The sequence below is a fragment of the Polyodon spathula genome, chromosome 8 (assembly GCF_017654505.1).
Source record: "Polyodon spathula isolate WHYD16114869_AA chromosome 8, ASM1765450v1, whole genome shotgun sequence".
NCBI classification, from domain to species: Eukaryota; Metazoa; Chordata; class Actinopteri; order Acipenseriformes; family Polyodontidae; genus Polyodon; species Polyodon spathula.
Window position 1 is genome coordinate 11279617 of NC_054541.1, and position 127280 is coordinate 11406896.

The following is a 127280-nucleotide window of genomic DNA, read 5'->3' on the forward strand; positions in this document are numbered from 1 at the left end:
AAAGCTCCCTCTAATGGGTCTTCAAACAGCAAAGCTACTGTGGGACAAACAAGACCTTTTTTTAAGGAAACATGATGAAAAGAAAGATGACAGCATCCAATAGCCCAGTCACTAACACTCGTTCAGAGTTGCGGGCTCAAACATGGACTTGCAGGGATAGAAATAAGACTCCTATTCCATAGCAGTGTCAACCATTCCAGGTTTTTACTAAGAGCTTGATTAGCCAGTGTGTAGGTAACACAATCACATGTGTTCTATTAAACTCATAGAAAAACCTGGAATGGATCAAACTGCTATACAATGGGAGTCTTATTTCCATGCCCGACTTGTACTGGAGCACTGTGTTGTTAAAAAGAGCCACATTTGTAAATTTAATATGTAAGCATACTTTTCTGTGGATCAAGGTATGTCCTTTTACGTAAGCTGCCTAGTTAATAGTTGGATCAATGATTCATTGTATCCTTAAGTACGTAATAAACACCACACTGAAATAAATTGCTGCAGTATAAGCAAACATACACTATATTTGTTTGTGCATTTTATAAAGCTTTTTCAGTTTAGCCAGACTGCCTTTGCCAGCATGTTTTATATGCTGAAAGGTGTACATTGAGAAACTCAAAAAAGCCTGTACCTTTATGGATGAAACCTGGAAGCCTTGCCAAGCCAAGCAAGACCTCACAGTGTTATTTAACTGGGTATCATAACAGCTCTTTGCAAATAATTAAAGCTGCAGTGCCTCACAACCATGTTTAGAGTTACTGTCCATGTGTTTTACTGTCTGCAGTACTGTTACTGCACTCTACTTTACATTAAGGCTAACTTTATTAGGGGCAATTAAAGGGTTAGTCTGAATGAATAAATATCTGGCATGTAGTCGGTAAACAGTAAAGAGCAGTAAATACTGAAAACCAATAGCCGAGGAGAAAAAATAAAATAAAAACAAAGCAATTTCACTGGTCTAACTGATACAGGAAAGTATAGTAAGCACAGAAAAAGCAAAGTGAAAGTGTTGTAAAGCACAGCGAATGCACGGTTTATACACGGTAACAGTGGTAACACTGTTTAAAAAAACTCAACAAAGTACTGTTGTTTATTTATAAACCCACAGTCGCTGAGCACTTGGAGGAGTGCAATGTTATCAAAAGCTGGCTGCAATTTACAACTTTTTTTTAAACATGCTGCCCTTTAGCACACAGCCTGCAAGAAGACAGCAGTTAATACTGTGCTTCTCTTGGCAATAGCTGTGTGGTAAACTTTTATAAGGGTACGTTTACAATGCAAGTATTAAAGCACTGATAACCAAGGCTTTGAAATCCAGTTTATTGCCTGTCTCCTGTATGTGCTAAATGTTGAATCACTGCCTAATGACCTGGGTCTCCCACTTTCAGCCTTGTCAGATCAATCTACACTGCTATCCATCACTGGGGAGAAAGCAAGCCTGAGAACACGCATTTAAAAGTCAGTTATTAATAGGTGGGAACAGGAGAGAGACATTTGACAGGAATTAACCTCTTAATCTCTGCCCATTTTTTTACATTGTTTAGAACAGAGCAACCTCATAAATCTGCAACTACCTCGCTTTCAAACAGAACAAAGCTAAGAATTAGTTACAGGCTGAATGGTGTTTAATATCAGAAACAGATGATCCCTGATGTAGATGGGACCCAATCCAAGAATCTCAAGTGTCAGATTCCAGATGCAGGGGAGCAGTATGAGGCGACTTATTGTAAAGAATGAAATGGTTTACTTACAGTAAGTTTCTTTGAAACCGATGTGCAGTATGGTGATGTAGTCTGCATGTATTCCAGATGGATTCCATTGAATAACAAACCAGTCAGTCAAGTGAGAGACAGCAAATGTGCTTTAAAACATATGCAGTGGCATTGCAAGTATTTTAAATACCTGAATTAACGAGATTTAGTTTGGGCAAGGATCCAGCAGAACAGAACAGTGAGTCCTAAACTAGACCGTCACAAAAGGCAGCATGTGAACAATGAAGTCTTCACCTTGCGAAGGCCAACAAAAGACAACAAATTAAATGGTTTCAGTGACTTAAATGGAAATAGAATCATACAAAAATGAAGAGGAGGCATGGTTAACTGGTCTGCTGTTTTGAATTATGTTTCTCATGTGACTGAACCTTTAGTTTGTTATTATCTATCAAGTGGAATTACACTGCAACAGATCAAAAACATTCAAAAGTTGATGTTGACTGATTCCGAGAGCAACGCAATTCAAGAAAAATTGGAGATATCCCCCCCCCCCAGAAGACCTCTTCACAGGTCTTCAGTGTTGAAAGTTATACAATTCCTTAGAATTAGAATTAATAAGCACATTATTGCAAGTTTATCTTGAGTTGAGCAACCAGAGTCAATAGTATAATATTACAAAACCATTCAAACATAAATCTATTCAAACAATACTGATTAGCAAGTGTGTGATTCAGAGCCAGAGTGCTTGAGACACATTCCGCAGATTAACTCTACAGGACATGACCAGACAGCACAGTAACTGGAAATGGTTCTGTGCAAACTTTCACTAAATGCATAATTTTATATTCATATTACTGTTTCACGACGTGATAACCCTCTTCTGCAAATTGATTTTTGTCAGTCGTTTGCTGACGTCTACAACTGCCATACTCCACACGTTTGAACTGCAGTAGAAGGACAATTTCTATTTCACACTTTTTTTAAGCATGCATTGTTAGAAAGACCTATCAGTATAGGACATCTGCAAAGCAATAATATGACTGTTAATGTGATACCTTAATAGTGTTTTACTGTGCAGATTCGTTTTGTGCACAAATGAAACCAAACTGAGCTTTAATAAGACGAGAGAAACGGAATGAATGTAAAGCTGAAAAAAGGCCACACACATTAAACGAATTAGAAATGGATGATCTGGACAAAAAGGCTGTAATTGCACATATTGTGTAACTTATTATAGTAATGCAAACATCTGCCACACAGAACTTGTATAATCATTGATGGTATTTTATTGAATATTCTACTGTGTCACGCCTCCAGAACATATATACATAGAATGGCTAAAGAAGATAACACTTACAGCACACCCATGGAATGTAGGCAATCTGTTTCAAGGAATTTACAAGTATTAAATTAATAACTATAACCTCAGGGACAACGATAAGCAGCCCAAGTCATGCATGGACGCAAAGTATCATATGTACAGTAAATGCAATACTGTGTGTTCCAGTTTACCATACGGGAAACATCTTCATTGTACACTGGTGCAAAATCATTATCGGATATGTATTGCAATCTCATATTAACATGACGCTCAAGAATGAAAGAATGACAGAACGGTCTTTGTGCACATTCTAGAATACCATGATATAGCCAGCATAATGTGCTAGCCATTGGGTGCGTTAAGTAACTGAGCTGCTCAGCTGTACCTACGTTTGAATGACAGAATTGTTCCTTCACAAAATCACTTAATTCCTAATGCATTCATCGTTTTTCCCTGTCGTGTTTAGTAAAGATATAATTTCACGAGCCACCACCAAAGTGAATCTGTACCCCGCTACATTTCACTCCTCTGTGCAAACTGCAACTGTTTAATTGGCTGGGAAACCAGGGTCAGATGCTGTCAATAGCAGATTGATAGGTTCAACTCTCAAGTTTTTCGAGAAATGTAAATGTATTCAACTTTTCAGCATGTGTCTGGTATTTTACAAAAAAATATTACAAAATGTGTTTAAATATACAGTAGGCCTACTTGGTCTGTTATACAGTGTTTTTCACAGATAAAACACAATGCAATTTATTTGAATTAATATTTAAGATTTTGAGAACAGTAATAATGAAATTGCATAATGAAATAACGTATGCATATTGAGTAGTTTTTAAAATATATTGCTGTTAGCCTGTATTTTATCACAATAGCTGTTGGAGTGATGTTATTGTAATTATACTAAACATTCAAGTCTGCCCAGCACTAATGCAAAGGAATTGTTGTTGGCATAACATCAGGTCCATTAAGACTTGCGTCGAATAGAATGTTCTGTTTTTCATTTAGCAAATTCCAATGTTTTTGTTTGCGCATTGATTGAAGTGTGCTATGCCACACACATTTGAACTGGCTGAATTGGAAATATTGATTAATGATTAATCAATGTAAGTTATGGCATTTGTATAACACATTACCATGTACAATAAACCCACTAAATGCATGCAGTTTAGTGTTTTGAAAGACACGTTCAAACTATTCTCCCCCTTCAGGCACTCCCAGTTGCATGTACAAACTCTGTATTGATAGCACCTCAAAAAGAGCTTATTCATTTCCTGAGTATAGGCCACATACCATAACAATGAAGCAGTTCACTTGTAACGGACGTCTTCTGTAGATACTGTACTTGGAAGATGCAGGGACTTAATCCCATAGAATATAGTCCTGACTCAATAATTACACCGTGTAACAATTTATTTATATTTATTTATTTTGTTTCTGGGTAGTAAGTGTTATTTCCTAATTGCTTATGCCTCAAAAGTATAGAAAATGGTTATTATTCCCCACAAACTTTTGTGAAAAATTTTCCAGTGAGAAAACGAGCAAATTTGTGTCTTTTCGTTCACAATCCGAATTTCGAATCCAAATTAACATGTAAATTTACAGTATAATCGTAAATCTCGAAAAACTACTCACTTCTAAATTTTTTGTAGTCATTTTTGTATTACTTTTGTACAAATACATGTTAATTTGGATTCATTTCTTGTTTTTTTCTGACTTTATGTGAACGAAAAGACACAAATTTGCCCATTTTCTCATTGGAAATAGTGATATTTTGAAATTTACCTGTCCTGGTCACAAAAGCAAAGTTTGTGTGGAATAATAGCCATTTTCTATACTTTTGAGGCATAAGCAATTAGGAAATAACACTTACTACCCAGGAACAAAAATTGTATTACATAGTGTTATCTCTAATATTTAAAATAAGAGAACATGCAAATAGATTTCTCGATTACCTCCTGGGTGGTGATACTGCACCTGTCTTTTTTTTTTTTTTTTTTGGTTAAGCTATTAAATTAGAGTACAGTCAATGTGTTGGCATTACTTGAACAATAAAACAAACCAATTGCACTCTTATTCCTTCATGATTCAGCTGACCCAAATAATAATAATAATAATAATAATAATAATAATATAATTATTATTATTATTATTATTATTATTATTAATTGTGCCAAATTGTGTGGTGGGTTTGTGATGTAGACTTATGTCCACTGGAGGAATAAACCGAGTTCTGAGTTGACCCTAGGCCTCCAGAAATGAGAGACATGATGTGTTTTATGCTATGCTTAGCTACATGATCCTATCTGGTCTGTTACAGGCATTCAGTCAGGGAACAGAATTTACAAAATCTGAAGTCTCTGTTATTATTCCAGCCATACACTGCTCATGTGCACACAATTCACTCGTACTCAACATCATAACAGAACAAAAACATCTAACACTGGTGTTCTTGAAAACAAAGCCAACATTTGTCTGCAGCTGTTCACAAAGTTGCACCTATTGCAGATCATACAGATCTCCTACTGTCTGTGTGTGTGTGTGTGTGTGTGTGTGTGTGTGTGTGTGTGTGTGTGTGTGTATATATATATATATATATATATATATATATATATATATATATATATATATATATATATACACACACATACATACATACAGTAATGTGCAAAAGTTTTGAGCAGGTGTGAAAAAATGCTGTAAAGTAAGAATGCTTTCAAAAATAGACATGTTAATAGTTTATATTTATCAGTTAACAAAATGTAAAGTGAGTGAACAGAAGAAAAATCTACATCAAATCCATATTTGGTGTGACCACCCTTCGCCTTCAAAACAGCATCAATTCTTCTAGTTACACTTGCACACAGTTTTTGAAGGAACTCGGCAGGTAGGTTGGCCCAAACATCTTGGATAACTAACCACAGTTCTTCTGTGGATTTAGGCAGCCTCAGTTGCTTCTCTCTCTTCATATAATCCCAGACAGACTCGATGATGTTGAGATCAGGGCTCTGTGGGGGCCATACCATCACTTCCAGGACTCCTTGTTCTTCTTTACGCTGAAGATAGTTCTTAATGACTTTCGCTGTATGTTTGGGGTCGTTGTCATGCTGCAGAATAAATTTGGAGCCAATCAGATGCCTTCCTGATGGTATTGCATGATGGTTAAGTATCTGCCTGTATTTCTCAGCATTGAGGAGACCATTAATTCTGACCAAATCCCCAACTCCATTTGCAGAAATGCAGCCCCAAACTTGCAAGGAACCTCCACCATGCTTCACTGTTGCCTGCAGACACTCATTCGTGTACCGCTCTCCAGCCCTTCGGTGAACAAACTGCCTTCTGCTGCAGCCAAATATTTCAAATTTTGACTCATCAGTCCAGAGCACCTGCTGCCATTTTTCTGCACCCCAGTTCCTGTGTTTTCATGCATAGTTGAGTCGCTTGGCCTTGTTTCCATGTCGGAGGTATGGCTTTTTGGCCGCAAGTCTTCCATGAAGGTCGCTTCTGACCAGACTTCTCCGGACAGTAGATGGGTGTACCAGGGTCCCACTGATTTCTGCCAATTCTGAGCTGATGGCATTGCTGGACATCTTCCAATTGCGAAGGGAAGTAAGCATGATGTGTCTTTCATCTGCTGCAGTAAGTTTCCTTGGCCGACCACTGCGTTTACGGTCCTCAACGTTGCCTGATTCTTTGTGCTTCTTCAAAAGAGCTTGAACAGCACATCTGGAAACCCTGCCTTGAAATTTCTGCCTGGGAGAGACCTTGCTGATGCAGATAACTACCTTGTGTCTTGTGCTGTGCTCAGTCTTGCCATGGTGTATGACTTTTGACAGTAAACTGTCTTCAGCAACCTCACCTTGTTAGCTGAGTTTGGCTGTTCCTCACCCAGTTTTATTCCTCCTACACAGCTGTTTCTGTTTCAGTTAATGATTGTGTTTCAACCTACGTATTGATTTGATGATCATTAGCACCTGTTTGGTATAATTGTTTAATCATACACCTGACAATATATCCCTCAGTCATTATATTGCAAGGATGAGGCAACATCTGAACACTTCTTGGGATAAGAACTAAAAAGGAAAATTACAGGCATCACACATAGAAATGTGCCACTGACAGTATGCTTGCTGAATGCATGGTTTAAAAGGGTTAGTTTACCTATTTTAATTGGGTGATTTAACTGGTAAACTAATGGCACATCTGTTTGGTTGCTGTGTAGTTCTAGGATACAAACATGCATATTCTTTGTAATATGCCCTATGGTAGTTGTAAAGGTGAAACAACATCAATTGTATATGGATGAAAAACAGGACAAAATGGCACTGCCATGAGTAAAAATGACCATCTTTAACCAAACCTAACTGTAATCCAAATAACAATGAGTACTGAACACTACCGACCGTCTTGATCATTTTTGTTCCCAATGTACTTGAATCAGCGAAGTCTTGACACCATGTCCTGTCATTTGAAAAAACAAATGTGAAAAATGAAGAAAAAAGAAAAAACACACAAACACATCAGTTTACTATAAATACTAAATATATGTATTTTTTGTTCTTTCCTACAGAATAAAAAAAACTCCAGATATATTCACATTCCAGTTACAAGTTGGTTGCAAAAAACAGACGTCTCGAAGCTTGATGTGACCTACACTGTAACCCAATAAAATAAAAACTAAAAAAGACCTGCAGCAAGTTGTACATGTTTGTAAATACAGCTTTTGTTTTTCATGAGATCATCAACATTAAAATTAGATCTGGTTACAGCCATATCAGAGCAAATACCACAACCATTTTTCAATAGTAGAACTTCTAAAGGCATAGTATAGAATGTTCTGACTTTACCTTCCCTTTAATATCCTTGCTGAAGAGGACTCTTAACAGCATGTGTCATTTTCTTTAGTGTGTTTTGTCTTTAAAAGGAAGTCTAATGCATTATTTTAACAATGCCACCATTTACTTCAATTGAATCCTAAAGGGAAAATACGTAATGTTAAGAAGGAATAAGCATTAAAAAAAAAAAAAAAAAAAATATATATATATATATTATATATATATATATATATATAGTTATATATATATTGGCATAATTATGTTAAGTTCGTTAGTTAAGTGTTCTTGAGATTAGGACCATCACTAAAGTGTTAGACACCATGACACCTGTGCAAGTCATGTATAATATTTTCTCTTTTTTTGCAACAGAACAGTTCCTGCAAGAGCAAATGAATAATAATGTTCAGGGAAGAGATTTTTTTTTTTTTTTTTTTTTTTTTAAGCCTTGGTTATAACCTATTTCAAATCCATTCTAGTGTCTTCCTGTGCTGTTGCTCAGTTCAACACCATTTTGTCTAATATCTTATCTGATTCGAGAACAGTTAGATGCTTGTGGGGAAACTTCCCAAAGTACAGGTTTTCTTGCAGTCTCTAGTTTGAAGTGAGACATGGCCTGTGTAATGTCTGGATTGCTTGTTTAGCATGTGTCATACCTGCTTGCTCTAGTAGTCAGATCCCATGCCACATGCGCTTTGCAGGTAAAAACACACCCTTTTTTTTTTTTTTTTTTTTTTTTTTTTTTTTAAACAGAAGCTTCTTATCCAGTAACCTGAGAACCAGGGCTAAAGACGTGTTTCTGCATGTGAATGCAAATACAAATTGAATGAATACATGGGGGGAGGGAGGGGACGGGGGGGACTGGGGGAATACCATAAGAAAATGAATTTAGGAAAAGGTCAAAGTTGGGCAATTTTCTAAAAACACATGGCCTGTAGAAAAAAATGATATGGAATGCAAGAATCCATTAAAACAAAAACATCCAGCAAAGACCCATCTCTCTTGCTGGACAATAGACAGTTGAATGTTATGTCCGCAGTTGACAGCACAACATGATGAATATCATTGGACTCGAACTGCACTGCCATTGTCAACGCCATAAACACCAACTGTCTCCAGAATTTGGGTTTGCACAATGCAGCAAGCAATGGTTGCTTGTATATGTTAAGTACAAATTATTTATCTGTAATAAATCCAGAGGATTCTGATTTTAAATAACATAACCGATGGTCTGAAACTATTTCTGTAGCTGCTTGCGATGCAACAATGGAGCACCCTGCCATTGGAAAAATGGAGACCCAAACCCCAATAGCACCTTATAATAAAAACACAACAGAATAAAAGCAGCCAACTTAAATAGTGAATAAGTAGTATATGCTGTCTGCCCTTATTTTAGCTGTTTGCACTCAATATTTGCAGGAGCTATCTCTTTCATGTAAAAACATGAGTTGTGGTTTCATTATGCATTCCACTCGGAAGGTGCACGTTTGGGCAGTATCAAGCTTATGCAAATCAAGTGTGAAAAGGACTATTAGTTACAATCCCACCAGCCAAACAAAAAATGACAAAGTAGCCTATCCTCGAGTGGTGAGACTGCATACCAGAACAAACATGTAGTTTTATTTGCCTTTGTCTGTTCAGCATAAAAACAGATATTTAGTTCCCTCAAATATGGATGTGACTAGAAACATATTTGTTTTAAATCACCTGACATCAATTTATTTTTGCAAACTGTAATAAAAGACAGTTTTGCTTGTAGGCACGCAAGTTTAAAACCAGATGCTATCTTACATTAAATCAAACAAATATGGGTGATAGGCATTCAACTATTGTCATAAACTACTGAGAAGGAAACAATTTGAACCAGGTCTTTTTTTTCTGTAAAATTTAAAAGTTCACTTTGAAAGTGTATCTCCTATACAGTAGTATTAATACATTCCATCTTTAAAAGCATTTGTTCTTTCCTAAACTCTGTAATGGATAAAGCCAAAGTGGCTTGCTTTCAGTTCACAGACACAGAGAACTAATTGTATAGACATTCACACTCTTCTATCCAGCCTGGCTTTAATATCTGCTCAATCATGATACACCATAAATGATAACAAAAGCAAAAGCCCTAAAGAAATCTGGTTATGCACTCTGCATGTTCGTAAGCAACCCTGATTGCTAAACAAAATCCAAGCATGACCACGGTCACGGATCATGCGTGGTCAGCAGAGGACATGAATGCTGCCGTTGACGGCTGCACACAGTTCCACAATTTAAAGAGGCAAGTCAAATATCAAGCCAAATAAAAGCAATGCTAAAGAACCAATGTTAACAGACAGCCAGATGCAAAGCCTGTTAAGCACTTTCCTCTGCTGGAAGAGGTCTGGTATTGCTACGGCTCCAGACTGAAACATTTCCACAGATTAACAGTGTAATCTGATTCTGGATCACACCTTGGGAGCAAAGGTATCGAAACAGGTTCAAGTTATCATTAAAGCACATACAGTGTGGACAAGATAAGACCCCAAGGGCCACTATTTTCTAGGTTTGCCTGCATTAGAACCAAGCCCCCACCACACACCCCTTGGACCGTTAGCTCATGATGTTTTAAGATAGTCTAAAGCAAATACTTTGAGCCTCTTAAAACATTAGAAGGATGTTATCTATTGTTGAGAATATAAAACAAACAATAAGATCCCCTTTCATCATTAGTTGTGTATTTCTGTGTTGCTTTGAAGTTGCATCAGAGGTCACATTTCTAATGCTGCTGCAGGTAGTAACAGAAACATTTCTCTTCAATGCAGAGTGGAAAACAGACTTCAAGGGAAGAAGGATGCTTTAGCGCTTGCAGCTGGAGCTACATTTTTGCTATAAACAAACCTACTGCTTTCTGATTAAGTTCACTGTAACTATTGAAAGCGTCACACAGGAATCATAGCGGAAGGTTAGGCATGACTGTGGGACACACAGAGTGATGTAAAACTGTATTAGTACACATGTAGAAACAGAGTTAACAGAAATCTCAATTTGAACCCTGTGCCAGTTAGAAGCATGGACAATGCACTCCCTCTCTAGTGCCTGGCACCTCTAGAAAAAGTAACAGCGTGTCAGATCAGCGCCAGTTAGCCCTCTGTTCGACTAAACCAAGAAAAAGAAAAAATACTTAAGTGGATGACAACCTTTACTACCCTTTTTGTGAACAAATATCATGGGCTCAGCTGCCTGCTGACAACATATATAAAAAAAAAAAAAAAAAAAATTTAAAAAAAGATAAAAAAATAATAGGGGGGGGGGGGTGGGGGGGTTCAACGTTCCAGAACAAAAAAACAAGACAAAGGTGTTCTGTTTCCACTTTTCTGGCTGGTGATGCAGGAATCTTTTTTTTTTTTTTGGGGGGGGGGGGGGGGGGGGTTGGTAATTGACCATTCCCTTCTCAGAAACAAATCATTACATGTCGTTCTCCAAGCTACTGTCCTTCATGAGCCATCTTCGCAGTTCACCTCCTAGCTGGATGTGTGAGCCGCTATAAGCCGTCGGTGAGGGCTGCTGCCTGGCGATCTCTGAGGGGAAATGGGCTGGAAGGAGAGTTGCAGAAGTGGGCTGTTCTCAATCAGTTGAAGAGATCTCCAGCGGAGGGCAGAGGTGCCAGACCTCCTGTGACGTTGGGCAGTAGAGAGAGGTCGGGGAGGCTCTGGATGTGTGACTTCAGCTCTTTGCGGACTTGCGTTACCCGGGCTAGCTTCTGCTTGTATTCCTGGAAGAGAATAAACACCCTGTAAACAACTGTTTAAATTGTTGCTAAATTAGGCTCTTGTACTCTAAATCTATTAAAACACCCTACAAATCCACAGCTTTCTTGGTATTGTGCTGCATAGAGACTACCTTCACAGGATCAGAGTGATTTAACAGAGCAAATATAAACAGTTTGAAAGCACTCTGCCATCTCAAGCAGAGTTTGAGAAACTTCAGACTGTTTGTAAATACAACGTCTGGATGAACAAGACTGCAGTAATGAAGATTTTTCTCTCTCAAGCAAGCAGATCCTGGGTTCAGCCAAATGTCTGCTAATTACTGGCTTTGAGACATTCCTGGTCGACTCATTTATGATGTGCTGTTATATTAATCAGAGGTTTGAAGTGACTAATATCATTTTCCACTACAGACTTACCATCAGATCTCAGAAACAGCCAGCGGCCAATTAAGTATTGTAAAATGTTTTACAGAAACCTTTATAGAGGAAGTAGATTCATATATCAGTTTAATGGTTTCTTTTATATTTGTCTTATTACGGCATTTGTACTCATTGAGTGCGCTTCGTTATCATTTTTCTGTATTTGTTTTACTGAATCTGTCCCCAGTGTTACCCTTGCTTTAGAACCCTGCTGAGGGACACAGGATCAGAGCACAACTCACGTCCAGTTTCTTCTCCCGGTCAGCCAGGACCTCCTTCTCGTTCTGGATGTACTCGGTCAGCATGCGAGACAGCTGCCTCCGGTCCTCCAGCTCGGCCGCCAGCCGTCCGTTGTACTCAGCCAGGAGGAGACAGGCCTCGTCCACCGTCTTCGAGAGCTGGTCTGCCGCCTCCTTATCTGGAGGGAAGCACAAGACAACACGCTTTAGATACTGTATATTTCGCTACAGGTTTAACAGGTAACATGACATAATCAACTACTTCAGGGTCTGGATAGAGGTTTAACTTGTTCAATTAAGCAATTTAGAACAGGACTGGAACAAACAGAGCGGAAGGGCCAGCTTTGGACACTGCGAACGCTGCGATGCCTGTGAGGGGCTCTGCTGCCAGCTGGACAGGCTCACCTGTGATTTTCTCCAGCAGAGACACATCCTGCACCTCCTGGGGCAACGAGGCGATCTTCTGTCGGACAGCTGCATCCCCAGAAGCAGCATTCTCCAAGTCCTGCAGAGCCTTGATCAGCTCCTCCGTCTATACCAGGGAGGGAAAGAAAAAATAGGAAGGCTGCTCATACAGTATACGGCAATGTATGGGCATAGCCCACCTAGGAATTATCAAATGTATTAGCACAAGGTGGATTTGTTTTGTTTGTGGGGACGGATTGTGAATTCACACCTACGATGCAGGTGTGTGCATTCACAAATGTTTTCCAATCTCCCGTTTTTCCTGATAATATACTAAAAACAATAATACCAAGGCTATCGGCTTTCTCCAGCACTGAGTAAACCAGGGCTGTCAAACTCCTGCGGCCGTCCAGTTCCTGGACGGCCGCAGTGTCTTCTGGTTTTCGTTCCACCTGCGTTCCCAGTTACTTAAATTGTAGAGACAAAATGATTTTTCGATAGTACGATACATTGTGATTATGAATATTCGTGATAATCGTATCGTGGACATTTTTTAATTATTCGACAACCGTAGAAAACGATAGTCACATACTCACTCAACGTGGCTGGAAGCAGGACAGATGCTTTTCTCTTCAAATATGGGTAAAATCATCGGTGTGTACTAGGGCTGCTACGATTAAATTAAAAATCTATTTTTCGATCGATTCCATTCCTCACTATATAGTGGATATAAATACTGAATTATTGATTCAATAACTACATTTTTGTATCATGCACAGTTAATACAATTAAAGTTTATTAACGAAATTGCACCCAATGCCCTGCTTGCTATTTACAGTATTTCTGCCAGACAAGCAGTGGGCGTGCTGTTCTTTGCCTGCTCATGTATGGCCCTTGGTGACTGTGTAAACAAAAAAAAAAAAAAAAAAAACAACACAACACAAAACAAAAAAAAAAAGCACCACCTTGAGCAGGACGACAGGCTTGTATTCATGGTAAGCAGCCTGTAAATAAATTGAGAACACTGAAGAAAAATGACTGAATACAGTTAGCGCTGCTTTCTAGTTTTAAAATGAACTGCTATATAAAGAATATTTAACAATATTCAACAATGTTAAAAATAAATAAATGATCAGTGATGTTAAATGCAGTTTTGGAGAAAGGATCAGGTAGCGGGTATGAAATTTGTGGTAAGTAAATCAAGTAGTTATTATTACTATTATTATAATTATTATACCAGGATTTCCGCATTGTGTGTTTCACAGATAGTGAAGGTTAGGTGGTATAGTATTAACAAGATGCAATTCATGATGCTGCAGCTGTCACTGAATTAAAACAAAAAATACTTTTTTTTCGTAAACTCATGTCTAGTTTATATAGCTTACATTTCAAAGTACTGTAACCTGTTTGTAATAAATATTTTACTAACACTCCTGCAGTATGCCAAGCTTGCTTTAGGCTTGTTGCGAATGTTATTGTTTTTTTTTCTCCTGACGCTATCCAGGTGTAATTACCCCTCGCATTCAATTGTTGTGCACACGCTTTACTTAGCTGCAATGATATTAATAAAATAACGGTACAGGACGAGGAATGCACCGAAAATGTATAGTGCAATCATCGATATTTACTAGAACGATTATATTTTGTGGCTTAACTGACAGCCCTAGTGTGTACTTTCACTACAAAAAAATATATATAGCAGGGAAATACCATAGGATGTACATCCAATCCGCAGAATGTGGCAAAGGCACAACGAAAGCAGGAACAACTTCAAACATGCCTTTCCGTACTTAGCACCCGGTGGAGTTAAAAGGCGTCAGCAGTCAACAAGCAAGGTCACTTTAATAACAGACATTTTTTTTTTCCCCAGTGTGGCGCCCTCCCTATACTGTCCTCTATTCCACCCTCAATTACCAGTATATGATTTTAATATGTTCATTAAAATGTACAGTGGCTACTATGCCACTAGAAAAACAGGCTACCTCGAATAAAGTTGATAACGGTATTGAAATACGTTTTCTTAAATTATAAATGAAATAACGACAAAAAAAAGTAATAAAAAAATTATATGCATAAAGAACATCATGCCCATACTGCTCTATTCCATACTTACAGGTTGTATATTACAAAATGATTTATTTAATTTTGCAGACTATTTGAAACAGTATTGAGAGTAGTTAGCAGTATGTGTGTAAAGTAAGTACTTTAAATGTATCGAAAGAAATAGACGCTTCATATTATGTAATTATGTACTGTTTCTAAGTAAATTTAAATAAATAAAATGCGTAAATAAAGCAGAAAAAGGAAAAAAAAAAGCTTGCAGTCCCATTTTGACAGACGTAAATAAAGGTGTCACTATTAATAAAGGTAATAAGGACAATTTCATTAAGATTATTTTTCTTCCACCTGTGTGCTTGTGAGTTTTTTAATTCTTGCTAGAATCTTGCTCTTTTTTTAAAGTCTGCAGCTTCCTTGTGTTGCAGACCCTATCCCACAGAGAAAAACAAAGACATACCTTGTTATTTTTTTCATTTTATTCACGTAAAGTAACTGAAAAAACAACAGCTACTATCATGATAATCGTTGTATCGTGAAGGAGTGGTCTCACAACTATTCGTATCGTGGAAATTTTCACCCCTACAAATGTAACACTTCTCTCCAGGTCTCAGAATGTTTCATAGGTCGTGCACCTTGAAGCAAGTGCATTTTTTTAAATCAACTGTAAAAGACCTTGAAATATATCCAATTGAACAAATAACTGGATTGATTGTGTTACTTGAGAGCTTAAGCAGGAATGAAAACCAGAAGACCTTGCGGCCCTCGAGGACTAGCGTTTGACACCGCTGGGGTAAACAGACCGGGAGTTGAACTAATTGTTGCTGACACCTAGTGGTAATAATCCTACAGTGCAATCCAATCCATATTTATTTAAAAAAAAAAAAAAAAAAACAGAAACATCCAAGTCTCACCTACTGTTAACAACTGGGGACACTTCCGAAACAGTTAAATATCCTGCATTGCAACCAGAAATACCATTTCCAATGTATAAATATGCTATTAAAAGTAAGTTTTGTAATTGATGTTGTGTCAGTGCTACGGTTCCTTGTTGCAAGAAGGAGGTGGTACATTATTGCTCTGAATTCAGACTATACAATATGAGATAATGTGGTACAATATCTACTATACAGAACCCAAATTTGACTGAGGTAGGTCTTTCGAGGTCCTCATGAACCAGTCCATACTGCATGTAACTTTGTAATATACTATATAATGAGACTTGGCTTGCGTTTCTGTTTCTGAGCAAGTGATTGAGTCACTGAACAAGAAAAAGCCACTAAGAAAAGTGAGCAGCAGCAGCAATACCAGAAGGGGTGCAGTGGTGTCATTGTCCCGCGGAGAGTAGTGACCCCGGTAATCATCGTCTTCCTCCTCCTCCTCCTCCTCTGCCTCCTGGATCTTTTGGTAGGTGCGCTTGAGGGCTTTCTTCTCCTCCACTGCTGGGAAAGTAAACATTAGCGCCAGAGAAGTCAGGTTATTGTGAGGTGGGACTGCAGCTCCCTTGTCAGATTACACTCCTACTGACACGATTCCTTGTTTAAAAAAAAAGGTCATCAGATTAATCCAACAGTATAAACTAGAGCTTTGCAGGAAAACAAACAAAAAAAAGATTGCACTGGAGTAAACCATTAGCTAAATGTAATCAAACCTCTACCCACTTTACTGCTTCTAATGCTGGTTCACTGCTTCCAGCACGCAAAGGCATTCAACTTGGAGGTTGCATTAAATTAAATGCAGTCACAAAAAACATGGGAATGACGGAAAAGCAGTTTTAACTTTAATTAAAAAAAAAAAACACATCCAAGTCTCACTAACTGCTAACAATTGGGGACATTTCCAGAATAGTTAAATATCTTGCATTGCAAGCATAAAGACCATGTCCAGCTTTTAAAGCTTTTAAAGCTTCCAGGAGGCGTGCCAGGAATGTAGCAGTACAGGCAACTTCCAGGAGAAACCTGTACATTTTGTTCATTAATAGCCCATAAGAAAATGCTTTTAAGCCTTGCCCTTTAGCTTCAACACAGCTGTGAGACAATTACAAAAATAATCCTAAAAGTCCACAAATATTTTCCAATGCGGCAATATTGTTTCGGCACTTAATGCATTGATTTAAGAAAATACTAAGAACTTCCTCCAATGCAGGAGTATATGCATATTCATAATTAATATACAGGGCGATATGATTTCCCAGTAGTTATGAACCATATAAATCTGCAACAACAGATAAGTCTTTGAATTCCAAATATTAAAATGAATACAGACACAGTAAGCATGCAATATGGAGTGCTGTTTGTATTTATTGGGTGGATCCTTCTCATGTTCCTGCACAAGTCTAGTTGCTTTAACCCCTCATCTCCCAGCCTGTGTTTAGCACACTGACGGTGGTGTTCTGAGCAAATCCGGGGGGGGGGGGGGGGGGGGGGGGGTGTGAAATTGCGATTTCCAGTTTTTTGCTACCAGATCAATATTGACCATTATTCAAAATCTAACACATTACATTCATACACCATGCAAAGCTTTGCTGATCATATTGCACCGAGCAAACCAGTCCTGGGACCAAGGGGTTAAAGTGTGACCAACCTTCGATGCGCTTTTCCCGGGTGTGTTTGGTTCGTCGAGCTCCGGGCTGCTTACCCTTGGGCTTCTGCTTGGGGCTGCTGGAGTCCTCGATGGCCAGTTTGAGCTGCTGGATGAAGTCGGCCCCGTACACACTCCTCTCCTGCCAGATAGTCAACAGCCGCTCCAGGTGCTTCTTGCACCCACCATCTGCTTCTCTGAAGGGCAAGAAGACTGCAGGGTCAGCGTCTCACATTCCTGCAAACCAGCCTTGCAATAAAACCACAGCTGTCACCTCATATTTGGCTGGAAGAAGATGCTGCTACTACAAAACCAGCCAAGTTGCAAATGGTAAACAAGCAATATAAAAACAGGCATGTTGAAAAAAAATAAAAATACAACTAACACACAATCTTTATTACAGCAACTCTTTTTTTGCAACTTCATAGAGGTCAACCTCCTCATAATTTGGTCCAACCTTGAGCTGGACCGACTCTGTTAAGAAGACTGTTAATAACACCATTATAGCAATGTATATAAACATTTTCTGAAGGTCAGACCCTTTTGTTAAATGGCCAAGGCTGTCAAGAAGTAAAACTATTACCCCAGTACAGCCCTGTACCTGGACACATGGGAACAAGCATCCACAAGGACCGTCTCAAAATCCCGGGTGAACTCGGGTCCTTTCCTCTTGCTGTTCTGGATCACGTCATTGGCCAGGTAGAGGAAGGTCAGCTTCCGGCTGCTTTTTGCTGAAATAGGGAAAGAGATCATCAGCCTGGTTTAGTTCAGGTACTACAAATAAAACTTAAGAGGCATGTGTGAATTCAACAGCTGGGGTAACTGGAGAAAGTTTGTGGAAGCTTAAAAATCTAAAACCAGTAGGAAACTAAGACAAGACACTCAATTGAAATTAAAAAAAAAAAAAAAAAAAAAAAAAAAACGCCACCTAAAGAGTTACTACCATGACTGAAGACCAAACCGAGAGTAGCAGTATACAACTATTTAGTAATTTAGGTTACCTAATTACCAAGTAATAAACACATGGAAACAGTCTACATTTTAGTCCACCCATAACAATATAAACTGCAATTGCCTTGTACTGGTTACTAGACTACGCTTTGATGCAGATGCACATTTTTTATAAGGATACATCCTAGGAATATTCTAGGTGTTAACACAGAGTGAACACAATATTGTCAGTAAACATTAAATAAGTCAAATAAAACCTTACTGGTCTTAAAGCTGCATTTTCCCACAAACACGTTCAATTGCAGAGACAGTTAATTCACTGGTGTTAACTACACATGTTCTACAGGTTATACTTTGTTACACGTTCTTTTAAAACATCAGGTTTGTTTCAATCCTGCGAAAGAAGTCTTAGCTGTACGTTTTCCTCGTGAGTTTAAATTGCTTGTTATGACATTACTCAAATAGAAGTGCTACGGAACTACTTGCAGCAGGGGTAGGGTATAAAAGTGACTTATCGTCAATGTGCACAGCTCAGAACCATACGCGTTTATTAAAACATATTACAGAGGGCCCACAGAAAGCTTTTATCACAGGCTTACTAAGTAACAGCTTATAATAAATAGGTAAAAACGACTTTTAAAACTTACAGCCATTTTATCAGCAGGAAGCAGCTGGAAATACACGCCTGCCATGACATATGCTAAAGTCAGACTCTTGGTGGTGGCCTCCAGCTAACTGGTGACAACAAATCACTCACACTACCGAGTTAAAAAAAAAAAAAAAGTACTGTCACACTAGGACTTTACTACAAATCTACAACACATGCCTAAGCGTGACTGACTAATCGGAGAAGTATGCACCACTCGTGCAGTTAAAACATGGGCATGTTTTAATCAACTCACCTTTCTTCATTTCTCTGTGCCACACGTTGACTATAGATGACGAGTGCTTGCGGTGATGGATTATCCACAGCGAGAGGGTCTGCACGCTCTGCTGCGAGTTACTGAGTTCTGATAACTTCTTCTCCAGCGCCGATTCCGAGAACGAAGACATTTTCTGTCTCCCTTGACGTTACCGAAGCCTGTCGCCTCTTGATTTACTGATATTATTCACTGGATTAAGATCTCACTCTACACTAGTGTGTGGTTATCATCAGTGATCAACTCGCCCTGCCAGCGCTGACTCGCCCCCAGTGCCCTATCTCTAATCCTTAGCTAGGGTGCAATTCCTAAATAATTTGAGTTATCAGCTATTAACCGCAGATACTGTTTCACCACTGTATATAATTACAACGGAGATACTAATAAACAGCACCCTTGCACGTTACAAACTGTAAACACGTAAACATACAAAAGTTACGAAAATCATAAATATTGTACTAATCTCAATTTTCTCTCAAAGCATCCCTATTTAAGCTTATCTCTTAGGCTACGATCTTATTCCGTGTGGCAAGGAAACTCACAACAAGACAACAAACACCTAGGCTGCAGAGTGCTATACTACTGCTGTCGACTCAAAACTCTGGAGCACAAACATGCCGAGTTTACCAAAATCCCGTTATCCCGCAACCCAGGTCTTTTGGTTCTTTGCGTTGTTACCCCTTCTTTTCTGCTACTGTAATAATTTTGTAGTGCAAACAAACACCTGCAACTGTTGCCAAGATGGCCGAGTGACCTTTTACCTTGGGTTCAAAGAGCAAATGAACACACGTGGTCGGGAAGACAGAATCATAATTTTAAATGATGATGATTATTATTATTATTTTTTTTTTATTTGAAACTATATATATAAAAATCAATATATGTTTTAATTAAGTTTGAACTTTGGTGTGAATATTTTACACACACACATATACTATAAAATTCGTGGCTAGTACAAATATAATTTACTTCAACGCGTGTACAATTAAAATACCTTTTATAATTAATTCACTGTACCTAAGTTAACTATAATTTGTGAAACCAAATATATTGCACTAAGAAACGCTTGCATTATGCAGGTATGCTTTTTAAAAAACAAAACCGAACAGCTGAGCGCTGTGTGGGATATGAATTCGGCCAATGGTACTACCTGTCGCTTTGAGATGACGTAAACAGACTCCCTGGCAGAGGGCTATCTTTCTAAGCAGCCATGCTACTCGCACTGTCGAGAGACTTATTCAAGACATGCCACCAGTAAAGGTAATTGTTTTTTTTTTCAAGCTTGTGTTGGTCGGGTCGCATTAATATATGTAACGACAGACAAGGCAGAATATAGTGAATATTTAGGATGTTTTAACCGTAACATACGGCGTGTTTTTAGTTTCGATTACTGGCAAGGCTTTTGGGTTTGCAGCTTCATCTTCAGAGACCAACGAGGTTAAAATACAACTAGGCTACAATGCCCTGTAATTTCTCGTTTACTATGTTTGTCACCCTCTTGACAATTCACATTGTTCTGGACACACTGAAATAAAGTGTCATGGTTCTTAATGAAGTTGTTCCAGTAGCTACGACGTCAGTGAGGTCTTGATGCTTTATATTGAATAATGATTAAATAAGAATATATTGATTATCCATGTGCCCATAAAGTATGATAGAGTAAAGCGTAATAATTATATCCGTTATCAAAAACCCCAAATCTGCACAGTGGGTACATATTGATAATTACTTTTTAAATATAGTCAATCATTAGAGCCTGTGTTATAAAATGAATAAGTTAGTGGTTGTTGAGAAGTGACTCCCCATTGACTGTCTTACAGGAGGCTCTTCCTGACCTGGAGCAGCATGCTGAACATGGCAGTGATTGATGACCCCAGGGAGGCTTTCAGCTCCCTGCGGCCGGTGTGCGTGCTTCTGACACGAGAGCCCACGGTGCGCAATGTGGAGCTCCTGCGCACCCAGCTGCAGGGGCTCAGCGACTCCGCCCTGCAACAGCTGCAGGAGTACATCCTCTTCCCTCTGCGCTTCGCCCTCAAGACCCCTGGCCCCAAAAAGGACAGCCAGGTTCTGGCTGTGGTGGAGTGCATCGCTCACGTCCTCTCCAGCACGTGTGTACAGAGCTGGGAACTGCTCCGGGACCTCTTCTCTGAGCTCTGCGTCTGTCTTTGCTCCCCCTTGAACCCCGGAAAGCCAGCCCTGGTGTCGGAGGAATTGAAGACGGCCGTCGTGCAGGCTCTTGATGCGCTGCTGCACGCAGCCTATGGTGACATTGTTCTCCATTTGTATGAGCCCCCCATGATGCCTGCGTTAGGACTTGCCATTTCTTTGTTGTTAGAACTAGGCGAGCATGAAAAGTCAAGGAAGCTGCAGACGGCAGCCTTGAAGTGTCTCCAGGTTTTGCTTCTGCAGTGCGACTGCCCGCAGCTTCACAGGTCAATGAAAGAGGAGGAGGAAAGGATGCTTGCAAGGACCTTTGCCTCCTTCTTACCAGGGATCACTCAAGGCCTGTCCAGGGTTGTTACTGGGGATGTTAAACAAGGCCATGCAGTGACAGTAAGTGCTATGAGAGTTTGGTTCAAAGCTGTAGGCCTGGTAATGGATGAAAAGCAGCTTTCAGAGGAGAAGGTCAAGGAGAAGCCTGTGGTTGAGCTCGGTAGAGTTGGGGAACTCATGGTAAAGAGGACCAAGGAATGGGTGAAAGACACAGGAAGCAAGCTGGTTATTCTTTTAAAAAAGATGCTTGGTTGTTCTTTAGGCCACCAGCATTGGAAAGTTAGAATGGAAGTGGTTGAACTCTCAGGCTATCTCCTATCCAGGTGTCATGGGACCCTAGTGGACTCTATCAGTCCCCTTTTGGAGGCTTTAGTTGGTCTGGTGAATGACGAGAGCTCAGAGGTCAGGGCTAGATGTGATGAGGTGTTGAAGTCCATGGCTGAAGAGAACCTGATTGGTAGAAACCGGGCATTTATCGATATTTTGTCCGAAAATCTGCACTCTTTAACCACCTCCTTGCCGCGACTGATGAGGACCGCAGACGACCAGGACAAACTGTCCACGCTGAACCTCTTCTTGGGCTATCTGAAGATTCTGGGGCCAAGAGTATCGGCTGTTTTGAATTCAGCCCCTCACCTCCAACGCATCTCTAAAGCACTGATGCAGGTTTTAGAGATGGACGTGACCGATGTCAGGATAGTGGAAGAACGTTGTTTTCACAGTGAATCCCCCAGCGAGCAACATACTGAACTTCTAGTAATGGCGACTCAGAAAAAGTACTTCCGATACTTTACAGACGAGAGGATATTTGCATTGCTCCGACAACTCTGCAGGGTGCTTGGCTACTATGGAGACCTCTACCTGTTGGTGGACCACTTTGTGGACCTGTATCGTGAGTCAGTGGTCTATAGAAAACAGGCTGCATTGGTCCTCAACGAACTCATTGCTGGTGCTGCTGGGATCAATTTGGAGACGTTGGTGGAACAAAAGGATCTAGTAGGCCAAGAGAACTTGAAGGCAGCGGTTACGTCTGTTACTGAAGAATACACAAGCCTGGTCAACTGGCATTTAGTCACCACTAGTGTGGAGTCAGAGCAGGGAGATAGCACTGCATTTAGCCAGTCGAGGTTGCTCTCGATCAGCGTAAGTGCGAACACTGATTATCTGAAATCTTCAGCAGGCTTGAACCCAACAATCGGTCTGATGAATAGCAATATCTGGCAGATCTGTATCCAGCTGGAAGGGATTGGCTGTTTCGCACTTGCCCTAGGGCCACAGTTCCGTCTGCTCTTGATCACAGCCTTGTACCCCGTGCTGGAAAAAGCAGGGGATGAAACCCTGCTGATTAGCCAGGCAGCTTTGGGAGCCATGAGGGACATCTGCAAAGGCTGCGGCTATAACTCTCTGAAAGACCTCATCAACCAGAACTCGGACTATCTGGTGAATGATATTTCCTTGAACCTGCAGAGGCTGAGCCAGCACCCGAACACTCCCCGGGTTCTCAGCGTGATGATCAGCAACTCGGATGCCAGCCTGCTTCCGCTGGTGGTGGATGTCGTTCAAGACGTGCTGATGGCCTTGGACCACTGTTATGACGAGAGGGCACCCGTATTCTGTGTAGTTTTACATTCACTTATAGGGGCATTCGGTAAGTGGTCGTCCCCCCCCCCATTAAAAAGGCATAAAAATATCTTATTAAGATGAGGGTCTTATCAAGCCAAACCATCAGGTTAAGCCAATGTGAAGTGTAAAGCTCTTTCTAGATTCTTGCTTCTATACTAAGGAAACCTGCTTGTTTTCCTGCGGTGACTTCTCCGGACCTGTCTTCTGAGAGCAGTACGGTGGTTCCCATCTGAGACGAGCAACAGGAATGAATGCAGAAACCCGGGTGGAGAGATGGACTTGGCAGAGGAGATGACGAGGTTTCTCCTGGACTATCACAGGCAGAGGCAGCTGGCAGAGGGCAACGCTGCAGAAGAGGAAGAGCTGGAGGATACAGGTTGGTGCTTCATCAGTAAACTTCGTAAGAGGTTGTAAGCTCTTCGTAAGGGGTTGTGTGAGGGCCAGTTGGATTTCTGAGACTCGTATTAGTGAGAGATTTTTAAAGCCTTTCCTATTACCCCTTTTAAAAGTTGTCATACTGCATTTTTACACATGCTTCTACTAATTGGATCTTGTTTTGTAGAAATGCCGCCCTCGGCTCCGGAGCCTGATGATAGTGAGGAAGGTCCTGCCGTGAAACCTGAACTGCCCCCTCACATCAGTATTGCCAAGGAGGTGATGGAGAGGTGCATCCACCTCCTGTCAGACAAGAGTCTGCGTCTCCGGCTCAAGGTAAGAACATAAGAACATAAGAAAGTTTACAAATGAGAGAAGGCCATTCGGCCCATCTTGCTCGTTTGGTTGTTAGTAGCTTATTGATCCCAGAATCTCATCAAGCAGCTTCTTGAAGGATCCCAGGGTATCAGCTTCAACAACACTACTGGGGAGTTGATTCCAGACACTCACGATTCTGTGTGTAAAAAAAGTGCCTCCTTTTTTCTGTTCTGAATGCCCTTTTGTCTAATCTCCATTTGTGACCCCTGGTCCTTGTTTCTTTTTTTCAGGTCGAAAAAGTCCCTTGGGTCAACATTGTCAACACCTTTTAGAATTTTTAATGCTTGAATTAGGTCGCCATGTAGTCTTCTTTGTTCAAGACTGAACAGATTCAATTCTTTTAGCCTGTCTGCATATGACATGCTGTTCTTTGCACTCTTTCTAGAGCAGCAATATCTTTTTTATAGCGAGGTGACCAGAACTGAACACAATATTCAAGATGAGGTCTTACTAATGCATTGTATAGTTTTAACATTACTTTCCTTGATTTAAATTCAACACTTTTCACAATGTATCCGAGCATCTTGTTGGCCTTTTTTATAGCTTTCCCACATTGTCTAGATGAAGACATTTCTGAGTCAACAAAAACTCCTAGGTCTTTTTCATAGATTCCTTCTCCAATTTCAGTGTCTCGCATATGATATTTATAATGCACATTTTTATTTCCTGCATGCAGTACCTTACACTTTTCTCTATTAAAAGTAATTTGCCATGTGTCTGCCCAGTTCTGAATCTTGTCTAGATCATTTTGAATGACCTTTGCTGCTGCAACAGTGTTTGCCACTCCTCCTATTTTTGTGTCGTCTGCAAATTTAACAAGTTTGCTTACTATACCAGAATCTAAATCATTAATGTAGATTAAGAATAGCAGAGGACCTAATACTGATCTCTGTGGTACTCCACTCTGAGGTTTCTCCTTTAATCAGTACCTTCTGTTTTCTGCATGTTAACCACTCCCTAATCTGTGTACATGTGTTTCCTTGAATCCCTACTGCGTTCAATTTGAGAATTAATCTTTTATGCAGGACTTTGTCAAAAGCTTTCTGGAAATCTAAGTAAACCATGTCATATGCTTTGCAATTACCCATTATCGATGTTGCATCGTAATATAGCAGCACTAAACGGTGCATGGAAGGAATCAAACCTGCTACCAAACTGAGATGTTTAAATAAGGAGCTGTAATTACTCTGCAGAATTACACATAAAAAAAAACAAACATTGGAACTACACTCTTTCCATCATATCACCCGATCTCATGATTTCCAGCATGCCACTGCGGTTAAATGGTCTAGATAAGCTGGTTAGGACCACAGTGGCAGTTTCGTGACTGTGTGGGTCTTGCAGGTTCTGGACGTGCTGGAGCTGTGTGTGACAGTGCTGCAAAGCCACAAGAATGAACTGCTCCCTATGGCTCACCGCGCGTGGCCCCCGCTTGTGCAGAGACTGACTAATGATGATCCACTGGCGGTGCTCAGAGCTTTCAAGGTACATTGGTTTTACAGCTGGTAAACACTTCAGAATCATAGTAAAGAGTCTTTTATGAACAGGTTTTACTTGTGAGGGAATCAATTTAAACCACAGATCACAAAAAAAACAAAAAAACAACCATGGAGTTTCACAAAAGCTTAAATTGTGATATTCATTTGGGTTCTGGGCATTTTGGCACTGTCCTAGTTTATATTTTTATCGTATCATTGTACAGTACTATCATTTTTTTTTTTTTTTCCCATGTTGTGACCTGTGTGTGTTTGTGCCCTAGGTGTTGTGTACTCTTGGGGAGACGTGTGGGGATTTCCTCAGAAGGAGGGTGTCTAAAGATGTGCTCCCCAGATTGACAGGCTCTCTGGTAAAGCAGGCTCCAGTGAGTGCCAAGGCCGGGCCCGTCTACACCCACACCCTGGCCTACAAGTTGCAGCTGGCAGTCCTGCAGGGGCTGGGGGCTCTGTGCTGCCGACTGGACTTGGGTAAGGAGGCGGCTGAACTGCACTGTGCACTGTGGGGTGCTCTGTTGAATCCCATTGAGAATCAGTATTGCCTGCTCAAAACCCTCAGCACTGAGCATTTAATGAGACTTCATGTGCTGTTTTAACAACCCAAGCATAAACACGCAGATGGGATTGGTCAGACTGCAGCACCACACGATACAGTTGTGAACTTTGTTTTGTTTATCTATGTATGGTATTGGAAAATCTCACATTTTTATTTACTGTTATTGCCACCAGGTGGCAGCCTTAGCTAAAGTTATAATATTGCATATAAATCGTTCCTAACATTTAATTTCTTTTTATCAATATTTGTTATGCTTCCTAACAGTTGCAATTTACAGGGGTGGAAATAATATTGTGTAGCAGTTTTTTTTTTTTTTTTTGGACAATTCCACCAGTGTATACTTACTGTACTGGGACTGTGTCTTTTATACTATTGCAGGGATGGTAATAAGACCCCTGTTGCATAGCAGTTTCACCCATTTCAGGTTTTACTTGGCATGATTAGCCACAGTGTACAGGAAATAAACTCAGGTGTGTCTTATTAAACTCAGTAAAACCAGGAAAGGATGAAACTGCTTTGCAGTGGGAGTCTTATTTCCATTTCTGAAGTTACACTGAAATAGTAAGCATAGCAAATTATGATCTAAGCAGAAGTACCAACAGAGAGATACAGATCAACATTGTAATAGGAAGCTTATGAAGAAAGTATTACCTGTAAACCTGGATTTCGACCGTGTTGCTTTCTCTGCTCTTTCAGCGGATGCTGAATTTGATGTTGTCTCAGATGCCTGCCTGCCCTATCTCAGCTGCAGACAGCCTCCTAAACTGCAAGAGGCCTGTGTTAGGTAACACACTTTGAGATGAACCTAACTGTGAACCCCTTGTGTGTCAACTAGGATTTTGTAGTGATGTGGAAAAGAACACTCGCTGCAGGGAAAACAGCACAGGTCATATAGAGGTGCTGCAGCTGATGTGAAAGCAGTTGTGTTAGCTGCCTGTTACGGTCACATTCGCATCGAGGAGCACTTCTATTGTTGAGATGGTTTGGGTGTTTCCTGTACAGCAGCACTGTGTCAGTGATAGTGCGCTATTCCAACCTACATTTCCTAGACAGGGTTGTCCAGTCACGGTATCTAATTCTGTATTTTTTTCAATTTATTCTACAGTGTTTTCCAGCATCTAATCCAGGTTGACCCGGACTCAGTCTGGCTCACCCTGAACGAACTTTATTGCCCAAACTCGTATGAACCAAAGCACTCGAGTCTGCATGAGGTCCAGCTGAGCGGCATGGGGATACAGAGGAACGAGTTCACCGAGAACATCCTGAAGCTACTGGAGGAGATGCAGTGAATCATCTGGAGGGCTCCTACAGCCCAGGACAAGGAATAGAGGCCAGGCAGGGAAGCAGGTCCCAGGGCTTGGTTTTTGGGTGCTGTTGGGGAGTCAACAGTTCCTACTAGTTGGAATTAGGCACTAAACCCTCTTACCATCTTTCACCCAGAGAGCTGCAAAACAGCAGCAATCTTCATTGTGCAGTACTGGGAGGGGTTAGGCTATTACATCCTCCAATACAAAAACAGGCCTTTTAGGAAGTAAACACTTTTTTTATAAGATTCGTTTGCCGGGAGTTTTGTGTGCTGTTCATGCCACTGCAAATGGGCCCTGCTGCCATGTGTGTGTCCCATTCAAGTATTCAGTAATGCAGTAGAGGCCATGCATGGGATGGATTTTGGTATTCCATATGAAATGTTAAAGTCTTTGATATGTTTTGTTCAGGTAAACAAAGGACTTGTAACTAAAATATTTGTTATGACTGGTATGAACTGTTTTTAGATGAGTTTTGTACCTTTTACAGGTTATTTTATTGCAGCTACGATCCCCTTTCATTTCTCACCGCATCCAACCAAAACCATACAATATGCCCCAAACAAACCGAGAAGGCCTCTGCACCCCTACAAAAATGAGCCCTTTCTGCCCTGGCCCACAGTTATAAAATCACATCTTGCTCCAGCTTCTGTCAAACATGGCACAGTTTGTAGGTGGAAGTATCAGTTGTAATGTTCTACCGTATTTAATAATCACAATTAAAAACATAAATAGTAAAATGAATAAACCCTGGCTAAGCCCTTCCTGATACCATGTATTTGTTTCCAGTAAGAAAGCCTGCTTACCTCCAGCAGTAGACTGCTCTTGCTTTCGTTCTTAAGCACCGAAGCAAAGTTAATTCACTTGCTTCACTGCTTGCATGTCTTTCACTCAGCCTCCTGTAAATCCACAGCATTGAATTCAGTTCGTACAGGCTCTGCAAGATGAGCTCCAATGGCAGCGACTACAGGAAGATTCATCTGCAGCAGAAGACCCTTCAGTGTGTTATTGTCAGGTCTGGTCCAAATAGCTAAATGAGTGTAGTATTGTGGAATCAATGGGCTACATCTGAGGTCTGGCCAACAGCAAAATAACAAGGGACTGTTGAAGGTTTTTTTTTTTTTTTTTTTTTTTTTTTTTTTTCTCTCTGTTGATTGTTCTTGTGTTCGGGGACCAGGGTTCCTGATTGCAAAGCCAACACTCCTGGAGTTACTGAAATAATATTTTTGCAGCCTTTTCCTTGGGTGAAATATAGTTTGATAAAGCACACTAGGAGGCAACAGTGGTGTGGAACAGGAATTCAGGCTTTGTGAATGTCTGTTTTCTCTGGTGGGTTTCGAGGGATTACAATTGGAGTGGGGATAACGCTAAAGCCCATCTTCTAGTAGAATTGTTCATGAATCATGGTATACATACAGAATTGTACCATTTTCGTAAAGACATGATTGACACATTTTCTTTTTAATATTAGGATAAAGATTACATAAGATTATATACTGTATTGTACATTTACATAAATAAACAGTATTGAAGAAAGAAAACCCTGTCACCCAAAATATAACAGGCTGTTTTTATAATTTTTTTATTGTGAGGCATCGCTGATTTAAGTTCAATAAATAATGTTCTTATGTCATACTGACACATGTAAAATGGTATAACCTTTTAGAATGATGGGTGTTTTTATTTATTTGAAATATTGCCGTTGTGTTGGATTGTCTATGTTAACTTCATAGCTGGGGCATCTACTGTACCAACAGGGATTGTCCACAGATAGCCTTGGTTTGATAGGTGGATGGTCTTTTGATGAGCCCTTTAATAATTCTCTTCAATAGGTGCCCATGTCCACAGTGGTCCTGCATAACCCAAATCAATGTAATTCTGTTAATAGTTAACGTACAGTGCTGGTTGTTCATTGACAACCTAGTTGGATGTTCATTCATGATTATGGTCCCAGATGTATACAGCGCCCTGATTTATTTCTGTATGACAATGTTTTCTCTGCGGTCAAACAGCTGTTTTTAGAAGATGCAACTCTGCATAAAATGCCTTTGGGGCTAGGGTGTATGCCTTTCCATATCTAAGCCTTTGAGTGTCAATAGAAATACTTTTTTTCAAGGTATTTTTATAAATGTATGTTTGACCCCTCCCATCCCTCTTTAGTGTCATTTTGCAAAAACAAACAACTCTAATGCCGTTTTTCCCATCTGTTTCTAAAAATAAATAAAAAACAGATGAAACAGACTCATGTAACACGTTGGCACTTATCAAAGAAAGCATGACAATCAGGGACTATAGTTCTTTCTTTTCCATTTTTTGTTTTGTTTTGTTTTGTAAAATTATAATGAAATGGCAAACAAATTACAGTGATCATCGCTTCAGATTTAAGATCAATGAAACTTTTTTTTTTTTTTTTTTTGATGCAGTGCCACACATTATGTTATCTGATCGCATTAAGGTTTTAATTCAGGTAGAATTTATTAATGTGATAAGCGGTTATGGGTGAGACCAAAATTCTATGTGAAAAACTAATTCTTCATATCCCCCACAAACAAGACATGCGTCCATTTGTAAAAGCAAAACAAATATTAAAAATCCTTTATCATTTTTGTTATTAACAAATTGAAATTGTGCCCTTGAAACTATAGGTCTTTCATTTCTATAATTTCAAATATTTCCCCTTTTGGCTTCACCCTTTGGACATCTTTGAACTTTGACTGAAGTAAATAATGAGGAATATCGAGTGATTTAATCAGAAACCATCATGCCTGTTACTGTAGCTGTCTTCAAAAACCATTCAAGAATCCCAATGTACAGTTGTCTTGACTTTTCACTGATGAACAACAAACATTCATTATAAAGATATTTAACATGCACTCCTTTATACAATTTACAAGAAGCAGTTCACTTCGTAGCTGCAGTCTGGGCTGGCTGCCCGGCTGCCTTGGCTCTACAGCACACAGCTGTCAGTGCAGTCATTAGCATTATCCACCGATCGTTTCTTCAGCTCCCTGCCTCCTTTGTGATTGCTGTGTATGGGTGTGTGCTTGCCATGGTTGGATTGGTGGCTCCCTGCCTTGGTGTCCTGTGGGCGGGGGCCGAAGCCGTGGTGCTCTGGTTCCGAGTTCTTGTTTGGTTCCACCTGCAGGTAAGCCCGAACCTTGTGGTATCTGGCCTTGCCGCCGCTGAAGTCAATCACCCGGCACTCGTACGTCCCCTCGTCTGAGGGCTTCACGCTGGACAGGCGCAACTTGTGAGAGATGTTACTCCCAGCGACCTTCACGACCTGTCAAGAGACACAGCAGAACAAATAGTGTGAACTTCTCAGTTCAAACAGGACCCAGGCTAGACTGAAATTGTAAAGGTCTGTCCAACGCACCTGTATACCTACACATATCATAAGTCACTACCTCTGAAAAAAGCCAACTATGGATGTGTAATTTGTAGGTGGGACTGATTAGTTCCTACCAGAACACAACTGATGTCTACCTTGATAGAAGATAGTTGGCAAACCTGGAGCATATACAGTGCTGTGGACACAAGAGGGCACTAGTGTTTTTTAATGGAATGGTCTTGGATGTGAAATCCTTTGTGAGGGACGCAGTGAGTCAACCTCCTTGTGGGTGAGCTAGGATGCACCACTGTTTTGTTTCATCATAAAACACGCATTGGCATGTAACATGAGGGGTTTGCTGCTCTTATAATAGGAGGCTGTTCACATAGGAGGTCATGATTGCTGCAGGAATGGATGTCAAAATACCATGCAATCAGTAAGGCATTTCAGTGCTCTAAAAACTATTTAGCGTGGGTATAGCAGAGTCATTACAAATTGCAAAATCAATACAGAATATTTCCTTCAGGACACAATATAATACCAGCTTATTAACACTAACACTAACATTAACACACAACAGCAATGCAACAGATTTGGAACAAATATTGCAAAGTGGCCCTACCACAATAGCACACGGATGTGGCAACATGGGACTGCAATGGTCAACCACTATTTGTTTATGCCACGTTAATTCCATTGGTATGTTAAAATATTAAAGTTACCACCAATGTCTCATACACTTTTACAGTTTTGCATATAGTGCCACTGTAGGGCCACTGGTAAGGCTTTGTGACTGTCATTCAGAGTGACAGAAAGAATGGATTTGACCTTAAAAATGCAAATTACAACAAAATGGCAGTTTAATTTATTACATAGAGTAGTGTTTGCACAGCGCCTGTAATTGTATCTTGGATGTTATCGTAAGTAATAAAGAAAGACAAGATGATACACTACAATTTACACAGTACTACTTCACACCAGTAACAGAAAGCCTCTTTCTCATCTTATTATGATCGACTCAGTGGCAACGCAAATTTAATGCAGCAGCAGCAGCAGCAGCAGCCTACCCAGACTAAATAACAGGCTCCCTGAAATCTACAGCAGACCCATTGGACGCTACAAAGGGTCATTCTGCATTGTTTTCTATGCTAAAAAACCTGGGTCCTCTTTGCATGTAAAAAGTGCTGCTTAAAACACAGAAGGACTAGGCGTCAAGGACAAATGATCAGCTGTAAACAGCCAGACAGCAACAAGACATCGCAGAGCAAGATAACCTATTATTAGTGGAACTTGCACAGCGATAAACATGCCTTCTTCCTACAGCTAAATTGCTTTTCCTCCCCACACCTAAACAGCCTTATCTCTCTCTAAAGCACGGGGAGGATATAATATATATATATATATATATATATATATAATATATATATATATATATATATATAGCTGATATATATATATATATAATCTGATTAGTTTTCACTAATCAAAAGATATATATATATATATATATACTATCCATCACTAGTAGCTCACTAGTAGGTTTATATCAGTAATAAAAGGTGTTAATGGATTTATTGGTAACTTTCATTATTAATTATAAGCTGCATGCTATCTACTATCAATGATAATCAGTTAATCCAAATTGATGTATGCTTGTTGTTTAGTATACTCTCCATTTCATTACTTTGCCTGTAAAGTAAGTGCAGCTTTTATCCAAGCGATTGAGCCAAAGCCCCAGCTCCACTAAATCGTGAGTCGTTGGCTGAACCCATCCTCTGCGACTGGGCGGTTCTTTCCTATTAAACACCCTGGCAATGCATTTTAAATTCTAGGATTGGATCCAGTTTGACTGATTTGGACTCAAATGTAACCTACACTAGGAATAGCTGTTGCAATAATGTAAATGCCTTGATGGCAGCTCGCTAGCACCTCTCAATCAGTTTGACAATATACAGACCTTTGTTTTTAAGTTGTTTCTTCATTAAGCAGATACATCTGGGCCAAGCTTACCTACATCAATACAACATTTAATAGAAGTGTACTAAGCATATCTACATCAATATTCAATTTGCACAGCCTTTCTAATTTAGCAGCTACCTCCTAGTCTGTTTCAAATGATGTTTCTTTGTAAGAGAGAACACAAGCCTCTCTTTATGATATCCCCAATTTGATATTTTAACAGACAGACCAATGTCTGTCAATATGCACTAGTCCTAACATGCAGGGCATTCTAGAGGCACATGAACACACTCACGCTGATTTTGGCTGCATCCTTTGAAATCTCTTCTTGGGGCATTATCTGTGAGATAACAAAGGGAAAAAACACAACATTGGATAAGAAAGGAGCATCAGACCAATCAAGCTTGTGTAATTTATTGTTGCTGAAACAGATTAAGAGTTCCTGAAAAAGAGCACATGTTTTTGTGCTACCCACGATATAGTAGTTAAAGTTGCTTGATTTTGTACAGTACAAGTGGATAGGCCAAAAAAAAAAAAAAAAAAAAAAAAAAAAAAAAAAAAAAAAAAAAAAAAAAACCCTCTTCCTTATCTCTATCAATAAAGTCTCGAGCCACTGTGGACAACCAGAACAGCACATACTCACCATCTGCAGAGTTTTTAAACTGTTCTGGAGCTATTCACCAATGAAAGCATGACTGGTACGGCTTGTTTGTAGTTTAACCTCATTAAGCTGCTATGTATTTGCCTTTAGAAATCGGTTGTATAAATAACAGAACAAATAACAGTCCCCACCACCCTCTGTGGTTCTGAGCGATGGTTCTCAAACCCCCTATGGCACTGCCACGGCTCCTAATAAATTACAAGTCAATGAAATATAGTGCTGATGAACTGCGGTTCCTTTCATCTTTTTCCTTCATCTAATTATAGTGCCACAACAGGAGGTGGGCAGCCCACTACCCCCATCACATCCTCAGCCTCTTAACTATGTTTTTACAGCTTCCTATGTACCTGGGGACTTGCGCCACTTATAGAAGCATGATGAAAGTAAGAAGGAGAAGAAGGGTAGGAGAAAATATTACTAAAATAAACAGTAAAAGAAAATTTTTTTTTTATTTGTTGCAATGGGTTGACTACAAAACTTGTGAAACTCCAAGTCCTCAACATGTGAGGCTAGTATTATAAATGTAAGGCTAGTGTATTAATTGTGAGCTACCTTTAAAATGTTAAAGTAGCTCAATGTTTTCTAACATAATCAGTAATGCTAGATCAGTAATGCTAGCTTTAACCCTAAAATGCTGCCCAGGTCTTACCCTTTCAAAAAGGTGACTGCTCTGTGTGTGATGACCCCTGATCCCACTCTGTGTAGACCTCACCTGGTTGGAGGTCCATGCCTGTTTGTCCATCCAGTCTTTGTGGTTTCTGATGTACCACCACTGGATCTCCAGGGAGTAGGAGAGTGAACCGCTGCCCCGGAAGGAGCAGGCCATCTCCACATCCTGACCTGGCTGCGTTGTGATGTCATGAGGCACCTCTGTGAACAGGGCTGAAACTAAAGAGAGGAAAATTGAAAACCTGCTGCACCACATCTTCATCGCACCACTGACAACCTTTACCCGAACACCCAGTTCCTTTCACTGGTAGAGGTTTCAGCATGACCAGCGCTAATCTTCATTCAACTGGTAATTGTTGTTCAGGAGACAAAAATTACCAAAATATACCTTACAAGCAGTTACTGTGATTTTCAGCAGGTTTAAAAAAAAAAAATTCAAATGCTTTGCAGGTACTACAGAAAAGGTGGTGCTGCTGTGTTATTATACTTTCCAGGCAATCTAGTATGTGAGCGTAATACACAACACAACCACATAACCCTAGAACCCGTTTTCATTGAGGAAGGCAATATACAAAGCAGATCTGATTAAAACAATACATTCCAGTTTGAGCAAGGAAACAGTAACTCTAACACAAATCCAGGCTAAGCAGCTATACAGCTACCGTATGCTTTTAGTCCAGGCTTTAGTCAAGATTTCAGATTTTAGGAATTACAGTTTAAAAGGGATCTGCTAAGCTTCAGCATGAAGCAAGAGAATGCACTGGTGACAGATGACATTAGTTGAACAGATGGGGACTTGAGGAAACTGGCAGCCACAGATCAGAAGGCACAGCCAAGAAAATACTTAGAAGGCACTGAGAGACGCAGGTGCATAGGAATCTGAATGTCACTAAATGCTCAGGGATGCTGTGAGCCCCATCTGATCAAAAATAAAAAAGGCAGTGCTTTCCTGAAATAATATAACATAATAAAATAATGCATTTGATCCAATTACAATAGTAACAGCAATCCATTTACTGGCCATGTACAATTCAAGATTATGTTCTTTAATCGTTCACTTTTCAAATGGAGACGTCAGTGCAGCTGCTTCCCTGTATACCTACTAACCATGGTGCAGAAAGTGTAGAAATCCTCTTAACTGTTTCCTTTTGCCGATTTTTTATTGAACCCCTTTTCTGAGCGCCTATCCCTGAACACCACCACACCGCTTGAGGATTTCTCAATCCCCTAAAGCACGACACGGGACAGGGTGCAGAAGCAAACGAGTCAGCTGCTTAGGATTCATGAATTCAATCATTGTACTCATGAAAAAAAACTGCAAACTTGTCATTAAAAATGATTAAATTTATAAAATGTCTGACATACCATGACGTGGTCTGTTTAAATCCTGTTGTGCTTGAATTGACATTAACCATAGGAAACAAATATTATGCATTTTAAGACTTATTTAAGACTTACTTGTATGAGATCACTATGTAGGACAGTGTTGCTTTACCTGCATAATTCCCTTATACGAGGAGCCAATACAAGGTCATTGCACTAAACTCCAAATTACATCAAAAAGATAGGCATGCATGGGCAAAGTCAGTCTATACTGGCTGAAAGATTTATTATCGGCTGTCCTCGTATGAGGTTACCTTGCATTTGAGTGAAAGAAATCTTAACCCTGAAGTAACTGCAAACCTTTGCTGACGCCCTTATTTGAGGTCATTAATTAGCTAAACAGCATCAAATTTAAATTCTTTAACTATTACATTAATATCCTTGTTGTACTGAGTCGTTATCACAGAATACCATTATTAACTATAAGGTAGTTATCCCCAGAAAGTAATTTATTAAAAGCATATTCATCGTTAGGCAGTAGTTATTCACTGTACCAAGAATCTTTCATCATGGGTATGTACAAAGTACATTTTAAATGAACGATTCTGCACTGGCAATATCCCTTATTGGTGAAGGGAAGCCCCAGCCTCTTATTGCCACAGACACTAACCTCTATCGAGTATGGGGAAAGAAGAATACATAAAGAATGACTGAGGGTGGGTATCTGCTTCATTTGTTTAATGTCTTGCTATCCCTGAAGAGACTGCCGTCACCTCTTCTAATATACCTTTATATATATATATATATTATATATAATTATATATATATATATATATATATATATATATATATATATACACAGCTGAGTTCGAGTCTCTGCCCAGACTGCTATGATATTCAGTAGTCTTAACAAGCAGTCACCAGCATCATTCATCACAATTTAATAATTGTGTCACATATTTTATCTAGCTTTTTCTAAAGGCAGAACCGTTTTTTTGGTTTTCTGTAAAACTTAAGAACATGAGTTGCATCCCCTATAGGCCTTGGGACACAATTTTTCTCATGAGTTTTCACTTTCATGTAGAAGCAAATTCAACATGTTGCTCTGCAGCGTAATGTTATGCCGGTTCCACTAATAAGAGGTTATCTTGCAGGCTCCAGGGTTTCTTGTTGCTGTCTGGCTGGTTACAGCTGATCATTTGTCCATGGCATCTACTCCCTCTCTATTTAAACAGCGCTTTAAAATGCAAACAGTGTCCGGACCTAAGCAACCAGGGATAATTAATCATGTTATTTGCATGTCTATTATCTGCAGATTTGTGTACAGTATGAAACAGACATAGGCAGGATGGAAGCTGGCTACCTAACAGCCTCCAACAAACAAGCATTTTACAAGTGGACGTGGAGAATGGCTGTTATGGCTTTTTGTTTGGTATCTGTTTTACTGTGCTATAGGGATCAGTAAGTTAACTCTGTCTTGACATGTAACTACATGTGTATGTCCTGTTTAAATAAATAACTAAAAAAGCTACTTAAACATGTAGCCTTCAGAAATATTCTCTCCTCTCACTGCTACAAACCTAAACGACTTAATGCTGAAGAGAAGATGTGAAAAGGGTATTACAGGATGGACCTATTCACAAAACTTTAAGGACTATTTCAAGGAATTTTACTAAGGGCTGATTTTTTAATCTTAAAGAATGTTTAAAAACATTCATAAACAGCCCTTTAATAAAAAAACATTCCTTAAAATTGTCATTGTGAATAAGGCCCAAAACAACAAAAAAATACATTGGGCAAAATTCTCAAAGCTATTTACTCTCAATTGGCATTAGCAAAATGTTTTTCAGAAAGGAGAAACCACGTAAATAGAAAGTTACCAAACCTGATGTAAACAAATCAGACTTTTAACTTATGAACTTGAAAGTGATCTTAAGTTGTTTCTCTTTTTAGAATTGTAATGGTGTTTTTATTTCTTTCTTTCAGATAAAAACTGTGCTAATGACAATTTGAGGTAAATGCTTTGAGAATTTAGCCCTTTCTGTTCTGCTTCCCTATCACACATAATTCATCAAGTTATTTAAAATTCCCTCCTCCCGGAAATTGCATTTTAGAGCCCTTATTCTCAGATTATATCTCTGTTTTATTTTAAAACAGCTGTGTAATCACAGGACACTGGCGTTACGACAAAAACATCTCCTCTTCTGTTCATTGCATTTTTATTGATTTATTTATTTATTTAAATCGATGCCCTTTTCATTTTCTTGCCACTTAAAAGTCGCTTGCAAGATGAATGTTAAGCATTCCATTAGTGTGTTTTGAATTCATTATTAGTTTTGACACTTCATTTAGAGCTGGCAAACCAGTGAATGTACAGACACAGCCGGAAGCAATGACTTTTACAATGATTTGAACACAGTTTATTCTACCTTGCGTGGTAGTTCACATAAATAAAACATGTACAGTTTTAATATCCATGCATTGCCATTTATTCAATAACATGAAATGATGGTTAAAGGTAATGGCAATCTTTTGATGTGACGACTAAAAGAACGGTGTGTTATTACTCATATTTGAACTGTATAGTCATAGGAAATACAAATGAAAATACAATTTATTTTAATACTATATAGCACTAACAGAAAGATTATTTTAGACAATGTAAAGAGTCAAAGGCTTCACTCTTGTGGTTTATTATGTCTCCAGGTTCCCTTGATAGAATATGATATGATACAGCCTTATACTGTATATAATTTAGGAGCAAGGGTGCTGGAACTAGGGGTGCTGGGGGTGCAGTAGTATCCCCTTGGCTTTGCATGGCTTCCATCATATACAGGGGTTACAGTTTTGTTCAATGGCTTTCAGCACCCCCACTTTAAAAATCGTTCCAGTGCCACTGTTTGGGAGGTTTGATAGAACTCCACATATTTCAGTATTGCCACTTACTCCTCTCTGATAAACTATCATACACACTTAAAGTTAATGGATTTTTAAGTCTACTAGGAGATTTTTCCCACCAGATTCTGAAAACCAAAGCCATTATAGTTATGTCTTTGAGTGCACTTTTGTTTAACTTTTTTTGTAAACTGAAAGACATTTAAATGAACTGAAGTGTTATGTCAGCACTTAAATTATTTGACTGTTAACACTGAGTTATATAGGAAAATAAAAGCTTGGCATGTAATATAGTAATAATGACCTTCAGTGGGGGTTGACCAGCTTTTTCTTTGTCACCTCCTAGAAGCACAGTCCCTCTGACTGCCCTTTACTGCACTCTCTACATAGTTTCGGGCCTCTGAGGGCTTAGGGTGCAGGATTGCCAAAGAGCCCTTAAGCTGTTATTATCATTGTCACAATTAAAATGCTATTAGGCTTGCAACAATGGTAAACACTTTTTTGTTGAAATCATTTAGTAGCTTTTAGTGACTTACTTATTCAGTAATGGTCAAATGCTTCTAAAGTTAGTTTAGCAAGGCCTGCAAGGCAGAAAAATGCTTATGCTTCATACAAAATGTAATATAAAGATACATAAATAATGTACAAACAGAATCTATATGGGAGTTTTTGTGCACAGAGCCCCCTTTGCTGGTTCTCTCCCTGCTCTCTGCTGTGGCATTTCAACCATGCAGAGGAAATCTGTTTACTGTGGAAAGCTGGTCTGAAGCTCAATGGGAGACATGCCTGGCATCTCTGTTTGCATCTCTCTTAAGTGCTCTAGGAATAGACCTTCGTTTACTGTAAGAACACATTTTAGTCTGTCTCGCCCCAGGCTAGTCTGTACCTTAGAGACAGAAAATTGTTCTGCCTGACATGGCCGCTGTGTAACTTTCAGTTCGTAAACACCCTGTAGGAATACTATAATATAATCTTCAAGGAATGCTGAAGTCATCTTAGAGGAATGGCATGTATAAAATGTGAATACTGCAGTAATCCTTTAAGAATTATAACATGGAGGATCATGTCAGGATTCCTGTAATAATAAATACAGTGAAAGACAGTGCACACCCATCAAAACAGCTAAATACAAATTAGCTGAGAAACGGTAGCAGAGTATGGTTGAATCTTAACCCTAACCCATGCAAGGACAAGCCCCGCTCATTTGCATCAGTGCACTCATCCACCCCCGGAAAATGATCTTTAATGATCTAAATGAGCGCCACCCTTAAAACTCTGTATTAACAACATTTAAATACAATACAAGTATGAAGGAAAGGGTTGAGCAACATACTGAAAACTGCAACACTTTAGATGGTTGAAACAGACCGCCATCATTTATTGAACTATGGCCCTCCCTGCAGTTTTACAGACAAAAAATAGAAATATAAAAAAATACACTGTTACTGTTAGATTTCAGTGCCTTAGTGCACAAAACGGCCTGTTTTATTGATTTTCATTGAGAATTTTAGTCCCAAACACATGTGTAATAATGTAATAATTAATTAATGAATTAGTTATTTAAATCACGAATCCACGTGTTTTTGCCGGGAGAGGGGGACACAAACATGTATTAATTAAAATTACTCGATTAACTACAGTTAATTGAAATAATTACTTTCCCCAACACATGTGTAAACTAATGTTATTATTACATAAAAATATTATTTAAAAAGTGGGGTTTTTTTGTTGTTGTTTTTTTTTTTTTTTTTTTAACGCAAAAAAAAAAAAAAAAAAAATCAGGGCAGGCTTGAATCATGAACATTGACCACAGAGAAATATTTGCTAAGCTTGCTGTATGTTCCACTGATTTCAGATTTCTTTCAACAAGCTGCAATGTGAAGCTGGATGATCTTACATTACAATTTCATTCAGTGCTAGTTTAAGGGATTAAAATGTCAAGCTTTCTGCAACAGGGCTAAGGCTGGACGGGCAGACCGCAAGAGAACCACAAAGCTAAGGAGACCCACAATGATAGTGAATAACACAATACTGCCTGTTACACTGTGAGCAACTTTGTTTTGTTTTTTTTTTTTTTTTTACTTACTGTGTGCTTCGCTAGCACCAGCGTATGGGCTTTCCCATTCCACAGAGCATTGGCTCCACCTTCAAAGTCATGGTCTCCTTACTCTGGAGCACTGCTGTAGCCGGCAGATATCCAGAGCCAACAGAAACTAAACCTTGCCCAAGGTGGCTCAGCGCCAGTGTTGGCTGCTGTTTAATATTTCAGAGAGCGAGGAAAAGTGCTTACACCCCCACCCCGGAGGGGTCTAACACTGGTACAAACCTAACTGAAAGACATCACCTTTTCCACTGGAACGTTTGATTAATTGAAGTCTGGCAGGCTGTTTTACCCAGGCAAATAAAAACCGATTGGCACTTTGATGACAGATAAGAGACAGTTCATAAAGAAAAAGGCAGAAGAAAAGAAACCCAGATGAAAGGGAATGGAAGGCTGGTGAGAGGCTGGCTGACACCAGGGGCACTTCTGATTAAATCACCCAACTGCTGTGAAGAAAGAAGAAGTGACTGTTAACCAGGGAGAGTCTAGCTTGCACAGCCTGGTTCATCTGCTGTATTTATTTTACTGGGCTAAAGTGGGGCATCAACAAGCCTGTTTAAAATCAGGGCCTAAGATTTAAGGCAGAACCATTTCACACAAACAGTAATGAACATACGAGGAGGCTAGAATCCAAGCGGCTCATCTTACTGTTTTGTTCTGACACGAGTGTTTGCACTGTATGCACTGGCATCAAAGTCTACATTTCTACAGAAAATAAATGAAGATAACCCACTTTGATTCCAGCTTGTGAAAGAAGTTACAAAAGGTATGGCCACTGGAACAATGGGTAGTACACATGCTGCAGAGGGTATAGAGGGAGAAAATGGGAAACTAGCCAAAGGGCAGATCTGAAGGAAAAAGAAAACAATGACATTATGCTAGTCATGCCTGCAATTCTGCAGATCCTGCAGTTCTGCACTAAAACCACCCTGTTAATGTCTATCATTCTCATTGTCTAGATGAATATCAATAGATCCTCTGAATTGTTCTCAAGTTAAGTGATACCCAGCATGCAGGGATTTACTTATCTGCTGCCTTTGTACACCCTGGAGCTGTCATTGGATTAGTATGAATATCTGCAGCTGAGCGTACGTCAAAAAATAAGTTCAGGCTTAAAAACACAACACAAATGAAATTCAACAGATCATAGGACACACATATATTACCACCAGATTAAGCCTTGGAACTCCTCGACTGCTAAGAGAGCGATGTCATATCACAAAAAGATGCCCAGCAATAAAAAAGGGTTCAGTGATAATGTTATTAAATAATAAAAAGGCAGGGAAATTGATTTTGGTAAATGTTTAAAGAGTATACCATTTAGGTAACCCAACTAAACAGACTTTAAAAACCATTCTTTGTGAACAGAGCCCAATAGAGGCCCATTCTTCCCATGGATGTGGCTTGTCCCTCTGGAATACTTGAAGTGAACATTGTGACAGGCTTGTACAATAATATCCTGCCGTTTGAGTCTTTTGGTTGCACTTTGAAGTTTAATATTGTTGGTTAAATAAATGCCTAACCGCACCCTAGCCACTATTGTCTGTCTCTGGAGAGCTTGTGCTTGTTTTGATCTTTCTCTCCAGACATATTTCATATTTATACAGCACTTTTTTCCATGGAGGGATCTCAAAGTGCTTTACAGTGGAATGACAGTGGAAAAGGGGGTTACAGTAGCTGCTTTGTACTCAGAAACAGAAAGATTATAATCTTGAATGGTTTATGGTATTATAATCTCGTAATTATTTGAACTTGCTTCTTTGATGAGTGCGGACATCCAATGTGAGGGAGATATAGTTAATTGTTGTGAAGTCAACACACGGGTTTTTGGATTTTATGTAGAAACTTGCTGTGAATTGAGCGCAAGGGGTAAAGAACACTCACATTTGATAATGAAAGAACCGCATTACGAAGGAACTGCTTTCCGATCACTGTGTCTCTCATTAGTCATGTGTTCATAACAACACCTCTTTGAGTTTAGCAAATGTCCTGCCATGTATAGGACTAGTGCTGAAATAATTAAAAGCCTCAGTTCAGTTTGTCCATTGCTGTGTCTAGATTTTGAGCATATTCCCCATTCGATGAGGCACAGCTGTTATTATCAAGGACACTATTAAAGAGTTCCAGGGATTCTCAGTAGAGTCTATACCAGGCTGTACAAGTAGTACATGCTGTTAGATCGGCTCTAGATTGCCTCTGACTATGTACAATTGCAACTCCACAGGACCCTGGCTGCAACATAATATTGTGGTTTAAGGTATAACAGTGTTATTTTATCCCGAATATCTCCTGTTCACAAGAGAATAAAATATATAGCTAGAAAAATATCATAATATAATTAAGAAGTTGCTGTGAGAAGAGGTTAAGGATATCAAACCTTATCTAATGCACCGAAACAGACTTGTGCATTGAAACAGAAAACAAATGTTAAAAAAGGTATATAGTGCTGAAAGAGAATGTGAATAATTCTCAGGAAAGCCACCCTCCTTAGCGAGGATTCCTTGTTGGTTTCCCATGAAGGACACAGCCCACACTGTCAACTTTACAAAAAAATATTCCTTACTTTTTTGCTGAATGACTAAATCATGTAAATAGACTGCTATAAAGTCATTTTGTTGTCTCATCTCAACATTTTAACAGTGGGGCTAAATCTCCGAAAACAGAGGCTTGGGAGCAGGCCGATGAATATCGAAGATGACAGAGGCTGAAATTGGATGCCTAGTGAGAATACAAAACTCAAAATAACATCCGGATTGTCTTCCCAATCCCAGAGGGACTGTGCTCATCACTGAGAGAAAGATCAGCCTTGGCTGTGCACACACAGACATTGAGTGCCAAGGATTTAGAGGCATTACTCTCCAGCCATCTTTTTTTTGCTTCTTCTTTGCTTTGAAACTGATCACGCCACCTTTCTCATGTTTACTGTTGTGTATTGCAGAGGAGGACTGACAGGAGCTGAAGCCACGGAGCTAGCACACACCTCTGGAGCACTTACCCCTGCACACAACCAAGACCCACACCGGCACTATTTCTTCACTACAGGGGCGCAGAGTCTAAAGTGGACATATCTGTTATTGTTTCCTCCTCTACCATTGTTTGTAGCGTGGCGACTGGCAATAACTAAAGCCTGACCATCTGAAATTTATTACTTGTTTGGACTGGTTATTTTCAGCACCTCTCACCTTCCTGACAGCATTTCTTTATTTTATCAGTCAAAGAACGGTTTGTAATACTTCATGTCTCAAAACTCAGGAACACAACGGAGCTCTTATCAGCTGTGGCTGTTCAATAACTGTCTAAGCCTGTTTCACTGACACACGTAGAAAGTTATGAATAAACATTTTGACTAATTCTGAGTTCCCTGCCTGTTACAAGCCATTAATCTTCAGACAGTCGAATGTCAACAGCTGATCTGATATGCAGCAATATAATATCGCAGTACAGGTGTTTGAGTTACCGCAGCGCACACTGTAATATCGCACTGCTTTCATTTTGCGTGCACTATTTTTTTTTCTAAATGTAAAAAAGATTTTGCCCCATCAAACTTTTGTGTTGTAAACCAAGTAACACAAAACATTGTATATTTCTACACTCGTTTTTAAGGCTCAACCAACAATATTTTGCCCTGTCAAATGTTTGTTTCTTTTTTTTTTTTCAACAGTTGCAAGGAATGCCACAATCAGCGAAAAATATTAACTAGGCGATTTAAATTACTTCCTGCTGAATTGTATGGATCCAGCAGTTTCTAAATTGTTCCCAGGGTATGATAAACACCTAGATTACTTCAACCGCTTATTTTAAGGGTAATGAAAAAATAGATTATGCAATCCAGTCCCCAGTGCTGTAAAATGCTCTAAAATAATTGTTATATCAGGTTATCTTTAATTAACAGCTAAGCTGAGACTTATCTCAGTGGCGTATAGGTTGATCAATTCAACCCCTAAGTTTATTTTAGAGCTACTATAAATTATATTAATTGGGTATTGTGTTCAGTTTACAGATGCACTTAGCCACTCTTGCAGGCAGAGTTTGAAGAACAGCTTTGAAGTCACACATCAGATGACACACTCCAGAGTACTGCTGATAACGGGACACAACACAGGTCTTATCCCGGCAGGACTGTAACCCAGTTCCTTCCTGTTCAGCAGTGATTGTGTTATCCACTGACACATAGAGGATTGCACAGCATGTGTTTGCTTGACAGAGATTAGGAAGCCAGTCAGTTTTTAACTGGCAACACAGTCTCCGACCAGAAGAACAGCAAAGAACACTGAGGCAGTTCACGCAAGTTTTGTCTTTGGACAAATGAATGCTGAGATTTCGGTATCAGCAAAATTAAGAATAAAAGAAAAAGAAAGCCCTCAAGACAGCAGTACTGACATCTTACAACTATAAAACAGAGCCCAGTAGTCACTTGTTCCAATACAATGTTTTTAGCATCTTTTGAATATTATAAATAAAAAACTCAGATGTTAATTAAAGATAGCGTACAACTTGCTGTATGGCGTGCCTATCCTTATAGTGGCATTTGAAATATACTGAAAAACAAAACAGCCCTAATAAAAATAATTGATAGGCTTGGCCTTTTATGCAGCATTAAGATAATAGCATTGCACACAGTTAGCACAGTTTTTGGTTACTTGGTATTTGTTAAAAGATGCTATAAGAAAAGCAGAACCACAACTAACATGCAATCCTACGATTACTTATTTCTTCAATTAAAACATAGTGCTGATACATATGTAGACCTTAGTGTTGGGAGAGAGCAGCCAGACCATTCAATACAGATAAAGCTCAATAATACTTATAGCAGAGGGTCAGATATTTGATATGACAAACTCTATAGTGGGCATACAGAGCTTGTATACTTAACTAAGCAGCTCCACAGCATGATCTCAAGCCCAGCAGTTAATATAGAGAAATCAGCAGAGGGACCTGGGAGACAGTAAATCAATGAAGAGGAACCTCTGAGTCAACTAATCCAATATGGAAAGCCTCGGTCCTGGAGCCAGCATATCCAATAAAGTGAGCTCAGTATACGGATATTAGAGCCAGCAAATTAATACAAAATACAGGCAGCTCAACATACAGTGCTACACACACTGCAACCATAGAACCAACAACCTATGAAAATTCTGTAGTGGGAAATTTCACATGTGTCACTTTAAGTGAGATTCGCTCATTGTAGGCGATCTTAGCAGTCTCACTTCTAACAGAAAATAAATGATTTTCCCAAATTTCACTCCTAACGTTTTCAAACCTTACTCATCTGAATGTTCACATCACTGGAATTTACACACAGTAATATAAAATGATATCTTGCTATAAAACCAGAATTTCAATACTGATCAGAAAAGGTGCCTTGGTATAGTAGGATTCTGACTTGAGCATTTTCAATTTGAGGATTTTAGTCATTGGAAGTCAGAGCCAAGAATTAAAACACAGAGGAACTACTATCCTATTTTTGCTGTTTCAGCACTGCACGCTTTTATAACTCGAGCACAGACAATTCCACTCTAAATTGCAGACCAGGAGACTAGTCTTACTTATGCCTACATAAATATTGCTGAAGAAAAAAGGGCTCTGAGTGTTGAAGAAATATCCCCATGGACACTAAGCTAAAACCAAGTATATGTGCAGTCTAGGAAGTTTCATTAGCACAGACAGTGAAGCATCATCACCACAGCATTGCTCTTATCTTCAAGCCTAATAGGAAGTGTTGTAGAGGCCTCACAGCTAGACCAGTGTCTCAAACTGGCAAACAGAGCTGGAAATGGAAGAGACACACAGCAAAGTGTTACATACTGACCTCCACCAACAGTGGAATACTCACCCTGATTCAATGCAGCTTGCCTGTCTCTCCAGAGACCAAGATTAATAATCCAATAATGAATATGCTTGATAACAGGCAATCAGATACAAATGGGATGAGGTCAAATTGTTAAAAGCACCCAAGCAATTTTTGATTGATTGACCCATGCTGTCGATTGACCTCCGTGAGTCCAGCAGCATAGAAACTGGCAATTATATTGTTTGTACTTAATGCTGTTGATCACTTAATAGAGATCCTAATGAGCTCTTCTGCATGGCCAAGTCAATATGAACATTATCAGTTCCTCAAATACTTTATCCTGATCTTCAGGAAATCCCTTTTTTTTCTTCATATGAACGGTTACCCATAAAAGAGGGAATCTGGAATATTTACTATTGAAGTGCAATAGTAAAGGTCTGCAAAGATAATAATACACTTAACAGAAGAACAAAAGAAAAATGTACGAATGAGAGGAAGGCCATTCGGCTCATTTGTCCGGTTCCTAGTAGCTGACTGATCTCAAAACTTTCTAAGTTCGGTCATAAAGGATTTTGCCTCAACAAAATGACTAGGTATCCCATTCCATACCCTCAAGCACAAAAATCAGTTCTCAGAGTGCTCAGTGAGGAAAGCCAAAGACTGCACAAGCTGGAAGATTGAGAAGAAAAATAGCACAGATACTCAAAAAAATGATATATAGGTAAAGGTCAATTAAGACATAACTTATTCATGCACAAAGACCATCTGCAATTAAATCCTCACAACCATGAGGGTGAGTGGAATAAATCACATCACACGATGAGAAGTTCTACCCCACTGGCTAAAGGAAACTCGAGGTTATCAAGAACCTAGTTCGATCTATTTGCTGAAAATTCCAGAAAGTGAGGATTACCAGTGAATTAAAACCCACATGTACTGATGTCTTACTGGTCACTCTGCTGGTATATCTAAATATAACAAGACCCTAAAGATACAACAGCCCCCAGACTGTACTGTTTAAGGGTTAAGGGACAGGCCACTTTAAAAACAGTAGGAATTTCTACCAGACTATGCTTACCCAAAGTGATTCTGATCTGGGCTCCTGGGTTAATATTCCTCAAGTTCTGGCCTATTTCCAATGGTTTCTAGTCAAGCGGTGAATTGATTTTTAAACGCCTGCTCCTGATCTACAAATCTCCAAAGGGTTTATAGCAGTGCTGCCAAGTTCTGACAGTGTGCTTTGAATTAAAATACAATTTAAATCAATATGTTTTATCTTGATCTGAAAATCAATATCCCCAGTCGGTAGAGTAAGGGACATCTACAACACGTCAGATATTATTAAAATTTCAGATGTTATTTCTCATCACAAAAATGACAGATTTTCTTGCTTTCTGTTTGTAGAGATTACAGTTTAAGGTCATATGATTATCCCAAGTGATCAGGTTATCATCTGCAGGATTTGAGTTGGTTCACAGTTTGCAGCCCGTGTGCTTCCTAGTGCGCCCTAAAATGGTTTTGTGTATCAAGGCCAGTAGCTGGCTTTAGAATAAAACTGAATTCTCCTGTTCAGTGAAGCATAATCTCCAGTGTTAAATATGTCATTCTCACCCAAGAGTCCCCAAGGCAAATCTGCTAACACTATACACACACTCTGGGCCATTCCCCGGGGAGGTTGGAAATCTCATTAATAACTAGTACTTGTCATCTAATGAAAGGAAAGCTCAAGCACACCGCAGACATGATCTTTTGATTCCTTTGGTCCTCATGAATACCTAGCAGATCAGATAAAAACGGTGGCAGCAGCTCACCCAGAAAATACCCATCTGTGTCGGGGCACTGCTGCATCCTACCACTGCTACTGAACTAGCACAGGGTGCCATGTTTTAACAGCGCTGGTGCAGCATGGACAGCAATGTTTTCCATTGGAATAAGAAATGCAATGTTTAAATAGGTGCTAAACTAGGTACCCACCTCTAGAGGCCTGGGCACGTCGGCTGTGCAGTACATTGTAGGGAGGCTGACATAGCTCTGTCTACACTGTGTCTGACTGTAGCCAATGTCATTGTATCTGGATCACTAAAATACACTGAAATAGAGTAGTGATAATTAGAAACTGGGCATGATCCGTCTAATTACATTATAATAACTAGGTAACTACCTCTTCTGTTAAAAGCATCTCGTTACCCAGTGTCCGAATCACAGGAATACCAAAGTACAGACCATTCCCATGTAACTGCACACATATTGCACCACAAGTTACCATTAACAATCAGGCACTATTGGTAGTTACCCAGTTATTACCATGTTATTACATGGTTACATACGCCTGGAAATCAGGTGCTACCAAACAAACTTAAAGTTCAACCTTTAGTTTAACTCCATGCTCTACTATTTTATAGTTCTGGATGAATCACTGGACTATGAAAGATGAAAACAATATATTTATGCAATGGTGTTTCCATTTGTTACTATCTTGAATCACTGTCCCTGGACTCTGATTTTAATTTAGGAGATGGAAGTCTGGAATGGAGCTGCCCATTGAGTTATAAAGAATAAATAGGGCTAGATGAGAAGGCATGCTGCCAGCGCTCTTGTTGTACTGACGCCAGCATGTACCAAACGGCACCTACAGTTCACAGTATATGCATAAAACACAAGAGCAAAAGCAACAAAAAAAAATAAAAAAAAGTGATTGCTCAGAATCTAAGCAGCCTCATTAGCACAGACAGTGCAGCATCATTAAAAGCTAAGAGTCACCACAGTATTGCTCTTATCTGCAAGCCTAATAGGGAGTGTTATAGTGGGCCTGCAGATAGATCAGTATCAGAAGAGAGAAGAGGGACACCCGGCAAGGGTCTTGTAGGCTGACCTACTTCCCTACCTGGTATCCTGGTTACAGACTGAAGGACATTGGACAATAATACAATGAAGCACCTGTATGCTCTGCTGCTGGAATGATTGACGGAATTAATAGTCTACAAGGAAGAGGGGTTCAAAGCCCTGTACACAGACACACTGATTATGCAAGTAATGTCAAAATCCTGATAGCTGCTTTACAAGAAGGTGTGACACGTTTGAAGATGTTTGAACTGCGGCTTGACAATGTGTTTGTAACGGTCTATTGAAGACATAAAATTAGCCTAGATTCAACATACTGTTGAATCCTGATGTACCTTTTATTTAGTTCATTTCAGACGTTCAGAAAAACAACCAGAATTCTTGTGGTTAACCTTGGTCCATTGCTACAAGTACTTTGCAAGTAATTGTGATACTGCTACTGAAATGCACACTCAAGACTACATGATGTGCTATTGCTTGTACGAAGTAATGCTACGAATGTACAGTTTCGATGTTATTAATTCATTTACAGGTTTAGTTAAACAGTAACATGGATTAATATGGATTATTTAATTAACGAAGGACAAAAAAGCTGTTAATCCGACTGATGCTGGTGCTTGTTATCGTTTCTGAGTGCTCCCTCTTTACTGTGTAACATCACAAACCACATTATCGCTTCCCTGTGCTTCCCAAGTGACCAGGGAGCTGGGATTAAGGATCAGTATCCCTGGCTGCCATATAAGAGGGCAGGTACTGTATATGGATGTTCACTTGCATATATTTATACTGTACAGCAGACACATAGAAACAGATAAACCAGCACAAATCTAACTTTGGACTGGATCAAGCTACAAACTACATATTATATAGAAAATAATACACTCAGTTTTATTTAGACAATTTATTATTTTATAATCTCACTTTGAATTCAGGTGATCCTTTTTTTTTTTTTTTGGTTTAACTCAAAGACAGATCCTCTTATGTCCCAAAGCACTGTCAACCCAATAGTATGTCACAATGTTAAGTAGAAGTGTAGCTGTTTATATAAAACAAATAAAATAATAATAATAATAATAATAATAATAATAATAATAATAATAATAATAATAATAATAATAATAATAATAATAGTAACTTGCACAGCTGCTTTATCATACTCTCCATGTTTTAAACTCGTGATGCATCATTCACCACTTTCATAATAAGATCCAAAACAAAAAATTACAAACAATTATCTACTACTTTTTTATTTATTTATGTATTTATTTATTTTACAAATTGCCTACAGTTAGTGAGAACCTATGCGCAGCTAAGATATACACACACCAAAAGAAATTATTTCGGGGCTTGTTTTCTCAACTAAAAGACAAACTGGTATGCAGCCATATCTGCCTCTGTGTATTTTCATAGCTAATTTATTTACTGGTTATGCTAACTATGCACCTGTATGGGCTTGAGGTGTTGACAGCAAACGCATTTGATATTTGCATTGAAATCGCAATAGCAGTATTCTATGATATCGTTAATTAAACAGTTATGCATTGAGCCCAAATCAATAGAATCTTTCGGTTTGCATCATTCTAAACTAACGTCAAATATTGGAAGACAGAACGGAGCAGCAATCTCTTCGTACATTGCAGTTCGCTATTAAAATTAGAATAAAAATAAAGAACAGGCGTTTAAAGCAAATTTATTTCGGTTGCCTTTACAGTCAATCATATTTTACTTTTACATCCTGCCATTCGCCATTCTTTATTAATATTATTAGTGATTTTCAACCTCATTTATTACTAGAGTGCACATCACCGGACCTCTCTCGTTGAGTAGCCTGCTATCTCTTGTCGGCTGTTCTACAGTACTGTCGATGTCCATTTCACCTTTGCGCTCTCCGTATGGTACTATTGTATTACTAGTAGAGAGATATAACTGTTAGCTATGTGAAAAAGATTATCTGTCGTAAATCACATGTACCTTCCTTTATTGCGTTATTTTGCTTGTATTCAACAGTCGATGTTCAGTTCACATTTTGGAGGGTTTTTTTTTTTATTGCTACGACTTCGTGATGTGTGTTTTGCGGCTTAGTTAATGGCACCTACCATTGCCGGAGATATGATTCTCTAGGTCCGGGTATCCCACTTGCTTTGACGAGGCGCTAAGTTGGATGTAGAGTCCCATGCAGTGTAAAATCCATATGACCACTCCAAACGCTCCCATCGCTTTGTTTTTTGTTCCAGGACTCTTTGCCACTCACTCGCATTAGGGGGGATCCAAAATCCAGGTCCCAGGGAACTATTGTCCCAGCGTTTATTTTTAACTGAAATCGCCCCGTTTAGTTCACACACTACGCGTTTGGGAGCTGCTGCTATCTGTTACTTCTCCGCTGGTCCCTCGCCCTTCTGTGTATCTGATCGAGACTGCGGGCCTGTTAACTGTGGCGGAAGGAGATCCCATCTGAAACAGGGAGGAGGTGTGTCCAGGCTTGCAACGGTGGAGATCAATTAGGCGGATGGATCTGAGCTAGCGATTTATTCATTAAACTTTTACAAGGCAGTAATTCTTAAAGCTACAGGGGTATATGAAAAACAATCGAGCAACAGTAGCGGCAGCTGCAGCCAGATAGATAATAATTTTGATAGCCGAAATTGTTTGCGTATAAGTAGGCATATAAATGCACTGGATGCAATCGAAGGCACCTGTAGAGGTATCATCACTCAGGACTGTTAACTAGATGTGACTAGTAATCAATAGGTGATTTATTCTGGTAGTTTATTTGTGGTGTATAACCTTGTCATTTGCATCTGTATCTCACTATTTCTCACCCTCTCAATATATAACATTCATATTGTGATCTAGTACCGTGCTCTTTATTGTGTCAATTTTCACAAAATGGATTTATGCAAACATATATACTGCAGACCTCCATTAGGGTGTGTCTGTTTGTCTGTGAACATCATATGCTATCTGGGACAAAGACAAAGACATTTCTCATTTGCTGTACTTTGTTTGGCTGTCATTCATTGTAGTGCATTAGAAAAGAACTGCTTCAGAAGAATACATCGCGGAAAGTGTAATCTTGTCAAAAGTCAAAAAGGCAGTTTTTCTTTTCTATTTGAATTTAAAGCCCCATTGAATGTTCTATTCGCATGCAACCAAAATCAGCCAACAGCTGATTATATACTACATATTATATACTGCATATTTACCTGTAAAGAAAAGTTATATTCCTCATTCAAATAAACTGCTTTAGTGTTAGGCAGCATTGATTTCGTGGGTTTGTACATTCTTTGCATTTAGCACACATTTCAAAAGTTACAAACCGCCACAAAAAATGCCAAACAACTCGTTGTAAACGATGTAATAACTGTGAATCCAACTACACATGGAGTTAATGGGCTTTTAAATTACTTAGGCTGTTTTTACAGTCCACCCGCAAATTCAAAATCTGCTATGTAAATTGTGTTGTTAGATGTTCCAATGATACCACTTTCAAATCAAGTTTCTTTTAGTTACGGAAAACACTGTCTTTCTGAGGCTTCAGCACCAGTGCCTGTGAACAGCTCCCGCCATCCAGGAACAGCCGCCGTCTGCTTTCACCAGCCGAGAAACTTCACTTCAGAAGATGAATTTTCGGTGAGATGAATTTCATTGTGGCCTTAGCATACTTATATGCCCCATAGAAACGTGTACTGTATTTAATATATTGCAAATAATTAAGAACGACAAACACTACCTAAATCAAGCAAGGTAAATATATCTCTGGTAGAATTTTAGAGGGAAACTACTGATACAGTCTCATTAATTATAAAAACCCCTATTGCGAATTGCACTGCGTTTTCAGACGCCAGTATGTGATCTAATTATAGAGAGAGAGGGGAGGGGGGGGGGGGGGGGGGTGTACAAGTGCCATTTTCTATCATATGGCCAGGATTTTTTTTTTGTTTGTTTGTTTTTTGTTTACATCACCTGCTGAGCTGTGATGAGCACTATTGATCTGCTTTCCATTTCTAGGGTACTGAATAATTATTATTTTGAATAAGGCTCCCCACGTGATGACATTCGGTGTCTCTAATACGAACGATTTGAGAAATACAAAATTTAAATATCGAGGATAGATCTTTTCAGTCCAGTGATTTAAATATATCACTGTTATTATAGCCACAACAGTGAAACAGAGTCACATGTAACTCTTTCTGGTACATAGAGTATCATGTAGAAGGCATGATGGTGATAGGGTGGTACAGTAGAAGTATATTTAGTCCAGCTCACGCCCACACACCTAACATTGTGTAAACCTGTACACCTAAAAATAACGCTAACACACGTCATAAAAAGCATAAGGTGGCCACATCATTTCGCTTTTCTTAGATGCCGAAGGTAGATTATCTTGTTCCTTCTAATGAAGTTCCACTTTCCCTCTTCAGTGTAATCTGTTACTTTCATCTACAAACACAGCCCAATGTGGAGGAAATAAATAGGGGACTTTAGTTGACCCGCCTCGTCACCCCTGCAGCGTTCTGCTATAAATAAAAACAGCGTGTTCTTTTGATTACATCTGAGATGACTTGGCATTAAGCTTTAATAAAATGTGCTGCGGTGTTCAGCTGGTTGCATTAGACAGCGGGGGCACTGTGCCATCGTGGAATGATAATAATGCCCAAACACTGTCAATAGACATGTACACACATAACAAACTATAATCAAAAAGGGATGATTCTCTGAGTTTCAAATACAAGCAGCAGGATCCTGCCAGCACAACAATAGCCATTATGGCGCTATCCTTCATCTCAATGGTCGTCATTAGAAGCATTGTTTTTTGTGGAATACCCACCTCAACAAACCTTATGGGGGGTCTGTATCTGTCTATTATTGTTAATGTAGATGGGACAACTCTCTCGTCAGTTTGATTTATCCCTTTATATCAGTGAATTTAGTTTCATGCAGGTGGCATTGGATAAACTGTGCAGTATATAAGGGCTTGTCATAAGCTGTTCAGTAGGTGTAAATTCTAACCAGAGCAGCTGCATCCAAGACTGCAAATCGAAATCAAACACTGTCATTTCTCAATAACTAGTGAGGAGTGCGATCCAGAGTGCGCAGCAGTTCAGACACTAGCAGTATAGACCAGAACAGTGCAGGATCATGTTTCAATAAGTGGCCACTATGTAGAATGTAATAGTCATGATAACACTGTGTAACAAAAATAAATAAATAAATAAATAAAAAATTGTGCCTGGGTAGTAAGTGTTATTTCCTAATTGCTTATGCCTCAAAAGTATAGAAAATGGCTATTATTCCACACAAACTTTGCTTTTGTGACCAGGACAGTGATATTTCAAAATATCACTATTTCCAATGGGCAAATGGGCAAATGTGTGTTTTTTCGTTCACATAAAGTCAGAAAAAAACAACATATGAATCCAAATTAACATGTATTTATACTAAAGTAATACAAAGATGACTACAAAAGATTTAGAAGTGAGTAGTTTTTCGAGATTTACAATTATACTGTATTTACAGTATAATTGTAAATCTCAAAAAACTACTCACTTCTAAATCTTTTGTAGTCATCTTTGTATTACTTTAGTATAAATATATGTTAATGTATATATTTACAGTATAATTGTAAATCTCGAAAAACTACTCACTTCTAAATCTTTTGTAGTCATTTTTGTATTACTTTAGTATAAATATATGTTAATGTATATATTTACAGTATAATTGTAAATCTCAAAAAACTACTCACTTCTAAATCTTTTGTAGTCATCTTTGTATTACTTTAGTATAAATACATGTTAATTTGGATTCACATGTTGTTTTTTTCTGACTTTATGTGAACGAAAAGACACACATTTGCCCATTTTCCCATTGGAAATAGTGATATTTTGAAATATCACTGTCCTGGTCACAAAAGCAAAGTTTGTGGGGAATAATAGCCATTTTCTATACTTTTGAGGCATAAGCAATTAGGAAATAACACTTACTACCCAGGAACAAAAATTGTGTTCCATAGTGTAAGCACTAACGATTCCGTGTCACATTAGTGCTCCGTGAGGCGACCAATGTCACAGTGTCACTATAAATCACATTACTCGGGGTACTCCTCAGGATGATGTAACACGTTCTGATCATTATGGGTCCTATTACTATAGTTCAACTTGGTCGTTTTCTGTAACTATGGTGATACAACACTGTAGAGAAAGCTTCCTGGACCTACTTTCCAATAATTAATATATATATATATATATATATATATATATATATATATATATATATATATATATATATATATTATACACACAATGTGTGATATTACAGAGTTTTGACTGCAGTAGTCAGGAATTGAAGTATCTTACACACAGACAATTGACAGTAAAATGCTTTTCAATGACTACACATCACTCATATTTCACAACAAACCTGTGTTTAGAGGGCTTTCATTTTTGGGGGGATTGTTATTGCTTGCATGATTAGCACAAATGATCCAATTACATTAAAGATGTTTATCTGAAGCGGATTGCCACATTAGTCTCAGCCAGAAAACTAATGAATATTCATGCAAAGAATATTAAAAACGTCTTTGTTGCCTCATGAAGCGAGAAGGCCTTTATATATATATATATATATATATATATATATATATATATATATATATATATATATATATATATATATATATTTAATTAATTATTACAATAATGAGAACATAGTTTTGGCACACCTGCAATCCTCTTGCCTCTCAGAGGGCAGTCTGCTGCTATTGCCTTTTATTGTTCTTTCCACCATGGTCCCCACGCCCTGGCCTGACTGTCCATGTTCCTGGAGAACTCTCATTTAACTGGTAAAATTAAACAACGAACCACTTCAAGAACTGTATGGAGGTTCAAATGATTCAACTAAACAATCTAGAACAAGGCTGAGACAAAACTCTGGATTGTAGGGGACCACTTGCCTGTGTGCCTAAAGTGAAGACGCTTTGTCCCACCATGCAAATGTCCCTGAAAACCTTTAGTCACAAACTCTCATTAAGAGATGCAAAGTGGAACAAAAACACTATCGTGTAAAATTATTTTTTTTATTTAGCAGACACCTTTATTCAAGGCGACTTACAAACTAGTGTGTGAACTATGCATCAGTTGCAGAGTCACTTACAACAATGTTTCACCCAAAAGACAGAGCACAATGAGGTTAAATGACTTGCTCAAGGTCACGCTTCATCAGTGAGTGAGCTGGGATTTGAAGCGGGGACCTCCTGGTTAAGCTTGATCACTGTGACTGCTGAAGTCTTTGCCTCCCAGTACAAGAACGCCCTCCTCATCTAGATTTCAAACTATAGAAGTGACTTAGTAGGGTGCATGATTCACTTCTTAGAAAGATAATTATTCCATGACTGCTTTGCTGTGAAATTGTTGCATGACTGCTCATAATACAACAGTGTCATAACATAATCAGTGATTATGGGTGTTTGCTGCAAAGTGCTTCTAGACAGAATATGAGAAATATAACACAATGACACTCATTTATTATTCGTATTAGCATCATTACTGAATACAACAGTTTAAACCAATCAGCCGTTCGTTACACATGGCTTTTTTCAACCCGATTCACAGATTATGGTATGAAATAGCTAACCATGCTAACTAGATAGCCTCACAGCACCATTTATTACTGAACAAATGGCATCCTCAACAGATTTCAAAGCAATTATAGCTTATTTTATGATTATATACCAGTACAGACCCCTGAACCTCTATGTTAATTCAGACATTTAATAACAGTTAATGGTAAGCATAATTATTATACCTCCCTCTTGCTGGTTGAAGATCTGGGATCACCCATAACCCTGAGACCGAGACTTATTAACTGCATGCGAAGATAAGAGACGTACCCACACGACTGAAGAGTGGTGTAACAATACAACAAAGTCACAAGGGAATAGCACAATCTGAACCAGAAATGGAATAACCCTAGCACTGTATCACTGTCACAATAGTCACATTGGACAGGTCTTTTTTAAATGACAAATAGGTGTGGAAATGTAAAACTAGGACAAAAACATTCAAAGTGATCCACTCTTTCAACATAGTAGCAGAACAAAAACGGCTTCTAAAAAAAATGCTGGCCTCCCAAGTTAGCTTTATTTTTATTTGGGGGGGGGGGGGGGGGGGGGGGGGGGGGTTGCCTTGCAATTCTCATTGTCTAGTTATGCATATTTATAGTACTAAGGTGAGGAAAAAAAAATAAATCAAGGGGACCTGAAATGAAATTTCCATGAGCTTCACAACTGAATATGAATACATCATAATAATAAATAAAATATTAGCTGAACTGACAAAAAAAAACTTATTTGCACACCATTAAAAAACACAACATGTTCATTATTAACTGTTCGGCACAAGTAAGTTACTTCTAGTCAATCCCTTACCGTAATAAAATAAGTTTTGTGTCTGTCACTTTTGCTACTGCACCTTTAATCATTCGAATGCAGGCAGATGTGCAACATCTGGGCAATATGTTTGCCGATATTTAATTTTGGAATATACAGATATGTTTAAACTGTTCAACTTTTCCTTGGTGTGTTGGTTTCCCTTTTCTACTTGTCTATGCTTACAGAAGCTTCCTGTTGTATGTTAAAATGCAGTAATTCAGAATAAAAGGTGCAATAAGACATAGCCAAGCACAGCAAAATGTATCACAAAGCACAGGAAAGAATTGGGCGGAAAAAGCATGTTAAATGATGATAAAGTGTGTGAAATTACCACTAAACATTCATAACTGTGACAGGATGCGATTTGGGTGACAAAATGAGGGGCAGCGACCTCAGGAGTTCAATAGAACAATAAAATGCATGACTTGGTTTTATCCACTCAGCTAGCAATTATGTGCTGTCTTTTGGATTTCTTATATTAAATGCTGGATAGGTTGCTTCTCCACTTCCCAAATGTGCCATTTGCCTGAATACATTTTTATATCATCATATTGGTAACAAATAAATTGATAAAACGTAGGGGCAACTTTACGCTTTACTGGGAAACAACATTTACATTTTTTTCAAAAGCCCCGCCCCCCTCCCCTCAACTGATCAGACTAGAGCGTGCAGTGGCGCAGACAGAATTCATGCTGGCGTCGGCAGACAGAGCAACCTGTGACACCTACCAGGGCTCTGCATTTGCTCAGTTAAGAACTGCAGGCAGCCTGTTACCAGGGAACTTGATCCTTTCCAGACAATGGAAAGAATCAATGGTAAAGTTGCAGCCTGTCACTTCTAGGCATTTAATATGACAAGATGATAAAGCAGGTGATCTCGTGGCCAAAAAAGGCAAGTGGAACATTTTAGCACCATTATAAAAGGTCAGACATTTAACAAGTCACTTTTCTACCTAGGGCAATTTATTACAATTAGTAAATTTGTTATTATAAATTATTACTATTTATCAGCAAGTGAAATGGCTCTGTCAGAATCAATGGGGATGCAATGACTGATTGTTAAGAGATATTAGGTATGACAGTAAGCACGATGTTTGAGTAACGTTGGGGTTAACCCCATGTTTCAGGACTGCAACCAAGACAGAAACAAGTTGGACTCAATATCTGAACCATTCAAAATTGCAAATCACAGTTTTATTTTATTTTTTTTCTTCAAATGACATTTGTAGCTATACAGGATGTACTAGAATCTAAAAATACAAAAATAGCGGAACCACTGCAGCAATATAGGAGCATGACAAATACACACACACAGAGTACAGAATGAAATGCAATCTTTAATTTCACACATCACTGCTTTTCACCTATACACTTTAATAGACTCTCAGTCTCTATTAACAAAGATTAACATTTTTTTTTTTTTTAAGCACTGCTTGGAATGTCACTGCAGACATTAGCATCAACATCCTGCTTTAATACAGATCAAGAAGTACAATGAAACGTTGATGACAAAAAGAAGTGGATGGATCTTAGTTTCAGGAATACACAGTTGCAAGGTACCAGTGAATTGCGACATTTCCTCCATTGATCTAGATGTTCAGAACTCTTGTTCCACAGTTAAGTATGATAGGTTAGAAGTTTTCTAGCAAGTCAAGAATGGTCTTTTTTTCGTTTTCTTTAAATTCTTCGCTCTTTCCATCTCCTAGGTTTTCTGCAAACTCTGCAAAATATGAATTACAGATATTAAAATTCATAACAATACATTGTTGTGATCCAGAGCTGGTTAAAAAGCAATGGTGGGTCATTGTTTAGTGCATTGCGCCACAATGTTAAATCCTGCAGGGGCATCACTGGCACCGTACAAATATAGCAATGTTACTCTGTATGCTCCCAACGGCTCTACGGTCAAATACACAAATCATTTCGCTAGAAAGAGGAAGCGAGGAAGAAAGGAGAAAGACCAAACAATGATTTGTCCATAAAGACCATAGCTAGTCAGAGACAAGATTTAATTATTTTATTGGCTGCTACTTTAGGTGGGCACATGTTCTGCCCAAGAGGCTAAACATCTACCTCATCAATTGAACAATGATTTAATTAACTGTATTATTATGATAACATTGTTCTTAAATAGTCTCTACATTTTGTTTCAGTCTGGCAGCTCTTAAAGGTCACATACATGACAGAAATGGTTTCCTTGGGGAAGCTTATCAAATGAATTTCTTCTAGTACTAATGCTTTAGCATGCTTATAGCTTACAAAGCATGCATCTGTAGTGTTTTAAAGTCACACTCTGGCCCCTGAAGATTTGAAACACACACCACCATATTGTTTTGAAGGACACAGGTTTGTTTAAACACATGCAGTGAAAAAAACAACTTCTTGCTTTACACTAGTCCTGATACGACACAACCATTTAAGTGCCTACACAGTACAGTCGTGTCCAATTAAACCTGCAGAAGTCTCCTTGCTACTTTGGCAGTTCAAACATAGTAAAAAGGGCAGCTCTCCAAGACTATTTCAAAAGGAAGCAACATAATAAATAAATAAGCATTGCTGTTATGGAAAATAAAAATTTCAGCAACCCTCAATGTCAGAAGTATTCATACAGCACAGGCTTTGGTGCATTTTAAAATCCTTTGGTACCGAAGCATTTAATCCTACTAGGCTTTCCATATACTGAGATCTGCACTATTTAAACCTCAATGCATAATATGCCCACAGGTATCAATCCCCCAAGATGACTGGCAACATTTAACAATGCTGTCTTTACTATAGAGAAAAACAATAAAACGAAGAAACACAGACACACACTTCACTCAACCCGCAGAAACATTTTGAGTGAAAATATATTTAAATGTTTACAGTACCAGAAAAACTAGCTACGAAGGATGGCTGGGGAGGGGGGTTAGCATCCAGAAAAATGATTTCCACATAACTTAAACAATGTCAGGCATGCATAGTTCATAGTAAATTCAACTGTAATTTATAGGGTGTGTCGCATGACCAGCTGTATAGTAAATACAACCTGGCCATTAGCTCTGAACCTGCTAGACACAGATTTAAGAGTTTAAAAAGGGGCGAGAAACTGGGTGTGCAATTGTCATAGAAAATAATTTAAAAAAAAAAATCTCAGCAACCCCAATGAAAGAAGTGTTCATACAGCACACAGCTTCAGTTTCTTAAGTGTCTTGTGAGTTGTGAAGGATTGGCCAATGTGTTTAAAAGAACAACTCATGGGTTTGTGTAATTCTACAAGGTGTTATGATGCTGTAAAACAAGTATTGAGGATTTGTATTTGATTCAGTCATCACTTTCTTTATAATGTTACAGGGATAATACATATCTGGACCAATATCACAATCTTTCACTGTTTAGTGTTTCTGAAGGATGCTGACAAAGCATTTCTTTCTGTCCCCCAGTAAGCACAACTGGGATGTAATTTGCTAGAAACAAATATGTCATTGTGTTGTACTCTCATATACAGGATACACATACAAAACACAATCCGAGATTCCTCTGTTTTGGCAATGATATCACAGCAGGGGTACCTAGGAGTTTCAGCTTAACAGGGAAACTGAAAACACTGATTTCTAGCAGCCTTTCCTTGGGGTACACCTCCCCAGTGTCTGGCCAAGACATGTGGAGGAGGCAGTAATAAAATCAACAGGGCTTGATTAGTATTCGAGTCTACACTTAATTAACCTACAATCTATTTTCTTGCAGTAGCACCTTAAGCACTTTGTTCCATTCCTTGTAGGATTTGTACATTGTCTTGTTTTCAGGCAGTCTGCCATACAAACATGGGAGTAAAAGAAAATGGAAAAAAGGAGCTGAGTGAGACAGTCTACACAACAGAATACGTGCAAAATTGTAAATAGCAAAAGCAAGCTCCCAATGGAGATGGGTGCTAAATAACAGCGGGACCACAGATATAGGAAAAAAGAAGACGCCCTTTGCGGTCCAATGTCAGACCAGGTCCGAAATCAAAATTTTTCCTTTCCGGTCCGACATCATCAAAAAGGTGTCAATCACAGGTCTCTAATCAGTTTTTCTCCGGAAAAAGCAGAGAAAAGCTTTCGATGGCTGAGAGAAGCAGGAAAAAAAAATGGAGGTGGTACTGAGCAATACGCATAGTCCCTTCACCACAGACATAACACGGACATAAACAAACAAGATAGCTGCTTCCGCATCCAGCACTCAAAGAAAATTGAGGACATTTGCCAAGCTGTTTGAGATGTTATAGTAATAAAATAATGATTTGGATCGCATTGTTGAGGAGTTTGGTGATTAATCGAGTTATCAAGAGATGATTTATCAGTATGCACGACTAAGAAGAGATTTGTGATAAATACAGCGAACAAGGGGTGGGGCAGGGCTAGAGATGCAGTACTGAGTGTCATATTGCTATGCAGTGCCTTTTAAACCTGTTTTGCTGTGAATAAAATTACTTTTAAAAAAACAGTGTGTGTAAAATAAACAGCTTGCGTGAAAATAAATTAGACCTGACAGGCAATAAACGGATCGCAAAGGATTAAAATTCCCTCAAAGTGACCAGTTTTCAATGAAGCTTTGGATACATTGGTGCAGAATATACATGGTGTTTGTTTTTTTTTCTGCAAAGGAGCAACCAACCTTCTCTGGCATGACTGGAATCCAGAGACATTCTGCATTCTCAAATTAAATTAACATTGCTCCATATTATTCAGCGTTTACCTCAACATAAATTGAACCAGGCCCTTGGTCAAATAATTACAGTATTACAGTTTAACTCCATAAATATGCATGGGTTTTGCTTTTAAAACACTAAATCACAACATATGTATGAAAACACAAAATATAAAAAAAAGACTGCAATTTTATCCAAAACAGGCAACAGCTAAATGCTGGCTCTGCTTCATGTTTTTCAGCAGATGGGTTTTTATTACACTGTTTCATTTTCATCAGTGCCAATGAATTGGCACAGATCCCTTGGTTATATTAATGTGGCTTTTTGAAAAACAAGTGGCTGGGTAAGGTGCCAAGCTATAAAACACTATGATGGTACAAGACTGTTTTCAAAAAGCCACCTCCAGTGCCAGCCTTGGACAATAGCTCTTTTGCATTTTGTTCATCATCACTGACAAGCTGGGCCAACAAAGCACCCTTTAGAATTTAGAACATTTAAGTTAAAGTTCATTTTAGTACTCATCAGACTGCGTATTAAAAGTTCTGAATGTGATCTACCTTACCAACCTGTTTGATGAAAGTCACGACTTGAGTACTACCTTTCATTTAAAATAAAAATAAAATAAAAAATACTCAAAGACTTACCCCTCAAGATGTGTCGCACAACTTTGACTGAGCCACCTCGCAAATTCAGAATCTGGTGCACCCTCTGTTGAAGCTAAAACAAAAAATTCATATAAATTATTAAATAAAATACATAAAATAATATTCATGCTCCAAAGGCATCCCATGTCAGTTTGATATTTTCTTTACAACACCCACACAGACACAATCTTTATTCCGGGCTCCCCACTTTGTAACCTTGAAGCGTTCACTAATAATTAAACAAATGCTCAATTGGCACGTTGTCCTCATTTCCACCTATTTTTCATTCTGTGTCAAAGCTTTCTTCCTAGGACATTGTTCTGCATATCATTTGGTGATGAAAGGCTGACTGCGCTCGGTGTCACCTGCATGTGACCAAGCTTAATAAAAACTAAGCAGCTGGCTAGAGAAGAATTAATCACTATTGCTCGAGTCAGAAGAGTGACAAGCTCAGTAAGAGAAAAGTGCATGGCTGTAACAGGTTTCCACAGATCTGAGTGAGCAGCTGGCTGCTTTCTCCAATTACCTGGGGAATGCCGGCACTGCTAATCTCCACCATGATGTAGCAGAGCAGCTGAAGGACAAAGAGCCCAGCATCCAAGCGACGCAGATAGAATTCCTCTTCCACGGAGTCTTCAATAATCTCGCCTCGGCGCACCATATCCTGGAGAAGATAAAAATAAATAAATTTAAAAAAAAAACACCAAAGCAAGTCATTACTTTCTGCTGTAGTTTACCAATCATCCATTAGTGAATCCAATTTTTTGATCAATCTATGTAACCATTTATTATTGCAAGAATTCATGCATGTAGATCTCTACTCCTCTACATATGCATCCATTGCCTATTTTATCTATTTACTCATCCATCTGTGTGTCGCTTAATCTATTTGTACATCTACTGCCATTTCCCCAGCCAGTGATCATTTGAATTACTAAAAAATACAGGGTTACACATGGTTTTCAAGTCTTGCGGAAAGAATAAAAAAAGATGATTTAAGCAAAGCCTTGAAGTTTAAAACAACAAACATCCTTACCTCATTACTGACACAGAGCTGAAACAAGTTTATCTTTTTAATATTGCACTACTTTGTTCCGCTAGTTTCAATAAGTTATGCATGAAAGTGTTAAACATGGTGCCTGTATAAGCATTTATCTGCCCATTTAATATATAATAGTAATACAAAGAAAACAAACCAACTAAAAACTAGTTAACAAAAAAGGCAATTCTGGATTTCAAATGACAGGGACTGGAATGTGCAAATGCAACAAAAGGGCAGAACACTGCTGATAGAGACATCTTAATTGAAGTACAGTTTGTGATGTCAACACCTTTTTTACCCCCTTTTTTCATACCCAACAGACAAGAAACAATTTGACAGCTGCTTTATTTATTTGGTTCCATAGCCATCTAGCCAGATGTCTGTTGTTCTTCAGATTGGAAACACGGTTTAAAACATATAGGACATGAAGTAATATTATTCCCATTTGGGGTTAGTCTTAGCAGGCTCTCCGCTGGGATTTCAGCTCTCCAGTTTGGCTGATTTTCAGCTGAAAGACCTGGCACTTTGGCACCCTGTCACCATTCAACAAGCATCACAGTAGTTTTCAGTGTTGGCATATTTCAGCTGGAAGGACACTTCCTTTTATTGTGCAGCTGTCCCACAAGGTATACGACAGTTGGCATTTTTTTTTTTTTTTTAATTGCTCTTATTGAAATAGCTTTTCCCTTTCGGTCATAAGCTTTCATGCCGAAATTGACATAGCCTTGGTGCAACGGTATTCTGCAAAATGAACATGCAATAAAGTACTGTAGAGGCAGAAGGACATGGGTGGGAGTTTATGCATACTGACAGTATATAAAGGGGTAAATTATTACGTTTTAGAAAAAAAAAAACTCCTTCCACATCAGAGGGGCATGTAACAACCTGGACATCAGTAAGCCTATCCCATTTTCGTGAGACGTTTCACACACATTGCTTATAGGCATGCATACACACACACACACACACACACACACACACACACTGCCTTGCAAAAGTTTCAGACCCTCTGCCAATTTTACACACCAGCTTGGTGCAATTTGTGCACATACTTGCCAGATTTGCTCAAGCTCTCAAGTTATCTGGGGATATCTTAAGGACAGCAGTTTCCAAGTCTTTCCACAGATTCTCAATAGGATTCAAGTCAAGACTTATTGGGCCACTCAAGGACATTCACTTTCTTATTCTTAAACCACTCCAGTGTAGGTTTGGTCTTGTGCTTTGGATCATAGTCCTGCTGAAAGGTGAATTTTAACCCCAGTTTTTAAGTCTTTATCACACTGAAACGTGTTTTCCTCTAGTATTTGCCTGTACTTTGCTCCATCCATTTTTCCTTCAAACCTAACAAGCTTTACAGTCCCTTCTGAAGAGAAGCATCCCCATGGCATGATGCTGCCACCACCATGCTTGACTGTAGGGATGGTGTTGACTGGGCGATGTGGTATGTTGGTTCGCGCCAAACATAATGCTTGGCATTCAGACCAAAAAGTTCCAATTTGGTCTCGTCTGACCACAACACCTTTTGCCACATTTTTGCAGGATCACTCAGGTGCTTTGTTGCAAACTCCATGCAGGCTCTGAGATGGCTTATTTTTAGTAATGGCTTCCTTCTTGCCACCCTGCCATACAGGCTACTTTTGTGAAGTGTTCTGGATATTGTTGACTGAAGCACATTTTCTCCCATTGAACTCTGTAGCTCTTTCAAAGTTGTCATTGGCCTCACAGTGGCATCCCTAACCAGCTTCCTCCTTGCCCGGCTGCTCAGTGGAGGGATGGCCTGATCTAGGCAGTGTCTGGGTGGTACAACGCACCTCCCATTTCTTGATGATTGAGTAGACTGTGCTCACAGAGATATTCAGAGACGTCAATTTTTTTTGTACCCTTCTCCTGATCTGTGCTTTTCAATTACGTTATGCCTGACTTGTTTTGAAAGCTCCTTGGTCTTCATGGTTGAGTCTTTGTTTGAAATTCACTACCTGACCAAGGAACCTCACAGAGACAGGCGTTTTTATTCTGAAATCATGAGAACCACTAATGCTGCACACAGACAGAGGCCATTCAACTACTGCATGGCTTGTTAAGGTCATTTTGTGCACCTGAATTAATTTAGGTTTGAATGTGTGGAGTAGGTTGTGTATATAACACATTAATTCCTACTTCAAAGTGTCATGACTGCAAGCTTTAAAGCAAAATGTGAAAACTGTGAGAGGGTCTGAATACATCCTCCTTATTTACAGTTGTATTTAAATATTGCAAAAAATGTGTTACCTGTTTGAACATCACCTACAACTGCCACGTTGGTCACTTTGACCCATACATTTTAAAAACTCGTTCGTAATGAAAATGAAAGACATACTATCGAATACAATTGAAAAGTTGTATCCATGAACATCACATCTCACATTTGCATCACAGAAACACCATATTTAAATGGAAAATTAAACATAAAATGCTTTGTTTTTATAACGAGCGCATATACAGCACGACTACAAACAGTGAAAAAATATAATAAAATACACATTTAAAAAGAAATGGGTATGTACTGTAGGTTCTATAGGCACTGTCATCACAAATATATTGCAAAGGTCATGAACTTTCCTATTTTATGTTTTTATGATGTTACAGTATCAGAAATCTACATGGAATGAACCTTAATCTACTTCGCCTAGCTTTGCCTAGAGATAACTATCAACCTCACACCTTGAACGCACCAGGAGACAAATGGCTAATCAAACCCATCTCCATGATTTAATTAACCCGTCTAGGGAGAGAGAGGTGATTTAACATAGGAGTCTGAAAAAGAGAGGAAAATGTCTTAAAAGATTTATGACAAATTTCACATAATGATTTAATACTACTGAGTACAAGATGCAAGTGTTTTTATTCTTAAATTGCCTAAAAAGTATTGAATAACCCAAGTAATAAATCCCTATGAGAATTAAACTGTTTGCAAGCCAAGCCATAACCAAAATCGCAACCAGACATGTTTGGTGTCTAAAGAAATGTAATTTCTTGTGGTAAAAATAACAGGAATTCAGAATAAAATGTGGATTATTTAGCAAAAGTTATGCATGTTTTAAAGTTTCCCCTTTCCAGATTATGATAATCGGACAGAGGAAGGGGGGTGAGCAATCAATCAAGATTGCAAGCCCATGTGCAACAAAATAGCCAATTGGAGCATGCAGCGGGAAATTCAAACAATCTCTTTGTTTGAAAAGTATAAAACCCCTGCTTTAGCCCCAGCTCCTTGCTCCCTCTGGACCCACTGCTCGCTCCGACCCGCTAGCTCCCTCAGGACCCGCTAGCTCCCTGGACCTGCTGGCCACCCCAAACCTTTGATGCTCCCTCGGACCCGCTAGCCGCCCCAAACCTTTGAAGCTGCCTCAGACTTAAGAAGACTAAGAACTTAAAGACTGCACCTGGAGCCCTCAGCTTTAAGTATTTATCCATCAAGGTTGGGAAGCCCTGACATTCGGAGAAACGCAAGAGACTACTTTTCAGGCTAGGTAACAATACTCTTAAAATATCTATTCAGGTATTGTGACCCCTTGTGTCAGTATGTACTAGTATTTCTTTGGTGAATTGTTGTCTTAAACCTTAGTTCTCATTGTAATGCTTTTAATGCGACATTTAATTGTGTAACTGTTTTGTGTGATTTTCAAACTTATTTCATTGCATGCTTAATAAATACCATCTTTCTAAGAACAGATTCCCAGTATTAAATCATTTGCTCATGTTGAACAAACACAATTTATGAACTATGAACACTCTGGAATGTGGTCTATTTTTGGCCTGTTGTAACTTGTAAATCCGCTATCGTTTTCAGAGAGCGATATTAAAAACAGGTTTGTACATTACAATAGGTTAGAATAGTTTTTGGAGGTCCTTTGATGTATTGCTCTTAAGAATATATTAACTGCCCACAATTGTACCCACAGCTACAGTACATATATCCATGTACAGGTGTAAATGGATATATGTACACAAAACTATAAAACCGAAATAACTGTTTCTAATCCTACATAAAAATAAAATACAACACTACTTCCGGTATGATGGCTGCATTGTACTCTATGGCGGCGTGTACGCGTCTGCCAGCTGACTGTGCCTGCATCCAGGAGCTGTGTTGTAAACACAGACGGAGTTCCATTGAACACTACTGTGTAAACACATGTAAACTGGTACAAACAAACCTGCAAAACCAACATGTTTTTTTTTTTTTTTTTTTTTTTTTCTAAAAGTAATAAAAAAATATATATAAAACATGTTTCATATTAGGCACATAAGTTGTTATCCTACCTGTCATTTCAGTTTGCTGTATGCATCTGACTGTAGCTTGCCATATTCCAATCAAAGAGACTACTTTCAAGATTAAATATTTCCTTCTGATATATTCCCAGTTACATTTGGGGAACAAAATGAAGGATTGTTGTCTCCCAGGTACATTGAAAAATAAGCAACTAGGCTTTCACTGAGTTGGCATCTTGACAATTCCACTATCATAGCAATCTCTGTCTCGTAGTCAGTCTACAAACAAAGGCTTTGGGGGTGGGGGAAACAAACAGGGGGCGTGTCTTGTTTGTTGCATTTACAAAAATAATAGAATATCTTACGTTATATTAAAAAAAAAAGACGTATTGTAATGCATGGGTAACATTGACCCCTGTGGCGGCTCTAGGTAGAACTGTTTATAACTGTGACTCTGGCTATCAAACGGCGTCAGGACATTTCATATTTTTTATACATTTATATATATATATATAGGAAAAGTCAAAAACAGACACACACATGACTTACAACTGAAGAATAATTAACTTTTTAATTGCTAAATGAGTCACAATGGCCCGCACGGCAGTTCTAGTGTTAAAGCACCTCTGGTTAGACTTGCCTGTTCTTCATTTTAATTTTTAAAATTATTTGCTTGCAGCTGTATTTTAGAGGGGTGCTTATTTTGTGGTGGCTCTTAAAGCACAGGAGGTCAATTAACACAAGCTCTTCCAGGATATCTGGTTTGCCTGACACCAGATAAGATGCATGGGGACTCACTTTATGGTGTTTGTGCCTACTTGCTGTGATATTAAATTAGCAGCAATGTAGGAGACTACTGTGGATCTCATTGCCCGCCCACACATAAGAGAAAATAAATCCAGGCTGATGCACAGCGGACTAAATCCCCTGCCTTATTTTATCAGCTCTCTCCTTGTGCTTGACACTTTGTGTTTACAAGGCCTGTCACATCAGTTTATTTGTGAGGGCCCCGCACTTCCAGAAGCGAGAAAAAAGCAAAACAGAATAAACCCATGCAAGTGATATTCCTTCAAGTAATGTAAAAAAGCTGAGATAGACCGAGGGAGGCATTTACGATTATGACTGGCGCCATTAGAATACTAAACTGTAAGCAGAAAACGGGAATCGACTTTCAAAGCCTGGAAATATCAATTTCTCCTTTTTGGGACAAGTCAGAGAACACAGACATGTCAATGCCTTACTATACACCCTGTAGCATGTGAATGGAAAAACACACCACACCATACTGGGGCTAGGAGGAGCATGGGCTTTTCATGTTAGACTATTCTTTCGAAATGTTCTAATATTCTTTCATTTTGAATTAGCTGGGAAACAAAAGTATAATGTATACCATATTACAGTAAACAAAACAAAAAAAACCCCACAAGAAACAAAAACAAACTGATATTAGTGTAATACTACTCCTAGGTATATTTCATTCCAGTTAAATGCATCTTAGCTTTTCCTCTGCACACAATTAACATTTGTAGAGACAGTTTGCCGTTTGCTGGTTATGTAAAACAATCCAATTGAGAGGTTCTCCTTTTGGTGGCATTTCATTAGTTGTAACTGAAAACCAGAAATCTTCTGTGCTTGATAAACATTTATAAAAGATACAGGCACAAAAACTCAAAAAATTATCTTTTAAATAAATAACCAATACAACTTATTCAACCGATGCTACTACTCTGATTTTTATTATACAGTACATAGAATGTTGTTTCCAGTTATAAACATTTGTGCTGCTAGTTTGACCTTCAACATAATGGTTATTAGGAGGCACTGCTTAGTTAATTCCTCCATCTATCTTGAATTACAAGCGCAGTAGGGAACAACATTTGAACACACAACAAAATCCATATTTGATAAAATCACATCAGTCACAATAAAGCCTCAACCAGCATTTAAAGAAACATCACCTTTGTTTTAAAACAGCCAGTCCACACCCCTGCATTCATAGTTTTCATATAAAAGCTTGTGGTACTAGCCCCTGTTGTAAATGTACAACACATATTCTGCTTGCTACCCAAGCTCCTATAGAGAATCAAGGAATTAGCAATAAGATACGAAGTCAGTGTGCCAGGTTCACTTTGGAGCGAATTGGCAATGATAACCAACATGTGATCTCTACCCAACAGCAGATAGCATGTCTTTCACTATTGCAGCAGCACACAAAACAGTGTGTAGTATATGGTTTCAATACTATTCCAAAGGATATAGAAAGCTACCAAGATTGCAAACAGTACTGTTGGCAACACCAAGTTTTACATCTCAGAAAGTAATTAACACCGTTTTTACTGCCGTTTCATAAAACCTGTGATTTATAATTACGTCTCCCAATGTTTGCATTCAAAATGTTTCAACACTGTAAAAGTGGCAGTACTATGACAACACTATTAGGAGCACAGATGTTCATGCTTCTGGCACTAGTTACTCAGAGCCTGCAGACCTGCAGAAATCCTTATTAACCTGACAGAGCTGCGGCAGTAATTACTTGCCATTGGAGCTAATCAATTTCACGCAATCTCAGCACTCTTCCTTTAGAGCTGCTATCTCTTTTCCTCTGCAACTGGCTACAAAGCTTGGACTATTTTGCTACCATATTACTGGTTTCCTTCTAAAATAGCCTTGATGACAATCTTCCAGATTTAACATCTGTCATGTATTTTTACTCTTTTTCATAAACCACCCTGTTATTTTGTGGGTTGTGCAAACTGCTGTTATACCAAAATGTTATTGCTGCTTATAAAATGATATTGCACCATGTATTTATCTAGAAACACATTCATAGGCAGATATTTTTTACACAAAACAGTTTTAGACATTTTAAAATGACATTATTATACAGTTAGTTTAGTTAGTAATGAAAGGTTTTCACTGGAAGCGTGACTATAATCTCTTTCAATATTCTTATGCCACGTGTGTACACCTGAAGAATCAAATACTATCACGCTGAATTATAAACTCCAGACACCGTGCTCTCTTAATATTTAATTAAAACATTCACAAGGAAAGTTTGCTTTCTACTGCACCTCAAAGTTTAAATTATTCAGTGTTTTTTTTAATTCAGTGTGTACTTTCCTTCAGTGGAAGTACAGAGTGCAGTCTCAGGGGTCTGAGAATTAAGAACCAAAATAGTTTGACTCTGTGCATGACCAAAAACCTTAACACTGCAGCTGCAGTCCAATCCTACCACCAATACCAGACTCCTGTTTCCTCAGTTCTATTCTTCAAGGAAATAAAACACTTACTTTTGAGGCCCCAGTGCAAGGTACAACAATAAAAAGTATTGTAGACTGCACACTCTAGCACCTTCAGTATATACTTCATCACCAGCAGCCCATGAGTTTTAATTATCACTTCATTCCTTTTTGTGAGAGCTGCATATACCACAGCCCCCAGGAGGATCAATGGCCTAGCATTACCACCTCTGCTCATGTATCCGGGTGGTATTCTTTCGGAAAGCAACCCAATATATCGGACACAGATCTCATAAGCTACATTGCAAATCCAATCTGGACAGACGTGTATCTATCTACACCCCCCCCCCCCCCCCCCCCAATCTGTGGGACTATGCAGTATCTGTTCACCTTAAGAAGGCTTAAGACTTTCTCTGTAAGGTGAACATAAGCTCTCTAAATCCTTGTTTGCCTGGAAGCAATTTAATTACATGATTATTGCTCTCTTTTGGCAGAAGGCAGAATTTTCATTTATTTTTAAGTCGTCTAAAAACAACTTGGTTACTGTCTCAGGATTGTGAAGGTCAACAGACAGCTACATAAGTCAATGTCTCTGTGGCAGTAAAACAGTTTGTAAAAAAGCTACTGGAAAAGGATAGCTACGCCATTAATTGCTCCAAGCAGCTTTGCACATTATTGCAAAGTAGTTTTACTCAACTTACTTTAAATTTGAATATCTCTTGTTTTTATTATAAACTAAGCTATGCAGCAATCAATTTAGCTTGTAAAACGTAGGCAGAGGGCTGGTTGGTCCTTGGTAAACTACTGTGGTTATACCACATTGGCCTGGCCATGTCTTATACACATAATACATTCAGTTTTGTGCAATTTTTCAGAGTAAGTCACAATCTAGTAACCTTGGATTCGCTAAACTCTTTTTGGGAAACCTGCCCATCAGAGATTTGTCGTCTTAGCTCCCCAAAAGAAAACAAGTTTCTTACATGTTTCTCTCCTTCAATCTTCTTATCAGCCACCTGAACTGCTTCCAGGTATTTAAAATGCAGCTCCATCAGCCTGTCGACCTGGGAGTGAAAGGAAGACAGAAACACACATTGCTGATACAGAACTGGGATGGAGGCTTACAGACCAAGGACCTGCTGCTGCCTGGACAGCAATGGCTGGCAAAGCATCTGGAAGCCCTGTGGCTCTTCAAATACAGAGAAAGAAAACTAACTGGGAAGACAAGGGGCAATGTGCCCGACAATGCTTCTGAATCAATCTTACTTTAAATGTGACCTGCAATAGCATATTCACAGTGGCAGAAATTATTACATGATGGCAAGCAGTGCTCTTGTAAAATAGCACATTGGAGATAGCGGCGGCGATCATTCCTCAAACCACTTTGGAATTCCACTTCTGGTGTTGCTGGAGTGATCATCAGGAAAGCCATTATCCTAGGGAAATAAATACCTGCAGTGTCTCAGACTCTTCCCTACAGTATAGAGATTTTAATATGGGGGAATAATAATAAAGCACTAAACAAGGCTTTCATTTTCTACCAAATTTAAAATTCCAGTTGTCAACACACCATGAATTAAATGCTTACTTAACAAACACACATTATTTACTTATGGCTAATTTGTATGTTTATGCCTTTTATACTAAGTACAAAGAATTTGTGTGCCTGTTCCTATATTTCAGTTTGGAAAGTTAAAGTGGCAGATTGCATGAGTAAGAACACACCTGAAGACTACACCTTTAGAAAGGCAGCTTACCTTCTCACAGTCGTTCTCTGTGAACTTGCTCAGCAGACGCGTTCTCTGCTGGCCCTTCAGGTTCCGCAGCATTGTGGCAATAATGGAGCACACATGCTCTGCAAGGGTAGACCAGTAAATATTAAAAACCTTACACTAACCTTACATTTAAAAGCACTGTCTTTATTCTGCATGTACTATATATTTATGATAGATGATGGGAACTATGAAAAGGGTTATGATGGTTATAATAGTACAGCACATGCATGGTTTGAAGCACATTGATATTTTAAACACCATAATTTATTCCCTCAACAAAAAACAGGTGCAAGTTAAAAACTGGAGAAAAAAAAAAACACAGTAAAAAGAGGGTGTTGGGTCAGTCACAGCACTGCAGGAGTGTTAGAAAAACATTGTTAGTATATTCAGGTCAGCATGCTCAGTACAGAAGTGCCAACAAAAATATTTAGTAAAAACAGGAGTGGGAAATAAAATACCTTAAACTTTTCCTTGATTGATGTTGAACAGCTTTGTAAAGCCCAAGTCACTACTTCAAATTCTTACTTTATTAGGACTGGTGACATATGGCAAGTGAAAGAAGACCATATCAATTTTCAGTAAACTGCGGCTGTTACAGTCAGCTCTTATACCCATCAAGTCTGTACTTAAATTACATCCTTCATGGTTATACAAGCCCCGTCTGTACAGACAGTAGCATTCACTGGCTAGCTTGTGGGCAGGAATACGGAGCAGCAGCAAATTCAGTATTGGATTACCTAATGAATTTGTTTGTTTGGTGATATCAACAGAGGACAGTCCTTAATAAAGTACATATGCTGCTTCCTGCAGAAGCCCTGCCTCAAGCAGGTAAGGCTACAATGAACCCTAGTACCTCTTATACTCTTCTTGAACAAACAACCAGGCATCTATAATGCATTTGTGGACATGATCATGATTGCTTGAATGGAGATACCGTCTTAATTAGGCATTGAGGCTGGGTTTAGTATGTACTTGGACATGAGGCCTCCAAGGAACACCCTAGTGTTGATGACACAGTAAAGGTCGACACTCAACCCATTCAATAGCATGACAAGGAATTCAAGACTCTCTTGCTAGCCAGAGAGTAGGAAACTTCCCACAGCATTCCCATCCTGTCCTTAAAATCCCTGCAGGGACTGAAATTTACAGTACATTAAGAATGCAGATGGTGGATACATTTATCAGTAACAAATTACACATTACAGTCCTCATTGGAAGAGCGGGGGGGAAAACATACCCAATTCCATGATGACTGCATTCTACTCTCAAGGAAGCCTGGCAAAGGGAACCATGTGGCCATATGATTAAGACAAAGAAACTGGTTTTACACAGTCTAGGAGCTTTTCCAGACCTTGATACTGCAAACCAGAGAGGTTTGGAAACTAGGAGTCTATGCATCTACATTGAATCCACTGACATCCTTAATAGAAAGTCGGGACAACGGAAATCTGTGCGCACAGATTTCTCTTCATTAAAACTAATAAACAAGCACTCTGTTACATATAAATCTCCTTGAATGTATTTGCTCTGAACATTACTGGTTAGTTATGATTCTGGCAAGAATTGATTAAATGTTGTATCTCTATTTCTTTCAAGCTGTGAGGTATTGAAAATGGGAGATGTTTGCCCCATATATACTTACTTGACATTAAAGTTGTGTATGCTTTTGTTTTTGGTACAAAAAAAGAAACCCAGTTCCCACTTTATTTTATTTTATGAATTAAGGAATTCATTTTCCTGCTGTCGCACTATCCACTGTAACACCCAAGACATTTTCTTCATGTTCTAGACACTCCATCTTGGTTGTTTGTAACAAACCTAGACGTTATTGGATATTTAAACAGCTGTTAGCAAGTTGTATGCCTGCCTTAATCCCATCTACTATCACTAATACCCTAAGGATAGACTTGTCCTTGGGGACAGCCTGCTAATGTACAAGACACTGCAAGTGTGGTGGAAAAATATGAAAGAGCAGTGTCTAGTGCACAGGCCAATCCAGCTACTGTAGCTTCAACTCTTTATAATTGAAATGTTTATTATCTTTATTTCTATATAGCTCCTTTCATAGTGGACCACCATCACAAAGCGCTTTACAAAATACTAGACTAGGATGTGTGAACTATGCATCAGCTGAAGAGTCACTTACTACATTTCACCCGCAAGACAGAGCACAATGAGTCAGTGGCTGAGATGGGATTTGAACAGAGCACCTCCTGGTTGCAAGCCCATTTCTTTAACCACTGGACCACACAACTCCTAACTCAATATTCCCTGTGTAAAACAAAGTGGATAGATGCTGCTTTGAGTTTTGCTTGTACAGTATCTAGTTTCACAGCTGGTAGGAGTGAGCCATGAACAGGTACAGCGATTTGCCCAAGGTCATACATTTATTCAGTGACTGAATGGAGCTTCATAACCAAGGTCTCCTGGCACACAGCCTCCTACACAAACCGCTAGACTTAATAATATAACTTGAGAGCTTTAATTATTTAACTTGGAGATTTCTAATGATTTGTGAGGTTGCTTAGCAACAACTGCAACTGTCAATTTTATTACTTTTTCTGTAGGGTTTATTTATTTAAGGATAAATGACTTCTGCCTGAAATTTGAGCAGGATTTCAGTCAGTTGGTGAAAGTCTTTCAGCCAGACATGTCTTTGGTTTTAGTTGAGAGAGAGTATTTTAAGAATAGGTCCTTGTCAATACAGAAAATAAAGAAGTGGTCACCAACAGGCTGCTGAATCTTGCAGATTTTTAAGAAAGAGAAGCAAAAATGTAGAACCTAAAGTGTGACCTTTTGCTTAATTATCGAATATAAAGTACAGGAAAGGGGACATACCAGTAGCTTGCAGGTTAAACCAAAATTAATGTGTTAACATGTGCACATATAGCTACGGAACCAACAGCAGGCTAGAACATTACCCACAGATTACATGGTCATTTTGGTCAAATAAACAAAGAGGATTTAAAAACTGTTATTGTAACCAGCTCTGTGTTTTATTAGCTCACGTCAACGCACACATACACAATCTCCTAGGGATAGACTACTGCAGCCTTTATTAGCTTTGAAACAAATATGCTGCTGTACATTTTCTGGTGAGAAGATGCTCCAGGTTAGGGAGTTTATCAAACCAGAAAGGCGCAAGAAAAAGAACTGCATTGCCTTCTGTTCTACCCTGTGCAGCTGCTGCTCAGTCACTTGGCCAGCAGGAAGGACAGCAACATTACTACGTACAGTGCAGGTCACCTAGTTTTACTCAAATAAAATAATGAAAACCATTACTGGTCGACTACTGCTATAAATGTGATCTTGAGGGAAGGGGAGATCTTTCTGTGTTGGACAATGGATTGGTAATGGAAATGCACTGGACGCCAGCACCAATATACTCCATGGCTTGTTTATTTGAATTACTGGTACCTAATTTATTAAGGATATGTTGATGATGCTGTTGCCTATGTTTAAGTATTGTATTTACTTTAAGAAGATACATAATTCACACAAGTTAAGCAGCAGTTTTATCATCTATATACCATGAGGATCACATTACATGTAACTACTTGCATGAAGATTTAAAATGCTATGAACTTTGCGCTGGAAAAAGTAAAAAAATCAAATAAAAAAGTAGGACAATGTTCAATATCTAAGATCGATTGGAAAGACTTGCAGCTCCCATTCATTTTGAAGAACTAAGCAACACAGATTAAAATACGCAAAAGTTAGTTAAAAATCACCAGTCAGATACTCCTCCCCTTCCCCACATTCTCATACTCCGAATAACTTGTACAAGAGACATGTATTACCAACTTTTATTAAAAAGGAGTGGCATACAGGTATGGACGTATCGCCGTCTCCACAACATAGCAGTCACGGGGGATAAGAAAGCTTTTCAAGCGTCCACTATGCTTGCTTTTCTTGCTTCCATGTCTTTACTAAACAAACTGACATAACTGTCGAACACTCCACTGGTTTCTAACTACTGTATTTGTACTGTGGACATGCCTTAAATTATGCTTGTTACTAAAACGAGAAAAAATAAGAAAAATGGTCTGCAAGCAGCTTAAACAAATTGTTATTTAAGATCACGCCAGCTTTTTATTTATTTTTTTATTTTGTATTATTAATATTTCTGAGGTCCTACGGGATGCGTTTTGATCAATGATGCCCGTGTTTGACAATCTCTAATTACATTTGCCACGAGTCACAGGGAGGAATGCTGACTAAGTGAGTGTGTGCCATGTGTGTCTCCAGCATTCAAACCCAGCATGAAGCCAATGAAACTGCCCAGTGGAAACTCTGAGAAGTGTCTCTGTCGTATGCTAATGGACAAGCCTACAGCAAGAAAAGACTACTCTGGAAATGTGTTCTCTTAAAGAAAATCTGAACATTTAGCTTTGTGACCCAGAGATGAGCCATCAGCACCCACTGCAATTTATAATACAGGGTGACCCTTCATACCTGCAATGATATCCACTCCAGCCTTACAATATTTAAACTGTATTTGTATATAGAACAGAACGTTGCTTTATTCCTTCCATTAATACAGCATTTTAAAAAGCTGCGCTGTTTGTATGTGCCAACTGCTGTTTTAATACAAGTCAATTTAATCACTTCATGTTGTATGCAAACGTGGTTTTATTATTCCCAGTCATTAAGTTCTCTACATTTCAGAAGGGATTTTGTGGGGATCAAACTTGTTGTTTATAATGTTTGAGAGTGGTTTGTTTCCTAATTATTTTAATCCTCATTTGCAGCTGCTCATAATTAATGAATCCGTAAGAGTACATTGTGCCTTCTTAAGTAACTTTTTTCTCTTCAATTAATAAATCAAAAGGAGGAACTGAAGGTCTAGTAACTCCTCCAGGAAAGTGCTTCAGAGATGCCACTGTTTAACCAATCCATGTGATTAGAAAAGCGACAAGGACTCCATGCTCAAGTCAAAACTGCTTTTTTTTAGTCGATTCCTCAAAGAATCCTCTCCCCCCAGACAAGAAATAATAAGAGCTTTACCAAAATAAATGTAATTCCTGGAAATCTTAGTTGTTCTGTGTCAAGGGTTTTCTTACTGAGTTAAGATTACCACAAGGCTGCTACTCAGAGGAGCCCCAATATGGATAACGGGCAAAGGAACCCAGAATAATACATTGCACCTCAATGGGCAGTCCACTCGGAATCATTCTGAAACTTAATGTTACCAGCCTGACGTTTCACAGTGCAAATGTGTGTTTGTGATTTACTCATTTAGAATCTTGCAACCCAGAATTCAGAAACCATACCCTTCAGGTCATAGCAGAGCACAGCCCACCCAAAACTATTTTCAATCGGTCTGCAGCCTTGTAGATTTACAGTGCCAGGCAAACAGAGAATGCTGCTCTAGGGCCCTTATCTCTGCTTTCTATGCTTCTGTTGTTGCACGTCTGAGATTAATTAATTTTGTCCCAGACATGAAAGAGACAACAGAAGAAGCTAATCTGTTCACCTTAGGTGGGCTGGAAAAACCAAATAGCATTAATTAGAGGAAGACAATTTCTTTGTTACCTTCCAAGATCACTATTTTTAATCACATAGCAATTATGCTGGAGGAGGGGAAGGGGGCTTTCAAATCTGGACAGCTAGAAAATATAATTTTAAAAAGGTCCACAGCGCTAACAATACAGTTCCAGCCAATCTTACCTAATATGTATTTACTCACCTTCATGTTCCTTGTCAGAGAAGCCAGCTTTCTTCATTTTCTTGGGGGTTTTCATGAAGAGGGGAAAGATAGTCCGTAACCCCAGGATGTCTACAAACTTGTGGCAGTTATCTGACCCCTCTGGGCCAATCATGGCATGGTCCAACACTTTGAGCGCACTTGTCCGAGACATCTTCTTCTCTCTGCGGGGGTAAATGCACAAGAGACTCAGCAAAGGAGACTCTGGGTTCCAGAATAAAAAACAACACGTACAGTAAGCTAAAGTGAAATTGGAGGTATACTATCAATGTCATTTTTTAGCAAGTTTCTTGAAGGAAATCTGCTAAAATCATTCAAAAGTTGAATTTTTAATAAAATATGAAAGTGAATCCACTTATATTATAAGAATACTAACTTGTATTACAGTGATGTAACTTTAAAAGGTTATTGCCATAAAGGCTTTTACTGGGAAGAAAAAGTAGTGACTGCTCCTGACCTTTACATTTTATATTCTTTTTAAAGACAGAGAAGATACGGGTTGCCCTTAGCTGAGATTTAAATACCACGTATCTGGGGATCCAGGGAGAAAGGGCTAAGCTTATGGAGCACTCGGGAAGAACAACCTTTACACATACAAGTTTTAATCATTATCTTAAAAACTGTCAAAAACAGAAAACACATTCTGAGAAGAAATTGCTATGCCAACAATGTGCACACTGTTCCCATTCTACCTGGGCAAGCATCTAGGTTCAGAGAACACATGGTTCCACCAAGAGAATGTGTCTTAACAGGAATATTTTCAGTTAAACGGTTATTTACTTATTAATGTTTCAAAAACATGTTTGCTTATGGCTTTTTAACTGAACATGATCTTCTGAAGGCTGTCCGAGGAGAAACTGTATTTGACCTATGTTTTTTCTATTGATCAAAGACAGCCTTTCGAAGCTGGTGACAACTCATTACCATGAATACAGGGCTCCAGATAAGACCCGAAGCAAGTAATTCAGCGAGTGGCACAGCCTATCTCAGTCAATCTGATGGCAACACAGCCCTATTCTTCCAATCTGTCCTGTTGTCACTCCAGGCTCCTTGACTGAGCTTTCATGAACCCTGGGCTCAAGTCTGTATTGTTCTGATATTACATGCACTAATTTACTAATGCTGTGCATGACATGAGAAACATGGCCTTGATGCCACTGTTAAATGTTTCTTAGGATTATGCATTCGCTATTACCTGATCCCTAATAGTACGTAATACTTGTAGCTGGTTTAAAAGCTATACAGAGTAAAGAAATATATATATATATATATATATATATATATATATATATATATATATATATATATATATATATAAAGCCTACAATAGCAGATGGAAGCCCACTGTACCCGTTTTCGACAGGCTTTCCTGTTGTCTTTTCAAACCAATGTCCTTTGATTATTAACAGTCCTCAAAAGACCCAGTCCTAAATGTTTTCCATACTCTAATAGAGTAAAAAGCATTTGATTAATGAGTTATTTCCTGGTTGCCATTTGATGTTACTGAAGAAACATCCTTGGTTTATGCAATCAGTTAGCAAACTGAAAGGGTGACTGAGGTGAACCCTTCCAGCATTTAGAAACATCCTCACATTTTCATAAACTTAGAATGCAAGATGTTAGGAGAGCAGCATTGAAGCTTCAATTATTATGGACAACTTAAACATTTAGCCTTACTATAATTGTCTATCGATTTTGAGGTCTCCCATGTATGATTAGAGGAATATTTATTCAGTGAACATCAGACATTTAAAAAAACAAACAGCAGACGCATGATTGGAGTGGCAGGCTGTGTTTTTTTTAGTGATTTTCTTTTCTTTCTGTTTAAGGTCAAGTAGCTGATTTCTGTCAGGATGTAGCTGATTAAACTGTCAGTTCTGTAATCCCTGCTGGAAAGTGGGGCTCTATCCACTGAATCAGTAATGGAATACTTCTGATTTATATGTTGCAGGCTTTACTCGAGAGACCTAAATGTTTCACAATAGATTTCTAGATGGATTCCGGAAGACTGTAATGTAACCCTCAAATTCAATCACATGTTGACAATATGCTTTATTCAAAATTAATTTAACATGCATTTCATTTTATCCAAGTGAAAAACAAGGTTAATTCATGTCTCTGTAAGGACGATTATAAAAACAACCTTAATGTAGGATGACTAATCCCACAACAGCTCAAAAGAGCAGAACATGAACTTGCTGAAATTAAACTGTATTTATTGCCTGTTTATTTCTGATGTTATTATTTTCAGTATGAAGAAAACAGATGCACATTATTTAGAAATACTTCTAAAATACATATTTTTTTAATATATAAAATACGGTAAATGAAATCTAAGTAAACGCTTGTATCGAAAACACTTGCTGAAACGTTTTACTCAGAATTTTTTTAATGAAGTGTTCAAGTGATGCATGTAAAGTAATTGTTCTTGTTTTCCTTTCCCTCCTGTTGCATGCACCTTACCTTAGCATGAGGTTCATGAGCTGCAGACCCTCTCCCTTCAGGAAGCGTTCCCGATTGGATGCCAACATGAGACAGGAGCACAGAGATACAAAGAGGTTCTCCATCATCTCCTGCTCCTCTGCAGTGGACGGATTGTGCCGCTTGAACACCTGACAAATCCAATCACCTTAATTAAGACACTAGTTTTATTTAGGAAAAGTTAGTTGACAATACAATCTAAGGTTTACTTTATATATAGAAAAGAAATAAATTAAAAAAAAGATAATTGATATAATCCCAACCTGTGTATAAAACTACTGTAACTGTAGTCTGGTCTTTAACTTAGATCAGATACACACTACCTGCAGATATACATATTACTGTATTTCTGTGAAACTGATACATTATGGTGGTTCATCTAAATGTGGGATGGCTTAGCTTGCCATTTACAGAAGCCGACAGAAAATACACTCATCTTTTATTATCCCTCGGGCTGCCATCAATGAATGTACTTGTTTCTACTATTTTTACCAAATAAATTAAACACATTTAATCTATTGCAGCTTGCATTTCAATCAGAGCAAGGTCTTTCTTGTGACAGGCATTTTGATTAATAGTACACAGACCAACATGTCTTCATGACCGATCATGCACACAGTACATAACCATCGTGTTGTGATATGAGATTTACAGAACATTATATCTTTACAAATTCCACGCACGTCTAGACTTGTTACATAAAATTAGAAAAAGAGGGGTTTAAATCACTTTCCAGTTTTGTTACATTGTAAATGTTTTAATTAGCCTTATTTATTTTTTCTACAAATGCTTTTCCACATACCAGTTTCTATCATGTTACTATTGTCTAACACCTGTTCCTGGGCGAAAGAAATTAGGGAGAGAATTTAACATTTAGAATGGATTGCTTACGAATCTCATCAGGATTCAATACACCTCTCTCCATTGACGTGGAACAGCTTAGAATTAAATAACATGACCCTCTGATGTTTCTTCCTAACAACAAATGTATGAGGCATGTATTTAACTCAAGGTACTTTGAAAACCTCTGCTGTATGTTAATGTCATCTAATGATCTGCTGATTGCAATACTGAAAAAGCGATTCTAATCCCAAGTGCTATGCTACTGCAGTTCTGTACTACGTCTCAAAAAAAATAAAAAAATAAAAAAGGGTGCTTGAAAACCCTTCCAGCATACTTTTAAAAGGCTCTCTTCAAGAACTTGTGCTTGGAAAACAGAGGTGGGAATGCTCACTGAACCTGAGCCCTGTCAGCTCAGTATTCATGATCAGCTATCTCTAATCAACCATGGCTGCACTGCATTGTTTTTATTTTCTGTTCTGCACAGCTTTGAATTTATGACATGCTCTCTCTGATCGTCCAGTATCTCTGTTCAGCCTGTACAGGTCTCCAATGCCAGAGAAAGTAATATTGTAATTAATGTTCTGTTATATATTAGGTCTATTGGTCTATTTACTGTAGTGTACTACTGAGATGGAGAGATGCGATTCATGAAAGACGCACATATTATGCACCTGGATTATATGTTGGCATTTATACCTTAAGTCTAACAGATCTCTACAGTTACATGCAAGCAACAAAGGAAAGTAAGTTAGTTTGGGCAATCGAGTTATTTAATAACAACCAAGTTGATAAACACGTTTGGTGCCGCATGGAGGAGAAACACAAGAGGTACTTACAGAAAGCTGCTGCAGTAACACATCAATCCCATCCAGTTCTCCCAGCAGATCCCTGGTGTCTGCAGGACAGACAGAGAGGGGAAAAAACAGAGCCAGGTTGTCAGGATAAGAAGCTTTTAACAATCAATAGTATAAAATATGCACAGGAAGAAAGTAATTAGCACAGAGCAAGAAGTTTGAGTGCTCTGGGTTTGTGAGAGTGGTAATCAGATAGAAGCCGGACATAATATCTACACAGAACTCTGTCAACAGTAACTGAGCATTCATAATATACTGGCTAACAGTAATACCTAGATGATGGCACACTATCAATGAATTACAACAAAATTGCAGTTAAATGTTTGAATCTCTTCAACACACTGCAGCGATTAGCTTTGTATCTACTTACTGTCGTTGTTCTGAAGCAAGATGGCTAGGATTTCACTGCAGTACAGCTTGTTTGCATCAAATGGCATTTTTGCCTGTTGGAAAGAAAATTGTTTAGCATTTGTTTTTAAAAGCATCCATAAAAGATGACACAAGATATTTAGTTACTGTGTCACACACAGTTTCACAAAACTGGAGTGGTTTTTCAGTTGTGAGACACCATCTTGCTAAAAGGTCCAGTATGCCAAGGAGGTGGGGGAGCTCCTCAGAGGCATTATACATAATTTTGCTGCCAAATCATCAGGGCCATGTTGTCTAATACAGTTTGCCAGCTGCTCTAGGACCAGATACGTAAAATACAGGAAACCACTCCATAAAACCACCACTGTTCCTGGACTAACAAAATCCTACCTTTATTCTTTTTAACAGCCACTGCATTAGGCCCTGCTGAGCAGCTTCTGTGCACATTCCAGGTCTGAATTCAGCCACATTCTCAATTATACCTTTGGAAATATAAATAAATAAATAAATAAATGAATTTCACATTCCACTATCCTTCATCCTCCCGGCTACTATAAACTGATCGCAAGTTTAAAAAAAAAAAAAAAAAAAAAAAAAAACACTTCATCTGTAAACAGCTTCTGTAAACCTCACAACTCTCGACTACACTGGACTATGGCACCCAGTTGTTTCAGTAGTTGCATCAGCTTGTATTAGCACTGAACTGCTCCATGCCTTGCTGTATTCTACTACTGCACTTAATTATAACTACTCCCTGTATCCATTGCTTGATTTTACTCTTATAGGTATCAGTAGTCACATTTTTTGTAACTGCTCTTATTTGAAATCATTCTCATCCATTCATCATTCTTACTACATGCTCTTACTCTACTTTACTCATACAAGCACATATTTTTTTACTAGAAATGCTCTTAGTCAAACTCTCTCTTTAATGTAATTTACTATATTCTTTATTTGCTCTTATCTGAACTGGATCTTATTTTCTACTGATTTTACTTCACCTTATAACTGCTCTTATCTGTAATGTGATATTCTGTAATGTGACTCTTTGTAACAATTGTAAGTCGCCCTGGATAAGGGCGCCTGCTAAGATGAACACAAGGGTAACGATTAATGTAACCTAAAAGCCAAAGCAATATAAAGAAGACAGAAATGTAATCAAAGCCTGGTCAGACAAAGCTCAACCACAATGGTCTTTTAACAGTGACCACTAACACTGGCAATAGCGGCAGTCACGCTTATGAAATCCTCTTGTTTGCATCCCATGTAGAATGTAGAACTAATTTAATCGCACAGGCTCAACAAGACCCAACTGCATGAAAAGAGCTGACCTGTAAACATGAATTCATCCCAAGGGAATCTTTATTGCCTGTTTTTCAGCCCAGGGAAAACAAACACACACACACACAGACACACACACACTTCTTTGAAGCAAAGGAAGTTGAGAGTTCAGTCCAACTCCAGATAACTGTTCAATAAGAGGACGTGAGGCTGGGTACTGAGAGAGACCGGGCTGGAAGCTGCAATGTAGGTTTTATTAAAGCTTTTTATCTTCTTTTTACATTCACTAAGTGTCCTCTAAGCACAACTGGCCTCCACAAACTAACCCACTGATGCTGTACAATCTGCCCAAATAAGTTTACTTACTAAATCTACATTTTGTCTGACGGAGAGAAGTCATTTGAAATGCACCTGACTACCAAGGCGTTCCAGGGATTAACTGTATTTTGTACTTTATACTTACAATATACTGCTAAATGTGTGTGTTAGCATAGGGCAGGTGCGTCTTCCTGCATTTCCTAAATTACATGTAAAACTGGTGGGGTTCAAGCATATACTCTCTTACTTACCAAGTGTGTTGTAGACGCCATCTGCCTCCTCCTTCACCTGCTCATCTAGTCGCTCCATGTTCTGTACCAGTAACGCCACCACTTGCCCCTCCACCTGAAACGTGGGAAATGCATCACAGTGCTGAACATGTACCGTGACTGGTCATTTCCCTCTGGACTGCAGAGACTCACAACTCAGATTCCCTGTCCTGCTCAATTCATATCACTGGCATCCTCATGCTGTTTATGTCATGGGACAGGCCCCTAAATCATCACTTATTACAGTCATCTCTAAACTCTAAGCAGAATGAACATGCACTTAGAGACATTAAATTAGGTGAATCATCTCTAATGTGAAGTACATGTCTAAAATATGCTTAAAATTTGATATCCAGTATATATCTGGTCACCGTGACTTTATTAATTAATAATAATAATAATAATAATAATAATTTCACCAATATCTACAGGAAAACCAGAAAATAGACACTGTACTACAGAATGTTCTAGCCTTCTAAAATACCTTAAGGAATACTGACTTAACAATAACCTATCACAGGGGTCCACCAACTTTCTTTTGATACCTTTAGTGAGAGCGGTTATTCATTTGTACCAGTAAAAAGTAATACTGCTTTCAATACTGGCCGATTGCAAATGCAACATAAACCTGCCTGTAAGCGCGGGCACTATGGTTTATTTTATTTTTATGTACAGAGAATTAATTACACTGTGTAACAAAAAAAAAAAAACATTTTTTTGTTCCTGGGTAGCACGTGTTATTTCCTAATTGCTTCTGCCTCAAAAGTATAGAAAATGGCCAACACATTGACTGTACTCTAATTTAATAGCTTAACCAAAAAAAAAAAAAAAAAAAGACAGGCGCAGTATCACCACCCAGGAGGTAATCGAGAAATCTATCTGCATGTTCTCTTGTTTTAAATATTAGAGATAACACTATGTAATACAGTTTTTGTTCCTGGGTAGCACATGTTATTTCCTAATTGCTTATGCCTCAAAAGTATACAAAATGACTATTACTCCCCACAGACTTTGCTTTTGTGACCAGGACAGTGATATTTCAAAATATCACTATTTTCAATGGGAAAATGGGCAAATGTGTGTCTTTTCATTCACATAATAATTTAGAATACATAGAATAAATACAGTATAATTGTAAATCTCGAAAAACTACTCACTTCTAAATCTTTTGTAGTCATCTTTGTATTACTTTAGTATAAATACATGTTAATTTGGATTCATATGTTGTTTTTTTTTTACTTTATGCGAACAAAAAGACACACATTTTCCCATTTTCCCACTGGAAATAGTGATATTTTGAAATATCACTGTCCTGGTCACAAAAGCAAAGTTTGTGAGGAATAATAGCCATTTTCTATACTTTTGAGGCATAAGCAATTAGGAAATAACACTTACTACCCAGGAACAAAAATTGTGTTACATAGTGTTATCAAGAACCAAAAAAACCCTGTATTTACTTATTTTTATTTAAAAAACGTATTATAAAAGTGAATTCATATCACCCCCCCTTTTGGTACATACTGTTAGCACAGACAAAAGCGGGTGTCAATGTTGCATTCGAAATAGCCACAAGGACTTATCTGCAGCATTCGTGTGAATGAACTGATCCCCTCGCTTTGTCACGGTCATTTGGGAGAGAACATTTGTATATGTGCTGCAGCCCCACTGAAACCACCTTGCAGCCCCAGTTTGGGAAGCCCTGAACTATCAATCCAAGAAAGATCAACTGAAAAGCACACCTGCTGGGTTAAGACATGCCACTGTCCACTCAACAAGCTGTTACGCACAGCGAATCGCTAATCTCATTTTAATATCTGACATGGGGAGGGGCCTTTCAAGTATAATAGCATGTATTACAGTTAAAAATCAATTGCCACAAGACTAACAGAGCAGCACAGAAACATATTAACAAAATGCCCTGGAGCCTTCCAGCACCATGCTAATAATATTTAAAGACATATACATACCGTATTCCTTTGAATTTAAGACGCCCTCGAATTTAAGACACCCTCAATTTGAGGGAAAAAATTAAAACACCAAATAAACATGCATTTATAAAGATACAACCTCAGTTATACATATGGAGTCAGTTTGCAGCTGTCAGCTATCACACAGAGCATTACACTTACAGTGGCTTGCGAAAGTATTGACCCTCCCTTGGTATTTTTCTTATTTTGTTGCCTTACAACCTGGAATGAAAATTGATTTTTTGGGGGGTTGTATCATTTGATTTACACAACATGCCTACCAATTTGAAGATGCAAAATATTTTTTATGGTGAAACAAACAAGAAATAAGACAAAAAAAAACAGAAAACTTGAGCATGCATAAGTATTCACCCCCCCAAACTCAATACTTTGTAGAGCCACCTTTTGCAGCAATTACAGCTGCAAGTCTCTTGGGGTATGTATCTATAAGCTTGGCACATCTAGCCACTGGGATTTTTGCCCATTCTTCAAGGCAAAACTGCTCCAGCTCCTTCAAGTTGGATGGGTTCCGCTGGTGTACAGCAATCTTTAAGTCATACCACAGATTCTCAATTGGATTGAGGTCTGGGCTTTGACTAGGCCATTCCAAGACATTTAAATGTTTCCCCTTAAACCACTCGAGTGTTGCTTTAGCAGTATGCTTAGGGTCATTGTCCTGCTGGAAGGTGAACCTCCGTCCCAGTCTCAAATCTCTGGAAGACTGAAACAGGTTTCCCTCAAGAATTTCCCCGTATTTAGCGCCATCCATCATTCCTTCAATTCTGACCAGTTTCCCAGTCCCTGACGATGAAAAACATCCCCAACACATGGTGCTGCCACCACCATGCTTCACTGTGGGGAAGATGTTCTCGGGTGATGAGAGGTGTTGGGTTTGTGACAGACATAGCATTTTCCTTGATGGCCAAAAAGCTCAATTTTAGTCTCATCTGACCAGAGTACCTTCTTCCATATGTTTGGGGAGTCTCCCACATGTCTTTTTGCAAACACCAAACGTGTTTGCTTATTTTTTTCTTTAAGCAATGGCTTTTTTCTGGCCACTCTTCTGTAAGGCCCAGCTCTGTGGAGTGTACGGCTTAAAGTGGTCCTATGGACAGATACTCCAATCTCCTCTGTGGAGCTTTGCAGCTCCTTCAGGGTTATCTTTGGTCTCTTTGTTGCCTCTCTGATTAATGCCCTCCTTGCCTGGTCCGTGAGTTTTGGTGGGGCGGCCCTCTCTTGCCAGGTTTGTTGTGGTGCCATATTCTTTCCAATTTTTAATAATGGCTTTAATGGTGCTCCGTGGGAAGTTTTGGATATTTTTTTATAACCCAACCCTGATCTGTACTTCTCCACAACTTTGTCCCTGACCTGTTTGGAGAGCTCCATGGTCTTCATGGTGCCCCTTGCTTAGTGGTGTTGCAGACTCTGGGGCCTTTCAGAACAGGTGTATATATACTGAGATCATGTGACAGATCATGTGACACTTAGATTGCACACAGGTGGACTTTATTTAATTTGATGTGACTTCTGAAGGTAATTGGTTGCACCAGATCTTATTTAGAGGCTTAATAGCAAAGGGGGTGAATACATATGCATGCACCACTTTTCCATTATTTATTTTTTAGAATTTTTTGAAAAAAGTTATTTTTTTTATTTCACTTCACCAATTTGGACTATTTTGTGTATGTCCATTATATGAAATCCAAATAAAAATCCATTTTAATTCCAGGTTGTAAGGCAACAAAATAGGAAAAATACCAAGGGGGGTCAATACTTTCGCAAGCCACTGTATGTGCTGCTTCTCATTTCCAGTCATGATTATTCACACCTGTTTTTCTCCAAATTTATGAACTGTGGTACTGCTTGGCATGACGAAAAATATGGGTCTGATCAGCATTTCTGATCTGTCCAAGCTGGTGCTGTTTCTTACAACTGAGTCTAATAATGAAACGCTGTAATTGTAAAAGCTTCGAATGCTTCAGGAAGCTAATGATACCTCTTTGGAAATGGCTGCCTCTATGTCATGGATAAATCGAGATCAGGCAGTGACGTCTGTTTGTCTTTTCTTGGCACTCAGTCACGTTGCTGTTTGTGTACTCGGGTAGTCACGTCTTTTGTTGGCGATTTTAATACACGCATCACTATGCTGCACTCAAATTTAAGACGCAGGCAATTTTTGAGAAGAAAAAATTATTTAAAAAATGCCTTTTAAATTCAAAGAAATAAGGTAAATCACAGCTAATTCCCCAAGATTAAACTAACCGCACTGCAGTCAATTTAAAAGAACAGAATGTTGAAAAGTCTATACACAGACATGAGAATAGCCAGACTTATATCACACAAGAATCTTTCTGTCTGCAGTCTTACACAAAGTACATTTAGAAAAGCTGTTTATACACCAGGCGCATGTATTTATATGTCTATACTGTATATTATAGGACTACACATTCATCAGTGTGTTTCCAGCTTGTATATTAAGGTCAGCACCATTAATTAAAAAAATGAAAATGTAATATTGAGCTGCTTTTAGATAATAGGTTAGTTTCCACAAACAACCTTGGACCACCTGAACCCTGATATCTGCATTCTCCTTGTCAGCTGAAGCAAAACAGTCTTTTAATTAAAACAATTTGCAGACACAACCGGATACAAAGAGTTAAGGCCTTTACAATTAACCCAGGACAGCAAATTACATGTCTCTGATATGTGGTAGTGGGTGCTGAACGACAAGAGGCTTAAACTGCTGATGCGTTTGCAAGCTTTACAAACAGGAGAATAAATTTCAATCAATGACAAAGTGCACCAGACCACTACAGCTCAGATGAAGTTCTTTGTGAAAAGACTGAGAACCCTAAAGTACTCATTACAGTACAAATTCACCACAGGGATGGAAATAAAACTCCCACTGCATAGCAGCGTGATCCAGTACTGGTTTTACTATGAGTTTAATAAGAAACGACTGAGCTTGTTACCTGTACACTGTTGCTAATCAAGCTCGTAGTAAAGCCTGGAAAAGGTGAAACTGCTATGCAATAGGCATCTTATTTCCATCCCTGCATCGGATAGAACAAGTAACGCATTTTTTTTTTTTTTACAAATGTAAAAGAAATTAGATTTCATCATGTTACCTACATCCATTAATTATAATCTATTATTGCAAAGTTATTATTTTTTTTTCTGTTTAGGTTTTGCAAGTATTTCCTCTTGCCAAATGTAAAACCCCTGGGAGTAATCACTGTGTAGCAGACTGAGCTGCAGCAATGCAGACTAAAGACGGCAACAGCACTCACCAAAGCATCGATAAGCACTTCAGCCCCTTCCTCGCTCTCCTGAAGTGTATCAATATCTGTCAGCTCCTGCAACAGATCTACCACTCCAATGGCTACATGTAACAGATGTTAAGGAGACAGTGCAAACAAACAACACAGTAGCGCAGTAATGCTATAAAGATGTTTTAGGAGGAACACAAATTATTCAGAAATAGTGCAAGATCAAAGCTGTTGATTGATAGTTTGCATTGTCTGGTGTAAAACCATTGTCCAGGAATAAAAGGATATCAGTGTTCTCATGGCTAAGTAACCCGAGAAAGGAATGGACTGCATTCAGCTCGACGAGCAGGTGATAGAGGTCTGGCATGGTGGCAATCACATGCATCTCCTGGATAATATCATTCAGATCCAGCTCTGACTCCATGAACCTGACCAGAAAAAAAGAGCGAGCAGGAGTTAGATATCTATACTAGTTTTAGGAGAATTTCATCAAAAACAAATAGAAATATGTGGCTAAAAACAAACATACACAGTACAGCAAAACAAACCTTGGCACGTGAGTGGAACAGGTTACTATCAGATTAACTGAGTCTAAACCTTACTAAGATGAACCTGGGGGGTGTGCATATTGTCATCTGAGGGCAGTGATGTATTATATATAGGGCTTCTGTTTTTTGGTTTTTATTAACTTCATTTTTTGGTGCTTTTTTTTTTTTTTTTTAGTATGTCAAGTTTTATTTATTTTTTTGTTTTTTTTTTCCCCCTGGGCTTTCGCTTTTTATATACTGTATGAAATCATTGTTTTCAGTTACTTTCCAAAATGCTTGGGCATTTTTTTTTCTGTCACAATATGTAGAGTAACTCGACAGTACTCGCACACTTAAGTTGTACCTTCTTTCCTTTGCTGTCTTCCACAACGAAATCCTTACGGTCACAGGTGCATTCTTTTGCGGGCTTTGTGTGTCTAGGCATGTTTTTCACATTTCACCACAATTTGCAATTCTGTTTTATTCCATCTAACTAAAATAGCTTTAAATCCCACAAACAAGCCTTCTAATTGTAATCTTGTTTTAAATCTTGCAAACGGAGTCTCTAATGGAAATGTAGGAATTTGCAGCCCCTTAGTAGTTGGGGTGGGTTTAGAACGAAACAATGATAGCTACAAGTCAAGGAGGGACACTGCACAACTGCACTGGAAACTTTTTTTTTTAGATGGGAAAGGAGTGAAGTCAAGGTGAACTGAGTAACCATTTCTAGTGTTTATCGGTCTATACACCGATTTCATTATTTATTTATTTATTTTATTGGTTGAAACAGAAAATCAGAAACTCTACTTATATACCAAGAGTATTCTAAGAAAATTAGATAGAGATATCTAAGATAGATATCTCTCTCTCTCTCTCTCTCTCTCTCTCTCTCTCTCTCTCTCTCTCTACTCAAAAGTTTGAGTACACTTGATGGAAACTAGGTTTCTTCATAATTAACAATGTTTTAAGTCGTATACGTTTCTGTAAATACTTGAAAATGAAAATGTTACAATATACAAAACAAAAGGAGTATCAAAGCAATGTTCAAGAAAATTGAAAATTGTCTCTAAATCTTGTATTCCTCAAAATAGCCACCCTTTGTCTTAATAACAGCCTCACAAACACGAGGCATTCAGTTAACAAGTTTCAGCAGGAAATCACCCGACATTTCTTCCCAGCTTTCTTCTGCAGCAATTCCCAGAGATGTAGGGCACTTGTGGGTAGCTTTGCTTTGACTCTTCTGTCCAGTTCATCCCATACAAGTTCTATGGGATTGAGGTCTGGAGACCGGGCAGGCCAGGTCATTAGATTGAACGTCCAGTTTCTGTGTTTTTTGGTTTTGAAACAATAGTTTCTCTTCCAGCAGCAATTCTTCCAGTTAGACCAGCTTCACGCAATCTCCTCTGAACAGTTGATGTTGAAACATCTGTACTTCTTGTAGCATTTAGCTGAGCTTGTATTTCAGGGGCAGTTAATCACCGGTTTTGCAGACTTGTGACTCGAAAAACTTGTTCTCTGATTCTGAGGTCACCCTTGGCCTGCCTGACCTTGTTCGGTCCTCATGAGTGCCAGTTTCTTCAAATCGTTTGATGGTCTTGGCCACAGCAGTTACAAACACTTGCAAAGTTCTTGCAATTTGTCTAAAAGACTGACCTTCATTTCTTAAAGTAATTACAGATTGTCTTTTCTCTTTGCTTAACTGAGCGTATTTTGCCATTTTCTGCTCCCTTACATTCAGGATGACAATCTTGTGCCTATGCTAACTATATTTATAGTAATCATGGACCCTCACCTGTCAACAATAACTGGTGACAAAAGGTTAATTAGGTAACATTCTAGTTAACTCAGAGAACATCTAACAAAGACACTTTTAAACTTAGGCCACTGTTCTAACATCGTGTTATACACATTTCAGACTTTTAACTGACTTGGGCTTCAGACTGAAATCCACTTGCTTTGGGTGACCATTTCATTGAAACTGACAAGATTTACATTTTCATTTTTGAATGCAATTCACTTACGATGATCAGCTTATATAAGTACACGTATCATATAATTGAAATACTAAGTGTTTATAGACAAGTTTATAGAGTTAAAAGCATAGATAATCATGAAAAACCTGGTTTCAAGCAGGTGTACTCGAACATTTGACTGGTACTGTATGTATGTATGTGTGTGTGTGTGTGTATATATAATTATAATATATATATATATATATATATATATATATATATATATATATATATATATATATATATACACACACACAGGATTCTCCTGATAAATAAATAAATAAAATGGACTGTGATGTAACAGGAAAGTGTAATCAACCAGACTGCAGAGTCTGTATCATCTGATTTGAAACCGCTGAACTCCACGTCTTCATCATCTGAACCATCATTATTGATGATGCCAATCAATGTACAGAGCAACTACTTCCAGGGAATTTTTACCTACAGTACGGTTTCCTATTTCTAGTTTGCAATTTGCTCTTTCCACATTTTTTTTCAGTTATTCAAAATCATTTTTAACAAGAGTCCCTCAAAGTAATGAAATATATAACAACAGAGAGAAGTGAAAGGTGCTTCAGTGGCTGTACATACTTTTCAGGGTTGTCGGGAAATTTAATCCGCAGTTCCTGGTTTTTATAGGCCCTCTTCTCAAACGTCAGAATCATCTTCTTTACAGAGCTTTCATCCACAGGTTCAGACTACAATAAGAACATACAGAAATTGGTTAACTTCTCTGTACCTCTGTATTAGAGATATTTACCTCCTGGTTGCAGAAGGCTCACTGACTTGAACAAAAAAAAAAAAAAATGCCTTCCAAACATTAGTTACAATCTGCTTAATCTGCAATGTCTGCAGATCAGTTCCTTTTTAAAAGCCATCCTGGCAGTGGTAAAACTGAATGGAGAAGATTTCTGACGAGCAGCATCCCCTGAAACTGCAAAGTCTGCCATCAAATAATCACTGAAGCAGTTATGGACAGCGATTAAGAAACTTCTGCATGCTTTACTTCGTGGAGTGAACTGAAAACACCTTTGTGGCTTCCCTTTTAATTTTACGGTGCTCATAAATTAAGAATGAAGCACACAAAGAACATGTAATGTTTGTTTATGGGAAATTCTCATTTGAAATGGTCCCACATCTCTGTAGCCATAAAGAACCATCCGTCTAAACGGATGTTGCACAAGACAAGAATAGAGATAACCAGATCATTCTCTTTAGCTGTAGTAATACTAACACACAGCTCTACAATATTAACTGGCGATTGAAAACAGCATTTTAAGCCTCCTCTGTGCATAGGATTTGCAAGCTCTTTCCTTATAGCCTGGCATATTGTTTTCCATTTAATGTATTAAACGTTTAAACTTTAGCATAACCCATTTAAGATACTGGTCATTTTGGGTACCAATCAGAAACGCCATCATTGGATGCCGACCGTAACTTAAATTACGGCAATGTGTATTTGTGATAAAACTGTATGTTTACGGTATTTAATTGTAGATGGAAAGGACTGGGAAGAAATACTGACCATGAATTAAATTAGCTTGCGCTACACATATGACCTGCCTATTTTTAACAATGGGGAACACCTCTATTTACATAATATACAAGATTCCCCACCTCCAGATCCTCGTCGTGGTCCATGAGCTTTTCCAAAAGTTTCTTCTTGTCGCTGTTGTCCTCGCTGTCCAAGTTGTCCCCTTCCTGGGGCCAGCCAGATTCCCTCGGACCTGCCAGCTTCTGTCTGCCTCGCAGCTCCCCCTCGCCCTCATCTTTGCGGGGTCGTTTTGTGCCGCGGTCCGGCTGGACAGGGATATAGAAAGAAAGACTTAGAAGTCAGTCACTGAAACGTGGAAGGGCCAAACAAATATGCAGACTCAAGGCTGCAACGAGTAGACTGTAGAAGCAGTTGACAAGTCAACCTCGTTTTTGCATGATCTTTATTCATTTTGTTACTTAAGCTGTCACAGCCTCCTCTCATTCATGTTCAACCATTTCATCAAATACAAAGCAGGATGCAAAACATTTTATTGTATTAAATTACCCTTTATTTGGATACAGTTTCAGGAAACTGCATTCATTTAAGGTTTTATTTTAGCACTGCCACGGAAACAGCAGCAGTATGTGAAAAAAACAAAAAAATATATACTTATTGCTGCAATTTGGCGCCGCAGCATTTATTTAAAATTCATCAAAATGACTGCGGCCCTTAAACGAGGGCGACGATCATACGAGGGCGGACTTTATTAATAATACTATGCTTTACAAACGCTATTACATGAGTTAAGGTATTTTAAAATCGGCGCCGTGAGAGTCCCAGATCTGCAGCACTATACTTGTGTGTTTTTGGGGCTTCAATACAGTACATTTACTGACAATTAAAGAGAGCCTATTAGGTGGGAGTTGGGAGGTCTGGGACAAGAAGAGGTGAGTGAACAGTAGTTGATGCCGTTGTTTTTCTGAACGAAAAGCATTACCTCTGAATATCGGTTTGATTTCTGTTAGAAATAAAATATATTCTACTCGGTTATTTATTTATTTATTTTTCCTCCCTGTAATTTACCAGCTTGTTTGTAATTTATCTGTAACAGAAACCGAAACTAAATCTTCTCATAGATAGTAAGCACGTTTTCCAATTGAATAAAAAACAAAACAACTAAACCCCCTACAAGAAGATATCTTCGGCCAGCTTTCGGATAGCACTTAGAGTGACCGGAAAAGGTCTAAGTTCCTCTGAGCTTAAGTTTTCATCATCCAAGCTGCGGCAAGGTAAACAGACAGCAATTATTTTATCCCCTGCTGTGTTGGCACTGAACTCTGCTGGGGGAAAAAAAAAATCCACATGAAGGCCTGCTGTGCTGTAAGTAGTTCATCTTGGGTTGTCTGTAAGGACTGTACCATAAAAAAATAGTGCTTACTAAGGTGTGTGTACATTAGTTTGTAATACACGGCGGATTCAGGCTGCAGTCTCTTTGGGGGCATCACATGTACATAACCAGAGTTGCGCGTTATATTTATTTATTTTTTGAACAGGGGTAGAAAAAAAAAAACCTTTACGTTTCTTTGAGAGCAGTGTTTATTCGAGGGCGGTGTCTATTAAAAAGCTGATATCTGAGTGAAGCGTTAATTTGTGGGCGATATTAATTCAAAGAAATACGGTGTGTGTGTATATATATATATAATATATAATGTCTCCTAATGACAATGACAAATCACAGACAAGACTCATAACTGCTTGTCTTTTTGTCATAGTCACAATGTTTTGCTGGCCACTACAAATTTTAACCACAGTAAACCTAGATCTCTTTACAAGCAGCTGAAACACAGCAAAGCATAACCTCAGTACCACCAAGAGACTGCAAATTCCAATTAATTCAGAACAGAAAAATGTTTGCCCTTCTGCTGAGAAAATGCCAAACTCTAAATTAACACAATGAAAAGAAAAAAGTACAAATAAACAGAAAATGCAGTTAAGTCATAAAGTTAGGGAGCAAGTTGCCGGCTCATTAGGAACCAATTTTACATCCAATTTTCAGTTTAATGTATCTACAAACAGTGCAATCACAGTTTCATTTCCAAGTGGGATTGCTGTTCAGTTTTGAAGCCTGGAGGCTCAAGATAGCAAGCTCACTATTGCTGGTATTATTTAAAAAACAGCAACAAGATGACTTAGTTTTCTTAAATTGGCTTATTGAATAATACAGAGTGTTTTGCAGGGAGAAAAATATTGCATTTTCATTGTCATCAGTTTTAAACTAATTTATTTCTGAGGATATAGACAATGTACAATGCTGGCACGCTCCAAATCCCTAAAGGCTGCTCTAGCATATAGTGGGAAAGCATTAACCACCTTCCACCACACTCTATTTAAATCCTTAACTTTAATCCACATGACTACTGCCACTCCATACCCTATTCAGTGCAACGTGGCTCCAACAGACACCAGCAATCAGCTACAGCCGAGACTGGCTAGTTCACAAAATCCTCCAACCAGCAAGCACTTGCTCCTGTAAGTAGGCAAATCACAACACAAACCTTCACAGACCAAAGTGGAACTCCTCACAAGGCAGTAGGGATTGAGATTGCATTGGTGATGGCAAGGTATTGTTCCCTCAACAAAGAAAGCTGTGCCAGAAATCTGCCTGCAGTCCTGCTCGGTATCTAGGAGGGTCCTCTTCCGTTCATTATTATTATTATTATTATAAAAATGTAATTAAACCTGGTCCCCGCAGGAGGGTTAATATACAATTGTTGGCATCGCACAGCTTTGGTTTAACTTTGATAAGTCAATGTACTAGTGAGAAACTTGACAATGCTGCAGCAGTGAAATTCACGATTCCATAATCATTCAGACATTAAGACGATTTACAGACCTTACCAAAGACATCATTAAGGGTGTACTGGCAGACTGGAATTTATTTAATGATTTAGTAGTTTCTGCACTTCAGCTGAGGCTGGTCAAAAACTGATTTCAAAGACCAGACCTAGATTTGGCATGCACATCTTAGAGGAAATGGTCAAATGTTTAACGTTATACCATTAACAACTGTGTGTCTACACCCGTAGAAAAACTCCCACCACACAGCCCACACATCAAACATGTTGCTATCTGCCATCTTTCTACATATTTTTAGTTTTTTGTTGTATTGCTATTAATAATATTGTTTTAAAACACAGTGACACTAAATAAAAATATGCAGAGATTGTTTTTGTGGGCAAGCAACAACGCAGTCCTGTTATTACTGTACTAGAAATTTAAAACAAAAATCTGACAACCCCTCAGTTAATATTGGGGATTTAGCATACGGTTTGCATAGCATGCAACCAAAGGAAACTACTTCCCCAAAAGCAGTGTTTCTAATCTGGGAAACAGCACCTACTCAAACCCGAGGACTGAGGCCTACTCGGCATTTGGGGTGAAAATTCCATTAGACGTTGTGGAAAACACATGAACAAACTACACAGATACACGGCTTTCGTATTTACCTGGTAGTTTAGCAGTTCCCCAACATCCATGACAGATAGATAAATGAAAAGTGAAAAAGTCTATGTTCCTAAATATACAGATTTTAGCTCCCGCTGGCAGATTGAATCAAAGAACTGCCACACTGCTGTAAGTTAAAACGTCCTATTGTCGCAAATCTACCACACGACCACATAGCGTACAATGAAGTTCCCGTGTTGTAAAATAAAAAAAAATAAAAAACATGCACGTGCACGTCGTGGTTACAGTCTATTTCGAGTAAGATGTAGTTCCCAGTACTCTGCACACTCACAAGTTTAGAGAAATCTGCTTTTTCACGAGTTGACAGAAGGGGATTTCAGATTCTAAGATAATACACGTGGCTTAAAAAAAAAAAAAAATCATAAAGATTTTAAAATAGATTGGACTAGGATTTTAATGTTTTTATTATTAAAAATAAATAAATAAATAAATCTCAAGTTTATTGTTTGAACTGGACTTTATCTTTATTTATTGAAATATGATACACTATACATTGTGATAAAAAAATATTTTTTTTATCAACCATTTAAAAATTTTTACACTGTTGTCACGTTAAAAATGTCAATTTTGTTTTATTTGTCAAGTTATTAATAATATTACAATATATATTATTATTATTATTATTATTATTATTATTATTATTATTATTATTATTATTATTTATTATTCATTGCAGTTCTAGAGGCATAGCTCAGGAACATACCGGCTGAGAATATGTAGCTGCATATTCTCAACGCATTACAGCATATTATAATGAGTACTAACTAGTCTTAAAGCACATCCTGATACATGGGATATGCTGATACTCTCTTTGAGGTTTGTGTACAAAGATAAAAGCACACTGTTGTTACTGAGTAAGCTGAAGACAACCTGAAGTTGTCCTATATAAAATGTTACAATTAATATTAAATCAAAAATTGCATATTAAAAGCTAAAATAATAATAATAATAATAATAATAATAATAATAATAATAATAATAATAATAATATACTCCCCCGACAGATTTCAGTAGTACTGTCTTACCTGTCCAAGGTAAACTCCTTTACTCTCTCTCTCTCTCTCTCTCTCTCTCTCTCTCTCTCTCTCTCTCTCTCTCTCTCTCTCACAAGCAGACCTGCTGTATCCAGTGAAGATGATATTTCTGGATCAGTGAAATCCCCAGGTACGTCTTTACATTAAATTGACTGTGGAAGCAAAGTCTCTTATCTTTCAAGCCATTGAGATACCCAAATCCAAAGCACTTCTTGGAGCCAGACCGCCTGGGTGATTAAGATATTCCGTATATGCCTTTGTTTGCCACTCTTTGAAAAGTGAGCAAATCCGATGACACACCTGTATATTTATATAAAGGCAGTAAGATAGAACAGAGCCAGCAGTAGTGTTTGTAGTACCAAGGGTATTCATGGCATTTGTTGCGTAGCACCAGGAAACTATAAGAAGCAATTACCAAGATCTACCAGATCTGGGGCGGCATTGGAGGTACCACCATTACACTAGGCATTTTCTTCCCATGGTGCTTTGAGCTAATAACCAAACTGCACTGTGATCACAGACAGTTTTAAAACCTATTGCGGAGCTGCACTACTTCAGTAAATATGAAGCTAAAGGCTCACATAGACTCTACTGACGTTTACATCGAAGACATTGTTGTGCTTCGAAGAAAATGCTGATTGTGGGGAAAGTGTGTGGGGATGGCATATCAGTATTGCACAGGCTTCAGCGCACAACGCTTTTGGTGCACAGAGCAATGCTAATATGCTTCCCCACCTCACATCCCCACAAAAAAAAAAAAAAAAAAAAAAAATCTATGCGAACACACAAACGTTTATCAGTCTTACTGTAGTTTTGTGCCTGTAGTGCTCTAGTGTTTTTGTCTTCAAATTTGGTTACACAACACCATCGAAGAAAGGCCAACAAAGTAAACAACTGTTGTGTCCAGAGGTCTGAGGAAATCATTAAAGGGTCTGGATACATTATACCTACTAAAGCGTGTTTCCAGCATCCCTTGATTAAATTACATCATTATCATAGACCTCTATGTGTCAATTATTATTATTATTATTATTATTATTATTAGCCTTTGATGTAAACAGTAATTATTTCAGCACAAAACTGATAATCATTGTTGGTTTTTTGCCCTGTTCTGCTAAAAGGGGATTTGAATATTTTCAAAACATATTGCTGAATAATTTGTCCTTGGCTTTGCATAAACTAATTGATTTCTCCCTCCACCTCTTTTTGACTATATCTATTAAAGTCTGCACTTCACTGCAGTAGAGATTCTTATGAAGTCTTTATTATCGTAAATAATACAGAGGAACTGATATTGAACTTAACCTGCCTTGACACCTATAAAGCTGCAACAGAGCTGCTGGGGAATGAGCTTTGTTTATTGCAGTGAGAAGAGCTGCAGTACATGGAAATCACCATTAAAAAGCTCCTGTTATCAGCTACAACTGCAGTACATTATACTTCATTGAAAATGCAGGAGTTTTATACTTTACAATGGAGCGAGAACAGACATAACCAAAGGGGAAAGCAGGGCACTTCATTGAGACGCTGCTCTTTATATAGATGTGTCCGTCTATAACAGGGTTCTCCTCACATAACACGTTTGTTTTGCTTTGTTCTTGACTATTAACACAATACATGCTGAGATAATAAATCTGCAGCAAGACTGCGGTACTGTGAGAGTTCTGGGGACCCCTAAGACAACAAGTGCTCAGCACTGCACTGTAAACAGCAATTCTGTGGGCTTGTCATCTTCGGCAATTAAAAACTAGATTTTTCCAATGATGCACTGTTGTTGTTGTTTTTTTGTTTTTTTTTTACCTTATAGGCTATCATATAGAGTTAAATTAAAAAAATCCAAGATTGACTCTAATGATTATAGGGAGAGGCAAGCAAATACATTATTAATGAAGATGAGCGGAAGGGGACTGGAAAGAACCACCCTTTCGATGCAAGCCAATTGCTTCTTAAACAGGAAGAATTGATCTGGGCATATTTCCAGAGAGTACTCTTGAAAATACCTTTTGGAAAAAGACTGTACTGTGATCTTCAAGGACAATTAGGTTCAAATAGAAGCTTTAGCTTCTGAAAATTGAGATGAAACCGCAACAGAAAGAAGGGAATCTTACTCCAGAAGCATATGATATACCATTTTGTGCAGTGCTGTATTTAGATAATGTCCATATTGAAATGTCTTTAGATTTTATATATACAGCAATGCATTGAAAAGCATTCTGAATGTCGTTGTTTCTTCCAAGAGCCTTGGTAAATATTGAAGTGCCCAAACTGACTCTAACTTCCCCTGGGAAACGTTGCCAGCAACAATAGCTTGATGGCTCAGGTGATGGTATTTTCAAGTGTGCTTTTGATACCTTTGCACGCTCCTAAACTGCGCTGTAAAAATGGAGAGTGCAGGCAGTTTAATTATGTGGGAATACGAATGGGAGCAATGAGTGCCAGTGTAGCGATAACAAATTCATCCAAGATGCTCACACACACCGCAACAACATACCCCTCACAAACTGAGGCTTCTGCAGCCACTGCTGAAACGATCTGTGATTATATAGTGTGACAAACTGAAGAAACTCCCAGAGCCTCATCTGCTCATTGTGTCCTGTTCAATCTGCCTATGACAGACTAATCCTGAATTCAAATTTATGAAGTCACTATAGCTGCTATGGCTGTTAGCCACCACAGTTTAGATTTAATTCAAGTCTCACTGTAACTGCAGAATATTTCAAGCAACCTTATGCACAAAAATAATATTTAATTTCATTACATACCAAATATTACTAGAGATAGCTGGCCTTGTCTTTCTTTAAAGTGCCCTAGAAATCTGCCAGGGACACTTAACATGTCGCTGTGATCAGTTATCTACAGGTAGGGAATAAATGCTTTGACCCGTGGGCAGAATAACAATTGCCTTTTTTAATTTCTCTTGAACCCACCCAACGTCTAGAGGGGAAATTAAAATAGAATCGTCAATACACATTGCAGAAAGCAGAGCAGTTTATACAAGAACTGGCAGGTGCTTGGTCCGACATAATGAAAATGGCCTTCTGCCAGCAACAGCAGTACAGTTCTTATGTTCCCTGTTCCTTCTGGCAATCCGTGATTACTCCCAAAATATCCATCATACACCTTATACTCAAAGAAAGGAGCCCAGGGAACATAAATCTAGCTTTCGAGGTACTAAGAAAATAAGAAGTCGGATCTATTCCTAATAACACATTCCAAATAGTGGCGGCGCTGTGGTATAAGCTTGCAACAAATCAATAAAAATGTCATGAATAAGACCGATCGAGGGTAAATGCAATTGATCTAAGAGACACTGTATCGTAAAACTCTTGCCATTTAAATAAATAACATGGACACTCTCTACTATTTATACTTATTTGTAGCACACTGTTTCAGACAGGCAGAAAATCCTACTTAAACTGTGTCATTCTGAATAGATATCCTTTGACAGACAGATACAGTGGGCCTATCACAGCATCAACAGCTGGGAACGCCTGACAGCAGAGCATGGCTCAGGCAAACAAACAGGATGAGATTGTAAAGCGTTCATGAGCAAGCTTTGTGAACACAGGGCTAAGGAGGCCCTTACTGACAGTAAAAACAGCTGTGAACTGTGCTGGTCATGTTGATACCATTGAACCTTTCACAAAGAAAGAGCAAGCACTGACTTGGTTATGAATAGTCATATATAATAAAAGCAGAATGGGGTGATGAAATGATAATAATAATAATAATAATAATAATAATAATAATAATAATAAATAATAATAATAATAATGATTTCTTAGGGAGATTATGGGATACTGTACTAGAATCTTAATTTTTTCCAAATCTTCATACCCATTCATGTTTTTTGACAGCAGACATTAATATGTTCAGGTTTAAAGTTTTGTTTAAAATAATTTAAACATATTTCTAATAGAAGCTATTTGACAAACATATCAGCATAACACTTTAGTTCAACTTTATAGTAATTTAAACTTAAAGATTAACAATATATACCAATCCAGAAGGTGATTCATCATCCTTTTTAAGCAGCCTTGTGGCCTAATAGAGCTCTCAAACACAAGTACAGCTGGTATACCAAAGTGTAACCATTAAACTGTCACCCCTGCAACACTCTGTCCTCAGTGTATGTGTTCCAGGAGGACTTGTTAATGGTTGTACTTAGAAACAGGAAATAATTCTAAGATATCTGATGGGGACACAGGGGTGCTTGGCCCACTGAGTTACCTGGATATGATTACTGAAATGGAAAACAATATGCAAACTCATTTTTTACAAGAATACTTGAGTGGAGATAACTATAATATTGCCACCAAGTTGCTCCGTAAGTTACCTCACAAGCACATGTTGAAAATGTTAGGTGCATATCAAATATAAACAAACTCACAGACAACATAAGCACTTGGCACAGTTACGACAGCAAGAGTTGACAGCATCCAATAGCAGTGTGTCATTCAAACCTGTGAGAACAGAAGATAACGTTGGCTTCCTACAAGTTGCTCCGTAAGTTACCTCACAAGCACATGTTGAAAATGTTAGGTGCATATCAAATATAAACAAACTCACAGACAACATAAGCACTTGGCACAGTTACGACAGCAAGAGTTGACAGCATCCAATAGCAGTGTGTCATTCAAACCTGTGAGAACAGAAGATAACGTTGGCTTCCTATTTGGCTTCTACGTCAGGAAAATTCCCTGATATAAATAATAGATGTATCCTATACATATTTATATAGTGGATGTGCATTGTATCCTCTTTGTAAGATTATTCAGGTCTGTGTTTAACCCTCCCGGTTAATAGCAACATTTCCCTTACAGCTATCATTCCATCCCGATTACACTACTGTGATTAACTTCCAGCACAGATCACTGACCTCGCTGACCTTTACTAAACATCACTGGGTAAAAAAAAAATCACATGAAGACAGAATAATCCAGCTTTCCTCTATCACCCAACCTTCGCTGAAACCTGGGAATGAATTTGTTAAATGCTAAATGCACTGGAAGTTATCACCCTCTAGGCTATTTACCCCTAGTGGAGGTCAAGTAAGAAGCATGGCACACTGGGTTAAACAGAACCCCTTTAATTGCAGAATTGCCTGTTTTGCTTGTAATGCCTTACGTGTCCAGCAGGAGGTTTAGGAGCACTAGCAGCTGGCATGCGTGGTGATAGACTATGCCCAGCAGTCAGGCAATATTGCATTTAAATCTCAAACAAAGGAAATAGGCATTAAAGATTTTAAATTAGAAATACTCTGCTGGATATACTTGTGTTGTCACAGCGGTAATTTATTCCTAAATACCCTCAGCCCCCCAGGTGATTCACTAAAACACTAATTGAACCAAAATTAAATTAGGCTGCTGCTTCTGTATTGGCCTTCAGTCCCTCTGAATGTTAATGAGAGAGGGATTTTAAGGAATCTAAATGGCGTCTCCTGGGTGTCCTGCATTAGAGCACGGCACAAAATGAGAATTTTGTTGATGAACAGATATTGTTGCACAGTGCTAGTCGGCGGCCCATGCATTCACATTTTCACTTTCAGCTTACCCTTCAAAGGCTCTTCACATCTGATTCAGAATTTAATGAGTAATTGTATTCAGTCTACATCATGCTATTTGCCACATGTGTTCCATAGCCAATGCAGATCACAAAAATATGTGACTTTCTGACTCAGCAAGCAATTAAGCTATTTGTTTACAATTAATCCAAATTGGACTGCAACATAATTTAACTGAACATTTCCTAATCTCATGAAAGTAGCCCCACTAAATCACCTTAATCTTGAATACCTCCCCCTCTGTCATTCCTGGACCTTTTGCAGAGACTGACAATTGTATCAAGTCTCCAACAGTGAATCAGTTGTATTCACCAAACTCATTTTACTTGTAAGATAAAACCAGGCATCTGGAACAAGTTCATTGCCGCACTGTGCCAACCAATCCCAAGCCTATAGAAACGACTCTTCCATTCTATGAGTGTGCACTGGCCCCCATCCTGCAAGTTCTAATCAGGATTTTAACATACAGTACATTTTTCAAGGGCTCATTTACAGCAAGAATGACATTCTTTTAAATATTTATGCTATTAACCTGGCCACTTAATGGAGCATTCTTTGTTCATTGTTTAAAGTAAATAGTGTACATGTCCGTAAATCATTAACAGAAATGGAGTAAACGGTATTAAGGTTTTTGCTGCCGCTATAACTCTGATCCATTCAACAGAATTATTAACTTGTACAGAAATCCCTAAATGTGATTATCCTACCAGACCCTGTTCTTATTTAATAATATTCCTTCCCTGATTGTATTTGGCTGTGCACAAAATGATTTAATTTAATTCTGCGGCTTTCTTTTCAAATGGAGCAATATAATTTCACACGAGAATAGAGAGCTGATTGCAGTAATCCACAAAGGGCACTGGTGATTATATCAAATTAGAGCTCAGTGATTTCGAATGCAGGCTTGAGTTTTTCACAAGCATGTTTGAGAAGCTTTATTAGACATAAGACTGTGGTCCTCACCAATGAGGGTGTGTAATAAATGCCCAAATGATACAGATAAAGCTAAATGTATGAACAGCTTGAGAAAAAAATGCTGCATGCAGTAGCTGCTGTTTTGTAAGGGCTGGGTTCGATTTGCACATTGACACAGGTTGAGATTGAGAAAATTGAGAAAACATCAGTTTTATATACAATAAAACAAAAACTAACATTGAGAAATCTAGCAACAGCACTTTTTCATATTCGGTGGTCTTGAGTGAATGTGTCCATCAGCTCCGGTCAACTGTCTGTTCAGGTCTTCTCTCTGTTCCTTCTTTCTATCTTGTCTCTAAATTCCTGTGCACATTTACCAAGATAAGCTTGAAATGCCCGTCACGTGACACTGACGGACTGGGACAAACTAGAAGTGATAAAACCAATCCATTTTAACCAGCTCTTTATAACTCCCCCTCCAATTCCATCAAATCCCAGCTGGCAGACGCAGCCAGGTTAATCAGAGCAGGTAATACAGGGTGTAGGGAGGTCACTGAGGGAGATTGCTGAGGAGAAGGAGAGCCACAGTGCATGGTGGGAGCAGTCATAAACAATCTAAATCAGGAGCCGGAGGCATGCTTATGCATTCTCTACCAAAAATACATTAGGCTCATGGTATACTGCTCACATAGTGAGAGGGAAATGATTGGTGACCAGAAAGTGTAGAAATTTTTGCTATTTGAATTAATTCAGTAGTGTTAACTAGTTAACACATGTTCATTTAAAAAATAATAATAATAATAATAATAATAATAATAATAATAATAATAATAATAATAATAATATGTTTTCTGTATTGGTTTGGAAAAATTCATTTAAACCTTTTTAGTTGGACTATTTCAAGATGTATATGGCTGATATAACAATGATTTTAAAAATAAAGTATGTGGATAAAAATGTATTTTTATATACAATAGTTAAAATAAAGTATGTGGATAAAAAATGTATATGCTTGGATCCAAAGCAAAAGTTTTTTTTTTTTTTTTTTTTTTTAAATTATTATTAAGGTTTTATAGCTATAAACAACAACATTAAGCATTAAATGAAAGACTTTGTTGTTAGAATATTATATTTCTTTATTTTCTAACTGTTGCCTTAAAATTTCAAATTCAGATGTTCTTAGCGTAACTGATAATACATTATGAGAATAATTTCTATATATATATAATACATTAGTAGGACAGAAATAATTTCAATGTGAATCAGAGCATTTTACACTGAGAAAGACAGGAGGGTGTCAAAACCTTGGGGTAGTATTGTATATCTGCTGTATTTGTGCTGCATTTCAGGAATACAAAGAACAAAAACAGGAGCAGCATCGGTTGGCATGCACCTTTATAAAGGCAAGATCCTTGACTGCTAACATGCAGAATGACTTTCATATAAAATGTTCCCTTCGCAGTGATCCACAAGGAGCCTGAACTCTGGATTCAATTGCCCTCTGCAAACGACTCTAGCGAGAGGGAGATTTAGTGCAATTGCCTTTTGTTAATCTTGAAACTCTCCTTTTTGAAAAAGTCTGCTTTGTTCATTAATGGGGTCAAAATGTATTCCTAATTAGCTAAATGGGCTCATCCAGCAAAGCTGCAAAGCCATTAAAGAGCGCCGGAGGGCATGGTAGCTGAAGAAGAGGTCAGTCAGGCACACTCGTTACACGTCATGGCTGAAGGAGCTCTGTTACACAAGCTAAGCAAAGCCAGGGCTCCAGTATGCTTATGAAGATCAGTCTGGGGATGGGAGGAAGCGATGGACAGGTTGATAGAGACAGAAAAGTGGCTTTATGAGATGGTTTGCATCTAATTAATAGGTTTAAGTATGTGGTTAATGTGTATTTGTTTTTTGTTTTTTTACTTTCTTGAATGCCTTGCTTATGTACTTCCATGTTATATTATATTATATTATATTATATTATATTATATTATAGGCTGGCTTAGGACAGAAGCCACAAAACAAGACTGCAGTTAGGTGTGTACAGTTACAAGCTACTTTCACAGTTACAGAAACGCCATTCCTCACAGAGAACTTCCTGTTTCTATAAGGAGGTTGCCATGGAGACTGTGGGATGCAGAAGGCCTCATATGTTGTTACATCTTTGCTAGCTTCAAATGGGCTCTTACTTGAAGGTATTAAAATCCTATATCCATTAACCATGCTGTAAAACCCTGTTGGCATCACAGATGTGGACCAACATAAAGGACTGCTCTGCAGTGTTTAGAGTCAGTCCTTGTCAAAGTTAAGACAATGTATAACAATAAATACCAATCCAGAAGGTGATTCATCATCCTTTTTAAGCACCCTTGTGGCCTAATAGAGCTCTCAAACACAAGTACAGCTGGTATACCAAAGTGTAACCATTAAACTGTCACCCCTGCAACACTCTGTCCTCAGTGTATGTGTTCCAGGAGGACTTGTTAATGGTTGTACTTAGAAACAGGAAATAATTCTAAGATATCTGATGGGGACACAGGGGTGCTTGGCCCACTGAGTTACCTGGATATGATTACTGAAATGGAAAACAATATGCAAACTCATTTTTTACAAGAATACTTGAGTGGAGATAACTATAATATTGCCACCAAGTTGCTCTTTAAGTTACCTCACAAGCACATGTTGAAAATGTTAGGTGCATATCAAATATAAACAAACTCACAGACAACATAAGCACTTGGCACAGTTACGACAGCAAGAGTTGACAGCATCCAATAGCAGTGTGTCATTCAAACCTGTGAGAACAGAAGATAACGTTGGCTTCCTATTTGGCTTCTACGTCAGGGAAATTCCCTGATATAAATAATAGATGTATCCTATACATATTTATATAGTGGATGTGCATTGTATCCTCTTTGTAAGATTATTCAGGTCTGTGTTTAACTCTCCCAGTTAATAGCAAAAATTCTATATCCATTAACCATGCTGTAAAACCCTGTTGGCATCACAGATGTGGACCAACATAAAGGACTGCTCTGCGTTGTTTAGAGTCAGTCCTTGTCAAAGTTAAGACAATGTATTAGAAATGTAAAGAGATGAGCAGTGAAATGCAGTGGAAATGGGTTTGAAGGTTAGAAATAATAAAAGCCTCCCAGTCATATACAAGTTATTTCTATCACCAGTGAGTTTTTCAGCATGACTTCTCCTCAGAAAGCCCCCAGACCCGACTCCAGCAGGCACTTCATCAACTCCAGCAGTGGGGAAAAGCTCTCTTTGCTGGTGTGAGTGATGGATAGCCCCTGGCATTGTCTGCAAATTCTAAATGGGTAGTCTGCTTCAAAAGCGTTCGTTTACATGGAAATAATCAACCGAAACTTGCTGACAAATTACTGTCTTAGGTCTGTAAGTAGTGCTCATTTTCTAGACAGAAAGCTATGGTCAAACTACACCTTGTTTTTTTTATCTTTTATTTGCCCCCTAAAATACCATGCCTTCTGTTTGTCAGCAGCTTCCTTCCCTAAAATAACACAGATGAAGGGGAGAGATGCACAATATTGGTAAAGTTAATGACATTTTTATAAACCACTCTCACAATTTAAACAGTGATAAAATTAGGGCTCCTGCTAATTAAAATGAATTGACCTGTGAAATGAAAGTGTCCTCTGCACAGTCCATGATTGATATGTGAATAGAGAGAAAGAGAGAGAGATAAAAGGGGATAGAAAAAAAAAACATTAAAACACTTTGGATACAATCAGGTCAAATTGTTTTTTTTTGTTTGTCTGTCTGTTTTTTTTAGCAAAAGACTCCTGCATGAATGCCATAGTTATTGCACTGTGTCCAATGGTGGTGTTTGTCCCGTGGTTTTGCAAACCTTAACAGTAAAAAAGAAACAAGGACCAGGGGTCACAAATGGAGTTAAATTGTTTTTTTTTGTTTGTTTTTTTTAGCAAAAGCTGGAAACCATAGTTATTGCATGTGTAAAAGTAGAGTAGTGTGTTTTACACCAGTGGACAAAAAGAAACAAGGACCAGGGGTCACAAATGGAGTTTAGAAAAAGGGGCATTCAGAACAGAAAATAGGAGACACTTTTTTACACAGAGAATTGTGAGGGTCTGGAATCAACTCCCCAGTAATGTTGTTGAAGCGGACACCCTGGGATCCTTCAAGAAGCTGCTTGATGAGATTTTGGGATCAATAAGCTACTAACAACCAAACGAGCAAGATGGGCCGAATGGCCTCCTCTCGTTTGTAAACTTTCTTATGTTCTTATGTTCTTATGAAGGTTTTCATTTAACAAATTGCAGCATATTGCTGTCAGCTATTTACATCTTTGTAAATATAACAAGTATCATATTTTTATGAATATAACGCAAACCTTTTTACATTTTTTTTTATATCTAACATGCATTCAGTATTGTATAGTGTTTCTGATAGGGAAGCACAGTACTTAAGAGGTGCACATTATACAATAGATGTGATGCATGTTATATTCTGATCATTACAGTAAATGATAGGCTTCTCTTTTAATATTGCTTGGACAGTTAAGGTGCTGTGCTGCTAAGAAATGCAACAAGTCCACTAGAGGACTACTGCTAGTCCTAATTTCACTTGATGCATTATCTTCCAATCTCCTGTGATGCACCTCTTTTTGCTGCTTGTTATTCTGATGTCATTTGTCTCTGGAGCCCTGTGAAAATGCACCCCAGTTCGCCAAAGATATTTGGCCCACATTCTGTTATTGTTTTTCTATTAAAGTCATTTGGCCTGATTGTCAAAGACGCTTAGCAAAGTGCTGCAGAACAGCATAAATGGTTATTAGTTATCTTTTTTTTTTTTTTACATAGCAACTTTCATTTTTCACTCTAACCACCCCCCACCCCCCTCATCCAAAAAAAAACAAAAAAAAAACCTTGATGGACACGGTATCCCATGTATCCGTTACAAATATTTCAAAGAATGCAACAAGGACCTGAATAACTGTCATCATGCATTTCTCTAGACACGCTGGAGTGACTCAGATAAGAGCTTGCCTTCCGGTCCCTGCACATCCCTGCACAAGGAAATGCCAGCTAACTCATTGATTGCCCTTCCTCAAGCGCATTTCACACGATGCTGCCTTGTAGAACACACACCAGCATAGCAGTTCGGCAGCGACGCTCACCCAAAATCCCCCGCCCCTCCCTCCGAACCTGCTGAAGTATAAGAGGAGCACGGTTCAGAATAAACACATTCACAGCCACCGAATGAGCTGTCAGCTTCCATTTCATTGATCTACTGCTCTCTTTCATTTCATTACATACAAAATGTTCTTTTGCAAATGAACAAAAGCAAAACAATAATAATCCAGAAGTCCATTTCCTCCAGGCTACAATAACAAGGTTGCTTTTAATATGGCAGCTGCTTCCCTGTTCACAGTTTTTATTTCATGGAAGATTATTTGCCACTTGATTTGCTTAGCGGAGGGGCTGAAGTGATGGCGGGGGCTTTGATTTCATATTTAAGAAGCCTGACGCACACAGTTTGCACTGAAGGAAAGGCTGTATGAATTTATGTCCAGCTCTCTCTTGTATTATTGTTGTGGATGGAATCGAGAGTTGTGTTTTCTTCTGTTGCCCTCACAGATTCCATGACCCTGCTGTACATCTTTACTCATTCCTGAATGCTTGGACCCCAAATGGAGAAAACTGGAAATCATCCCTTTAAAATGTTTTGTGAGGCAAATATACCAGGCCTGCAACTGATCCCGCAAGCAAGTTTGGCTCTTCAGGACAGTGTTTAAGATCAGTTAAGCTACTGGGATCACATCTGTGTATTGGGTTGTCTCACCCTGCCTGTCTTCCGAAGAATGTGTAGGAACTTCCATCATGACTGGAAACAACCGTTTAACAAAACTGCCTGTCATCCACTGGAATTTCGATTGGAATGCATTATTGTGACCGTATCAATTTAGATCAATATTCTACCAAGAAAATATACTTGGGATTTATAAACTGTTCAGATGACATTCCTATGCCCTTCCATTTGAAATCATAGTAATTTGCAGTCATTATTTTAAATTGTCCATGTGATCCAATGACACAGGACATTGTATTTGACGTTAGACACCTACATATGAATCATCACAAACAAACACCCTTTTCAGGTAGTAAATGGAGGTGTACATAAAAAAAAAAAAAAAAAAAAAAAATCATCCCAGTTTAGATAAATGAATAAAATAATAGCCCAGCTGTTTTTCACTGAGTGGAACACAAACATGAATTCTAAAAGGGTTCTCTGTCTGTGGTATTAGTACCAGCCATCTGATTGGAGGGATTCTAAAGCACACTTCCCTCATGTGTCAGTGCAGGGTAGATATACAGCCAAGGTTAGAGGACACCTATTGTTTGACAAGCAGAAAGAGGATTTGTCCATGCTTTCACATCTTTTAAGTTACTGTATTATTTGATGTGGTTAGCCTCACATAAAAGTCACACACAGACCATAAAAAACAAACATATCACAGTTGTGGCTCGTAATTTAAGCTTTGCTCAGATGGCCGGTCACGTCATCGGAACCTACTTCAACGATCTGAAATGCAATTCACAGTCTAGTGTAATTAATTCAATCTGTTTGAGCTTCTGTGAATGGTCACAATTTGCTGGCTTGGAGGTATACTGCTGGCTTGCACTATATTCTCGGATTTAAAGATGATTTCGAATGAAGTATTGATCATTTAAAAGTGGATTTTAATTTAGAAAAAAAATACTGGTACGTTATCTGCACTGTGCTTTTAAAATGTGTAATTACAATGAAGGTATATGATCGGGAAAATAACTGAAATTCATGTTGTGAAATTCATCATATTACTTTTTATGCTAAAGATGTGAGACGTAGTGTACGCAGGTGGCAAATTATTTTCTTTGCCCCACAAGAAATGTATTGTATCCTGGTGGTATATCAAACTCACTTCCCTAGAATTCATTTTAAGAGCAGTAGAATAACCCAGTTTCTCTACATGTTCCTGGGCAGGCACAAGCTTCTATTCTCTATCCGCCCACCCCTCACCCCCCCTCCCCACCTCCCTGAGGAAGACTGGAGCAATTACTTCTGTACCACTGCAGACCTCCAAGGGAGACACATCAGAGACCAGCCTTCTTGCCTGCTGTAGGACATTGACTGATACTACCTTTGTTGCTTCACAGAGGAGAACAAAGGAAATGCTTGTTTCTCATTCACCTGAGCTGCATCCGATTCTGGACAAAAAAAAAAAGAATAATGAGGCAGCTGGTTTAGTGTAATCCCTTATGCTCTTGCAGTCTCCTGTTCTCATCTGGCATTCTAACCTTTATCTTGTGATTTTCAAAGCTTTTAAAGGCACTTGTCGTTTTAAAATCATCAAGTGTGGCCAGCTGTTTGTTTCACTCTTTGTTACTCACTAACTCTTATGCTTTGAACGCAGTTAAATAGTGACATTTTCAAACTAGAAATACAACTGGTACATATCCGATTTCAAAAGGTCAGTTTCCATTAGAAAAATTGAATTTAAGGTTAAAATGCTAGTTATTAGTCTGGCAGTTAAATCTGGTGCATTCAGACATTTGGTATTCACATGCTTACAAGATTAACAAATAAAAAGAACAGACTCCACAAGGTGCAGGAAGGTGTCTTGAGAAATTTTAACCCATTCTGCCTTTAATATCTCACTCAATTGGTGCAGAGAGGAAGACAGAGGACAAGTTCATCCCACACATGCTCAGAAGATGAAAGAAACCTGAAGTCTTTGTTATTCTGGCATAGTGTTGAGCAGCCGTCACTATCAGGGTACAAGTCCAGAATTGTTGGATAGACGTCGGCATTTGATGGGACATCCAGAGGGAGCCAGTGTATACCAGAGAACATGACAAATCCAATCAGGCAGACAGGTCCTAACAAAGTGGTCAGGCAGTGTATATTACCTCAGTTTGTATGGGCATTAAATGATTTAATTACAGCTATGCTTTTTTTGATGAGTTTTCTCATTCAAAACTTCAAACTGATTTTATGCCGAGTCTTTGTAGTCAAACGTCTCCAAAAGTTTTCTTGGCCCAAAAACAAACAAAAAAAAAAAAAAAAAAAATAGAAACAACAATTCCCTTAAAATCATTCTGCTGCTGTTTGTATCTAGTTATTGTGTAGATTAGTTTCCATTGGAACTGGTGTCATTGTGCAGTAATAAAAATGTTATTACTATGCTTAATGCCAAGTATAAAAATAAAAGCAATTACATATGGAAACCTAGTTGTGCTGAAGATTTTGAGAGCTCTAATAGTGGCTGCATTTCTAGGGGTACATTAGTATGGCATAATCAGTACATTAACAATGATTACACAGCAGAGCTGTACAGGAGCTGAGGAAAAACACTGCTACTGTTATACGATAACGAATAACAGCTCTATAACACTAAATGATTACACTGAATGAATTCCTCAGACCACGGAGAGGGTGCAGTTTCAAACCAGGATCCCCCGAGACAATCATTATTACTGTTCTCAGTCACCATGAGCTGAATGCAGAGAGCTCTCTGAATTTGCAAATGTAGAGAACACAATGCAGGCTCTTCAGAGACAGTGGCTCCAATGCACATAACTCATGGTATAATAGAGCCAGTCTATTCAGCTCAGATTGGTCCTGGGAATTCAGAGATAGCAAACGGAACACAAGGAAGCAAGAAGAATACACAGTTGAGAGAGACCTCTTAAGCTAAAACCATTTCAAAACCGAATGAAGAAAATGAAAATATACAGCATTGAAATGGATCACGTCTTTGAATGATCTCCCTGATGACAGGGGTTTGTGTCTTCCAATATAGAGAAAAAAAAAAAAAAAAACACAAGCCAAGAAAGAAACAAGCTGATTTAGTAGTCGCTGTATGCTTTTTGAAAGATAAAACAGCATTTCATAGTTCCTGCTATACTAATTCATTAGAAAACAGACCTTTTTAGATTCATGGTTATTTGCCTTCCCTAAAGCAGTGTTCTGTCTCCCTGATGGCTTTGACATGTCAATCTACTGCAGGCATCATTACAAATATGATGTCCATTTTTTTTTTTTTTTTTTTTTTTTTAACAAAGCTAGCATTTTACAGGAAACACCTACAAACCGATACTTTTGTTTTTGGGAATCTGAACTAGAAATGGTTCATATCAGAATGACTAACTTAACATAATAAGCTTTTTAATTCACTTCTTGTCTTTATTTCCTGTTACACACCAACTTTGCTCTGGAGGAATTGCTTTGCGAATGATCTCTAGCATTGCAAAATGAGGTTCAAGGTAATACCTCTGAAGGAAAGGTAACTAAGCGACCCCGTGGTGTACTTGATGTTCTTCTGTCAGATAGTGCCCACACTGCTCCTGTGTTCTACAGTCCCTCCCTGCACACCTCACAATTGTACCTGCATCATGTGACCTGGCTCCTAAATATACAAGACTTTAATAAGTTTGGAAGGGGATATATTTCTTTCTTTTATTTGCCACTGTTTCATTATAATAGAGGCAGTCGTTTATCTGTGATGGGTTCGCATGCTATCACGCCGAAGCCTTTAGAAAATTATTCTGCCGCTGACATTTCCGTAGATGGAGCCATAAAATTATTTTCTACTCGAGCAGTTTTCAATTTAGATTAAGAAAAATGTGTGTTCCTTTTAGTGGGCAATGAGTAAATCACACAGCAACGATGACTGCCGTTCCTTATCTCCTTGATAGCTTTCTAATGGTGACAAGGTCAGCTGTGGCATTAGACACACCAGAACCAGAGAGGCAGGGTGGCTCTGTGGACTAGGATATGTGCCCTTGTGGGTCGTCTCTCTGACCAGCAGTTCTGGCCCATGCAAATCAAACACTTACAAGAGACCCTTGTCTGATGAATCACATCAGCTATTCTTGGTAAAATAATATTAATAACTGAATAATGCGCAGTTACATCAAATACCACCCAAGACTTGCACGCAAGTAAAAATATGCAATCACTTTGGTGCGTCGAGGTCATAAATTAAACATCATAGGAATATCTTTGAAGCACATGCTATTAAATCAACATCCACAACATCATACATATGGGGTGCCATGTGTAAAAAAAGCGTTAATATTTTATTCCAGATTTCTTTTTTTCCAGATTTAACTGAAATCTTGTATTTTTTCCCCAGATTTCTAAATGTTGTGAAAATAAATAAATATGTTTTTAAATGTGTACATTCAGATATAATTTATAAATCTAGTTACAAGATTTAACATTTAGCTAAATATTTAACTACATATTAACTCTGTTAACAAGATTTAACAATCAGCTAAATATTTGACTAAAACTTAAATCTCTTAACTAGATTTGATTGGCTCTTGTAATGCTAAAATTTGCATATTTATTGTTTAGCATTACAAGAGCCAATCAAATCGCATGAAAACACAAAGTGGGTGGAGCTCATTAGCATACAAACTCCAGATTTAGCTGGCTAGTTAAATATTTAGCTAAATATTAAATCTAGTTAAGGAATTTAATATTTAGTTATATTTAGCTAAATGTTAAATCTTGTAATTAGATTTATAAATTATATCTGAATGTACACATTTAAAAATATATTATTTATTTTCACAACATTTATAAATCTGGGGAAAAAATACAAGATTTAAGTTAAATCTGAAAAAAAGACATGTTAAAATATATATATATATTTTTTTACACATGGCACCCCATACATACAGTGCTTGAGTGCATATTGATACCGAGGCGTCACCGATGTGCAGTACAACAATGCTGTTGACTCCCAGGTAACTTAAAAAACAAGTCTACTCTTGCAATCCTTCCTCACAGATCTTGTCAGGGATGTAGTAAAGTCCAAATCTTCTCTCTGCTAAGAGATTAAAAATGAAAGAACCACCCTTTTGATTTTTTAAAATTGGTTATGGTCTAGTTATTCCTGTTGCTATGAGTCAGAGGTATTGAAGATTCTGCAGCCACCATGGAAACTTTTCTCAGCATAAAGAGGGATATGAAACACTTATCTATATTTTTAACAAGCAAATATTGATTACATCATAAGTACCTCCGGGCTCCCTGTATTAGCACAGTGACAACCTGTGAATTGATCCTTGACAACACGCTAGCACAAAAAGGTGGTTTAAAATGTTTGAGGCAGCAGTATCACTATAGGGGGTTTGGTGTATGAATTAACACTTCTCACAATCCACTACTGGGCCAGTAGAGGGTATGAATACATGCCTTATAGATGTAATGAACATCATTCATTACAAAGAAATTGAATGAATATAGCGGGTCATTAAAATCAATTAACAGTGGATGTGCATAAGATATTCTAATGTTAATCCAGTGGTATTATGCCAGAATGTTGTTTGTTCTCCGCTGCTTCTGATCACTGGAACTCTGCAGACAGGATTGATTGCAAGCACCAAAGGCCCTAAATTTGAAACAAGCATCAGAAACAAACAGATGCCCTTCTGCTTCTAAAGTTAATCACGCTAAAAAATCAAATCAATAAAATAAAAATTGAATTTGTGTTTGTTTGTTTTGTGCCGGATGCTGGATGTGTCATTTTTATGGTTTGGAGGCGCTGTTTAAAACCTCTCTATGTCACCTCTGTTGACAGAGGAATCTTTGCGCAAGATAGCAGCAGGATAATTTGTTGAAGTTAGAAGATGTTAAAAGGCCTCACCCCCCCACGTTCCAGGTGATTTGTTCCGCTAACAAAGACTGACTGCAAGGATGCAATTTGATTTCTTTTGAAGGCACTCCCAAAGCTCGCTGACCATAATTCAATTCAAGTGCTCTGCTCATATCTGGCGAGGAAATGTAATTCCCAGGTATACCACTGCAGAGCCCACTTCATTGACTCAACCTGATCCCAATCCTTATTCCTCCGTTTTCATCTGGAATCATCAATTTCTATCTCCTATCTGTTTCCAATACACAGTTTTTCAATATGCATTTCATCAACTGGAATGCGGGTCCAGGCTATTTGCCACTGATGAGCGTGGAGCAAGGGGGGGGGGGGGGGGGGGGGGTGATAACGATTAATCTGAACTAAATTATGTTGTTCATTTTTTTTAAAATGTTTAGCTGGTGAATTATACACCCTACTTATCAATTCCAGGTTGATCATAGCAATGGAATGGGTTTTAAAAATCAACAACATTTAATAATTATAAACTACTGGGTTAATAAACTAAAAAAAGTGGATAATTAAATTAAAATTTGCATAAGGCTTTCTGTACAAGAGGTCACATCAAAAAAATTATGACAAAACAGCAGGTGTACTACTGGGGTTGTGATAAAAAAAAAAATGGAAAAAATATATATTTTTGTTTTAATGCAAAACATGTAATACCTCCTTGCTGTAATCCATTTAGATCACAAAGAGAGTTTATAGCGGATGTTTAGTTGGTAGGATATGCAAGACTGCACAAATCACAGATGGAAGCAGAACTTTCATCTTGCAAAGAACGCAACACATACAAAAGAAACAGCCCCCCCTGCTGGGAAACTGTAAAGCAGTCGAAGCTCTTTTAAAATAAAAAACATCAATCAGACCCAGCTCTCCAGAAGTTATTAAATATTAAAAGACTGCTGCTTCCCAAAACGTCAGTCACTAAAACTGAAGCAACTCTGCAGAATAGAATGAAACTGATGAACATGCAACCCCAGCCTCTCTCCTTAAACATTACTGAAGTTAATAATTTGTGCTACCAGAAGAAACCTGGTAAGGAGAATGAATGCTTGCTCTGCAGGTAGCAGGCTCCCCATCATAACTGCCATTTAGTTTGAAAACTCGAAGCAGAGGAGCTAGCTGGGATAAGGGATGGATAAGGCCATCTGTCTGTGAATACTGGGTTCCAGTCATGGTAACCAGTGGAATGGAGCTTCTCAGTTATTATGTTAATATACCGAAAACAGGATTATAGGCTCATACTGTATTTGTAATCCATTATCGTAATACTGCGCAAACAGTGGCTTCTACCACCAGCATGAGGGGAAGCTCGTTGGAACTAAACCATGTGACACAATGGCATTTGGCCACCAAACCTCAAAGCTGTTGTCTTTTATTCCTTTTCAAACTGCTCAAAGACTGATGAGCTGCAGAGCACAACCCTATACTGTATATTCCCTGTTTCACTTTCAATCAGCTCTCAAGAAATCATTTTTCTGACTAGGGGCCATGGAGCCCTGAGGAAACATCCTCACCCCGAGGGAACGTTTTATTTCTCTGTTAAATAAATAAATAAATAAATAAATAAATAGATAATGTGCCTTATTAAAATGAGGTGCAGCTAGCTTCACAGTGTCACAGTACACTTTATTATGGAGACAGTGAATTTCGTTTCTAATAAAAGATATTATGAGCCATAGTTTCAGATGGGACCTACTGTAATGGCGCTCTGATATGTTATTAGTTGAGTAATAGTTTTCTAAAATGATAAAGTCATAGCATTGCCACTGGCAGATTTACGAATTATCAGCAATGGCACCACACTGGATATGAATAAAAAAAAGGTACAAAGCTGATATGGTACAATGGTATAGCACATGATTACCTATGTGTATTGTTTCACTCTACTGTGATACAGCAGATACTGACTGATCATACATCAGAATGTGTATAAATGAATGGGAATACAGATTTCAAGGTTTGTGCCCTACAGCTGTCACTGTCAGATTACAAAAAATAAAACACATACACAAAAACAGAATGATAAAGCACACGGTAAATAATATATATTTTAATTTAGTGTGCAATTACTTGACCCCTGATTTTCACCTCAATGTCCGATTTAAATGTCACCTCACGACTAGCATTATGCACAATTTGTGGTACGCCATTTGAAGAAAAGTGTTGCAAAGCGTTGCAAAAACTATGTGAAAGCACTCAGTCAAGTATCATAAATCACCTACCAGTAAGTATGGTAAATCAATGCACAGTATAAGTTTGATGAACCACCTGCACCTCTAGGAGAAAAGCAGAGACTATGTCTTCTGGGCTGGCCAGTACAATATTACACTGTGTGCAGAGTGAGAGAAGGAGTCTGGCTTAGTGGGAGAGGGTATAGAAATATGAAGGCTTAAGATAGTTGAGCAGAAAGTGAACTACCAGGTGCCAACCCCTTTATTCTCCCACCTGACCCTGAAAACAGGCTAAGAAAGTACTTATTGTATGCCTTTGCCTCACATAGTCAATCAGTAGTTTGCATCTGTATATTTTACAGCCAACTAACCCACATCCAGCTGGTTCAAGTTCTTTAAATTCTTAAGGGATGAGGTTGCTTTTCTCCTTATTTATATCCTAACACAGGTAGGTTGAAGCAGTTTAGCGGGACTTTAACAGATATTTTTCAGAGCCACTGTCCTTTATAAAACCTGTCACCCATGAGGCCCAGGGGGATGAGCACACGTACTGTAGCTGTCCCTCAGTTGTCATTTTCGGGTCGCTGTGCAGCTGCAATGCTCTATTTGCAAGCAGATTACTGATAATAACAGTGGAAAGGGCAGCAAGGCTTCTGCTGCATCATATCTTGCACCACGGAATGCTGTTAACAAGAATACATTTGTCAGCCCCATGAAAAAAAAGTCATTTCATTTACCAGTATATTGCACAGAAGCAATCAGGTTTGTGTATTCTGCTGGTGCACAGGATCAAAGACTAAACAATGCTACATCGTTCAACGCTTTTGTTCAGGCATAGGTAAATATATGGTTTGTAATAATAATAATATATTTTTTGTGTGGTCACATTTGCAAGGGCAGTGTGTTATTGAGACTGGTTCAAACGTGTTATTCTCCAGGAGGCAGTTTACAATGGAATTCGATAAAGACTGTCCAGATTCACCCATTCTTATCCTAATAAACAGAACTTGACATTGATCTCTAGTTTTCCAGGTTTTGACATTTGTAATATATCTGTATATCTTACATATGTAGTACTTTTTTATTTATTTTTTTCCTCTTCATATTTACAAATAATTTGAGAACTGGATGTTATTTTGATCCGCCTGTTTTAACAGTTGGTTTATTCCAAGGCAAAGTCAGTGAAGACTTACCAGTATGTATTTATTAACTACAGACGGTAAACACAGCCTTATCATTTTACAGAGGCTGCATGACAATGTAAAAAATACTTATTAGTACTTATTACCACTTCATTGTTGAACTAACTTAAAAGATGCTCTTCTGAATGTGTCTGATTTAAGTAGTCAAAGTGCTGGTCTTCTTGTAATGATTGTCATCTATGGACACAGGTTTTGTACAGAGATGGCAGTGTAATTATGTAATTATCCACCCTGCTGCAAAGGACATATATTACCTGATAAGTCCCGATTCATCTGTCTCTCTTAGAAATCAGTTTGCTTTCAGAAAGTGTACTTGAAGGCCTGGAGTATCCTTGTAATGGCTGTATTTGACAAATGAGGTACATCCGCTCCTCTGAACCAGGCTTGTATATTATCAACATGCACACTGAAAACCCTCCATCACACAGACAACTACAGCAGCAAGAATAGCAAGTCATTGTGGTGGTGGGGGGTGGGGGGGGGGGGGACAGGACTACGATTAACAATTTTGCTGCAGTCGTATTCAGATTGCAGTCTGATAAAACATATCATGCCATTCTGTCTCTCTATTAGAACTCTTACAGCACAAAAAGCATTTTAATATTGTCCATTTTCTTGATATAATTTCTAGCTTTTATCATTACATCTAACGTGAAATTACTCTTAAAATTATATGAAGTAAGAAGTCACTTTTTTTTTTATGAGCAATCCTCAAACATGTTGTTTCTAAGGCTTATCTCCTGACTAGGTTTTTCAGCTGAAATATTGATGCAGCCTCTGCCCCCATTTAGAAAAACTTGTAGCTGAAGAATAGGGTGGATTTGTTATTAAATGTGTGAACAGAGAATATGCTTTGGTAAAACCTTTTGTAATTAAACTGTTATACAGATATAGTAATGTAGGTAACACCTTAGATTAAGTGTCTCTAATTACTGTGCATTCACATAGTAGCTACTTAGTAAAGACAAGTGCACTTCCACATAATTACAATGTTATTATGCATAGTTACACTGTACTTAATGTGTACATCTTTTTGCACAATATATGTAAGTACACATTTGCATTAGAAAACAGTTAGGGCTAAGGTTAAGGTTATGCAAAAACATATATATATATTAAATACATTGTATGCATAATGAACTGCAATGCGTAAATAAGTGTGGTTGCCTCAGTTGGACATTATTCCACATTTCCTCATGATTCATCGCAGAGTCTCTGCTTGAGGAAAGCCTGTGAATGAGTATCTTGCAGAGCAGTATAGGCAAGCTCTCCCTGTGCCTACACTAGCAGGTGCCTGACTGCAGCCACTTACTTTTATATTTCATGAATACTAAAGAGCAAAGGTAACTGAATATGGTAGAACATGAACACTTTTCCAGTAGGAAGTTATATCAGAACAATTTGATTGTGAAATGCTGCTCAGCACCCACACCACTGAGTCTGATTTGAAAGATATAATTATGACAAATAGCCACTCTGCTTGAAACCCAATGTTCCCACTACAATCCAGAAGAAATAAGCAAGCAATTACGTTGTTTCTACTGGGGAATCTACTCCAATGTTGCTAGGCAACTAGTGGTGCCAATGAATTCCCATTTTTGGAGTAAAAAAGGAGAATAAGTGGTCTGCAGTGGTTGAGTCACAGAGATTGTTTAATGGATTTAAATCTGAATTTTTAAACAATTACAACTTCACATGCAAATGGAAAAACTTTCCAATGAAAAGAGAATGAGCACTATTCAAATAAATACGTATTTGCAGAGCTCCAGAGACTTTGTGTTGCTCTACAGGAACAGGCACATTGTGTATGTAATGTTGTTAACGTTTGTCCTTCCTGTACACGTGAAAGCATTTTACACAGGTCCTGACAAGCCTGATGAAAATCAAATATACCAGCAGCTGGGAGAAGTGTAAAAAATGTGATTGTCGCTCGCCCCAACACTCGCTGATTGATCAGTGAGACAGGTTTATTACAAAACGTCTTCAGCACCAACTGCTCCTATCCATAAGAGATATTGTTTACAGAACAATAAATCTTTTGAGAGAAATCAACAGTGACAGGCTGGGGAGTACTACGTGAGTAATTGCAACTACAAATAACTTGTACTTTTCAAAAAGGACAAACGTCCTTGCTGACTTTCGCAGGCACACCAACAGAAAGGTCACAAGTTACAGTTTCTTGGACATAGTTTGCCTATAGCATTAAACAGGCTGGCATGAAATAGCTGGTGATGGTAGCTGGAGTTAGGCAATGGACTAAAGGATTATAGTAGCATAGAGCATAGAGCATAGAGGTCAAAAAAAAAGGTGACATATCAGAGTAGCCATTACTTAATATCATTATTCTCACTGCGATTTGTATATTTTTAATCCTGCTGACACTTCCCCAAGATGTGCTTTATCAAGACCTTGAAACTGTTACTAAATACAATTTTTAAAAATCCCAATTAGTGATTTATTGACTCTTTAAAAACAATATTAAACATAATAAAACCACACTGAAAAGAGGCCTGTGTGATATACTTCATGTAGAAATGAACTCAGATGTATCTATTTATTGTTGTTTTTATGAACACATTTCGACTCCAGAGGTGGCTGCTGCGTGTGCTGCACTGCAACTCACAAATACAGTTCCTAAATATTGACTGGATACGAGACCTATGGTGGACAGCCATTCCCCCGAGAGTTGAAAAAAGTGACTGACAAGTGAGCTGAGCTCTTTAGTGCTCTGGAAGGGTCACTTTTTCAACCCCAAGGGAACAGTTATCGGGTTTATAAAACTCTTATTAGAAATGTTTCCGCCAGAGAAATTGATCATTGCTGTGTTTACTGTGAGGAACACCTGGCCACTTGCCTATAGACGTTTTTTTGTTCTACTGTTTTGGTCATGTGACCCTGCATTAGCAAATGGGGATGTGAGTTTCAATCTAAGGGTTTAATAAATCCATATACTTTATATGATATAAATGTGCCAGTCTGGTGGGTTTGTATATATTGCTTTTTGTATTGTCCAAGGATATCAAATATATTTCTTTAAAAAGCCTTGTTAACTGAATATGAAATGTGGGCTAGCCTGAATAAATTATTTATCATGAAAACCCACAAAATAATATACTTGCAGAACAACTGGAAAAGCTTGTTTGACAGGGAGACTTCAGTCTTCAAACCCATGGCTAAACGAGTGTGGCATTCCCACTGGAAGGAGAGGCTTTGTTGCAGCAGGCTCTTGGGGCAAGCTGAGGAACTGGGAGCCAGCTACAAAGCCTGTCTCATATCAACACGTGCTGCAGCATCCTCGATAGAATAAAAAGCAGCTTGGAACCACTTTGAAGGGTTTCACAAAAATATCTGTGACTTTATCATCACGACGGACTACAAATAATAATGTGACAAAGCAGATGTGTTGATGTATATGTTAAATAAGCACAAGTCAACTAAGTTGGTAATCAACAAACAGTTATATATTGAAGTACCATATGGTGCTACGTTCACTTCGGAGTTCAGTTACAATTGATATACTCGCATGTTGCCAGCTTTCACAATCCCTGCGCTCTGGCTGAAGAAATGCAATTGTGTCCAGCAAGAGCTCTAAACCAAGGGAAGTCAGGCCTCATACTTACACATTGTTTTTGTGAGCAAATGAAGATAGAACAGGGCTGGATTAACAATGTCATCAGCACCATTCACTTCTGTTTTTGTAGAGCAATACGTTCTGCTCTGCCTCAAGTGTTTCTGTGTCCAGGTGACAGCCGTCTCATCCACTTCCTCCTGCCATCAGTTTCCCTTTCACTTGATTTTTTTTTAATCCGCCTCCTTCTTCCCACACACTCCCAATTAAGACTCTACTTCTCCAATCTCTCTCTCTGTTTACACTGAACTTTTTCTTTCTTACAGCTGAAGAGAGTTGGAGGGTTTCTCTTACTGACTTTAGTTAGCAGCTATCAATTCATTTTCCACCAGCTAAAGGACTTACTTTTAGGCTTTCTAAGCTGAGTAGCTAGTGTAATGGCCAGTGTTGTGTGATACAGTGCCATTGAGGATCCTGTCCCCTGTCGGTGAGATGAGAAGAGGTTAAAAGCTCTAGAGCCACAAATGCACACAAGCTCTTCTGCACTGTGGGTGAGACACTCGCTTGCTGTGTGCAGCGTTGCAGGTTCGCACCCAGCCTCCTCCACGTTACACTAATTCCTATGAAAACTAATCTAACATGTAAAGAATGCCAACTTTTACTGTTTCTTTCATGGACATTACTGGACAGCATCAGGATTAATGACACTTTAGTGACAGCTGAGTTGTAAGCCTTCACATTTCTCCACCACCTACTTCCGACATTCAGCCTCTGTCTTTTCCCAAATGGGGATGAATTGTGATAATATATTTTCAGATTGCCTTCCATCATTTGCAGTCTTGCAGCATGGGCCGCAAGTACACCTGGCATAAATGAAAAGCTTCCAGAGGCAACATGCATCAATGCAACCAGACAAAGGCACTTTCAGTAGGAAACGATGTTGAGTTTAGTACAAATGTTTGGCGGCCACCAACCTGAAATGACAGAGTGCTGTTTAATATGTTTGCAACTGAGCATTGCTTTACGATGCTGTAAAGCATCATCATCACTCTACACTGTGGCATTCGGCAATATGCTCTGATATCAGTGTTACAGAATGGACCCCATAAGGAAATAATAAAGCAGATGAAAAAAAAAACTCTATGTGCCTGAATAGCTCATTTGCACAGTCAAAAATGCATTCTGCACATTTGGAAGTTGAAATGAAGTCTACTTACTCTCTGTCTGTCTTTATGGATCACGGATTTGAAATATTGGAAGAATTTGTTGCAATTTTCTCCTTCCACTTTTCTATTAAATGGTTATGTTGAAAACCATGTAAACAACAACAACAAAACTTGCAATGGAATTATTTTCTTGTAACTCACTGAAGAGGCCCATCTATTACTTTGTATAATACATGGATACCCTTGTGTTGCTAATATTAAAGAAGACAAGGTTGAGCAGTACAGCTGGGTTTTTTAAACATAGTGTTTCTGTGCTGTACAGATGTTCTATGTCGTTATCCATGCATGCTTTAGATTTATTTAGATGATTGCCAGCTTTTTAATTTCCCGTTCCTCTCCAGTTTCTCTGAGATCAGAATGTACCAGCTTTACATCCTTCTTTAAATTTTTTTGTTTACATATTTTCATTTTGTTGATCATTCTGTGGGTCTTGGCGAGTGATTGAAAATGAGACATTTTGTATATATATATATATACACACAAGAGATTTTTTTCTTCTTTATACATTTCATTACTCCTTTAGATTTAGTTAGGAGTCATTTATTATAATTATTTTATTATATTGCTTATATTTGTATTCAATGTCTATGGCAGTTTTGTGCACATTATTTCTATCAATATCAACATGCAATCAACACCTGCACTTATTTAGGTATGGTCATGGTGGATCTGTAAGCAGCTGCACAGACAATGGGGACTTGTATTAAAACAGCCTATTCCATTAGGAGAAAATATCTGTTGCTATGATTTCAAAGCAAATGAATCCTTTCGTTCAGCCCATCAGCATACACTGTCTGACATGTTCATGTCAGCTTTCTGATGCTTCAGACACTTAAGATTCTCCTTCATGAAAACCAGACAGTAGATTTGTGAGATTTATTTCAAAGTCTGGAAAAAATCTAGTTGTTATCCTTTTTTTTTCTCTTTTTTTTTAAAATAGCATCCAGATAGTCAGGGATTCAAATTGACTGGCATTCATTCAATTCTGAAGCATCTCCATGTCTCGTTCCATACCTTGAGGTAGTACAACGTAATCAATTATCATTCTTGTGATGACAGATTGATTGATCTCTGGACCTTGTGAAATTGGCACCGTTTTCAAAGACACCTTCATAAGCTTGACTTTAGAAACGTCCAACAAGCTAATGATAGGCTTTCTAACGAATCCTTCTGATCAAACACAGCAACTTTGATGAGTAGGGAGAGTCGATCATAATGCAGTCTGCCCTTCAGACTCAATTGGACTAGTAGTCAATATTTCAGATAACAGCAAGCAAGGAGGCATATAAAAAGTTATTAAAAAGAACATGCTATGAAATAGACAAATAAGTGAAAAAGAGCATTCACTCAGGAAACGCATGTGATAGATAGGCTTATACTGGACTACACTAAATTATACATAGATTTACACTACTGCCCTTAAATTAACGCAGATAAGTGGGGAGGCTGACTGTAGGGAAGCCATGGGCAGGGGTGGGAGGAGGCAAACCAGGGCGTAAGCAGGAGAGATGTAATGGATTGAGGTATGATATATATCCTTTTCTTGCCGATCACTGGAAGTATTGTTTATCGAAAGACAAATAAGATACAGCTACCCGACTGAGGATTTGTTGTGGTGTTGGAAGCACCTAAATTATACTTGATGTTTACGTGATTTGATCGAAGGTTAAAAGTGAGTTCCCTGCCTGAAGCCCCGGTTTGCTTAATTGCTATAACAATAGACCAAAAGAAGTAGAAGTGTAGTGATTATTATGCAAATAGAAATGGTAATAAAAACAGAATGTACTAAATCTCTTTAAGAAAAGGGGGCAAGAGGCTTTATTTGTTATAGCAATGTGTAAGAGCAAAAGGTTTAACACGATTTCCTTCATCTGTCACTCTATTTGTACAGCCAAGCCACATCAAAGGATAACGTAATGGACACCACCTGATAAAGGGATGAAAAGATTTGTCCAAGAGCCCAAAGAAAACTAAATTAATCGGCTGAGTTTCTAAGCTGCAGTTTTCAAGC

The 127280-nt window shown here is 38.4% G+C and overlaps 4 protein-coding genes across 10 annotated transcripts; 1 reads left to right on the forward strand and 3 right to left on the reverse strand.

Moving 5' to 3' along the window:
- Nucleotides 1–11248: 11248 nt before the first annotated feature.
- Nucleotides 11249–19941, reverse strand: LOC121319379 (regulation of nuclear pre-mRNA domain-containing protein 1B-like). Of its 7 annotated transcripts, none has more exons than XM_041256771.1 (7): nucleotides 19157–19941; nucleotides 17905–18034; nucleotides 17361–17500; nucleotides 16032–16162; nucleotides 12669–12795; nucleotides 12267–12442; nucleotides 11249–11607 (listed from the first exon to the last, which is right to left on the reverse strand). In XM_041256771.1, exons 1-7 carry the CDS (start codon nucleotides 19305–19307, stop codon nucleotides 11464–11466), a joined length of 999 nt encoding a protein of 332 aa, XP_041112705.1. In that variant the 5' UTR covers nucleotides 19308–19941; the 3' UTR covers nucleotides 11249–11463. The 7 variants fall into 7 exon arrangements, with proteins under 7 accessions (XP_041112705.1, XP_041112703.1, XP_041112702.1 ...); XM_041256769.1 differs by having other exon boundaries at nucleotides 16032–16165; XM_041256768.1 differs by having other exon boundaries at nucleotides 17887–18034.
- A 418-nt stretch (nucleotides 19942–20359) lies between these two features.
- On the forward strand, nucleotides 20360–27384 carry tti1 (TELO2 interacting protein 1). The gene is made up of 8 exons (XM_041256772.1): nucleotides 20360–20434; nucleotides 20995–23315; nucleotides 23505–23666; nucleotides 23853–24001; nucleotides 25388–25528; nucleotides 25803–26007; nucleotides 26789–26876; nucleotides 27198–27384. The coding sequence occupies exons 2-8, from the start codon at nucleotides 21020–21022 to the stop codon at nucleotides 27379–27381; spliced, it is 3225 nt and encodes a 1074-aa protein (XP_041112706.1). The 5' UTR covers nucleotides 20360–20434; nucleotides 20995–21019; the 3' UTR covers nucleotides 27382–27384.
- Nucleotides 27385–30343: 2959 nt separating this feature from the next.
- Nucleotides 30344–51400, reverse strand: LOC121319382 (V-set and transmembrane domain-containing protein 2-like protein). The gene is made up of 4 exons (XM_041256773.1): nucleotides 51064–51400; nucleotides 34060–34235; nucleotides 32982–33026; nucleotides 30344–30679 (listed from the first exon to the last, which is right to left on the reverse strand). The coding sequence occupies exons 1-4, from the start codon at nucleotides 51179–51181 to the stop codon at nucleotides 30344–30346; spliced, it is 675 nt and encodes a 224-aa protein (XP_041112707.1). The 5' UTR covers nucleotides 51182–51400.
- A 5722-nt stretch (nucleotides 51401–57122) lies between these two features.
- Nucleotides 57123–98039, reverse strand: LOC121319383 (beta-catenin-like protein 1). The gene is made up of 16 exons (XM_041256774.1): nucleotides 97886–98039; nucleotides 94520–94702; nucleotides 93494–93600; nucleotides 90652–90791; nucleotides 90385–90482; nucleotides 85110–85203; nucleotides 83650–83741; nucleotides 83261–83333; nucleotides 82873–82931; nucleotides 81176–81324; nucleotides 78695–78876; nucleotides 72988–73085; nucleotides 72214–72294; nucleotides 63231–63368; nucleotides 62705–62777; nucleotides 57123–59111 (listed from the first exon to the last, which is right to left on the reverse strand). Exons 1-16 carry the CDS (start codon nucleotides 97913–97915, stop codon nucleotides 59023–59025), a joined length of 1686 nt encoding a protein of 561 aa, XP_041112708.1. The 5' UTR covers nucleotides 97916–98039; the 3' UTR covers nucleotides 57123–59022.
- Nucleotides 98040–127280: the final 29241 nt, after the last annotated feature.

Bases quoted from the DNA above. Each gene is read 5' to 3' on its own strand.
- tti1 (XM_041256772.1), top strand. From the start codon at position 21,020: ATGCTGAACATGGCAGTGATTGATGACCCCAGGGAGGCTTTCAGCTCC. The intron at 23,316-23,504 runs GTAAGTGGTCGT...TTCTGAGAGCAG, and splicing joins TTCACTTATAGGGGCATTCG to TACGGTGGTTCCCATCTGAG. The intron at 26,877-27,197 runs GTAACACACTTT...TTTATTCTACAG, and splicing joins CTGCAAGAGGCCTGTGTTAG to TGTTTTCCAGCATCTAATCC.
- LOC121319383 (XM_041256774.1), bottom strand. From the start codon at position 97,915: ATGGATGTTGGGGAACTGCTAAACTACCAG. The intron at 85,204-90,384 runs GTGAGTGCTGTT...CCCACGTTTCAG, and splicing joins AAGTGCTTATCGATGCTTTG to GTGGAGGGGCAAGTGGTGGC. The intron at 62,778-63,230 runs GTAATTGGAGAA...TTTTTGTTTTAG, and splicing joins GCAGTGCCGGCATTCCCCAG to CTTCAACAGAGGGTGCACCA.
- LOC121319379 (XM_041256764.1), bottom strand. From the start codon at position 19,307: ATGTCTTCGTTCTCGGAATCGGCGCTGGAGAAGAAGTTATCAGAACTC. The intron at 18,035-19,156 runs GTGAGTTGATTA...TCCCTATTTCAG, and splicing joins GCACAGAGAAATGAAGAAAG to CAAAAAGCAGCCGGAAGCTG. The intron at 16,166-17,306 runs GTTGGTCACACT...TTACTTTCCCAG, and splicing joins CCGGGAAAAGCGCATCGAAG to CAGTGGAGGAGAAGAAAGCC.
- LOC121319382 (XM_041256773.1), bottom strand. From the start codon at position 51,181: ATGGGAGCGTTTGGAGTGGTCATATGGATTTTACACTGCATGGGACTC. The intron at 34,236-51,063 runs GTAGGTGCCATT...TCCTCTCTTTAG, and splicing joins GAATCATATCTCCGGCAATG to TTTCAGCCCTGTTCACAGAG. The intron at 33,027-34,059 runs GTGAGGTCTACA...GTTATCTCACAG, and splicing joins AGGCATGGACCTCCAACCAG to ATAATGCCCCAAGAAGAGAT.